The sequence below is a fragment of the Ictalurus punctatus genome, chromosome 27, assembly GCF_001660625.3.
Source record: "Ictalurus punctatus breed USDA103 chromosome 27, Coco_2.0, whole genome shotgun sequence".
Lineage (NCBI taxonomy): Eukaryota > Metazoa > Chordata > Actinopteri > Siluriformes > Ictaluridae > Ictalurus > Ictalurus punctatus.
In genome coordinates, this window is record NC_030442.2 from 13094494 (window position 1) to 13238672 (window position 144179).

At 37.6% G+C, this 144179-nt stretch overlaps 5 protein-coding genes across 7 annotated transcripts; 3 read left to right on the forward strand and 2 right to left on the reverse strand.

Annotated features, from left to right (window-relative positions):
* Window positions 1-12057: 12057 nt before the first annotated feature.
* Window positions 12058-19378, forward strand: spi1b (Spi-1 proto-oncogene b). Of its 2 annotated transcripts, XM_017458304.3 has the most exons (6): window positions 12058-12400; window positions 13178-13252; window positions 13356-13440; window positions 14622-14818; window positions 17323-17491; window positions 18712-19378. In XM_017458304.3, exons 1-6 carry the CDS (start codon window positions 12359-12361, stop codon window positions 19023-19025), a joined length of 882 nt encoding a protein of 293 aa, XP_017313793.1. In that variant the 5' UTR covers window positions 12058-12358; the 3' UTR covers window positions 19026-19378.
* Window positions 19379-19935: 557 nt separating this feature from the next.
* si:ch73-314g15.3 (Rieske and Ferritin_like domain-containing protein) lies at window positions 19936-31110 on the reverse strand. Its single transcript, XM_017458737.3, has 12 exons — window positions 30674-31110; window positions 30475-30563; window positions 27951-28069; window positions 27776-27878; window positions 26124-26221; window positions 25369-25518; window positions 23421-23588; window positions 23265-23334; window positions 23100-23178; window positions 22518-22671; window positions 21892-21996; window positions 19936-21807 (listed from the first exon to the last, which is right to left on the reverse strand). Exons 1-12 carry the CDS (start codon window positions 30778-30780, stop codon window positions 21775-21777), a joined length of 1275 nt encoding a protein of 424 aa, XP_017314226.1. The 5' UTR covers window positions 30781-31110; the 3' UTR covers window positions 19936-21774.
* A 293-nt stretch (window positions 31111-31403) lies between these two features.
* Window positions 31404-39497, forward strand: arl14ep (ADP-ribosylation factor-like 14 effector protein). The gene is made up of 6 exons (XM_017458734.3): window positions 31404-33680; window positions 35025-35174; window positions 35980-36187; window positions 37668-37796; window positions 38479-38540; window positions 38743-39497. The coding sequence occupies exons 1-6, from the start codon at window positions 31987-31989 to the stop codon at window positions 38969-38971; spliced, it is 2472 nt and encodes an 823-aa protein (XP_017314223.1). The 5' UTR covers window positions 31404-31986; the 3' UTR covers window positions 38972-39497.
* Window positions 39498-40619: 1122 nt separating this feature from the next.
* fshb (follicle stimulating hormone subunit beta) lies at window positions 40620-41986 on the reverse strand (the record flags this gene model as incomplete). Its single annotated transcript, NM_001200079.1, is given in 2 exon segments — window positions 40620-41206; window positions 41812-41986. Coding segments are annotated over 2 exon segments (399 nt in total). The 3' UTR covers window positions 40620-40978.
* A 6971-nt stretch (window positions 41987-48957) lies between these two features.
* On the forward strand, window positions 48958-92683 carry kcna4 (potassium voltage-gated channel, shaker-related subfamily, member 4). 2 transcript variants are annotated; one of them, XM_053676661.1, is made up of 2 exons: window positions 48958-52496; window positions 91157-92683. In XM_053676661.1, the coding sequence occupies exon 1, from the start codon at window positions 49218-49220 to the stop codon at window positions 51213-51215; it is 1998 nt and encodes a 665-aa protein (XP_053532636.1). In that variant the 5' UTR covers window positions 48958-49217; the 3' UTR covers window positions 51216-52496; window positions 91157-92683. The 2 variants fall into 2 exon arrangements, with proteins under 2 accessions (XP_053532636.1, XP_053532637.1); XM_053676662.1 differs by lacking the exon at window positions 91157-92683 and adding an exon at window positions 65300-67882.
* Window positions 92684-144179: the final 51496 nt, after the last annotated feature.

Genomic DNA, 144179 nt, shown 5'->3' on the forward strand with positions numbered 1-144179 from the left:
TGAGATTATCTGGTTTACTCACCAATAATAACTTCAAACAAAACAATACTAAAGACAGGATTATGTGAAATTTTTAGTTTAGTATTTATACCTTGCTTTGAAAAGCTAATTGTCTTGCAATGTTTGTTTTCTTGATGGGAACTGGCACATGGAACTTCATATGCAGTACATGGAATTATGGAGAGCCAGTCAGATGGCAACCTTCAATATTTTGAATCTTATGGCCAGAAAAGTGTACAAAAGATCTCAGAAACTCTGTGTAAAGGTTACAAACACAGACCTAATCCTAATACTGACTCTATCCCTAACCTTCATAACTTTCTATACATCTTTGTTAATAATCTGTAAGAGTAGAACCATATTGCAAACTACACTATAAACATGATTTTCAGCATCGTCTTGTCTGTCTTCAGATCTTATGACATTTCCCCTTTGGCCTCTAACTGAACATTTCCCTAATTGAATAATATACAATTACAGACTTCTGCAATAAATTAACCATCAATGGTCCTCATCTTGTAAAGCGTATCTATTGATTAGTCTGTTTCCAGGCACAGTTGTTTATACACGACTATGTAGAAATGGTTTAATGGTTCTTGAGTTGGTAAAGTAGAGTTATGACAGTCATTGATGTCAACACCAGAATGTGGACATCAATCTGGTGCAACTGCAATCTGAATACCTCATCCTTGAACAGGAGTAGTGCAACATTTCCTTTGCAATGCACCACTGTTTCCTGTTTTCTTCTTAAACTGTGTGATCTTGGTCACCAGGCAGGATGGACTCTGCTGACCATGTGTGGGTATTTATAAGTTCATATTATGTTTGCCATTGTAATGGCCATTTCCAATTTTTAACAGTGAAGTGCACAAACAATCATATGTAGGGATGGTGTAATTATAATCTCTATAAAATTTAACATTAGTAATTGTTAAAAAAGCACTATGGTAGTTCTTCACCATTTATGCGTTGAGAAAGCATGACACAGCTAAACTGCTAAGAGGAAACGGAGTTGCAGTACACTAAAAAATAAAATATTGTGCAACCCATGATAAGCATGATAGTCATAGATTTTGTATTTATTTATTTGACCACTTTCAGTTTGTTGGGGATGAGTTTATAAGTTGTAAAAACACAGCTAAATGTAAGCTCAAAGAATACAACTGTGCCTTGCTTCTTGTGGAAAATGTTCATACAGTGAAGGTGAAGGTGAGAACTTCAAGCTAGCATTGCAAGCATACTGACCTGCTGCTCATGTGGTCAGGTTCAAGGTAGATGCCTGAATAGTATATCAACACCTCATGCTAGAGTCTAGACCACAGTCTAGGGCACATTCAAAAAAACAAAACAAAGGCAAAATAAATAAAAGACAGTGTTACCACTATAGGCCTTCCTTCTCTAACCTCAAGCTTCTTCTGGTGGTCTACATGATATTTAAAGTGTAGGTTCTTCCAACCACAATCAAAGAGTCTATTCTCATGCTTTCAAATACAGTTTGTGGTACTCTACGGTTTGTGAAAATAAGAGGTTGATTGCAAATCTGGGAAACTCGCAAAGGGACATTAAGTCTATAACAAGAAAATTACAAGCAAATACAAAAAGATAGTTGCAAGTAAAACAGGGTTTCATATTACATTAGATACAAATATAGATCTTAGATACAAATATAAACCATTTCCTAAACCCACAGGAAATGCATCAACAACAGTAATGTAAGCGAGGCTCCTGTGTAATTAATATAGGCTCTGTGACATGAAAACATGGCATGCTGAAAGGAAATTTGGATTTGTTTTATTGTCCAAAATTTTGAATTACTATTAAATACACGTTGTGATATTCATGTTAAAGTTAGCAGAGGATATTTCTCAAGGATGGATTTCCCAAAAAGTATAGCCTAATCATAAAAATTTGGACCAAATATCTCTTAGCTTTTATGATGTTTCGATGAGTTTTAGGTGCTTTATCCTGGTCAGTGTTGCAGAGGTTCTGGGGCATAGCAAGGGAACACTGGGATCAAAACCTTTAAATGACATGGTCTAGTAAAAAAAAACAACAACAACTATTTATATCACAGCACTGTTGAATTTTCAGATCTGTTGAGGCAGAATGTGTTGATTAATTTTCTATTACAGCAGCTCTGTAAATCAAACCACAGGTTTATATTAATGCGCTCATTCTAATATGTTATTGTTTCAGCTCATAGGGACATAATCTAAGGCTAATAATAAACAGATTAAAAATGGGCTGTTATTTAACATAAAAGCAGACATTACAGTCATGTGAAAAAATAAGTACACTCCATGGAAATTTTTATTTATTTATTTATTTATTTTTTACATATTTGGACAAGCAAACATTTGACCCTCTTTGAAACAGTGCATATTAATAAATTGGATACACTCTATCAAATGACACATAAAATTGACATTTTGTAGTAATTTTCACAACTGAAATGAACAAAAAAAACGGTTAGTCACATGGAAAAAGTAAGTACACCCCTCCATTTATCACACCTTCAAATCCATAAAATTAGAATCAGGTGTTCTAGATATGGTGCCAGTGATTAGAACCTGCTCAGGGAGTGCAGGTGGAACCGGTCTTATTTATACCCCTTTCATATCTAGTGTCTGGTGTTCCCTTTGCTACTGAGGTGTGTGGTGTCATCATGCCAAGATCTAAAGAGTTCTGTAAGGCCTTCAGAAAAAAGGTTGTGGACACTTATGAGTCTGGTAAGGGATTTTAAAAGATCTCCAAATTATTTTAAATACACCATTCCACTGTAAGGAAAATCATCTACAAATGGCGCAGATTTCAAATGACTGCCAATAATGTCCTGGACTGGCCGTCCCAGCAAATTCAGCCCAAGAGCAGAATGTCTGATGCAAAGAAAAAAGTCTCCAAGAACCCCAAAATTTCATCACAGGATCTGCTAGTAAGTCTTTCAACTGTTGATGTCAAAGTGCATGCTTCTACAATCAGAAAGAGATTGCATAAATTTGACCTGTATGGGAAGCTTGCCAGGAAAAGGCCTTTGCAAGACTACAGTTTGCCAATGAGCATATAGGCAAAGACCAGGCCTTTTGGAATAATGTGCTCTGGACAGACGAATCAAAAAGAGAGTTGTTTGGCCACAGTAACAGCAGAGATGTTTGGTGCAGACTAAAGACAGTTTTTTAGGAAAAGCACCTCATACCAACTGTGAAGCACGTTGGTGGAAATGTTATGGTTTTGTGGTTGCTTCGCTGCCTCAGGGACTGGACAGCTTGCATTCACTGATTCCACTATGAATTCTGCATCATATCAAAGAGTGCTTGAAGATAATGTGAGGCCTTCTCTCTGAAAGTTGAAGTTGAACTAAAAATGGCCCTTTCAACAGGATAACGATCCAAACACACTAGCAAATCCATCAAGGAATGGCTCAAAAAGAAGAAATGGAAGGTTATGGAATGGCCTAGTCAAATCTCGGATTGGAATCCCATTGAAATGTTGTGGGGGGATTTGAAATGTTAGTACATGCAAGAAAACCCTCAAACATTTCGCATATGAAAGAATATTGCATGGAACAGTGGTCAAAAATTCCAGCAAGCCTGGTGGACAATTATGCAAAACGCGTACCAAAAGTTATTTCTGCTAAAGGGGGTAATACTAGCTTCTGAGGCCAAGGGTGTACTTTTTCCACATAAGAATATCACATCTATTGATATTTCTGTTGAATAAATGATTAAAAAAGCTAATTTTCCTTGAGGTTTTGTTCAAGTATATCAACTTCATTAATAGGCACTGTTTCAAAGAGGATCGAATGTTTGCTTATCCAAATACATAAAAATAAATAAATAAATAAAAGCCACCAATTTCCATGAGGTGTACTTATTTTTCACACAATTGTAGCTATTTTATCTTTATCAGATGTCATTCACTCCTACATAGCAAAAGCCACAATGTTGAATTAACACCAGCAGTGCTTATTCCTGTCCAATTGGACACTAATGAACACTGAATTAACAATGTTAATTCAACACTCTAGATGTTAATTCAACACTGGGGATTTGCTGCATGGAGGCCAAATAGGACAGAGCAAAGAACAATAGTAAAGATGAAAGCACACCAGTACTTTAAATAAACTGAATCATATTGTTTAAGCGTACCATTTTCTGTAAACAATGTGAAACCTGCAAGATCATGTACAAAATGAAAGATATTTTCTGAGGCTTTAACACAGTTTGTTTGTGTGCTTCACAATTGCTTCACAGGCCAAGCTACAATGCAAACACTCTCACAATCATTCACTTACAGACTAACAAGAAGTGAACCTGAAAGAGAGGGCCCAGCTCCCCCTCCCCCCCGCCCCAACTTCTGCTTTTCTGCCCGATACCTCTGCTTTATTTCTGTGGATCTTCATGTGAGTTTGCTGTTTTATGGTAGTATTAAAGACAGACATGCAAGACAGAGAGCCACAAATGTAAAACTGATGGCAATAATGAGAATCACATAATATCCTGCTCTTTTTGTAGCACATGGACGTACCACAGTTCTCTACTCGATGATTTGTATGTTTTAACCTCAAAATTTGAAGAAATCAACATTTCCATATGCATTCCTGTAATATATCTGAGTAATGTGATCTGTTGGCTAAAATAGAAGTTGAATGTATCTGTGAAAGACACAAGTCCATGTCCATGTCTGTAAAAGGACACAACATTTTGGCTAGAAAAGAAAAAAAATATATCTCTGAGTCTTTATTTAGCTGTTCATTCAAACGGAGAAGTGAAAGTTCTCTCGATTCTTTCTCTTTTTTCTCTCGTTTTTTTTCCCCCACATACACATTGAAGCCTGCTCTATGTGCAGGCTTCAATTCTAAGCCTGTGTGGCCTTGATGTTTACCTGAAATCATAATAACGAAGTAACTGAAATTCTACTTCCCTTCTAGCTAACGTCCCACACGATCCTATCTTTCCCTTACATTCCCCATTACAAAGTTTATGCATCACACAATCTCCCTGTACCGTCCATATTCAGCCTACACTCCTAATCATATGTCTCTTCAGCAGGGGCATAAGGAGGGGCTGAATAATTTAAAGTAGGGGCTCTCAAACTCTTTGTAACCCCTTTAACGGTAAAACAAATTCCATTGACACATTCAGTACAGATTTGTTTCATGAACATTATTTAAATATGTACAACAATTTTTGTCTATTTTTTAAAGCCACAGATTTTTCTTGTCCTGAACTTTCCACTGACAGAATACATTAAGTCCACAAATAAATAATAACTGTAAATAAATACATAAAATCACACACTCCCTGGCTATGCTTTATGGATCCCTGGTGGTTCACAGACACAGTGGAGGCTCGTCCACAGGGGCAGGTGGAGCAGCATGTATATCAACCATTCCAAAATGTTAATCTAATGTAATCTAAGTGTAAGTGCAGACAGTGTGTCTGTAATGTAAGGAACCCTTTCTATTGTAGAGACTGGGAAAGGGAAAGGGGAATTATGGAACGGGTCAGAAATGCATGTGCACCATAGTGACCTTGTTTTCTATTCAAAGGCTGAGAAAAATGTCTTCTTTTTCCGATGGCCAAATCATTTGGGCTAGTTTCAGGCATTTTGTTTGGTTTTCCAGATGTAGTTTAGCTGAAACTTGGAAATCCTGGTTAATGTATTGGCTCTTTGGCAAACGCCCCTGCTGTATTGAAAAGAGCTGAACAAAAACGAGCTGCTAGACTGTATAGTGGATGGCTGTAGAGCATGTTGTTGACTATTTCAGGGTTACTCGTAATCCACTAGATATTAGCTTATAGTATAAGTCAAGCGTGATAGCCTCTTGACTTCCTTTAGGACATATTTTGATATGTCCTGCCCCATCAAAATCTATGGTTAAGAACCACCAAACTACAGCTATGATTCACAGTCATTCATTCCAATGATAGTGTTTACTATTCCGATTACTAATGACCACAAATGTAGAATCAAATGTTTGTTTAAGCATTGTTTGGCTTTGTTACAAGAATTTACACCACTTCAGAGTTGATCTTTATACTTAAACAATAAATGTTGGACATAGAATAATTCACACATTTAATTTACACACAAATAGGAGTTGGCACATAAAATTAGCATTCATTCAAATACCCATAGTGAGTTTGTTTAGTGCTAAAATCAACATCTCAGACCTGTAGCTGAATTAAGCTAGTTTTGCTTTTGTTTTAATAGGTTGCCACAAGTACAAGCAAGCAGCGTGGATGTAATGGCCTAACATGCAGTGGTCAGGACTATACACATTTAAGCAAGATGCATGCAGCCTCCCCATGATTGCGCCATTCCTGCCATCTAACAGGGACCATGAAGCAAGAGCCACACAACATGCCTGCAAGCTGATGAGGAAAGGCTGTGTAGGAAGCTTGGCACTAAACATAGGATAATAACGCCTTGTCCAGTATATGCTAATGAAACTTCTACTTGTCAAGGGAAAGGGGTAAAAAAGAGCATAGCTCAAAACCTAATAGCAAGAAATGACCAGAAATGACCACTTATTACCTTCCCGAAGATCACTGGTCTACAATGCTGCTGGCAAACCACCCCTATATATATGTAAAACCTGTAATTTATGCGGCTGTCCAAAAATAACTGGGGGAAATAGATGCTGAAGTGGCTGTTTAAATGTACAGTGTGTATTAATACACCAGAAAAATAGTAAATGTCATCAGATTCAGTCAAGATATGCAGGCAGCTGTGGCTCCTACAGCCTGTAGTTACAGCAGCTGGATTTGTGGTGGTACAAAGCCAATACAATAACAAGTCAAATAATTAACACTTGTTTGAGTACATTCCAAGTTAAAAAGAAACACAGATGATTCATTATCTGGTAAATAGTTCACTTCCCACACTGGAAAATATAGAGAAAATAAATAACAACAATGAAAACATATTGCCTCTATTTGTATATATCACATACAAATCATGTTGTTTTCAAGAGTTATGTGCGACTCTATGTGCATAAACCATACTAAATCTTCTTATATAGACCTCTGACTAAGAAGTGCATTTGACTATGAAACACTAAAACTATATATAATGTTTCAGTTTGTTGATTGTTCCATTTTTTATGGTTTCATGTTATGTTACAAATGTTGGATTTTTTTATGCCCGTGTGTGAATGTTGTTCGTAGTAACAACTTTCTTATTCAGGGGTCACTTGGAAAAAAAGAAGAAAAAAAAAAGATAAATAAATAAAACATGGAAGTCCCAATTATTATATATTATATATTATATAAATGATTAATTAATTATTATCCAGCTTAGGGGTGAATGAGTGTGTGAATGGTGCTATGTCAAAGCTTGTCTCTCATGCACTTATAAAAAGATGGTTCAGTGCAAAAGTTTGAATACCCCATGCAACAAAATTAAGAGTATATTTAATCAGTGAAAATTATAGCAAGACATTTACCGTGCATAGCTTATGTTTGTCCGTTATCTCAAATAACAAACATGACATTGAAGTGAAGTGTGTCACTTCGAAAATGCTGATTCCTATGTCCTACACATTCTTTCTAACATATCTGGTTCATATCTGGCACTGAGAGGGTCATGATAAAACAAATTTTTAGAACATTTTTATGTTAATTCTGAATTGAGCTTTGAACTGCAACATACACCCACATCTTCAAATTCTATGCTTTGTAGTTAACATGTTACAACAGAGATATATTTGACCTCTCTGCCCCCAACTCATAACCCAAACTTTTGTATTTGGCTGTATATTGTTCCACTAACTCCTTCAAGATCATTCTTGCAATATGATAGATGTTACAGTGTAAACTTGCAATTTAAAAAGGAAAAACTAAGTTTCTTAAAATTCATCAGCATTCCTGGCATTTGTGGCTCTATGTTGCTTAGCATTCAAAGTTTTTACACCACTCATCATAATTTGCTTGGCTCATAATGCGGGTTCAGCTGCTGAGACATACTTATAGTATGCAAAACTGAAAGATACAAAGATACAACATTATCTCAGACACACACAAACACACACACACACACACACACACACACACACACACACACACACACACACACACACTGAGAGAGATGCAGAAAGAGAGGGAAGGAAAATATATAGCACATTTTTTCCTCTAAACCTTTTCTGCCTGCCAAGTTCATCCAGCTCATTTGTTCAGACTCTTAATTGGGAAATGCCTCATATTTCCTCGAATAGAATGGAAAGTAGAGAAGTAACTTCAGTTTTTGAATGTCTGGTTTGCCTGTCATCTTCCGTTTCAGAAGACAGCTCTGCCTGTTTCAACATAATGGTTTCATTATTTACAAATCTACAGCAAACCTTTATCTGTTTGTGAATTCATTGTTTATCCCTGCCTTATAGTGTTCCTGACACTCCAGATCCACCACAACGCTGACCAGGATAAAGAGGTTACTCAAGATGAATGAATCTATGATTTCCTGAATGAATAATATTACTATTAAAACAATTCAGAAAGGTTAGAAGGGCCAGGATAGAGCCAAACTAACGATAATAACAGTGTATCTTCAATACCTTACTATAAAATGATCAGAGCTACACAGCTAGGTTGATTGATGCCAGTCACATCCTCGTAAGCCAAACTAACATTACAGAGCCATGGAAATTCCCTGATCAGGTCAAAATGTTTGAAGAGAAAACTCCATCTCCTCTCAGTGAAATCACATGAAAAAACAACTCACACTTACAGATCTGTAACAATTCACAAGAAGTCATATGAAAGGATACAAAGGTTAGAGATAGGTGCGTTGTTGGTGTTTGTACCATTTCTTACAACTCCATCTATTTGAAATGAAACAAAATCAAACCGCATCATTATATGATCTTTGAAATGAAATGATCATGAGATTACATTGCTAAATGATGCATTGCATGTAATTCATGTCATCGTAATCTAAACAATATAAAAACACACCATTAAATTAGATTAATAGTCAAGTATAATCCATTTTAATTCATTTTCTTTCTGGAAGACACATTTGCATTAGTCTTCTTGTCACCTAGAATTTACCATAAAGTACTCAATTGTATCTTTACAGCACTGAACATATTCTGAATATTTAAAAAATATGACAGGCGTGCTTATTCTGCTTTTAAAATACAGGGTAATACCAAAGCCAACTGCAGTTTAGTCATTTCCATTAAAATAGCTTTACTTGGTATTCTAGAAGATTGAATGAAAACACTCGGAGGAATATCAGTATCATTGTACTGCAGTCCCTGAAGCTGGGTTTTATCGTAATTATTTGTCTTTGGTAAATTCCCCAATCCTGGGAGTCACATTTCAGATGATCTTATGCTCTGGGTTTGGCACTGAAACAATGACAGAAGTTTGAACTAGAACCAGGATTTGAATACACAGTATTTTCATACAATTTCAGCATAATAAGGCAACAATGTGACATCTCTTTTCTTTATTTTCTATTGCATTATATAAATAATAATAATAATAATAATAATAATAATAATAATAATAATAATAATAATAACAATAATAATAATAATAAAGCTCATATGTATGTGTATGTAACTGTATTTGGCCTGTAACACAATCCAGGATAGGGTTCAAACTTGGATTTCATTGAGACCAAGTAATGACCTGGTCATGTTTATAAATATTAATAATCTTCACTGAAAACAAAGCCAGCAAGCTAACGTGAGCTAACTTGACAGGATTTCTGACAGGATTTTACTAAGTATACACATTATGTTAATACTCCTCACTGCTAGCAATTATATGTTAGCTAACTGGTGCTGACCTGGTTGGATTTCTGACAGGATTTGCAAATTATACTCATTACTCATTCTCCTCTGCTAGCAGTCATCAGTTAGCTAGCCTGTTAACCTTATTGGATTTGTCAGGATTTTAAAATTATACTCATTATTAATAATCTTCACTGGTAGCAGTATTCAGTTAGCTAGCCTGTGATAACCTGGCTGGATGTCTGACAGGATTTTTAAATTATATACATAGATGTTAATGATCTTCACGGCTAGCAGAAATCAGTTAGCTTGCCTGTGCTAACCTGGAAGGATTTCTGACAGGATTTTGAATTAGTGTTGCGAATATTTTTTCTCATTACATTTCACAGGTTTTTGAAATAACTTTATTTATGTCTACATAGGCTAAATAATAATAAAAACCTGTGTTTAAAGTGTATACATGTATGTATATAAATATGGATTTTTAAAAGTATAGGATATTTTGAGTTTTACATTTGAGGTAGTTTTTATTGACCACTGGGGTTTTTTTGTTGTGCACACCTGGCAACTTTGGACTCCAACACAACCAGCCTCGTTATAAATAACATGTTCTAACTTTTCAGTTTATTTCAAATTCTATTTCAACCTGACAAAAAAAAAAAAAAAAAAAAAAAAAGAAATCTCTGGGAATTCATTTGCTCAGTTTGAGAGACTAATGCTAATTACTGGAGTTTCCTCACCAATCTAGAAGGGTTGGCAAGTCTATTTTCATATTAAAAAATATTCATAATCTTTACTTGTAATGCTAGCCAGTTGGCTAACATGAGCTCACGTGATAGGATGTCTGAGAAGCTTTTAAAGAAGTCATTAATGTTTATAATATTTACTACTAATGCTAGCCAGTTAGCTACCATGATGTTACCTGACAGAATTTATGACAGAATATGTAGGTTATATTCATAAATCAGTCTGTACTTGTAATACTTGCCAGCTGGATAACGTGACTCAACCTAACAGAATTGATAAATTCCATGCTTAAATGTGAATGCAGACGGGTGGACAGGTCTTTGGGTCTACATATTGGTTCAGAGACAAATATATTGTAACAGTTTTACTCAGCATTAACAAAGGAACAAAGAGGAAAAAGTGTTAACAGTAACATAGATAAATGCATTACAATATATATATATATATATATATATATATATATATATATATATATATATATATATATATATATATAAAATTTGGGTAGCATTGCTGCCTCACAGCTCCAGGGTTCTGTTTTTCATATTCACCCCATGTCCACGTTGGTTTCTTCATGGTTCTGTGGCGTCCTCTCAGCTCTCAGGAGGTCTGACTACACTAAGAATTTCCCTGAGGCTTGAATGTGTGTATGAATATGTTTCCATGTTGCCCTGATATGAATCCCATTCCGGATGTATTCCTGCCTCACACCTAGCGGTACCAGGAAAGGCTCCGCAACTTTGACTAAGATAAAACTGTTACTGAAGATGCATGAAAAAAAAAAGACACATTTCCAATATATAAAATTATTTATAATAATATTTTACAGGATAGTAGGATTAACAGTAAAAAAAAAAAAAAAAGGCCTTAAAAATACCCTGCTCTAAAGATAATGCTTTGCACTGTAATAATAATATATTTAAAAAAAAAAAAAAAATCAACTATCATTATGCAGCATATAATATAGCATAATCTAACATCTTCTCTGAGCATGATTTCAATTGCATAATAACTGCCAGCATCACTGGTATTGTTTAAATGGAGAGTTTTCTGTCGCATGACGATGTTATCTATTCTCCCTGCTTGTCTTGGTGGAACTGCAGTAAGAGATTAAAACTGTTGCAAGATAACGTCTCACACACTACCTTATCTATTTATGATATCTGCAAAAAGAAGGGGCTTTGATAAGTCAAATTGAGTACTTTTATTTCAAAAACACAAAACTGTTTCTCATTAATTTTGACATTTCTTTTACTTTCAATGTGTCATCTCCAAAGCCCAAATCATGCATAAAAATGATGAACTGAATTATGGAGCACAATCTGATTTGCAGAAGAATATACGACTCAAGGGTAGCGTTACTTTGGGGAATAGCTTGCAAAATAGAAAATTAGAAGACCCCCTAAGTCATCTAAAGTGGCACCAATTATTCCTTCATCCTACGTTAAGTTTGTAGAATGGAAGGCCTGGAGGTGGACAACATCAGCTGAACTGTCTCTGATTGGCTATTGGGGGAGGTGACACAATGTGTCTGTTCTAACTGAGTAGTTATAATCCCCACCTGACATCACTCTAAAATCAGGAACCAGCAGGATACACACTCACACATACCAAAAATAAAGAAGTAACAAACAGAAACCTCTGTCGTTTTGCCACGGTCGCTGTTAGGCTAACACTTGCATTGTATCTGTATTTGGCTTCTTTTTTAGGGGCCCTGGGAGCTGTGTGGCCCCCAGTGGGTAAGGTGTGTGCGCGGACTCTTTAGTTTCATTTAGTAAGAGGAAATTTAGAGTTGTGCAATGGCTCAGGGGCTGTTTTGAAAGCAATTGAGAAAGCGCATCGAGCTAGAGTGCGTGAAGCAGAAAAGACTCCATGTTGTCTTCATACAGAATGGAGGGGTACATCATCCCGCCTGTAAGTATTCTACATCTTCCGTGTGTGTGTGTGTGTGTGTGTGAGTAATGCCATGTTAGCTTAATGTAAAACTCGGTAAAACCAACACTTTGGAGTCATAGAAGAGTCAATAATAAAGCGAGTTCCTGATAATATCGGATGTGTCAACATGTCAGTCATACTACAGTAATAGCTTCCTTGTTAGTGATGCACAGTTGAATAGATGAACAGTATACCACTAAAAAGTCCACGAATTCTCTAAAATAATATTACCAGTTTGTATTTAGTATTTTGTCACTCTTTGTCATTAAAAACATAAATAAGTGAGAGTCAATAAGGCTGATGGTGAGTCGTGGCCAAAGTGTAGTTCTGTTCATAAGGTACACATTATATTAGTCAGTGTTTAATTTATACATATTATATTATACATATATGTATGTATGTATTAAATTATGTATTATTATTATTATTATTATTATTATTATTATTATTGTTGTTGTTGTTGTTGTTATTATTATTATTATTTTTATTATTATTATGATCTGCTTTAAGATTGAATTGCTTATTGTTGTTTTCTTTTCAGCAAATTCTCCAACTGGCTTATAGAATTATTTAAATTTCACCTCTACAATGATAAACATGACAAGTGATTATGAGCAAATTGAATGTATATATAACATAATGCATGATTAGCTATTCAAAATAACCTCTAAATTTACAACCAAATTCTAACCTAAGCATTAACTTGCTTTCAAATATGAACATTATCAAATACTGAAATATTTCTATGTGTAATAGAAAAAAACCTGGACTGGCTGGATGTCACAGGCACCATCTGAATTTAAAGATTACTGGGCACTTGTAAATAGAGATGTGAGATTTTCTCATACTGCATTCATTTTTTTTTTTTTTTTTTTGTATAAAACTCTGGGCTTATTCCTGTATTTTACTCACATTGCTCGACTTCTGCTTACAGTCAACGGAAGATATGATCTATGATCCTGAAATCTATCGACAACAGATGGAATATCAATACATCATCGATGGAGACGGCCAGAGTGGTGAGATGCTATTTGCATTTACATCAATTCATCATTATGGATTTATTGCACTATGTTGGGGCAGGCTGAAAACAAATGCATGTCTTTGGAAATATTTCAAGAGATAAACTGAAACCGTACCAAAATAGCTTGTTCGTTTGACACGCTTAGAGACCCATTTTAACACCAACGTGGTCGAACTAACGGTTTAAAATCACACCCATAGCTGCTGGGAATTCATTTGTGTGGGGGGGTTTAGGAGAGCTAGCGAGTGGAACCAGGCAAGTGACCCGACACCAAAGCAGGAAACAGATGCATTATTTTGACAGGCAAGAAAACTACAGACGTAGAACGACAAATATCCCCAAGGGTCTGCCACCAAGAAGAATCTAAACTAGCCCCACAAATGTATGTCAGATAATTTGACAAACTAATTTATGATGTGTATATAGTATAGAGAAGATATGATAATATAGGCATGGATGTGTCTCATTGGGGTTCCTGTATACAGGATTTTGGTCTGACCATTGTGTACTCTGGTGTTTTGCATTTCTTTTCTGAGATCCATGTGACTTGGTGTGATGTAAAAAGAAAAGTGATAATAGAAGTGTCAAAGGAATACTAATTACAGAAGAACATAAGCAAAACAACAGCAACAAGTTTCATACAACCATTTAAGACAAACATTTGAAAGATTTTAATTAATTTGCTTATTAGATCTTTGTCTTTTTGCCCCTTGGTGATCATTTTACTGTACTATTGAAGGTCTGTCTTTGTCTATTTCATACTGTATTGGATCTGTAGATTGAAAACAAAAATGAAAACAAAAATTTAAAAAAAAAAAAGAAAAAAAAGAGAGATTTATAAACAGGACTACATTCCAATTGTGGAAAATACCAAACCAGAAAAATGAAACGCTGGACGTTTTGAAGGGTTTATAGTATTAAAAACTGCTGAAGGAAACAGTGGTGTGAACAGGAAACAGCATGACGCATATAGTCCTGGTGGTTTTAGCACACAAAAAAAAAACAACAAAGAAAACTACAAACTATCTTCCAAATCGGATACAGTACAATACAAATCTAAAATGGTCAACCAAATAACCAAATGTTTTTTTTATGTCTAATGGTAACAGCATTTTTCATGCCTTATACATGTTATCATAGCATCTGTTTACCCTTCAATTGGCCTCTTTTGTCTAGATCATACTTGGGAGTATAATGCACATCATGTCCACCCTGGGGACTTTGAGAATTTGACAGAGAGCCACTTCACGGAGCTCCAGAGTGTGGTTCAGCAGGTTCATCCTTCCAGTGTGCATCGCTTTACTGATGTAGAACCTAGCCATTTTCTGGATCCCAGTCTGGCTGGACACCATCTGGCACTGCCTACTCCACAGGTGAGGGTACACAAATCACAGCTAATTTACTGCTAAACTACTGACAATAAAAATGAAAGGACAAAAAACAAGATCTCACCACAAAAACCAGAACAATATGACTACAAAGATCCTCTGATAAACATGGTAAAGGATCAGATCTTTACATTGGTGCTTAAAGATCCTGAGATTGAATGAATGAAGCGTACGCTTTCCATTAAATTCACATAATTTAATGGGGAACTTTTTTTGCATTAGAATTTCTTAGACTGTTTGGATTAGAGTCCAAAAGTCCAATATGGTGTCTGGTGAATCCAGTTTGCATTTGGACTACCTGCTGCACTTGCTGAAATTGTAGTGTTACCAAACTGGTTCATTTGTTCAGTTGTTTTTGCTGTTACGGAGAACGGCAAGTACATCTGCACCCAAGCTGTTTCTCAACTTACCCTTATCCTGGCCCGTCCTCACCACTTTCACCACAGCAACAGTGCTGCATGCTAACAAACCGCCATTACACCCCCCTCCCCACTTACACAAACACCACCGCATCAAGTTGTGACACACATACACAGATGTGCTCGGACAACAAAAGCAAGTGTACGCACATGAATCTCACTAACTCATATACACACACACACACACACACACACACACACACACACACACAATCATGAGCTGAGCAACATGGATTTACAATCATGATTCTATTCAATCAGGCATGCCTTTTGCACAATTGCACAATCACAATTTTATTGAATTTAATGTTCGATTTCATCTACAATTAATATTATTTAGAAATTATTCATAAATTATTTACAGTCTGAGAATATGGAAATCTATGAATGTTGTGAAAATGCCTTAGGCTCAAGTAAAAAAAATAAAAAAAATCTGCAAAGCAAAACTGCTTTAAAACTAACGAAAGGAAATATGTAAGTTTACATAAATGTACAATAGGGGAAAGAAAACAAACTCGTATCCTCTGTATTCTCTTACAGTCATGCAGTCTTATAAAGAATTTGGTTAGTCAGTTAAAAAAAAAATCTAATAATGATTTAATAAACAATAATTAAAAAATAATAACTATACTTTTGCACAGTACTGTAAAATTATAAAAATGTGTATTTTCATAGTATGTGCTCACCAAACGGAATATATGAACCACACGGAGTGCAAAATGAGCAACGCACAGAGAAACAAAGGCTGAAAATGATCTATAGCTCAGAATGGGAAGCAAGTTAGAGCGTGACTGTGATTAGATCCTCTATATATGGGTGGGCTCCTGTTCTCAGATACTAACCACAGTACAAGCTATAGAAAAGAAAGCTTTTTTCCCCTCTTGTAGAGCTGTGGACTTGCAGGAGGAAAAAGAATGGCAGGTTGATTTACTGCCTCCTGTAACACACATGGGCACCGACACACAAAGTCCCAGAAGCATGAACTGTTACACTTAGTCTGAAAATAACCTTCTTCTGTTAGTCTTATCTGATGTGTTGGTGTTGTATTTGAAAATATGGTTCCTGGTGTGACTGTGAATTTGTGTGTCTATTTACGTGAAATTAATTATATTACATAGGGTTGTTTTTTTCCTCCCCTATTTCTTTTTTTAAGAATATGCCAAACAGCTCTCCGGCCTAAGTACATCATTATCAATGGATGAAATATATAAGTGTGACTTGCAGTTCAAGCCACAGCTTACTTAAAATACAAAGTTATTTAGAGCTAGCTAGGCAGCTGCAGCCCTCCCCTCAAAAGCTCTGGGCTTGGTTTTAAACCATTAGATCCCACACAGGTTTCTCTATTTTCTGTCCTTTTTAGATGCTGATAAGAATATATAGCCCTTTGTGTCAATAAGCTGTGTGAACTGTGTACAGAATGATTTCTGTAGACGTGTTTTAGTTAAACGGGTACATTTTAACACACGTGACCTTTTCCCAGTCATGTGGAAGTGTGCATTCTAATGGGTCGCATGAAACGACATGTGACAATGTGAGTGTTCCCAAGATCTGGTCAGCTCAGCCAACTTGACACAAAGTGGATTTTGAAATACTTGTGTTATTTTGGGGTTTTTTCCCCCACTCCATTGTTGAACTTTGTCCTGTGGAGATCGTTGCCATTTATAAATGGATGTAGAAACAGTCAGGCAGGATGGTGTGGTATTGTATTGTATTAAAAGAATAGCATGAATATACCTCATAAGGAGTATTCAGAGGTATGAGAGAAACTTCCCCTTTTGATATTTAGCCTTCTTAAGATATCTCGATATAATATAGCACAGCCACCTGTTGACAGAGGTGTGGGTTTTTTTTTTCTTTTGGCAAAAACACTGTCACAAATCACTGTGAGGAGGAGTCACATTTTTAAACAGTAGTATAGTTGTGTCCAAAGATACTCTGGTTATCAAGATATTAATTTTAAAGCTAGCATCTCCCAACCCCAACATCCTGGAACATTCAAATAATAAAAAGGAATTTTCTTATTCTTATAATGGAAATCAACAAAACTGAATCCTGTCTTCACCCCTCCAGATGGCTTGTTTGCCCCGACCGTCTCTGTATTACTCCCATAGTGTGCAGCCCTCACCTCTCCTGCGTAGCTCGGATGATGATGACCCTGGCAGCCGCAGTCCCCCCCTGGAGGTGTCCGATGAGGAGTGTATGAGGGACCACATCAGCTCTACTACCGGGGTAGAACATGGTGAGGATCCTCAAATCTTTTCCATACAATACAGTGCAGTCAAAGGAGACCAGACTTGGTAGTCAGACTGAGGTGCCACATATGTTCCAAAAGGAAGAAAATGTAGGAACTGTATAGCACAGTTTTGATTCCTGCTGTACCTTCTTAAGAACACATCTGATATTAGGGTGAATTCTTGTATTTAATGACATCACAATAATGTCGCAGTATGTCTCTCAGAAACACAGACTTGAGGTAAGATCAAATGTGAGGTTTTTATTTAGGCTCGCTCCTATGGCACAGTAGTCAGTGAGCACTTTATGCAGGTTAGGGTGACATTGGAACTGGAATACAACTTGAATGGAGCACCAGACTATCGCAGAACACCATGCACACACACATTCATATTTGGAAGCTGGGGAAAAAACTGGAGAACCTGAAAGAAACCCACACAGTCATGGGGAGAACCTAACCTAACCTAAACTGTGAAACTCCAGACAGGATAAAACCTGCTACCTTGGAACTTTGAGGCAGCAATCCTGACCCCCCCCCGAGTCACCAACCTGCTCAACTTTTCAGCACAAATAACTTCCTTTCCAGCTCGCTCATCGCTTTCTACTTTGCTCTGCTCATCGCTCAGGAAAAGAGAGAAAGAAATAGATCAAATTAACAGACAGTTAAAACAGGGAACAGGTGTGAAATGTTAGTCATTACACCTGTAGTTTCCCCCGTAAACACCACCCTCTGGCTAAACCACACCCCTCCTGCTACAGAAACAGTAGTTGAAGGCATACCGATTTTTTTTTTTTTTTTTTTTTTTAGCATCTTGTGGAAATGTAAAATTTTTTTTTCGTTTCATTTTTATTGAACATTTCATACCAATTTTTTCTAACAGATTTCACGAGTTAAGTTAGAGGAATAGTTAGAAGCCGTAATACCACAACTTGCCTTGACCATAACCATTTTTAATACATGCTGAATTATGAAGTATGAATTCTTACAAAATCTGCAGTGTAAAACCCTAAGGAGTAGGCAGCAAATCCAAGTTCTGTCACTTCTGCAAATACATTTCAAATTGAAAGCCTATTCATCTTCCCCTACATTTCCCTTTAACCAGGCCAACAGAAAACAAGCTACTTTCTGTGAAAGGTCACAGTCCTTAATCACCAAACATCCCCCAGCAAAAAGAGCAGAGCCAATCAATTTTTCTTGTGTTTATGTTTGTCTTTTTGTTTGCCTAGGAAACAAGAAAAAGATTCGTCTGTATCAGTTCCTGCTGGACCTTCTGCGAAACGGGGACATGAAGGACAGCATCTGGTGGGTGGACAAAGAAAAGGGAACTTTCCAGTTCTCCTCCAAACACAAAGAGGTTCTGGCCCACCGCTGGGGAGTGCAGAAAGGCAACCGTAAGAAGATGACCTACCAGAAAATGGCCAGGGCACTGAGAAACTACGGCAAGACCGGGGAGGTCAAAAAGGTCAAGAAGAAGCTCACGTACCAGTTCAGTGGTGATGTGCTGGGAAAGAGCCACCTGGAAAGAAAGTTGTACATGTAAAGAGACAGACCGATCGACAGGAAGAAAAAAGAAATAGATAGACAAGGGAGACTTGTCGGTCTGCTGAAAAGAGAGCTCTACTCATTGGACTTGGAGCATTAGACTTTTCGCTTGCCCTTTATGATCCTTTTAATATTATTCCCCTTTGCATTAATTCATTGAACTTTCTCTATGAACTTTCCAGCACAGAGCTCACACTCCCATTTCAGTTGCATGTGCAATTAAAAAAAAAACTTTCGATTCTCTAAACAGAAGAGAAATGTAAAATATATTATCTACAGTAAGCTCTGATGCATTAAACAGATCAAATGTGAGCAAGTTTAAAAATTAAACCATGCAGCTCTTGTGTAGAAGCTGTTGTTAACGTCTTCACTGATCATTAAGGGGAGGGTTTGTGGGGGTGGGGGATCACAAAAATACAAAAGCAGAAGTGAAAACAAATGACACAGGCTCACGCTGTACGGAAAATACGGCTGTCTCGTCTAGCCAACACATATGCGGTGACGCTGTTTTTACCATAAAGGGTGCTTTTTTCAACAACTCCTTGTTTAAGGGCTGAGAGATTTATATTCATTTTTATATGATTAAGTCTTTTTAAAACAGTAAAAGAAGTCAAATCAGAATGGTTGCAAAATCTTTACACTTGTTTGCAGGGAACTGGTTTCACAATGTCCATTATTCATCGGCGAGTCCACAGAGGAGTATATAGATTCGTATTTTGTGATGATACTTTTATTTAAAACATTTTGTTATGGCCCAGTCTAGGTTAGGCAGAGTAACCAGCTCAGGATTCAAAGGAATTGACCTTTAAAAATGAAGGAGCAAGGAATAACACCACAAACAAACAGGGTTGTTCAAAAGTTGTGGTATACTGTAACACACAATTATATACATACAACTATACAAAGAACCAAACACCAGACATAACTTCAGGGTGGGCGAAGGCCAAAAGAATAAACAAAATGATTATTTTGTTAGGTAGCTAGCTTACCTAAAAGGAAAATAAAGAAAATACAAATACTTCCCTAACTACCTAAGCCAAAAACAGAGACAAAAGGACCTTCACCCAAAAGAAATGGCAGCCACACCCCTACTGCCGGTGAACCAAGTGCAAAATATATACAGTGGTGAAGAGTATACACATAAACAGATGCAGGGTCAACCAAACTCAATGTCAAAAACCAGTCAAGAGTCAAAACCAGAACAGCAGCCAGAATACAGAATTTAATAGCCACAAGGACAAGCAACACAAACCAAACACTCTCCTAACAACTCACACCATTCTCACTCCTCTTCCTCTTTAAATATGTTCATCAATCAGTGATGTCATCCTGGGAGGCAGGAGCAAGGCAGGCTAGGGCAGGCTGGAAACTCTGGGAAGGAGTTCGGACCTGCACACAAAATATGGCACAGCACACACACAAAAAAAATCTTCCCATCCCAAAGATAGCAGGTTGTAACAATTTATTTAAATTTACTAAGGGATAGCTTAATGGTCATTCAGTGTAGCACTGTGTACTGGCTTTGTGCTTATAATATCTTTATAAGAACACTGAGCTTTACAGTTTCTAATCTTGATCATTAGCATATAGACAAAAAAAAATCTGATATTTAAAATATATTTAATTCATCTATAGAAGTCAGCCGTCAAACTGAAAACTATGCATGTTCCTTCATAGTACAGCACCGTTGCTCATGCATGTTCGACTCACCAGCACCCCCTGTCAATACAATAAATCATATTCATAAACTTTGCTTGTAATGGCCTGTAAATTTAAAATCGACCAAATGTATTTCACTAAAGGACATGCATGAAACAGAGTGTATAGTATTTATTGGATAATATTAAATATGGTGCCTTGCATATAACAAATGCAAAACCTATATATACATATACACATATGCAGTGGCGTCCAAAAGTCTGAGATCATTTTTAAATATCCCAGATTTTCAATATGATCTCAGACTTTTGGACACCATTGTGTATGTGTTTAAACTGGAAATAAACAATATGTTTTAGAATTTTGAAGAAAAAAAAAGAAAGCAAAGAAAGGAAAATGTTCAACGTCTCGAATATTCAGGATTTCAAGATTCTGCACGGTAACATTATGCACATTTGTGATTTTTACCATGTTAACTCATTTGAACCAAATGTCTGATTTACTCAATCTTATTCCGTCCATTAAAGCACGTGTTAATACAACACTCCGATGGTTCTGATCTAGCATGGATCGTCAGGTTTTAGACATTAAAGCAAACAGGGACATACCAAACACAAAGAAATTATGAAACTTATGTGGATATTTCTAAGATTCAACTCTTCAATCAAAGCTGTTGCTAATAATTTTATTTGCAACGTAAAAAGAAAATAATCAAAATCGAAGCATTTTCACTAGTGGTCGCAGACTTTTGGACCCCATAATGTAATTTATTGTTTGTACCAAGAAATGCATTAGATTTCCTTGCAAGAAATGATTATACTATGACTGATTATACTATTAATAATGATAATGATTATACTATTACTAATTGGCACTGCATTAAGATTTCAGATAATAAAACTAATTGTACATTGAAGCAATACTTTTTTCTGTATAAATAACCATTTCACAACAGCAAATAGAAACTAAAATCAGGTAAACCATGTGTTTACAGTAATGGAGATATCGATACTGGCAGACTGAGGGTATATACTGGTGCAAGAGCAGCAGCTTATCTTCACAGCTGAAATGTTGCAGGAGATCGTCAGTCAGCTGGACGGTTTAACAAGTGGAACATACCACTAAAAATGGAAAACATTATAATATAATCATTGCAAATGATCATTAGACATTTATGTGACAAATTAGTGCAGTATAACAGATACCTCCTCTGTCATTCCTGCTGTCTTCCTTCCCTCTATGTTGAATGGAGGCTTCAGATACCCTTTGAAATGCAATTTAACCAAGTCGTGGAATGTTGCCAGACAATCCTGGAGAAATGACACAGAAATGGCCAAACTTGCTGTACCGAAAAATCTGAAGCTTATTAAAAAAAATAATACAGATAGATATCAGCACTTTTCACTGCAGCTAGGAGGAATTTGCATCCTAGCCACGTATGTGTATCAGTTTTCTATCACAAAACATTAGGAGCAGTTCTTGTGTGGTGAAATACTGTAGCGTGACTAGTAATGGACTCGGTTACTAGAAATCCTGCTCAATATGATCAGTAAAATTATTAAATGTGCCAATATTTTAAACTTACTGAATGTCTGAATGCAGAGTTTGAGAGACGGCGTTAAAATGAGTCACGAATGGCATTCTCTCTGACGTGTATTGCACTAGATACAACGATACAAACTCTCAAACTTGGCAATGAAACCTACAAAATGTGGGATGATGGGTGATTTACTGAGCCACGATGTTACAGTCTGGTTGAATAGTGCAGTTAGTAGGAATGTAGTAAAGCCGGGCAGAACCAAACATGGGATAAGTGGCACTTATTTCTTACCCGTTCCTCCTTGGAGCAAATGTAAGTGAACCATCGGAGTCCTGCAGCCACATGTGTTATCTCATCAGCATAAATCACCTCCAGGATCTTTACTGAGCTTGTGTCTTCCTGTGCCGCAAAGCGGGACAGTGTCTGAGGGTGCACGTCTAAGCCCCTAAAAAAACCCACAAAAAACAGGGTCTTTACTGGATTGGAATTTTTCAGACATAGGTTTGAAGGTGCATTCTGTCATTTGTGAGTGTTTCTAGACTGTGAATATTCACAATATTCCTCATTTCAAAAGATACAAAAACTGATTAACAATACTGACATAGATTTGGATACGTTCTTGATTTCAAGCTTCTGCTTTTCAACCAGTACAGTATTGCTCAGCTTTGCTTCTTTTTAAGAAAACTCATGAGGCATGCATGATTTCAACAGATAGCTTGGGGTTGGACTAGAGTAAGGGGATTATAGTAAAGGGACTAGAGTAGGTTGTTGCAAGCAGCAGAGGGCTCTAAACATTACAAATAGCTCCTTTAAAATGATTCATTTTTTCATTTTTGACTATACTGTTAAGGTGTGAAAATTTTTGTGCAGTACCTAGCCTCATGGACCATGTGTACTATAGCCAGCCTAGACAGAAGATCATGTGATGTTTCTGCTGCTGATTGCCACAAACCTGTAAAGACAAAACAACATGGCTCCGCATTCACAACCCAGCTTCACTGAAACCATGCAGCAATATAAGACAAACAACATTCTCACCATTATGTACTGGAAGGGCACCAAAAGAGGAGCCAAGCTCCTTGATCCTTTGCTCTAATAATTCATAATGCTAAACAAAAATACAACAGGTTATACTACAATCAGTTAACAGAAAGATGATATAAACTGATACTGAAATCACGTTAAGAGACCAACCTTGGCTTCATCACTGGCTACTTTGACAAAGTCACTGAAGAACTCTTGTGGTAGTGAGTCTCCTGAGCTCAGCTTGACTGTAGAGAATCGAGCAATGATGTCCCATGAGAGGTCAATAGCCCACTGCTCTATATTAGCCAGAGAATGAAGCAAAGCAATTCTGCTTGCCTATAAAGAAGGAAATAAACTGGTAGTAAACATTCATCTAGATTTTCCGGAATGATTATCACAAGAAGGTGTTAAATTGAGTTGGACCGAAAATGCCAAAGCTACAGTTGCTATCAAAATTATTCAACCCCCATTGCAAATTAAGTTTATTGTCAAAATTTACAGACTTTCAACTATTTGCAATGAACAAATCAAACAAACACAATTGAGATAGTTCAACACAATGAATGCTTCAAGTGGTTTCCCCAAATTGAAATTCAAAACTGAAAATGCAACTTATAATGATCTCTCCAGGTTCAAAATGATTCAACCCCCTGAATAGAATCCCTCACAACAGCACAAATATGCAAAATAGGTGTTGTCTCAAGCACACCTGATGTAACTAATCGAGGGCTTCATTAGTTGTACTAGGTGTGCTTGAACTGGAACACATGAAATACCTGAACTGGTTAGGGGTAGAAAATGTATGAAATACCTGGACGGGGCAGAAAAAGGAAGCTATCAACGGCTGCAACTAGATTTCTGAGAAGGCAGGTTGTGAAAAACCCTCGAGTGACTGCAAAAGACCTGCAGCAAGACTCTGTGGCAACAGGTACTGAGGTTTCAGTGAGCTCAGTAAGGCATGTACTAAAAGGTCTCCATGCCAGAACTCCAAGATGTTCACCACTACTGACCCAAAAGCACCAGAAAAGCTGGTTCAAAATCATATAAATAAGCCACAGAAGTTTTGGGATGCTGTTCTGTGGAGCGATGAAACAAAACTGAAACTTTTCAGCACGATGGATCATCGGTATGTCTGGAGGAAGAAGAATGAAGAAAGAACACTCTGTCCACCAACCTGCAGCGTGTGGAAGATGGATTCATTGAAGCATCAGGAAATCCTAGGGAAAAACATCAGGCTGTCTGTAAGGAAACTGAAGCTTGGGCATCATAGGACCTTCCAACAGGACAATGATCCCAAGCATACCTCAAATTCCACTAAGGCTTGGTTGCAGAAGTTTTTTTGGAAGATTCTACAGTGAGGGAAAAAAGTATTTGATCTCCTGCTGATTTTGTACGTTTGCCCACTGACAAAGAAATGATCATTCTATAATTTTAATGGTAGATTTATTTGAACAGTGAGAGACAGAATAACAACAAACAAAATCTGAAAAACGCATGTCAAAAATGTTATAAATTGATCAAATACTTTTTTCCCTCACTGTACAGGGCCATCACAGTCACCTGACTTGAACCCCATAGAAAATCTCTGGTGGGATTTGAAGAAGGCGGTTGCAGCACACAAACCCAAGAATATTACTGAACTGGAGGCCATTGCTCATGAGGAATTAAGTTAAGATTCCTCAGAAACACTGCCAGAAGCTATGCATCTCGTTTGCCGCAGGTCATAACAGCAAAAGGGTGCGCTACTAAATAGTAAAGTTGCTTGCCATGAAGGGCTTGAATAATTTTGAAGCTGGAGAAGTCATTATAAGTTACATTTTCAGTTGAATTTGGGGAAGACATTCGTTGTATTGAACTATTTCAATTGCTTTTGTTTAATTTGTTCATTACAAACAGCTGAAAGTCTGTGCATTTTGACAATAAACCTAATTTGCAATGGTGGTTGAATAATTTTGATTGCAACTTTATATTTTACCTACTGGATGAAAATGTCACAGCATACAAAATGTTATTGTAAAATGACGAATAGTCTCATATTTCATGGAAAGCAATAAAAGCTTTCTGGTTTGTTTACTAATTCAACACCTCTGACTCCCCTCAGTGAGACTGTATGTACCTGTGTGCCTCCTTTGCCACGTTTGATTTTGCCTGGCTCCACCACAGTCAGACTATCTATTCTGCTAGGCTGAGCCGGTGGTGCACACTCACCAATCTCTGTTATTTCCCCAGTGTCCCACCAGCTCTGCACCTGCTTAGTCAAAGCCACCTAGGACACAAAAAGGCATTGCAGGAATAACAAAGGTTGCCTGAGAGACCTACAGTGAAGCAGATACTAAACAACACAGTGTTTACTTCTTATACCACAGCAAGTTGCAAAGGATTGTAAGCTTTAAAACAATTATTAATAAATGACACACTGTGTTTTTATCCTTTTATAGTTAGATTTAATCTCACTAGCCAATAACAGTAAATTGCTGTTAAGCTCTGCCCACATGTGAGATTTGTGCCAGAATGGTGAATGTAAACTTGGGCAACATAAACTGCAAATGAAGCTTAGAAACTGTTAACAAAGAACACTGTTTATTTGAAGACCGTGTTAAATTTTTGCCACCAAGTTCACTGTTTTCAGTTTCAGAGGGGTTTTCTTCTCTCATTGTATATTTTTGTTTGTTTCTTGAAAAGTTATGTTCAGTACATTTGACACAAATCTCATCTCATATTTCTGACCGATCATATTCAAGAATTCTACAGAGCTGCCTTATATAAGCATATTCATCAATCTACAGGAAAATCAAACAACAGTAATCATTCGTTATCATACAAAACTATTATTCACTATCTCTGAGATTTTCCAAAAGGACGAAAGCTAACCTTTTCAAGTGGGTCTGGAGTACAGAGGATTTTCGTGGCCCAGGAGCAGAGTGTGTTTTCTGATGATTCGAACTTTGTGTCCATGGGTAACAAGGCATCTAGGGAAGGTTTCCAAACAAAAGAGGATGTCCTTAAAATACACAGAGTTACGTGGCGTATTCTTCAACACTTTTATACAGCTTTTTACACACAGACTACTTAAATGAACTTTGTAGTTTTATAATGTCACCTGCCACCTGCCCTCTACCACATCTATCAGTGTAAAAGTGACCACCACAGGACCAGTGCTGAACAGATTTTATTTGGGTGGTAGTTTATTCTCAGCACAGACGTGGCACTGACATATTAACGTGTGTAGCTGTGGTAGTTCACAGCACTGCAAGGATTTTATACACCTTGATAGCACTGCTTGTTTAAGAACTGTTAACCAAACATATTCAGCCAACAGCAGTTCTATGGTCAGAAACTAACAGTGATAAAAGACTGTTGGATGAATAATGATAATCAAACAGTGCATGGAAAAATGGGCTACAGTGTCTAACTGTACACTGACAAGGTGGATGCGCCTAATATATTGACCAGTAAATGTACACCATACCAGCACCACCCAGACTGTCAGTATTAAATGAGATCAAACAATATATTAAAACATAGACAATCTATATACACCGATCAGCCATAACATTAAAACCACTGACAGGTGAAGTGAATAACATTGATTGTCTCGTTACAGTGGCACCTGTCACAGGGTGGGATATATTAGGCAGCAAGTGAACAGTCAGTTCTCAAATTTGATGTGTTGAAAGCAGGAAAAAATGGGCAAGCATAAGGTTCTGAGTGACTTTGACAAGGACCAAATTGTGATGGCTGGATGACTGGGTCAGAGCATCTCCAAAACAGCAGGTCTTGTGGGGTGTTCCCAGTATGCAGTGGTTAATACCTACCAAAAGTGCTCCAAGGAAGGACAACAGGTTAACCGGTGACAGGATGATGGGCACGTGAGCATCAGAACTGGAACATGGAGCAACTGAAGAATGGTCTGATGAATTACGTTTTCTTTTACATCATGTGTGGGGCTGGGCAGAGGAAGTGTGATGCTCTGGGTAATGTTCTGATGGGAAACCCTGGCATTCACGTGGATGTTACTTTGACAAGTACCACCTACCTAAACATTGTTGCAGACCAAGTACACCCCTTCATGGCAACAGTATTCCCTAATGATAGTGGCCTCTTTCAGCAGGATAATGCGCCATGACACACTGCAAATACTGTTCAGGAATGGTTTGAGGAACATGACAAATTGTTCACTGTGTTGACTTTGTCTCCAAATTCCCCAGATCTCAATCCAATCAAGCAAACTGTGGGATGTTCTGGACAAACAAGTCTGATCCATGAGAAGCCCCACCTCGCAACTTACAGGACTTAAAAGGTCTGCTACTAACGTTTTGGTGCCAGATACCACAGCACACCTTCAGAGGTCTTGTGGAGTCCATGCCTTGATGGGTCAGAGCAGTTTTGGCGGCACAAGGCGGACCTACACAATATTAGGCAGGTGGATTTAATGTTATGGCTGAGTGTACCAAGTACATGTTACTGACAACTGAGTGCATGAATCCCTGATTATTGATCGGTTCCAAAATGTGATCACTCACCTTGGATTGCCTTTTTTGTCACAGGGACTGGGTAAAGAGACAAGCTACTTTGAGTATTTATATACAGTTTTCCATCCACTACTCTCACCTCGTAGACTTGATTCTGTGAAAGAATTTGGCATAATGTCAGAACCAGTTCAGTCAGTACACTGACAGTTTCATTACTGCAACCTACCTGCAGTCCTGTGGAGGATGAACCTGTCTCCAGGCTAAAATCAAAATCGTGCCATGGGCATATTAGTGCCAGTTTGCCGTCTCCAAGGTCCTCGATGTCTCCTTGGTCAAGTGGACCCCCTGTCAATAAAGAGAAAACCTTCATCAGTAAAGAAATAAATCTGCACAACACCTGAAAGCAGTTTCTAGGAATGCACTATTTCCCCCATTCTCTCTTCCTGGACCAGTGTAAGTATTAATAACTATTGAAAAGTCTTCACCGCTTTCAGAATTTCACCACTCCTAACTGTCAAGGAAACACCTGGTGTGTATGAGTAGCAAAGAATGACCGGTATTTGCAATACACACTACTGCCATACAGTAGTCTTTCCCTTTCTTTTTTTGCCTCATACATATTTTGGACTCCTTGAATGCAATATGGAGCGCTCTGTGTTACAGCTTTTGAAAATGGTCAGAACACCAATTGACATGTCAACCAAAAGTGAGGATAGCTACCGATCGTCCTGTTCGGTCTTGGTGACTGTGCTTATTTTACATTATATTTCCCCTCATTATCATCATTACCCTACTCTGGCCATCACACAACACATTTTTTGCTATATTAGCTCTATGAGCTTGCACTTTGTAGTTGTACTCTCTGCATAATCTCCTGGTTTCTCACTCTGTGTTTTCTTCTCTGAACATTATACATCCACCGCCAGCTTGCCAACTAGCATACCTGTGGCTAAAATGCCACGTGTGATTAAGTGGGTTTGCCTAAAAATACCACACACTGTTCATTACTGCCTTGGGTCACACAGATTTGACCATAGATCATACTATTCATGCATGAGTGATTAGAAAAATATAACCATAGTGATGTCCAGCTGAGGTCTGAAGCTTGTGGAAGATGACGAAGGACATCAGATATGCTTACTGCGTGGTACTGACCATCTCAAGGACGTTGTGTCTGACTCGGACATCCCCTGCTCTGAATATGCAGTGATCACAGTATTCATCTGTCACATTTAGACCCTAGTTTAGAGACAAATTTGGCCCATGCCCTGCAGCCTAAACAGCTTGTAGAAGACCAAAAAGCAGTCAGGGTTACTCTCTAGACAAATGAATCACATGGCAACAGACATGACTCAGCAAAAATCAATTATTCTGGAGCTGGGACTATACTACTTTCCAAGTATTTCGTTTGTTCACACAAGTTTAGACGTTTGTACCGTTGGCTGCCACTAGAGGGCGACAGACACACTTTATTCCACCTCAACCGCTATCCACCTCGTACATGGAACAATTAGGAAAATAATGGAGAGTTTAGCAGTCATAAATAATATTCTCTGCAAATTAGTATTTACACAATTAAAGTTAAATAATCTATAATGTAAGGGTTTTTTAAATAGAATAAATGAGGTACTGCAGATTCATTATTTTGTGGTGTTGTTGGATGATCCTTATGCAAGAAATTGAAACATGACATGAAGTGGAGTTCCTTTTACCACCCTGAAGTTGTTTATTTTCCTATAACAGCACATCCCATAGGGTTTACTGCTGCCTCACACCCCCAGGGTTGGGGGTTCGATCGCACCATGGCCCTGTGTATGTGGAGTTTGCATGTTCTCCCCGTGCTGCGGGGGTTCCCTCCTGGTACTCTGGTTTCTTCCCCAGTCCAAAGACATGCATGGTAGGCTCATTGGTAGGTCCAAAGTGTCCGTAGTGTATAAATGTGTGTGTGAATGTGTATGTGATTGTGCCCTGCGATGGATTGTCACCCTGTCCAAGGTGTACCCTGCCTTGTGCACCATGCTCCCCGAGATAGGCTCCAGGTTCCCCGTAACCCTTTAGGAAAAGCGGTATAGAAGACGGATGGATGGATGGATTAACTGGGAGATAGAGAGACAACGATGGAATGTAAATGATAACAAGAACTAACTTGTCTCAGACGGTCCACAACACTAAATGTAACCGTAAACAGTTAAAAAGCACAATGTGCAATCCATCCAAATTTCCATATCGCGTATTTTACACAGGGCCACAGGGAAGCCTGGCATCTATCGCAGGGAGTTCAGGGTACAAGGCAGGGGGGACAACCAGGGGTTAAACTGGGCCGGGCCATCCTTCTTTCAGTTAATAATATATATTTTTTTTTAATGTAGCTTGTCACGAAGAAAACTTTACCATATCAACAATTCTATGTTTATCTTTGTTAAATGACATGTTTTAAAATCTGTTTATTATTAGGTCTGGATTGTGTAAGCGTCTTACCTACAAGTCCCTGTGAATTAGCTGTTGCTTAGAAACGATAACGAGCGCATTAATACAACCCTTTCAGCCGGAACTATTTTTCATAGCGGCTGTTATAGATATGAATCAACACCTTCTGACCAATCAGAATCAAGAATTGACCAGAATGCGTTATGATGTTATTTGTCTCAGACTGTTGAGTTTGTGAAATGGTGGCAGTTAAAGTCATCTTAGAAGTCTCTTTCTAATTCTGTTTTTTCTCTCTGTTGATGCTGGTGTTTGTGAAAACACACCTTCATGTGGGCAGGATGAATCCATCGCCCAAAACCGTCCATCTTCTGTTCGCACAACAACGATATGCTCTCCATCCTCAGAGTACAACCTTAAACAGATTGGAGAGGATTCAGAGACACCGTGATATTTACATAATAAAAAGAATAAGGTGTTGTTTATTCATTCATTCATTCATTTAGTATTTGACGTAGTTCCTACTTGGTGCATGCTGATTTGAACTTGGCTGCTTCTCCCACACACTGCCAGCTCCCGGCTTTCACAACATCCCTGAGAGCCTCGACTAAATCCTGCTCAAAATGCTCCATGAATAATTCCCGACTTTACCGAAAGTAACCTTAACACTACAAAATCCATTTATTTACATGCAACTTCGCTTAGACAAGATTTACATCCGGGTTATTCTACCCTCTGTCTAGCTTTACTTCACAATAGAGCTGTACAACTGTTTTCACAAGCTTATTTCGGAGCTTATTTCGCCATGTTCTATTAATAGATAATAATATTGCTGAATATAGTACTATAATGGAACTAATTACTATGCTAAAATACTCTATAGTAGCTATGGCAATCTGTGGTTTCGTGATAATTTGCCAAACTAACTGCGTTTCTTACCTTTATTATTGTGAAATGTACTCCAGCCACTAGAGGGCGGTGTAACGGTTATGTAAAAAAAAACAAAACAAAAAACGCTAGCGTGACCTGGTTGTATTTACAGACTGCAGTATACACTGGTCCACTGTTATCATTTGTGTTAGCACTATCTAAATATCTGCATGTTTATTACATGGATTTGAATTAGATTATTTCTAATTCGTCTCATAATTTAACGCCGCTGCAGCTTTAAGACCATGCCTATTGCTTGCTCAGCCCTCGGGTGCACAAACCGATTCGTGAAAGGCTCCGAGATACGATTTTACAGGTAATATTCCGTTCAGAAACGTAATTTTTAGCGAATAAACTCGTTTATGTGTGATATTTTGCACAAGGTTGTGTTCTAGAGAAGGTGTAAGTACAAGTTGAACGTTTATGGAACTATTCATGAAGTCGCTGCAGGTTGAACTCCAAATAGATCCAATTTGTATATATAGTGCATTACAAAGGGTTCACGCGCCATTCATTCGTGCCCTAGGTAGTGCACTGATCTAGGGAACAAGTTGCGTTTTGGGATTCAGCCTTGAGTTTGTCGCTGCCAGATGTGTTTTAGGTAAACTTCATAATGCAGGGACTGAACTGACACAGTGAAATGTAGGCCAGTTTCAACAAGACAATATATAATAGAATAAACATTCTAATATTTGTTATGTTTAATTTCGTTGGCATTTTGTTTACATTTTCGAGACATGTCACATTGTGTGCTAAATACTCAACATTAGGGATGCACCGAATATTCGGCAACCGAAATTATAAGTGAAAAGGCCGAATAAATTTGACCGAACAATGACCTGTTTGATGACGCGACCAAATAGCCTAGCAAACAGAGTGAGACACACGAAGCTTTAATTGCAGCAAACATGTCGGCAGTGTGGAAGCATTTTAAAGTGTCAGAGAAAGATGGAAGAATGGCCGTTTGCAGACAGTGTTCTGCTGAACTGTCTAGAGGGGGTACTTCTGGAAAAACGTACAGCACTACAAGCTTAATTTATCATTTAAAATCAAGGCACCCGGAACAGTATGCAGAATACGAGAAAGATACAGGGGCAGCAGCAGCAGCGAAAAGAAAAGTTCCTCCCAGTACACCCACTCCATCTGTGGCTGACTTCTTAGAAAAGGCAAAAAAGTTTGCCAACGACAGTGCCAAAACTAAAGGCATTACTAAAAAGATTATGGAATTCATCGCCTTGGATGATCAAGCATTCTCGGTTGTAGAGGACGTTGGATTTCGCAGGCTTATAGACTATATCGAGCCCCGTTACATCATGCCTAGTAGACGGTATTTCACAGACGTGTGCTTACCTGAGATGTATAATGTCATTTCAACTCATGTCCACGAGCTCTTGGCTACAGATATTGCAGCCCTCAGCTTCACGACAGATATATGGAGCTCAGATGTAAGCCCCACCAGTGTGCTGAGTTTAACCGCACAGTGGATTGACACAGATTTCAAGCTACAAAAGGTTGTGCTTCACTCACAAGAGTTAAGGGGGTCCCATACAGCTACAGCCATCTCCGAGGCATTCGCTAACATGTTTGACACTTGGCGTATCGACCGATCTAAAGTGCATGTGGTAGTCAGTGACAACGCAAGAAATATGGCCGAAGCCATGGGAGACAGCGATCTGAAAGGCATTCAGTGCATGGCACACACAATTCAGCTAGCAGTCAACGAGGGAGTGATGAGTCAGCGCAGTATAGCGGATGTGATAGCTATAGGCAGGAAAATAGTTGGCCACTTTAACCATTCTCCGCTTGCCTATGCGCGCCTACAATCTATCCAAGAGCAGTTTGCGTTGCCAACAAAACGTCTCCAACAAGATGTAAGCACAAGGTGGAACAGTACATATTATATGCTGGAAAGCCTTTTTGCACAAAAGCGAATACTGGCTGCATACACAGCAGATTATGATCTGCCCGCGACATTCACCGCACACCAGTGGGTGGTAATCGAGAATGTTCTCTCTCTTCTTGCCCCCTTTGAGCAACTAACAAAAGAGATAAGCTCATCTGAGGCATCTGTGGCAGATGTTATCCCCTTCCTTGCAGCACTAAAGCGTCTTCTAAACAAAGAGGCTGAAAAAGACAACGGAGTGAAAACAACTAAAAGTACACTCTTGGAGGCTGTCCACACCCGATTTATTCAGGCGGCCTCTGAACCCTTGTACTGCATCGCGACTGTACTTGATCCACGATATAAAGAGCATTACTTGGATGTGGGGACAAAACAGCACACACGAGAAATTATCCAGGCCGAGTTGGATTCGGGAAAGCCACTTGGTGATGGTCAGGGGATGCACTGCGCAGGAGATGGGGGGGACAGCGCAGAGAGAAAAAGGTCCCGCACAGATGAGCCGCGTACAGCCTCGCTGTCTGACATGTTTGATGAAATCCTCCGAGAGAATAACCCAAATGCAAGACAGAGGACAAGCTCAACCACTCAACAGTTAGATGGTTATCTCTCAGAAGTCCCCATCCCCAGGAGCAATAACCCTCTCGAATATTGGAGGACCAATCAAGGTCGCTTTCCCGACCTGGCACAGATGGCACGCAGGTATAGGCTAGGCCTATTCGTAAAAAACTTTATTTAGGCTATATTTTGGTAACACTTTATAAGAAGTTTCAATTTGTTAACTATAGTTAACTAAAGCAGTTATGAACTAACAATAAAAAATTCGTCTAAAGCATTTACTAATCTTAATGTTAATTTCAATATTTACTAATACAGTATTAAAATCAAAAGTTTTCTTAACATTAGTTAATGCACTTCCACTAACATGAACTAACAGTGAACAATTATATTTTTATCAACTTACTTTAACAAAGATTAATCAGGCCTACTGTAACAAATGTATTGCTCAATGACTACGTTTACATGGACAGCAGTAATCTAATTATTGGCCTTATCCTGATTAAGACAATAATATGATTAAGGTGTTTACATGAGTCGCTTTTAGAATACTCCTGTCATGTTCCCGTTTTACATGTTATAGAACATAATTAGATTAACAGCCCACGTCACTGCGCCACGCCGTCCAACGTTCCCGCCAGAATTTCACGTATCAACATACAGTTCGTCTTCGTTATGGTACCGTATACAGTTTTGGGTGTTTTTATTGAATTTTTTTTTACGGATGCTTTAAGTTCAGTTAATTATTTGTCATGCTGTACGTGCTAATAGATAACTGCTTGAAGCAGTGGGCTGCGTCTCAAACTACGTACTTACCGTCTATATAGTAGCCGAGATACATGTATTTTACAGACCTATAGTAGGCAAGTATGTGGTTTGGGACGCAGCCGAACTCTCTTGTTCGCCGAAAAATGTTGAGAACTGCCGTGTGTGATCGTGTCTTGTCGCAAAATGCAGTGAAAACTCTCGCACGATGTTCATACACGTCCATAATGCGACTAAAACAGGAGTACTCTACCTGTCTTAATTCGATTAGAGCTTAATTCGAGTATGACCTTAATTAGATTAAGGTAAGTAAAAATTGCTGTTTACATGGTAGTTTCTTAATCAAAGTATGGTCTTAATCGGGTTAAGAGTGGATTATTGTTGTTCATGTAAACGCAGCTATTGTTAATGTTAGTTAGCCTAATGAATTCAATTAAATTATTAAATTATATACTACCCCGGATAGGAGAAATAGGCCTCCTATTTTCTGCTTGGTTGGCAGGTGTCATTAATTCTGTATAACGGGACACCTATGAAGTAGATCCAGTAAAAAAAGTATATTTCTTATTATAGCTTATTTTATAGCTCATTGTGGAAAAAATAGTAGCCTAGGCCTGCACCGGTTTTTAACCATTTCATTATCTCTGAAGCACAATTGTTCTGAAATGAGCAACTATCAAAAAAAAGGCAATATTTAAATATTTAACGATTCCGTTCGTATAGGTACTTGTCTGCTCCATGCACGAGCACTGACAGCGAGAGACTGTTTAGTGCTGCATCTCATATCATCGATGAGAAGAGGACCCGACTTGAATGTGGGAAAGCAGAGAAGCTACTTTTCATAAAGAAGAACCTGCCACTTTTCCTAAATAAGTAGGCATATGTCTAGGACAATTATTCATTTGTTGTGGGTCCATCCACTTTTTTGCACTCTTGTCAATGCAATTTTTAATGCACTTTTTTGTTGTAGGCTACAGAGTGTTACATTCTTTCAGCAGTCAGTTATAGGCCTAACATAGCCTATTCAAGGGGGGCTCAAAGATGACCACAAAAATATTTTTATTTTACTAATTTTTTTTATTTAAAGTTATATTGTGCCTTGTTGGTAGCCTACGCCTGCTGGAATGAAAAATGTTCAGTGTTAAATAAATATTTTGAAATTTTAGTTTTTGTAATTTATTTTTTTCTTTGAAAAGTAAGACAAAATAGTAAAAAGCACATTTTGACAATTTAATTTATGCAATGGTGAAAAAAATGGCAAAATAAATGGAAAAAACATGAAAAAACGTGTTCGGTATTCGCCTTCGGCCAAGTTTTTCCATTATTTTCGGCTTCGGCCAAGAATTTTCATTTCGGTGCATCCCTACTCTAAATTTTAACAAGTCAAGTTCAGCATCATTTGAAATCCTAATTGAAATATTTATGCATAATATACATTTTAGGTATACACTAAAACAATAAAATATACACTCATTAACCACTTTATTAGGAACATCTACATTGTAGCGACACTTGTTGACCATTTCATGATGTAAACCTAGCACCTGGGTGGATTTAGGAAGTATAATAACAATAAACGAGAGGTTTCCTCTGGGTCGTCTGGTTTCATAAACTCATTAAAATCTTTTTAAACTTGTAGCTGTGATGAAACTGTATATCTATATGTCCTTCTTGACAGATTCCCCATCAGCAAGCCTCAGTTAGCAGAGCAGTGGGTGCGAAGCCTCGGGCGAAAAAACTTTGTCCCAACCACCAACTCATGTCTGTGTTCAGATCACTTCCTTCCTGACTGCTTCCGCGATTACAATGGCAAACAGTTCCTGAGGGAGGATGCTGTCCCTACCATTTTCTCACACTCTGCCAAGGAGGGGGCAGACGGCACAAAGGTATGTGTGTGGTTGTATGGACTAAAGTTAAAACATAGTGATGTATATGGAATGGTCTAGAGGTCGACCGATAGTGGATTTTACTGGCACTGATCACTAAGTTGGGCGGTACCTATCGATAACCGATTAATTGAGCGATAGTTTTTAAAACTGAGACTGAATGAAAACATAACACTCAAAGTATAATATTGCTGAACCTTATTACAAAAATGAACTTGGAAATGTTCTGTACTTTTTTAAAAATCAAATAGATATTAATATATAATAACTGTGTATATATATATATATATATATATATATATATATATATATATATAACCTGAACCAAAAAGTAACACTCCAAATAATGAATGAAAATAGTCATACAAAATGAATCAAAAATCAATTCACATAGCACAACAGAATTAGTCAGTGAGGCCGCTCTCGTACCGTATGATGAAAGCGGACCCTTCTCAGCCGCAACCAGGACAAACTATTGGTGTGGATTTTTGCCAATAAACGATAGTTCCAGTAATCGATTATCAGTGCCAATTAATTGGCAAAACCGATCAATCAGTCGACTTCTAGAATGGTCTATAGCGCACAGCATGTTGTTAAGTGGAAAATGGCTTTCATGCATTCAGTTTCATGAAGGCTGCCAATATTTCTGGAAGGCACTATAGCTATTAGTTGGGATGGCTGAGGAATTTATTAAAAGAGCTTGTTGAATAAGGAAATATTCAAATAGTGAAACCAGTGCAGGTAACACACAGTCCAAGCATTTCTCATATTTAGGATTGTCATTCATTTGATTATCAAATATTTTTGAATGCAAACCAAAATAAATTCCAAAAACTACAAACTCTGTCATGTCTGTTTGGCTTCAGAAATAAAAGCCCAAAATCATTTGAGCATGGGTGCCTGCATGTACAGCTGGGCAATATGTCAGTGTAATAATGTTCATATTGGGATAAATGAGTTAATGTTAGTACACTTTTCTGAGATATAAAGAAGCAATGACAAACTTTGAAGTTAGAATTTTGTACTGAACCTTTAAATCTGTAAAATGTGTTTTAGAAACTAATTTTTAGATGCACACTACTGGTCAAAAGTTTAGACACGCTCATTCTTTATTTTTATTTTTCTTCCACATTTTTGAAATAATAATAAAGTCATCAAAACTCTGAAATAACACAAATGGAACTATGGGAATAACGTTGTGATAAAAAAAAAAAAAATCCAAAATAAATCTAAATAATTTAATATTTTAGCATCTTCAAAGTAGGCGCCCTTTTTACCTAGAATTTCCAGAAATGCATTTTTGGCATTTTTTCAACTGATTTCTTGAGGAATTTCCCCTGAGATGCTTTTTAAACAGTATTAAAGGAGTTCCCACCTACACTGGATATTTCACTCTGAGTCATCCAGTGAAGTAAAGGGTCAAGTTTGAGGATTATGCTGTAAACTGTATACAATTGATTTAACAAGGCACTTATTCCAGATCGAATTACGGAAGAACCGTGGGGGATTGGGGACGAAAGAGGAATCTCGTTCTGGTTCAATTTCTGATGGAGGCAAACAGCAGTTCCCAAAGGAGAGGAGACAAACCACAAGAGACACTGGCCAAAAGGTAACGCGTGGAAACTGGAGCATGGTTGCTTACATGTTTAGTACTGTTGTTCTCTTTACATGGTTATTTACACATTTGGGTGGGGGGGATGATGCAATTATTACCAAGGGAATTTATTTTCCTTTTCTCTAAATAATAATGATGCAATACCAGTGTGTTGAACTTATCTGCTGAACTTATATATATGAACAAATTGAGGGATATATATCCTCTAGCTCCTTGGAGAACACAAGATGCTTCAGTCATGGCAGAGCTTGTGCACAGATATTTTGTGATATTATATAAAAGTTTGTAATAATCTTACTCTCTCATATAGCTTTATTAAACTCAGACTGGTTAAAATGCCATTTTCCAGAACACTCAAGCTAGGAATAGTCAGTGTTAATGCATATCAGGACAGTTGGAGCCATTCGTATTTTTTGTTTTGTTGACTGATGCTCAAAACCGTTGCTATAGGATGTCGAAAGCATTTGTATGTAAACTGATAGTGTAATGACACCCAAAAGCACCACCAGATGTTTTCTATTACAGTAGCATATGGTATTTGGGACACAGCCCATGGCTCAGGTGGAACAGATAAATGGAGACAGTGTTTGAAAAACATTACCGTGTGATTGTAATGGAAAAACAAGTTGGATTCTGATATTTCAAGTATGTGTTTTTTTTGTGTTTGTTTTTACAGGGAAAATCAGGAAATGATGCATACAAGAGACGTGGAGGGGCGAAGGTCTCATCCAGCGACAGGTATCAGATTTGAATTTGGTTTCCGAGTAAGAAAAATTGACACATGGAGACATTTGGGAACTGCTGTTCTGTACTGGAAAATCTTTGACCTATTTATTTATTAGTATTTTTACGAGTTGAAGATTTCTGAAGTTGTGTAATAATATGTTCATGATGAGACATGATGCCAAACTTCTGGGTTTACTTCCTTTCTCCAATTCAGGCAGGTCATGACGGCTAAGAGCAAAGTGTACGACAGCCGAGGTCTGCTGATCTCCTGTGGGAGAGACCTGTGCGACTGCTTGGATGTGGACTGCATGGGCTGCTTCTACCCCTGTCCCGAATGCAGCTCTCGCAAGTGTGGCGTCGAGTGCCGCTGTGACAGGAAGTGGCTTTATGAGCAGGTGGAAGTGGAGGGGGGCGAGATCATCCGGAACAAGTTTGCAAGCTAACTGGCGAGGAAAGAAAATTGAGATGGTGTTGGGGGTTCAATGCGTGGAAGAGTTGGCTAGTGGTGTAAATGTTAAGGTCTCATTTTTGTACTAGCTTTCATCTGGTCAACATAAAATAAATGAAACGGTGATCCAGAGACCTTGCTGGCCTTTGGGTTTGTAGTTTGGACACGAGTAGAGTTTTCTATGCTCAACGAATATTCTAAAGACAATTCTAATGAAAAAACTCGAATGCTCTGTAGATATGAATTGAACACTGTGATTCCATTGGGAGTTTTTCTTTTTTTTTAATTCCAGGGCTACGTTACTTTCTGTAGACTGATTTCCTTTGCATGATGCCTCACCAGGCTCACTTTCATATTCAGATTGAAGAGATTTGATAGGCTGACAGTTGGTCATTTTTAAAAACACAAGCTCATTCCTTACATCGTAAATTCTGTTGTAAAACTGATCTGAATGATTTTCTACATTAATAAACATTAACAATCTATGAACTTCATGAATAAACTGTTGGTAAGTCACCACATATATGAAGTGATCTTATGTCTTTGTCATGCTGAACTTCATGGTTTGTTCATGTTAAATATTGTGTTAAACAATGTCCATTTAGGGAACCTTGAGGGATAGTGTTCCTGCTGTTCTACTAAAGGAATACTCCAACATTTTTCAAAGTTATCTGTATCTACTGCATGTGTAGAGTATGTGAGATTATCATGGACAAGAATCTCAACACATTTTCCTGTGAAAAGAAAGAAGGAAACTCCTGATTACTCAAAATGTAGGCCTGTTGTTAGGGTGTCAATAGACGTTTTCATGCAAAACCTGTACTTTTTGTAATGCTCAAAATCTGTATAATTTGTCCTTTATAAGGCAGCACTACTCCTTTAGAAGGATGAATATGTCAGCATAAACAAACATAACCTTCAGGAAAGTGCAGGGCACTTCTTATTGCTGTTTTTCCACCAGATTTCAGTTGGAGAAATCTAAGAACAGCTTTTGTAAGACTTTCTCTTGTGTCTGTCTTATATTAAAACTTATACAATGTCTAATACCGGCGTTCATTCTTATATAAACTTCTTTAAAAATTATTATTAATATTATTTTTAAATCTCATTAGATGGAAACATGTCAATTGTCTGTGGAAATCACATCCACTACAGATGTAAAAAATTTTATTTTTATTTTTTTCCGGAATATTCCTTTAACAGCTTATATTATTAATTGGATTTTTCTTCTAAGCTGTTTGATGATTAAAGGTTTGTTTTTGTTTTTATTTGTGTTACCACTTTGTGTCTCTAATTGGTTTATATTGACGCCGTTCATGCATAATCACAGACGCAGTTAGAATTTCACGTTGATTCATCATCTAGTTGATTAGTTGTGAATTCGAGCAAAGCAAGCTTGGATCATGGGTTCTGCTCTTTGGAGTAAATGCAGAGTATCTGTAGAGAGAAGAATTTCATAATTGGTCTCTGAAGAATAATTATAAACTGTGGTAACACTTGTGCATATATCTCTCATCCAGCACAAAATAATGTGTGTGTGTGTGAGAGAGAGAGAGAGAGAGAGAGAGAGAGAGTGTGTGCACGCTAGCATGTGTGTAGAGTCTGGAAGCAGCTGCTGTGTTACAGAAACAAATAGAAGATGCTAATGCTGCATGTGAGCTGTTTTAATGAAGCAGTGTTTACATGCTCAGGTGATGCTGAACAACAGCACATCATGCCCTTCATGATATTCAGGGTCACACAGACAAACAGAACAGACCTGTATCTCATTTGTAGTATAAGGTATCAAACTGTGGTGGTGGTGGAGTTTTTTTATTTATTTATTATTTATTTCATATTTGTAAATTTGTGTGTGAGTGATTACGGTCAGATAGGATAATTAACGTGAAGGAAGGATGAAACTTCTTGGTACAAAATATTCCTAAAATGATCTTAAGATGCTGAAAGTGATCCAGATTGCTGCGAGGGCTTTGGGCTGTTGGCTGAGCTGATGCGACTTGGTTCAGTAGTAGGCGTGTGTGTGGCAGCTACTCGGCTGCATGCTGAAAGCGCCACAGTCTGTGATCTCTGTGTTACACTGGCTGCACTCACAGCTCAGAGCCACGGGGTAGGTGAAGGATGAATCAACCCCCAGAGGACAGCCCGGCAGCTGGATGGTCTCATACGTCCAGTCCCTGAAATTACAGGTGTTCTGGAAGTACGGTGCCACTGGGCTGCGGTATGCTCTCTCCTGGAAATATTCATAATAATGGCTTTTCATAATGATGTTATTGTACCGAAGAAAAACATTAGCTATATTATAATATCTTTATAACATTTAGCTGTTATATAATGTCTTCTATAAAATACAATAAAATCAGAATTTATGAAACATAATAGCAAGATCCTTAACAGTTATTGCTTTGTTTTTAGTTACTTAAAACAGCATTTTTAACATACATTTTTTTACACACTGTAAACCCGGATTCATTTAACTCAAAAAATTTGAGGAAACTAATTACCTCAAAATTTTTAAGTTGATAAATCAATTTCTTTAAGCCAAATACACTTAAATATAACAAATTTAACTCAAACTTTGTAATTTAAAATAAATTGTTGTTGTATGTAATTGTATTTATCAACTTGAAAATTTTGAGGTAATTATTTTCCTCAATTTTTTTAAATTAAATGAACTAATAAGGTTTTACAGTGCAGTTAAATACAAAACCTCTGTTATTCTAATTTATGCGCAAAACAGAATTCCGTGGCCATTTAATATATAGTGTTTCTTTTTTAAAAAAAAAAAAGATGGACTCAGCAATTATGCTGAAATCTGTGGTGATGTCTGGACTGTACCTGGGTCTGGCAGAGGCCAGCGCAGGCCGTGGTGTTGACAGTGATGCAGCTGCCACACTCGTCGCTCTCCACGGTGATGGAGATGTTGGTAAGACAACAGCGTGCCTTGCATTCTGACCCCGCCCACACCAGCATCGGCAACAGCAACACCATGGTGACTCCACGCATCATCACCTTGAAGTCAGCACAGATGCACATATATGAATAACACAATGGCAATATATTTAGCTACGGCAGGATGTTAAACTAGGCTCGATAATTGTAGATTATTGGTAGAAACATCCACATCATGTGCACTAGATTAAACTAAATGAAATTGCAGGTTCTATAAGGCTGTAGGTTACTAATCAAAAGTTGATAAGATAAGCGTTCAAGCCCCAGCACTACCAAGTTGTCACAGCTGGAGTTGTGTGATGGTTGACCTTGTGTGTTTCTAACAAGCTAGGATACAGGAGGAAAGAATTTCACTCTATTTGTATACATGACATTAAAGGTTCTTCTAATGTAAACCTGTATACATCTAGCAGGATAAAATAAACGACAAGAAAGCTGAAAATCAGGCTAAACAATGATGTAAGACCTGAGGTTTGACTTACCTGCTGGAGATTCTTTCTGTCTTATGTCGTCCGTCACCATTAGCCATCTTACTTATACCCTCCTGTCAGCCCAAACGCCCACCTCAGGGCCAAAGAGGCTCCAGTCTTGTCTTCGGTTCATATTTCCATTTTTATTTCTGATGCCATTTGTAGAGGCGGATTCTAATCCCCAAAGCTCCATAGCCTTGGCATTCAGTGTTTAGTCTGACGGAGGTTTAGTCTGAATTGCATCCTGCTGAAGGGTCTGGGGCTTCAAGGTCAAACCTCCCACAAACCTCACAATGGAAAACACCACAGGATCCACCAATATGTTCTGCAAATAGACAACAAGATTTAGATATAAGATGCAAGGGACTAATGTCTTGTGTTTTTAATCTAATAAGTAGTTTAATGTAGGATGCTCCCTGCTTGGCTGGATCTATCTGAAAAGGTGATTAAGTCTTGTATATATAAATGTGTGGAATTTTTTTATAACAGGGTTTCAGTTTGTACACTCTTAGCATAGATTTACAGGGAAAGACTTTTTTTTCCTCCAGATTTGCTAGACTATTGAATGTGTGAATCAATATTGCACTTCTGTCAGTCAAGCCTTTTACCCAGTTCCCATGGTGAAGGTCATTAATCATTCTTCAATCCAATTCCACACTTTAATCGCACCAGGTTCATGTGTCCTTTCAGAACTCAATTTGGCTGCAACCTTAAGTCAACACAAAAGGAATCTGGGATACATACAGTATACAAATCTCATCTTCTAATGCATTAAAAAAAACTTAGGCGAAGGTAATGTAGTCATTTCAAACAATGAATAATAAATACCACCATCAATTTACAGTCAGCTCAGGAATTATTGGCACCCTTGGTAAACATGAGCAAAGAAGGCTGTGAAAAATTGTCTTCATTGTTTAACCTTCTGATCCTTTGTTAAAAAAACACACAAAAATACTCTGCTCTCATAGATATCAAACAATTGCTAACAGAACACAGGTTTATATAAAAAAAAAATCTTTGTGAAATATAGGTGTGCAACAATTATTGGCACCCTTTGCCAAGATAACAGCTATGAGTCTTCTCCTATAATGCCTGATGAGGTAGGAGAATACATGGCAAGGGATCTGAGACCATTCCTCCATACAGAATCTCTCCAGAGCCTTCAAATGTCGAGGTACACCCCACAGGTTTTCTATGGGTTTCGAGTCAGGGGACTGGGATGGACATGGTAGTATCTTGATTTTGTGGTCAGTAAAACATGTTTGTGTTGATTTTGATGAATGTTTTGGATCATTGTCCTGCTGGAAGTCCAACCACGGTTCATTTTAAGCTTTCTGGCAGAGGCAGTCAGGTTTTCATTTAATATCTGTCGATATTTGATAGAGTCCATGATGCCATGTATCCTAACAAAAATGTCCAGGTCTTCTGGCAGAAAATCAGCCTCAAAACATTAAAGAACCACCACTATATTTAACCGCGGGCATGAAGTACTTTTCCATATGGCTACCTCTCTGTGTGCCAAAACCACCTCTGGTGTTTATTGCCAAAAAGCTCTATTTTGGTTTCATCTGACCATAGAACCCGATCCCATTTGTGTCTGGCAAACTGCAGACACTTGAGTTTGTATTTGGATGAGAGTAGAGGCTTTTTTCTTGAAACCCTTCCAAACATCTTGTGGTGATGTAGGTGACTTTGAATTGCAGTTTTGGAGACTTTCTGACTTTCAAGACACAACTAACTTCTGTAATTCTCCATCTGTGATCTCTGTAGATTTTTTGGCCACTCGAACCATCCTCTTCACAGTGTGTCGAGACAATATAGACACACGTCCAATTCCAGGTTGATTCATAACATTTCCAATTGACTGGAACTTCTTAATTTTTGCCCTGATGGTGGAAATGGGCATTTTCAATGCTTGTGTTATTTTATAGGCACTTCACATTTTGTGAAGCTCAACAACCTTTTACCACACATCACAGCTATATTCCTTACCCATTGTTATGAATGACTAAGGGAATTTGGCTGTATTACTTTGTATGTATTACTTCATATTTATATTCATGTGAAACAGGAAATCAGGGTTCAACAATTTCCTGTTCCTAGTCACCCAGGTGTACAATTTTTTAAAAAAAATATCAATGGGAATCTACTTCAAATATATTTTTCTCTTATGAATTCATATCATTTAAAATATATAATTCACATATATATTTAACAGACATTTTATAAACCTGTGTTTTGTTTGCAATTGTTTGATATCCATGAAAGCAGAGTATTTTAGTGATTTTATTTTTAACAAAATACCAAAAGTTTAAACAATAAAGACAGCACAGCTGTCTTTGCTCATATTTACTAATGGTGCCAATATTCGTGTATTTTCCTTAAATTCACTCTTCTTCAGTAACTGTTCCATCCTGGTAAAGGTCACATGTCCCAGTGAGCATTAATATGTCCCAGTGCGAGTCAGGAATACACCTTGGATGGGATGCCAGTCCATCACAGACCACCATTCACACATTCATTCATACTTAGGGGAAATTACTGTCAGTGGCATCTTTTTCACAGGGGAGGAAACTGGAGAACCCAGAGGAAACCCACATGAACATGGTGAGAACATGTGAAACAAGTCCCCACAGACAGTAACATGAGCGTAGGATTATACTGAGGACCCTGGCGCTGTAAGGTGGCAATGCTACCTACGAGGCAACCATGTCGACCCACCATTGGCATATTTTATTAAAAACAAAAAAAAGAGGACTTAATACAAGGAAAAGTAGTATACAGTAATGTACACTGTACAATATGGTGTTGGCTCATGACCCACAGAGTGTCCCTTATGTTTAAGTTCACAACAAAACTCATTGGTGCTATTTTTATTCTATTATTTTTATTTTTATTTTTATTTTTTTTTGCCACATTTTAATGAATTGTGTGAATAATTCTGGAGTTCTTTGTTTATTGACTTTGTTCTGATCTAAAGCCACCTGATGGCCTGTACAAATTGCCATAAGTATGCATGAACAATCTAAAAGTCATCCAATGCATTAGCAGTGGAGAAATCAATCTTTGTTCCTTGCTTCGCAATGCAAAGCATTGACCTGTGTCAGTGACGTCTGTCCTTCATCCTAATGTTCCAATTAGCCCACATCAGCATGTCTAAGACAGCAAGAGATAAGACTAAGATGAAGCAGTATTGTTTCTTTTGGCAGCTGAAAGGCTGATGAGAAAAATACTGGACCAAGTTATAGGATGAGATTACATTATAGGTAAAATAAAGAATGAGTATAGACATATAATATGCCATAAATGAGCCAGAATGACTTAGTTATGACTGAGCACTAATCTAGTATAAGACTGAAATATAAGTGCTTTATTAATGTAGTACCTGATATGCTAGCCCTGATAGATTTGTCTGTTAATACAATCATACACAATTCATATTGCAGGGGAAAAACTCATTCAGAGGTGGATAAACACTCATTTTTAGATTTTGGGAACATCCCAGTGAACTCCCTAACCCTCTCTCTAAATGGTAATGTGACCATCTGGTACTGGCCAATGTCTTGGTCATAAACCTGTAATATCAGCTAGTGAAATACTGCCCTCTGTGTGCAAGCGCACTGCTTACAACCCACTGCAGGCACATTATAGGTAAAATCTCTAGATGAAAACCTCCGAACCAAAACCAAAAAAACAAAGTACTGCATTTCTATAATGCTATTTTGGAAAGAGTAATATTCTAGGCATGTAAAATTACTAGGTCTCAATGCACAATGGTGGAAAAGCACAAAGTGCTGAAAGCAATGTAATATTTCACACGAGACGAATGGGTGTTAAAATGACCAAATTCTCACCTGAGCCGTAGAATAGTCAGAATGCTCGCAACATTACACCTTGATTTGTAGCTTAAATGGTGCAGTGATGTTGATGTGGGTTTCATCAGCTTCATGCAGAAGGCACAGCAGATAAGCTGTTTGAATTGCTCAGCTCGCTTTGATCTGGAGTTCATATAAAGGCAAAGTAGCCCTTAATAACCTGAAATACAATTTCAGTGAACAATGAACATTGATTCATAATAGTGCATAACATAAAATATCTTTGTCAGTTGTGAAAAGTCATCTTAATTGTATTATTTTACAGCCTAATATACTGTATATGCAGTTTTTGGCTCCACAAATAGAAAAACAGGCTTTTTACATTATTTATGTAATTAAAGTTGCACCAGGGCAGTTTTCTTGTAATTGAGATTGTAATTAAGAAGATGTAACCAGCAATATATAAGTCAGCTTCAATTATGCATGGTAAGTCTGATTTGTGCATCTACACCATCTGTCGTATTGTCCTTCACAGAAGTATTGCTCTCTTTTCCCCCCCCGTAATCTCATTAATAGCTTTTAGTTGAATTTTACACCCAGGAGGTTTGATGCTCATGGTTGTTTTTCCTCACTTTTCTCCATTTTTTTCTGATTTAGATTGATGACTTTCTATGTGCAAGTTTTCTAGAGAGTATAAGGAACCAGGCCTATATCTCTACTGGCTTGGTCATTAACTCATTAAAAGTAGGGACAATGGTTTTTATGATTTTTAAGTGAAAACACCTTTATATATACATATACATATATAAATTGTTTGTAAGTTCTCCTCAAATTCTGATAGCTGCCGATAGACATTCAACATCCAACCAAACAGAACAACTTACATCATGTTGCACGTACATGGTGCACTCTCAGAAAAAATAGGGGGAGTAAATTGTGTCATTCTGTGTACCCTCTAGAGTACACATTTTATCTATAGTGTGAATATAGCGTACTTTTTCTTAATGGTCCAATTATGTGTTGTAAATCCTTTTAAAGGTACATTATGACGGTACTATTTCCAGGTGAAATAATTAAATTAAAGGTACAAAAAGGTACAAAAGATAAAGCTACCACCCCAGTGACAATGAAACTCATTGTGAGACGCCTTGTGAGTCATGGTGTTTGAGAGAACACTGAGGCTGAGAGAAGAGGCTGTATAGTTTTTGGATTTTGAGCATCATATTTTTTTTTTATTTATTTATTTTTTTTTTTTGCATTTGCATTTGCTCGAATTATATTTATAAACAAGGAATTGAATCAATCCCCATACGATGCTTTAATTTCTATTTATATCAATGGCACAGTTCTCCAACGGAGCTATAGACGTCATCCAACTCATATTTTCAGGTTTGCACTATGCTACCAAGTATTGGAAGCCTATGGCCACCAATTAGCATCATGCACAGTTGATATAAAAAGCAGAAGTTTGGGACTGCAGCACGAGTGTGAGGGCGCAGTGAGCCGCAGTGGCCGCTGGGGGATGATCGAGCTCTGTCGGCACTGGCCGTGGCCGCGCGAGGCTCCTCGGTAATAACAGGCGCGCGCTACGGTAAACGTGTGAGAGCGAGCGGCGGCAGACGCGCGGGGCGTCCACTTACCCAAGGCTATTTCACATGGCATTATTAAACTTTTCATTCATGGCGCTGCTTCACTGATTTATCCGTGCGCTCCGAGTGGCACAAGCTTGCTTTATTGGTTAAGTCCATCTTTGCTTTACATCATTTTGGTTTGTTGTTGTTGTTGTTTTTTTTTCTTGGATGGAAGATGTGCAGGTGATGCGAGATCCTGTTGAATTGAGACACGGCGAGACGCAACCCCAAAGTGGAAAGATACTGTTGGATGCGAAAAAAACTCGATTCTTGAGGATGACATGTTCTCTTCCCGCGTGCGTCGTGTGGGTTTTGGATGCCCAGAGCAGGCGGGGATTTTTGGGCAAACCTGGGATTTCTATCCTCACCTAGCTCCGGCGTATGGTGTTGGAGGTGGAAGCTAAGCAAATATTCTCCGGTCTTTTCTCATGTAAGTGGTCTGAACGGAGGGAAGATGGGGTGGCCGTTGCGTGCGGCGAGTGTGTATGATTAATCGCCTATAGGGATTTTTTTCTCTCTGTAATAATCACGTATTGTCTCCTGTTGCCGTACAGGCCTGTAAGTGCTAAATCAATGCACTGATATAATAACTAAATATGCATTATTATTTCTAAGACTGTTATTAATACCAGTATTGAGCTGTCCCTATCGCACAGCATGTTAATACAGTGTGGAGATTTTTTTCTCTTTTTATTTTGAGGGGTGGGAGGGGATGTGTGCAGTCTATAACGTTTGTTTTTGTGCCCTTTGCAGCTGTCGCTGGCGTCAAAATAATTCCGTGATTCATTCGTAGCCAGTGGAGGGGCAGAGGACAGAACAGCACCCCACCACAACCTCCACCAAATCCACCACACACCCTCCTTCCTCATCCCAGAGATTGAACCACGGATCACTAACAGAACTCAAAGTCGCTTCTGACTACAAGCAAAACACCTCAGGTGGCAGACTTAAAGGCGAAGATATCATTAACTCTTCTAATAATCTTATGGAGGACTCGAAGGACAGCCTGTGGTTTTGGACACCGATGCAACGCCATAAACAAACAGGTTCCTTAACCTTTACGCACCTGGACTTGAAGATGTCATTGGACCTATATTAACACCTTATGGACTCAGTTTAATGATTTCAGTGAATGTTGCATGACCATAAAATGAAACTGTAATCACCGTGCATGTTGTGAGGGTTCTCTCTCTCTCTCTCTCTCTCTCTCTCTCTCTCTCTCTCTTTCTCTCTCCCTTTCTCTTTGCCTCAGTGGACTTACATCTTCCACAAACCTCACTGTGGCGTTCCAAGTGCATTTATGGACATTGCTACACTCTGGTGAAGTCTTGACAAATAACTGTATTTAACTATACGGTTACAAACTACGCACCAAAATGGAGTTTGCTATGGTAGGAGCAGACAGCAGCGGGTGCAACCCCCACCTGCCGTACGGATATGCCCAAGCTCGCGCCAGAGAGAGAGAGCGCGAGCGAGAGAGACATTCACGCGCGGCGGCGGCAGCTGCAGCGTCCGAGGCCGGGGCAGCCGGTGACGGAGGTGGCGGAGGTGGCTCGTGCACCCACCCGTACAGTCAGCCATATCAGACTCGCACCGCCTCCTCTACTAGTGCCAACCATGGGAGCGGAGGGACTGCCTCGCGCCCCTCCTCCTCCTCCTCCACTCAGCAGGCGCAACAGCAGTACGAGCCACAGCAGCAACTTCTGAGAGAGCGCAAAAAGCAGAGAGGAGTCGCGCGCTGGAGGCGGCACCGCGCGGCTCTCGGAGGGGACCTGCGCCACTCTGAGTTGGCGCTTCTCGGGTCCGAGGAGGACGTTATGATAGAAGAGGACGAGGAGGCCGAGGGCGACGAAGAAGACGACGACGGGGGAAGCAAGAGATCGAGTTTTATCTATAACATGGACGACGAAGAGACAGCGTCTCTCACGGACAGACGTCCACAGTCCGGATACGAGAACGTTTACAGCGAGTACGGCTGCTGTGAGAGAGTGGTGATCAACGTGTCAGGTCTTAAGTTTGAAACTCAGCTCAAGACTCTTGCCCAGTTTCCCGACACGCTCTTAGGGGACCCCGCTAAACGGATCAGGTACTTCGACCCACTGCGCAACGAGTACTTTTTTGACAGGAATCGACCGAGTTTCGATGCTATTCTGTATTTCTATCAGTCAGGAGGACGGTTAAAGAGACCCGTTAATGTACCCTTTGACATCTTTTCCGAGGAGGTCAAGTTCTACGAACTTGGCGAAGAGGCCATGATGAAGTTCCGCGAGGACGAGGGCTTCGTCAAAGAGGAGGAAAAACCGTTGCCAGAGGACGAATTCAAGCGGCAGATTTGGCTCTTGTTTGAGTATCCCGAGAGCTCGAGCCCTGCCAGAGGCATCGCCGTGGTGTCCATTTTGGTTATCGTCATATCAATAGTTATTTTCTGTTTGGAAACGTTACCAGAATTCAGGGACGACAAAGATTTCCTTAGCCCAGGTAAAAACGTGACGCATACAGACAACGGATTTACGCCCTTCAACGACCCGTTTTTCATTGTGGAGACCGTATGCATAATCTGGTTCTCATTTGAGATCAGTGTGCGCTTTTTTGCCAGTCCGAGCAAAGCCTCTTTCTTCAAAAACATCATGAACTCTATAGACATTGTCTCCATTTTGCCTTATTTCATAACTCTGGGCACGGACCTCGCGCAACAGCAAGGCAACGGGCAGCAGGCCATGAGCTTTGCCATCCTGAGAATAATCCGACTTGTAAGGGTTTTCCGGATCTTCAAGCTCTCCCGACACTCCAAAGGACTCCAAATTCTCGGGCACACGTTGCGCGCGAGCATGCGCGAGTTGGCGCTGCTCATTTTCTTTCTTGTTATTGGGGTGGTGCTGTTCTCCAGCGCCGTGTACTTCGCTGAGGCGGACGAGCCCAAGTCACAGTTCACGAGCATCCCGGACGCCTTCTGGTGGGCCGTCGTTACCATGACGACTGTAGGCTATGGAGACATGAAACCCATAACAGTCGGCGGGAAGATAGTGGGCTCGCTGTGCGCCATCGCCGGCGTCCTCACCATCGCGCTCCCGGTGCCCGTCATCGTCTCCAACTTTAATTACTTCTACCACAGGGAGACTGATAATGAGGACCAGGCTCCTGCGGTCGAGTACCCACCTCCGGGATGCCCGTATTTCCCGGACTTCCTGAAAAAGTTCAAAGGATCTACATCCGGGTCCTCACTGGGCGACAAAGCCGCTGAGTACATGGAGATGGAAGAAGGCGTCACGGAGTCACTTTGCGGCATAGACAAGCAGAGTCCGAGTAGAGGGAACGGCACGGACATTGGCAGGAGAAACAGTACACATTCAAGAAGCATACAGACAGATGTATGATTATAAATATCACTCTGATGACTTTCTGTGGAGGGTTTCTTGAAGATGATTGCACAATTCACTTATCAGCACACATGCACGCCCAAGTGCGCAAGTTGCGCGCTAGGACGCACACCCCCACACAAACAGACGCGCGTTTTAACAGACATGCACAACAAAGCACGCACGCACGCACGCAGGCACACGTTTAATTTCTTATGGACCTAGGCTGAAACATTCTTTGCAATGTGGCTACTTTTCTAGTGAAACACACCCTGTAATCGAATAACAGGCGACGCAAAAATCACCAGCTTTATGTAACACGGGGAGGTGTGAGTTCTGGCCCATCTACACTGTAGGCAGAATTTCCCGATTTAAAAGAACGGAACAAACAACAAGTATTTTTGCATAGGCACTTTATAAGTTACATTTGTCAGAAGACGTAAATGTTAGAACAGGAAGCGAGCTGTTAACGTAAGGTTGTTATGCAATAAAGTTTCAATCATTTGCACTATCATTAAATATGTTCTATTCTCAAAACCAGATTAAACCAGAGATTACCAGACACACGTCTTGGTGTGTGTGTGTGTGTGTGTGAGTGAGAGAGAGAGAGAGAGAGAGAGAGAGAGAGAGAGAGAGAGAGTTTAATAACTATTTAGTTGTTACGAAGTACATGCACAGTTAAATAATGTCTCATATTGTATGAAAACTCGGCAAATTAGTTTGACAGTAGCACGATGCCACAATAAACTGCCCTCTGGTAAAACGTAATTTAGCCACTACATTAAAGTCAGAGGCACTGAATTATTTTAGGAGCGTTAAACAAATCAGTCATCTGGACATTTTAAACATTTTACCACAATTCTAGGATCAACACCTAAGTGTAGATGTCACCCCTTAGATAGAACTATAGGCCAAAATACCGGTATTGCATCTCAAAACAAAGATCATGCACAAGTGTCTTTGACGCCATGGCTGAGAAGGGACAGTCCTGTCACTTGGGTCATAGTGCTGCCACGGGAACACGTTTTTATTTTAGAAGGGAATGCTTCATGCAACTGTTTACTTTGCGTCCCTTTAACCAAAATGACAATGCATCCCTTTACAAGGACGCCGACGGGGGAAAACAACAACAACAACAACAACAACAACAACAACAGCTCTCGTGGAAACATGAACTGGCGCTCCGCACTTGTGCTTTGGTGGACTTTATGCACAAAATAATCACCTCTGGATGGAAAACCAGTCTTCCTGGAGCGCGCAGGGACCACACGGTCACACCGGAGCGCCTCATTGTGCAAGGTAAGCATGGATCATTAATACTTTTACAACAATATTACTGGCTTGAATTATTTAAAGAATCACAACACAAAGATAAGCGCAAAAAAACTGAACACACTCTTTTCCAGTGTACACGTTCACGACGCTCACGCATTCTCTTGCCGAGTTGTACGCATGCGCCCGCGCACGCTTGTTGGTTCCTGTAGCTGGGTGACGCTGCACCCTCGCGGTGAAACAGATGTTATAGAGCAGCGTTCAATAACACCAGTAGTCAGATGTGTTCATGGCCCATTGTGTCGCTGATACGCTATATTATCTGATAAATCAACATATACAAATTGGGCAGAATCAGATGAGATGTAATGTTTTACACATTGCATTTCACTCCGAAATAAACAACAAAGCTCAGATCACAGATTCCTGGAGCATGTACTGTTTTCCCTACTCCCAACACACCCAATTCAAATAATTAGCTAATTAATAATCCTTCCATGTGTGTGTAAGAGCAACACTCGAATGTGCAGGATAGAGAGTAGGCTATTCTTGAACCAAGGTTGCAAATCTATGCACTAGATGAAAGCTTTTTCCTTCTGTAGAAAGCGTCCTTACTTGGTTGCCTTGGTAACAGAGAGTCGCCCTTCCCGCCTCATTAACTGTCTCAGGTTTCTTGTTTAAACGGTGCAGCCTATCAATTGCCACACAGGATAATTGCTGTCAAAGTCGATTAATTGCTCAGAGATGACATAACTAATGTTGAAAAAATATATAACCTATTAACCCTTCACACGGAGGAAAAATCCACAGATGAGTTAATCACACCAAGTGCTGGCTTTAAACTGGAGAAGTAGACTAGTGTTAGTGTCAGATTACAAAAGCGATCCATTTCCACTTGTGCTTGAGCCACTGATGATAGGAATCATTTCATGTAATCAGACCACAGAGCCAGTGCGCTATTCCTGTTAATGAAGAGGCTATTCCTTTGTGAAAAGAAATGTTATCCTTTATAACCCATGCTTAACCACAAAAGCAGCTGACCAAGAATACATCACCAGAGATCTATCACATGTGCACAGGATTTCTAAAAATATATTCAGCCATGTATTATGTTCAAAGATCCCATTATTGTATTCATACATTGTCTGTATTCATACAGCACAAATGGCCATGTTGAAAAAATGTACTGAACACCTCACTATGTTCTTCCATACTGGATATTAACAGGTATCAAAAAGTTTTGTTGGAGTATTACATCATTACTGATTGAACAGGGTGAAATAATGTGAATGTGAGTCTGCATGATAGTCTGTGCTGATATATACATTTATTTATTCATACATCTTCATAAATCCCAGGAACACTGGGAGTGAAATGGGAATACAGACTCATTCACACCTAGACACAATTTAGCATAGCCAATGCACCTACTAGCATGTTTTCTGGGAGGTGGAAGGATATGGGAAACCCTGGAAGAAACCCGTGTGGATACAGGCAGGCTTGGGGAGTAACGGAATACGTGTAACAACGTTATATAACCAGGATACAAAGAACTGGTAACTGTAATCTGTTACAGTTACATCAAAAGACAAAGTAATCAGATTACAGGTACATTTAGTAAAAACTGGGACTACTGTCAGGATTACAATTATTTTCATTTAAAAGCAAAGAAATGAATATTTTGACATAACACAATATAGACAGCTTCTTGATTATAGTAATGGCTCTCTCTTGCCAGTCGTGGCTCACACGAGCAACCTCCTGGTGCACGTGCAAATCAATTTTTCGCAAAGTTAATTAAAGCAGATGAACACAAATTGTTCTCTGAGACGCTTTTGTTAGGGTGACCATACGTCCTCTTTTTCCTGGACATGTCCTCTTTTTCAGACCTTAAAAAAGCGTCCGGCCGGGATTTCTAAATTTGAGAAAATGTCCGGTATTCGGCTTTAGTTTCATTCATCTGTAATTCCTGCCTACTCACACACCAATTGGTCGATCATAAAAGGCTTGCAGCAACTACTGGCCAAATTCTCCATCTCAAATTACCCTACTCTCAGTGAATGTGTGAAGGTGAAGCGCTCTTGTGTACGGAGTCAAACAGTTTCTTGACAATAGCAGCAAATGACCGCTGTCCTGAGTCGAAACAATGCCCATAGCCATAAAAGGTCATTTTTAATTTCATGTTATCATACTGCTTCGTATTACATGGCCATTCAAATGTGTAAATAATGACAGAAAGTACACCCGTGGCATCTGATATTTTTTTATTCCAAGGACATTCAAAAGAATGTAGGAAAAATTCTAACACATGGGCGGAGTGAAACCAATTTTATTTATATATATTTATGTGATGCTAATACTGTGTCTTTATATATTAAAGTCTGCATTTATAGTAACACTGTTTTGGACGATATTAAGACCCCCCCCCCCCCCCCCCAAAAAAAAAAAAAAAAAAAAAAAGAAAAAAAAGAAAAAAAGAAAAAGATATCCTCCTTTTGGAAAACCAGAATATGGTCGCCCTAGCCTTTGTGATGTAATGTTTCCCGCATCATGGACAGTGATCTTTTATTTGTTTATTTATTTATTTTTTATTAAAAACAAATCCAAAGATTGAACAAGTTGTTAAGCTCTAAAATAAGCTCTAAATAAAAGCGTTTTAGATCATATTGCTTTTCTCTTGACTTTATTTATTTACTTGACTTCCAAAAGTAATCAGATTACATTACTTTCATATTGTGATACTTGGATTACGTTACTGATAAAAAAAATTTTATGAAGTAATTTGTAACTGTAACAGAACACATTTTTAAAGTAACCCTCCCAACCCTGGATACAGGAAAAGCATGCAAAACTTATTTTCATGAGCAAGCGGGATTTGGGGTTCATGTGAGCTTCAGAGGGGATCTCTCAAGGTGAAAGATATGACTGCTATAAAACAGCAGATTGCACGTGGCAAAGTTGTGTTGTGTGAGCAATACAGCGATACTGAGACTTTGAATGTCATGTAGTGTCCACTCAGCTAGGATCAAGCTTAGGATCAAATTTTTGGCCAGTATGAAGCACATTCTATGTAGGTGCATTGATATTGTATGGTATCATGGTTCACAGTCAATGCTGTGAGTAACTTGGCTCAACTACACATTTAAAAGGCATGTAAACAAGATATATAGATGCTCAGTTTGGCATCCACCATATGTAATGCTGCATCACAAGTGCCTTGTAGAAAACAGCTTTCTAACCGACTGGCCCTTGTTTTCCGAGATGTTGTTCCTGTGCTGTCATAATGACAAATGTTGTTTACATCAATTTGTGTTTATGAGGGGTGAAATGACAGTGTAATGGCATAGTGGGTTAAGTGTTTGCATCTCTCTCGCCAAGGTTATGATGGAGCTGTGTGTCAGCATAAAACCTCTCTGAATCTTGCTTAGGCTTCAGTAGACCAAGGCTTGTTCTTTGTGCTAGCCACTGGTTCATCGGGTTTTAATATTGATCACACATATTGTGTAAACTCAGACACTGCTGACCAGCATGAAAGCAAAAAAGAACTGCTTAAGCATGTGAAGGATTGGCATAATGGATGCCAGAATAACAGAACAGCAAGAAGACTGGTGGTCTTGTTCTTCAGTTTGGCTTCTTTAATGTGCAGTGAGTAAGGCCAGTCCTTCAGGCTTTAGGTGCATCCATCCATCTGTGAGCAAAATGGTCATGAATCACACCTCAGCTCTCGGGAATAGAAAAACCACGAGTCACCATATATTTAAAAAATAGAGGACACAAACGTGTTTACTGAGTCCAAATAAGAGTATATAACTGCTCCATGTTGATCAAACATAGTGGTAAGTTAATGTAGTCAGTCTACTTCATGGCATGTTTTTGGGTGATGGGAGGAAACTGGAGAACCCGGAGGAAACCAACAAAGATATGGAGAGAATATGTGAATTTCCAGACAGACACTAACCAGACTCAGATGAAAAGAGGGACCCAGAAGTTGTGAGGTGGCAATGCTACCTGCTGCACCACGGTTCCTCCCATAAATAATATTATATACAAATTATCTTACAATGCTTCTCAAAGAGTTATTAGATTACAAATCAGAATGTGAAGTCATTTTGATCACCAGCATCATCCATCTTGGTGTAGTCATGGCATTGAATTGATCACTTTTACATTGGTACTGAAATAATCGTTGATAAATTCAGTTCTGTCCAGTTGGCTAAATTTCCATTATAGCACTCTTCTCTGTTTTAATGATGGAAGAGTGTCACAGACATTTTGACAGCCGGTGATCACAAGCTAAATTAAACTAATCGTGACACTGCCTGCATGAGGAAATCACACTTAGCCAGCAAGGCTTTAGACATATTTTGGGCAGACTGACTGTTTTTACAACTGCATTTGTTAAACTGAATCCTTACCCCAAGTAATTGATGCAGATTTGTTTTGGTTGTTTTGGCAGATTTTTGCATTTTTGGCTGTTTTCCAGAATTCAGCCACAGTGGGATCCAACTGGTTTCCCAGACTGCCAAACAAATATGATGAAGTGATTCATTTAATTTGAGGCTAAAGTGTCCAAGATTCCATCAAACCTTAAAAATGTGAAAAGCTTAGTACTAATAAAAAGGGTTTTAAGTTGCCTTTGCCCTCTTAAAGTGGTCTGTTAAGCTTAGAAACAATTTCTTTCTCACATTCTCTCTCGTTCTCTATCTGACAGGACAGGTTCCTAATTAGATAGATCCAATATCTTATTTCCTTTTTACACACCAATCAACTGAAACTCCTAATTTACATTTGAGACACAAAGGCACTAAATTAGTACTTATCGTGTCACTTAATCCCAAGGTCCTTCAGTGGGACCTTGTTGTATTAAACTCGCATTACTTCTGCACTGACAGAATACATTAACATTCTTTATTATTGCTTTAAACCCTAATGTTTTTGCTAGGATTCTTCTTCTTCTTCTTCTTCTTCTTCTTAGTCCCTCATCCGCCAGTAACGTCTTAGCAGACATTTTACAGTGTCAGCATTGAGCTTCAGTCATGAAACTTGAGCAGTTTATTCACCACTTTAGTGTTCTATGTACCTTGGCAAGAACTGTCCATAGTGAGTGCTAACTGTGAAGGGTGCTTGGACCCTGCAGATTGTCAATTGCGGCTATATATTATTTTATAATTGCACTGAATGAATACTGGTGTCCTTAATTGTATCGTAATAATATACCAAAAACAACCATACAAACTGTCACTGAGTGGCCGAATTGCCATCAGTATTCACCAAACATGGTTTTTATTTCCAGAAAGGAAAGTTTGGAAGCGGTATGAAAGATTAAACAGCTAATGGGGCTTTTGGCTGGCATTCTGCCACTGCTAGTGCTAACACAAGTTAAATGTGTTGCATGACTACACTTACCCAGGCTCAGTTTCCCCAAAGCAGTGTTTAAAAATGCCACAACTTCATATATACCCACTCTTCCATCCTAAAATGATAATTGTGCATCTGTTTTTCTCAGAAACCCAACATCGTTCTGTGTATTTGTATTCTTTGTAACATAAAAACCCATTTGATCCAACAAAAACTAGAAAAGCAGACTAGGCAATGAGTTTTACAAAGCTAACTTAGAAACACCATCAATTTAGAGACCCATGATGACACATGCTGCTGAAATGTGTGGAATTAATTTTTCGTAGACTTTGCTTTTTCTCTAAAAAACAACCCCCCCCCCCCAAAAAAAAAAAAAAAAAACAACAACAAAAAAAAAAACAAAACAAAACAAAACAAAACAAAACATGAATTTAAAAGAATGCTAATAAAAAAATCTCCTTTAAGTGCTTTAGGCATGCTTTGCCCTTTATACAGCTCCTGCAGAGCTGTAACCTGACATCAGTATCAATATTTGCATTGAAACTCCTTGCAAAACAAATGCAAAACAAGTTCCACCACACACTACACAGCAGATTAACGGCATGCTGTCATAACACAACCATGGATCAATATTAAAGACGTGCATCAACAATAATAGATCCAAGAATTATTATACAACTACCTTTTTGGTTAGGTTCCTCATATCATTGACTAGTGTGAGTATCTGGGTTAGAGTTTGTATGGAGAAGGGGTGGGAGCCAGATATAATTTGGCACTCATCCGACAGAAAGCAATCATCATTGCTCTTTTCAGAGCATTAATTAGTTGATATGCGTGCTGTCTACTGGGGAAATGTGATACGCCAGCCCGGCAGCCATGTTCAAAGCCCTGTTAAATGATCACTTTCCTTGCATATACATTTAACTCATCTGATGATATAAACAAGCATACGGGAGTTTAAACAATTTTATGCAGATGGCCCTCTTGCAAGGTTTTCACAAACGACTGTTTGATTGTTTGGGATTGAATGAAAAAGCTCTTTGTAGTTGTTTGCTGACTCCACCCCATTTCAAAGCTACAATATGTCTTAGAATCTATACTTTGTGCCCTTTAAGTGCAAATACTGCTTAGTGTTCCTTATTTGCTGGCACAACATTGGAGGATCAAAGGACACAAAAATAAAAGTTTTGATGTTTAGATTTTTTAAAAAAATGTAGTTTACATAAATTTGGGAGTCAAATTGTTAATTTTTTCACCCAGAAATGTTTGATTTTTCTCTTGTTTTCTTCAAAATTTGCAATGCAATTAGCTCTTTGTGCTTTTTAGCAGAAAATTACTTGAATTGGGGAAATAGCAATTGCACAAAATAGTTTTGCACGGTCTTTCGCAGTGATGTTTGTTGGTAAATCAGATCTTTTAGCTGTACTCTTGCTCGATGCACGTGAATCGTTGAGGGCTTTGGCTGAATGTGCGTTGTGATGATGACACATGACGGGTCTTGGCCAAAAAATCTGCGGTAATTTTTAAAAACTCTAAGCCCCTCCGAGTATTGCAGAGTGCTTGATTTTGCGTTCATTTCTAGGATCACAAAATCGCTCAATTCTGGAAGGACTGCCTAACACATTAAGTTAAGGATTGTTTTGTTTATTTATTTTATTTCATTATTCTTGACTGTTAGTTTTCCTGTTCTATTGGACTTATATTTGATGTACATGTGTTTGATGATGCACCCTTAATATGCAGTAAAAATAGTGTTTATGGTCAAAACATATGAAACTAAGTATACTCAGAACTTATACACACACTCAAGAGTTGGCAAGACTTCACAATGAAGCTATGCTTTTGTTAGCCTTATATAGTCTATAAAGAGGAGGAAGCGTAGAAGTGCTAAATTGGAATTCAGGGGAGGGAGACCTCTGATGACAGGGAGGTTTAATGTCCTGACCATTTAAATATTCCATCCTGACTGTGACACAGTAGCGCCACGGACACTTTGACAGTCGATATCCGATTACAAATGGAATTGATTACACTTCTGTCCAAATAAAGGCTGAATAAAACATTGAATGTGTGAGGAAATCCTTAGCACCACCACTTAGCAAGGTTTTAGACATGTTTTTACCACTGCATTGGTTAAACTGGCTCCCAGCACGATCTTTACAGGAAGAAACCCTTGACAAGATTACTAAGTAAATAAAAAACAGTAGTTTTGGAGGTGTATATGTATGGTTTCTTACAGCCTGTACACATCAAGTGCTACACTGCAGATGGTGAAAGCTCAATTGGGAGCAAGATGTTTGGAGTGAACAAATGGGATTTTAAAATGATGGAGGTTCTACTAGCTAAGTTTAATGATGATGTGAACATGTAGTAATCTGTCATTTCTGTTCAGTGCAAAATGCAAATAAAGTAAATAGTAACATTCTGTCAAAAAGCAAATTAATCAACAGTCAATATATAATTGATATGGATAATACATATACAAACAGTAACAAATGGGACTTTATTCACACAAATGACACTTTCTGAAAATAACCGATAACATATGTGAACATAAACAATTTTTTTATAAAGTTTTATATTTTTGTATTAAGGAGCAAAAATAAAGATGCTTTACTGTCTCAAAGCAGCTTATCCACTATAAAAAAAATAAATAAATAAAAAAATGGGATGACATTACAGAATGATGAAGTGCATGCAGTTACCACAGTGGAACAGGCCTTGACGTCTACAACAAATGGCAAGACTTTTAAAGATAGGCAAAGAGGAGGACTGCAGAGTTGCGGACAGACAGGGGAAAACTTGGGAAGGACAGTCATGTACCCAGCCTCTTACCCCAGAATAAAAGCAAGCACTAGCAATACTGAGTCTGACAGTGTCTCTTGGAATAAGACAAGGACTTAATGTCTGTGGAGAAGAGTTAAGACTTATCTACATCCCCTCTGCCTGCCTCTCTCCATAGCCTGAACCCCTTAGCCATGCATCTAGGCCTGGTCTAGCTGCTAAGCCCTTTTAGGCAGGAACCAAATTAGAGGGCCATATAGGGCCATATAGAGGGTCAGAGAGGTCCAGTAGGTGCTAATAGGCATGAGCTAGTATTAACAGAGTAAGAGCAAGTTCTCATATAAACTCTTGATACACAATATGGGCAAAAGTTTGTGGACACCTGACCATCACATCCAGACTGTATGTAGGTCTTCTCCAAACTGTTGCCAAAAAAGTTGAAAGCACACAATTGTATAGAATGTCTTTGTAGGCTATAGCATTACAATTTTCCAATTACTGGAACTAAGGGGCCCAAACATGTTCCAGCATGACAGTGCCCCTGTGGTTTGCTAAGGATGGCATGGAAGAACTTGAGAGTCCTGCACAGAGCCCTGACCTCAATCCCACTGAACACCTTTGGGATTCACTTGAACACCGACTGCACCCTCAGTGCCTGACCTCACTAATGCTCTTAATGGCTGAATAAACAAATCCCCACAACCACACTCCAAAATACAGTGGAAAGCCTTCCCAGAAGAGTGGAAAACCATTGGTCATGTACAGTATGAAACATCTGCAATATCAAAACCAATAATTTGTTCCACTGAACAAAAAGAGTGACCTGGTATTCACTAAGTGAACAAATCTATGCCTGTTTTGCCCAATGAACCCTAATTAACTACAATTTCTCATTTAATCTGACAGCCTGGCAGGAAAATTGTAGTTTATTTTGTATACACATTTCTTTTTTTTATGATGACTTATTTGCCTAAATTTGTGGTTCTAGCTTTATGGTTTCTTGCTTTACTTTATTCAAATACTTATTTGGCATCTTTTAATGAGAGTATTTTCACAGAGTGTTTTATAACAGAAAAAAAAAAAAAATATATATATATATATATATATATATATATATATATATATATATATATATATATATATAAATAAAATTATATTTCCCAACAGACCCAGGAAAAATGTACTTAAGCAATAGCAAAAATTGAAGCATCATAATAATAAAAACAAAAACTTACTTGTGTGCCAACACTAGCTTGGCATTTCCCATCTGTCTTCAGGTCAGGAAGAGTAATGTTCTCCTCAGCTCTTTTTTTCCCCCCTCCAGCTCATCTTCCTCTTGGACTTCCCCAATAATTGAATTTTATTTTATTTGTATAGTGCTAAAAACAAACATTGTTGCAAAGCAGACCTTTAATGAGCAAGCCAAAGGCAACACTGGCAAAAAAAAAAAAAAGAAAAGAAAAGAAAGAAAGAAAGGGAACTGCACAAGGAACTGTGTGAGAAAGCACATTCTTCTTTGGGTGACAATGGATAGTGTGATATTGTGGTTATTTACAGTACAAATGAGTAGAGTGTCAGATTTTACACAAACATTGTTCAACATTGCGCACAAAAATGTTCTTTGCTCTCTGATGCTTCTCTAAACCTCATTTTCCACCATTTTCCATGACCTTTGCTGGGCAGTGTTGAAACACCTCTCAGTTTTGGCCCATGGGTGAGCTGTGGGTGTTGGCAAATGCATTCAGAGAGGATATCCACTATCACCCAGAAGCCAACCATTTCCAAGTCTCCATTTCTTGCTCTCTGGCTAGTTGGCCCAGATTAATGCTTTATGACTCCAATTGACCACAATGTCAGTACAGAATCTCTAGTGACTTTATAATAATACCTTAACATTTAAGTGTAACTTGGATCCAAGAGGTTGGGCGTAGTGGGAACATTATGAATAGTCTTATATACCACAGTCTTATTAAGTCCATGGTTGTCACTGATGGTTTGATGCATAGTGCTGTTAGAAACTCCTGCTGGAGTCAGCATAAAGTTCCAGCAGACATTTAGCACCAAATGGACTTCTATTCAATTTAAATGAAACAAGAATTTGTTCTCAGTTAGATGCAATTATAGAGACAATATAAATTGTTGTCAAAATTCTTGTCATCCGACCAAAGTTTATCACCATTATGCATGCAGAAGTCTTATGGATTTAAATTTTATAATATAAACATGAACCTACTACAATAACCAGCGATACTACTTGTATTTTAAATCATCTAAATTCTTGTAGTCAGTATCTTTTCCAACTCATTAAGCCATTATTAGAGCACACCAAAAACAGCACATTTGTTAATGTTTACTTTTTACTATCATACTGTATATACTCTAAAAATTAATCTAACAGGACAGTTTGGACAACTGTTAGCAACTAATCAATTCCACCAAGAGAGCTGTGCTCCAGACCAAGTGGCAATACCTTGAAAAGTAATGTAACACTAGCTCAATTACATTTTTGGCAAATGTGTAGTACTTGCCATAAATTTAACTGAGTACATGTAAATCTTACATTACTTTTTGACTTACAGTTATCATCTTCAATTAATTTGCCACTATTACCATGCACATATTCATGTAAATAAACTCAAATAAAGCCAGGAACTTGCTAGTCACGTTAGCTGCCCAGGTTTTCTGACATGTTGCTGAGCATTGCCCGTCAGAGATTTTTGGGTTCTCACATTATGACATTTGTGTTGGGCTTTAGTGATCAGCCTTTGGAGGCTCACATAATCCACAGTGCCCCAGGAAATTTCAAGTGTTTCCAGTCCTGTGGATACTCCTCTACCGGCAGTCTGTACTTCGTCAAGAATTTTCAATAGATTGACATTAATTCACTTTGAGACATGCATTTCTGCTGCTAATTTATCTGGACACTGTTGAGGATGTGGACTCTGAGACACAATATTTGTACTACCACTGCCATTTTTCACATCACCTACTGTAGGCTTTATATGATTCTAGATGGTCAGATTGAAACTCACTGGCTTTCACTGGTTCAATTTAAATAAGAAGCATATTTGTTTTCAGGCTTCACTGAAAACAAAATACGACGTTTTGACTAAAGCTGAGTTTACGCCTGATTTTGATGTCAAAGACAAAAACCCTAAAAGGTTGGCGGTCTTAGAACATGTAAAGTGACATGCTCAGCAGATTTAGTGTCATTGAGACCAATGACAGCCAACGACAAAGTCCTGTCAGAATTTTTTTTCAATCTCAGAGTGTGATCACCAATAGGAGGACAGCATGGGATGACACAAAAGTTATAGGGCAGCTACAAATACTGTAGTGCTAATTCCGCAAGGGCGATGTTTCTATTTATGTGACCCCATTTTCTGTATGAGCCCAAATCAGACTGATTGATGTCATAAGCACAACGTTATAATTTTCTTTAATCACACATCTTCTGTAAAATGATCTTCATCATTTAACCCAACATGAATACAGAAATCGATCAAAATCTTATCAGGATCATCTTGTACTGTGTGACAAATAATAATCTTAAAAGATCACTGTAATCGCACTGTCTAAAACTGGCATATGTGGGCTAATACTTGTTACAGGTTTCAAGATCAAAAACAAAAACAAGATTTGCATATAGCCAAAAAATTATGATTATTAAATATGAAAGAGGAGTATGGGTATTAGAACATTTTTTAAAATGTCTCATTGGAATTTAGTGAGGTTTTTTTTTGTGGTGTGTTTATTGGTCATGGGAAAAGAAACACAAAAACAAGTTAGTTGGTTAACTTGGTTATCTTAGTAGGTCCAAATGTACATTTATCACTCTCGTAACTATATAAATTTTCCATTATATTCAGTTTCACTGTACTTTGCTATAATAATTCATAGTAGTTATTAAATAAAAACTTTAATCGGTGAAGAAATATCCTGACAGTTTATAAACAGCTTAAAGAAATGCCATCCATATGGATATGAATTTGTTTTTATGATGGCTATATTTTATCTCTTATTATTGGTAAACATGCTAAGCTATTATAACAGAGATGCACACTTTGGCTCAGAAATTTGGATTTGTCTGGAATTGAGGACTGTCAGAAGGGTCTTGGTGTTAGTTTTGGACAATAATCTGTAGTTTCACTTGGGCAGCTGTACATTTACGGGCAGAAATAGGAAGGAAATAACAAATATCTGGGAGAGACCTGTTCCAGTGATTGATTTAGAAGTCCCTACAGCTGGTTCTACAGTTGGTTTTTCACACTCACATTTTCCTGACGAATAATGTCAGACGGGTTCTCTAAAGATCTCTCTCTATACATAAGATGTGTGTTATAAGTTAAGAGTGATGACAAATGTGTTACTGTTATTTATGCAAAATAAGCATGAAAAACATGTAAGAGATGGCAAGGGCAGTATGTCATATACTATATATCCGTATATCATATACAGGTTAGATATATTTTGCTTTTAGTGAAGAACCTAAAACAGTATGTTGTTTAAGATATCACTGATCTGTTACACTACACAATGCAAAGGAGAATGTAATATGTTGGAGCAAATACTGCATGTTTGAGCCTTTCTATCTTCTGAAGGCTGAATAATTCCCCTAATTCTGAGTCTGACCATGCTCACTCTCATAGCTCACATCTGTTTGTGTTCCATCTGTTTGTGTCCTTCAGGTTGATGTTGTCCTTGGTGAAGACTTGGTGCCAGTCACACACTAAAACTGACAGACAGACAGACAGAGACACACACACACACACACACACACACACACACACACACACACCTCCAAGGTCTTCTAAAGAACTATTTAGATGGGATAATATTTCCAGACATATGTCTGTTAACTAATGTTGCCGGGGGATGTATGTAGTAATTATAATCAATTCGCATGGGATAAGTGATCTCTGATCAGATCACAGAGATGTGAGTGTTTCCACAATGTACATATCGTCATCACACTCAATTCCATGCATACTAAATAAACCTCACTTTAATAAAAACTACTTGTTTTGAACTTTTGTTATAAGCGCTTGTTGTAGGGCTTTGACAGTTTCTTTTGACCTTCAGGTCACATGTCCATAACATGACAGTAGGCTGTACTTGAGCTGTGAACTCGAGCTTACAGAAAAACCCACAAAAAAAGTTACTTCTCTGACAAATCTTTTTAAACATTATTTATATTTTATTGTTGTTTAAGCCTGGTTAAAATGTGGTCGGTACCTTGCATCCTGGAGGGTGTTCATACTGAAGAAAAAGTGCAAAACCTCTTTTCACACAGGATATAATGGAATCTAAAACAACATTGCATGTTCATTCAGACAGTATATATCTGCTGGATATTACGTGTGGTTATTTCTACTTGTCATTTTATAGAAAGTAGACTATGGCTTAATCTTTCAGACATATGAATGGGCAGTCTGAAAAATTCAGTAAAAATTGTTAAAAAGTCTGTAAAAATTTTTGCTTCACATTGCGTGTATCTGATGCTTAATGCCCAGAGCCATGGGCAGTGTTGCAGGGCCAGATGGTCCTGACCCATCTGATGAGAGTCCTGAACTCAGCCTTACACACAGGGATGCCCCTTTGGTCCCTGACTCTATGCTGGAAAGGAACACATTAAGTCTGCCTTTTTGATGCACATCAAACATGATGAAGGGCAGGACTCGATTCAATTCAATTCAATTCAGTTTTATTTGTATAGCGCTTTTAACAACGGACAATGTCTCAAAGCAGCTTTATGAAATCAAAAGGACACTGCTGTTGCATGTTTGCCTGGTCAACCTCTGTGGAGTGACATCCAAACGAGAAACAAAAAGCTCCCGGAGCCTTGCGTGCTTCCCCATGTCTTCTTGCATACACAAAAAGGCAGTGCGTGACAAGAAACATTTTTTAATGTCAGTATATCACGAAAGCCAACCTCCAGCAACTGACCTGTCGCTCTATTTATAATGACGCATTACAGATTATTGTGCAGCAAAACAACACCTGGGTAAGCCAGCAGTTATTTGTAATGCCTCTCATTCACGTCATTCTCAGTTCACTGGCATACCCTCTGCAGCATGATGCAGAAAGCCAGAGCCAGCCTCCGGCATGTTTATTAAAATTAATTAAATTCAGAGTGGATGTAAAACCATTCTCTAAATGTTTCTGTGAAAGCGATCGATTCCTTCTCTGAAATGCTGAGTTGGCTAAAGAGTTAGGTGTGGATTAAATCAGAAACTTGCCAGATGCCAGAGTTCTGTCAAAGACCAATTTGTGGGTCGGTTTTAAATAAGGCCACAAAAAAATTGTTTCAGGGTGATGTTTACAACCTCAGACCAACCACACATGGAAAAGACCTTCCACTGAACCAGTACTGTGTATAACCATGTGTTGGTACAGGAGCCAAATGGAAAACCCTGGATTTACAGTCTCTTGGTATAATTTGATGGTTGACTGCTAAAAAACCACATGAAGATGAATTGTTTTAAAGTACTCTTGAACTTAAACATACTTCTGACTCCTCTTGGATGGCTGATTCTGATTATTTTGATTGGTATCTGGGACAAATTTGTTAATACAGTGCAAAATATTTCCATTGAACAAACTTTCTTGTTAATTCTGAATCAGGGAGCATTCTCTATGAGCACCACAAAGGTATGGCAACAGAACTTGCGTGCCAAGCTAGCAAGTTTGCTAGATAATTTTAGAGATGAACAAAAATGATGTTTGTTAGGGTATTCTGACAGGATTGGCTACTGATAAATGAATCACAATTAATGACATTTTTAAATTGAGGCTATGATGCTGAAATCCAACTTGTGCCTGGTACAAATGATAAACATTGGTTATTTAGCCACCTAGCTAATTTAGCTAATTTTAGTAAGGAACATGAATTGCGGTTATGTGGTTATTTACTGTTAAACAAATCACTAAGAATATGACAGTTCAAATTTTGTGATACTGAAAATCTACTCATGTCTACCTGTGGAAAAAAGCTAGGTTGCTAGCTAGCAAACTAGTTAACTTAGTCATGAACAAAATTGTTGCTATTTTTGAAAAGCTTGATACTGTTAATTATATTACTGAGATTGTGACAATGCAAATTGACAGTGCAGTGCTGAAATCTGACTTGCGTTTACAGGCGACATATTAGAGCTAGGTTATTAGCTATTAGTTTGCTAGTTGGCTATTTTGTTAGGATTTTAACTTCACTATACATAGATCTTGGTTATTTATTTATTTATTTATTTAAATGAACTTTTATTTTATTTTTTTTGAGAGAAAGAGAGAGAGAGAGAGAGAGAGAGAGAGAGAGAGAGAGAGAGAGTAAATGTGCAGAGATGTTCTTGGATATTTTTATTTTACTTTATAAAACATATTAACAATTTATGTAGGTATTTAGTAATTTATTTGAAAGTTTTTTTTTCTGTCTCCACTAAATCACACTGTAAATAATGACTATGCTCTATGCCATATATACAGTTGCAATTATTATATTACAGTTGCAAAATTATTCAACCCCCATTGAAAATCAGAATTTACAGACTTTCAGAAGTTTGCAATGAAGAAATCAAACAAAAGCAATTGAAATAGTTCAACACAACGATGTTTCAAGTTGTTCCCCCAAATTGAACTGAAAATGCAACTTATAATGACTTCTCCAGTTTCAAAATTATTCAACCCCTGGTTGATGGCAAGAATCTTTAGTACTTAGTAGTGCACCTACTGCTGTTATGACCTGCGGCAAATGAGATGCATAGCTTCTGGCAGCGTTCCTGAGGAATCTTAGCCCATTCCTCATGAGCAATGGCCTCCAGTTCAGTAATATTCTTGGGTTTGTGTGCTGCAACCGCCTTCTTCAAATCCCACCAGAGATTTTCTATGGGGTTCAAGTGAGGTGACTGTGATGGCCATGTAGAATCTTCCAGAACTTCTTCTGCAACCAAGCCTTGGTGGAATTTGAGGTATGCTTGGGATCATTGTCCTGTTGGAAGGTCCAATGTCACCCAAGCTTCAGCTTCCTTACAGACAGCCTGACGTTTTTCCTAGGATTTCCTGATGCTTCAATGAATCCATCTTGTTTTCCACACGCTGCAGGTTTCCAGTACCAGAGGATGCGAAGCAGCATCACCTAATCTCCACCATGCTTGACTGTGGACAGAGTGTTCTTTCTTCATTCTTCTTCCTCCAGACATACCACTGATCCATCGTGCCGAAAATTTCCATTTTTGTTTCATCGCTCCACAGAACAGAATCCCAAAACTTCTGTGGCTTATTCATATGATTTTGAGATGACTTTTCTTGTGATTTTGGGTCAGTAGTGGTGAACGTCTTGGAGTTCTGGCATGGAGACCTTATTTAGCATTTAGTACATTCCTTACTGTGCTCATTGAAACTTCAGTACCTGTTGCCACAAAGTGTTGCTGCAGGTCTTTTGCAGTCACTTGAGGGTTTTTCACAACCTGCCTTCCCAGAAATCTGGTTGCAGTCGTTGATAGATTCCATTTTCTGCCCCGTCCAGGTATTTCATACATTTTCTGCCCCTAGACAGTTCAGGTATTTCATGTGATCCAGTTCAAACACAACTGGTGCAACTAATGAAGCCCTTGATTAGTTACATCAGGTGCCCTTGAGACAACACCTGTTTTACATATTTGTGCTGTTGTGAAGGATTCTATTCAGGAGATTGAATAATTTTGAAACTGGAGAAATTATTATAAGTTGCATTTTCAGTTGAATTTAGGGAAACAACTTGAAGCATTCGTTGTGTTGAACTATTTCAATTGCGTTTGTTTGATTTGTTCATTGCAAACTTTTGAAAGTCTGTAATATCTGGTGATATATCACTACTGTCCTATCGCTCTAACCATTCTCTTCTTTAAGGGTGAGACTTTGTAATGTCTAATGAGAGTTATGATGACTTCTCTTCACATGTGAGCCCACATGCTCCCAGACAGCCACAAAAACCTGAGAGTGCACAACATGCCCACTTTCATCAGGAAAAATGAATTAGAAGAGGGACTGGATATGCCCAGATGTAATTCCTGTTCTTGTTTGGCGTTTAAAGGAAGCCAGTGAATTGCAAGTGGGAGTCTGTGACCTTCCAATGCACAAACACACACAAACGCCAAAAAGCGCTGAGCTCTAAAGCCTTCATATTGCTGCACATGCACCTCCATGCCATTATTTTTCTTAATAAGGAACAGTGCATACTTCACTTCAACGTCTACCAGACATATCTCATTAATGCTAGTCAGAAGAGTGAGGTGAGGCGTCTTTTGAAAAACCCTCATTTTTAGAGCTATACATTCTGGGATTAGGAACATTGTATACATGTCTTCTTCAGTCCCTTTTGTAAAAAGAGATGGCTTTATTATGGTGATGATTCTTCTGCCCTGAATGTTTACCTTGGCGGGTTTTCCGCTGCTTTAATTGGCCCTTTGTGCTGACCCCAGAGAGCAGGATGAGATACTGCATGTTTAGGAGGATGGAAATAGCCTACACTTCCTGCCTTTTGGGACACCAATGCTGCTGCAGTTAGCAGGAACTTCCCCACCATCACCTAGCGCAGCAAAGTCCTAGTCATCATACTTGGCACTTGTTAACTTGTTATAGTGTTTTTGCGGTCCTATGGTCACTTATATGAGATCTTGTGATGTGGAATGTTAAAGAGGATATTGAGAAGCAGAGGCATGTATTTTGCTTGTTTTTTTGCTTATACAATTAGTTATACAATTGTATGAATTAGAATTGCAAATTAATTACACAGTTAAGTGCAAAAACTGAGTGAACCCCGGTGATTTATGAATGGAAAATGAACATGTAAAACACACACACAAAAAAATAGGCTTCTAATAAGTTAAGAATGAAATGTGTGTGTATTCAGCACTCCAAAACATAATGTTAAATTAACAGTAAAATACATTAAAAATAAATTTTGCCACAAGTCTATCCTGTATGACTTCCATATTAATATTTCTAATTAACATGTGATCTCAAGAGGCAAGATTTATTTTGTAAGGAAATTTAAAGTGGGCTTTTTTAAAGGTTTTTTTAGATTTAGGTTTTCACCGACATATTGCTCTAGTTTCACGTTGGTTAACGATATCCTACATTACCCAAAATGCTGTTCAACTACATGCTTATAGAGATGCAGTGGGATTTCATCTCTACATAAATATAGTCATTAAGCACCATTGTAGTGGTGCCAGCCACATCTCAGTGTTACATCAGAGCAGCACACGAACCCTAACATCTCAAAAATTAGCCCCAGAATGTCTAAGCCCATCACATATATTTCAATATAAACATATCTGATATGTTTCAAGATAGAGGTTTCCTTCATGAACACAGAATTAAAATTACAACGAGAAAGGTCAAAATGTGGGGCCGCTCAGAGGATAGACAATGGGTTGGTGGCAATTAACGGAATGCAGATAAGTTATTAGAATATTTATATCACATTCAGAAAGAGTGATGCAAATTTTTAAACAAATTTTTTGGTGTTGTTGTTGTTAATATCTTAACATACTTTTTTTTGTTTGTTTGTTTACGTCTGTTACAAACCTAACAAATGACATGTCTTTTTAATTTAGTCCTATGGGGTGTGCAACATTTGCACTTAGCTGTATTCAAACAGTGCAATGCCAATAGCATGAGTTTATAAATATATGCATTTAAAAGGGCATATCATAAATATCATAGTATTTCTGCATGAATTATGGCTGTTCCTAACTAAAAGTAAAAAAATATATATAAAGTAAAGAATATATATATGTATATATATATATATATATATATGTATATATATATATATATATATATATATATATATATATATATATATATATATATATATGCTCTGTATGACTGTCCTTGAAAAAAAAGCACATTTCCACAATACAGGCAGTAAAATGTTTCTACAGGATTGCAAATTGCAAGAAGCCTATGAAATTATTTAAACCCCATCATCTCTCTCTTTCATACTCAGCCTTGCTCTCAGGAATAGACGGAGCTGATCAATCTCCCCTATATTCTCTTCCCAGGGGCAATGATAAAGTTAAAGTCGCTTTTTTTTCTTCTTTCTCTCGGTCTGGCCTGTGGTGTGCATCAGCTGAGAGTGTACACAAATATTTGCGATAAATGTTACTGTTGCCATGGTAACCTGAACTGAAATATCTGATAAGGTACACTTGTTTTTAGCTCCTCTCGAAGTATGGTCTGGAGGCTTCTGTGTGTGCGTGTGTGTCTGTGTGTGTGAGAGAGAGAGTGTTGGACAAAATGGTGTAGAAGAGAGAGAAAAATTGGTAGAGAGAGCGTTGCATAATTAGAACAATTTTCACACACACATTTGCTCACACATTTTTGCACTCTGCTTGGAAAATATGTGTCAGTGTTGCACATTTTCCCCCTCAAAATAGAGAGAGAGAGAGAGAGAGAGAGAGAGAGAATCCTTTTTCTGTAAATTTCTTTTCCCTGTCTCTCAGTTAAGTACCTGCACATTGCAGTTTCTAGTGCTTCCATATTCATAGCAGACACACGGAGGCAGCTCATCATATCCGTGCCAGTCCCTGAAGCTTTGCTACGTGCTGAGCGCTTAAGTGCTTTGCAGCTCCACACTGCTCAACTGGAGAGTGATCTCACCGTGTATTTCTACTCTCATGCATTTGAATTTCAATATCTTATATACATAAACACAGTAATTCATGCAGTGGGGTTTTTCTTTTAGGTGGATCCTTCTAGCTCTTTGTAGTTAAATGCCTTTGCTTCTGTTTGTTCCAGTGAGGTCACTGTTGCCCTTTAGTTGTTTCCTTTCTTTTGGTGGTTGTGCGTCTTTCATCTGCCACCTGGCAGTCCACAGCTCAGAGCTTGCATTACCTTTAGTCAGAGCTGGAAAAATGGCTGTCAGTAGGGAGGGAGGGATATGAGCAAGGTTGTAAGCTTTTTGAAGCAAAATCTATCTACCACATATGTATATCATGAACAAAAATTCTAACATGTTTTCTTACAGAGAGAGAGAGAGAGAGAGAGAGAGAGAGAGAGAGAGAAACAGAAAGAAAAAGACTAAAACACACATATAACTTGAGATTCATGAGAATCCATGTGCAGGAGGTTTAATTACAAAATCGTACACAATCAAACCTCGTACTAGCAAACCGTCCAGACGTGTCAAATCCAAAGAGGAGTTGAAACACAAGGCAAGAGTGAAGAACATGGTAATAGCAGTCACAAGATAGAATGTACACAAAGCAAATGCTTGCAAGACTTCACATTGTGCTACTTGCGCATTGAGTTATATTTATATAAAATAGGTATTTTCTTATTTTTTGTGTATATGTGATAAAGCATGCTGTTTGAAGTCTGGGTTTTGCAAGCATCCTCACATATCTGATGACTGGAATTGATGTTCCTGTTCAGGAGCTCTTGCAGACACTGACTGAAAATTACTGCCATTGCGAGTGTAGTAAATGAACCGGAAGTGCAGGAGCAGTATTAAGAAGAACGTGGAAGTGCTTGTGCAAGGAGTTTGAACTAGCTTTATTGGGTGTGTGTGTCAATCTGCTCCCTAGTTCAGTAGTCAGGGGGCTGATCAGGGAGTCGGCCATTTTAAGGGCTGTCTAAACGGCAAAATCCTTCCAGTGCACTAGAAGGTTGAGTCCCTTAAAAAAGTCCCACAATGCACCTCAAAAACCAGGGAGCATCAGTGCTCAATATATTCCCATACTGGAAATGATGTCATATTTCCTGAAGCTTCTAGGCTCAAAAAAAGGGGGGTGGGTGGGGGTTATATAAGTAAATATAAGTAGCTTTTTATTGTTGTAGCTCTCAAATTGTTATTTATGTTAGTGAATTTTTATTTATTTATTTATTTATTTTTTTTACATTTATTTAATGTTCTATATATGGTTATTTGACTCTAATGACTTTCAAGTGTTTAATGATTAGAAAAAATAATCCACTGGCTAGTCCATCATCCTGCTTGACGTACCATAACAGAAATGCATGTGATTAAGCTAACAAATTTATATGATATATAAAACTTAAATATGTTTTACATTTTTCATTTTTGCTGATGTTTTACAACGCGAGTACGTAATCATGTCACCGGAAATTGAGTTATCAGTGTCCCAGTATGTAGTGAGCCAGGGTCCTTACCAGTGCCCAAACTCATGTACACGATGTACTGATTGATAAGCTAGGGAGCTGACTGTAATGTGAAAACTGCAGCACAGAATCATTTATAGAAGGTCAATAGAAAGATCAACTATGAGCCACATCCCCAAACAAACCAATCTTGGTGTTAATAGGAGACTCTCGAAAAAGCCAGTCCTCATTCATAATATTGCTGATGCAAAAGTCAAGGGAATTCAGACATTAAGATTTGAGAATGTGTTTTTTTTTTTTTTTTTTTTTAAATCTGCATAACATCAAATAGGTTATGCATAATGAATGCAGTCCCTAGGCTTAGGAACAGTTTTATTCGTCTTATTCGTTTATTAGCTTGACAGCTAATATGAGCGGCAGCTTAGGCCCTGAGAGGATTCATTCATCCATCGCAGAAACGCAACATGAAATGCATCAAGACATGCTTCAATGCATGTGACAGAACTAACTATACTCACTACAGATTATGCCACGGATAGTGTCAGGTTATTGGTTTATGTGTGAGAGCTTGCGTGTGTCCATGTATGAGTGTATATGTGTGTGCATGATGTGGGCACAGCAAGGATTTTAAGCCTAGTGAGCCTAGTTAAGACAGTTGAATCATAGGCTGCTTTGGGAGTGGGAGAAAAAAAATCGATGGCTTTTAAATTCACTATATGAGCGAACATCAAAGGCAAAGGATGTTGAACCATGGGTAAGAGCATGGTGCATGTGTGCGTGTGTGTACGTGTGTGTGCGGTGTCCTGCAGATGTTGTTCTCAGTGTGTCCTAATCTGCAACCGCACTGAGATTTCATTCAGAGATAAGCTATTCCATCAAGGCCACCGGTCTCGCCTTTACAATCAGAGTGCTGGACGTGCTGAAGGAGAATGCCAAAATGCTCAAATCTGCTGCATTATCCTGCTGATGTCCTGACTGGGAGACCCTGCCGTCCTTCTCAATGATAATGCGGAGACTCGAGTGTAAACTCGGCTGTATGGTACGTTTCTGCAATGCTAAGCAATGGATTTACCCTCAGGGTAAGATTAGCCCTTGGTTGATGTTGATGTGATGCTCAGAGGACTTGGGTGTATGATGATTTTGCACAACACACACTATGGAATAAGGACTTCTTTCTGAGATAATTTTCTAATGGCATCATGACAGTCTTTAAATGACTTGCTCTGCAGTCACGCTTCTCCTTCGCTTGTTTTCATTAATAATAAATAAGGTTTGCAAGCAATTATCACAGGTCCTGCATCGGTGCAGCTGAGTACTCCTACACTTCTTCCCTAGTGGCTAAAGCTAAATTGTCAGTGCTGCATATTTTGAGTTGTACTTTATGTCCACAGGCTGTGAAGTGTACAATTCATATTGAGTCGTTTTTATAATATTACTGGCGGTCAGTGTCCCTTTCTGGCAAAACAAAATGAGATTTTGGAACAAAATCTTGCGGAAAAAAAAATATCTTTAGCCCTTATAACACACATAGGCAAGTTGCCAGTCTAGTTCCCAAGATCCAGAGTAAACACACTAGTAAGAGATGTCTATAGCCAGTTTTTCCTTCTTCACATCATATGCTTGTCTGAAGTCTCAGGGCTGTGCTTTCTTATGCTATATGAGATTTGTAGCAATTGATGAAAACGAAATCCTTCTGTCATATATTTTTTCACTATTTTCTGCAGGAACTTGATATGAGTTTTGTCTATAGTCATTTGTTTCATACAATTGAGTCTCGGGGCCTGAATATACTAAACATATTAAATCAGGCTGTTGTGTGGAATCTTGACGTGATACATCAATATACATGCACATTCAGCCCGTTGCAACACAGATGAATTACTCATCACTCACCCTATTGAGGAATATAAAACTGCACTGAAATTTCAGATGAATTAATGTAAATGAAAAACTAAATTATGGTATAAAATGTCTTTTTAGTGCATGACAACTTGGGCAGTTCAGTTCAAGATTAAACATAGCATTTTTCTGGTGAATGTAAATGTTATGAAAATCTCAGATTGACTTCAACTATATTATGGCCATGCTATGTGATGTCTCCTATCTGACTATCACATTATTAGTACTCTGACCTCCACTGCATTGATAGGTTGGAGCATTGATAGGCCTGTTGACCCCGTCCAAAGGTCAGTCTGACTAAACATGAAGTATTTCTGTTCTGGCAAGTCTTGGTTCCTTTGCTCACATGATCTCCAACAAGGAAAGCTTACTTGCAATGGGAAAAAAATAAGTATATTGTAAATGTATCATACAACATTTTATTAATTTTGTTGTGTTTGTTTTTCTTGGGCTGATTGTCCTGATGGACTATACTATAGTTTTCATACTTCTTATATGGTACTCGTGGTAATAATATAAAGTTGGAAGATCTGACTCCAGTACTACAGAGTTTAGCAAGCTATCTCGTTTAGCACACCTGAGTCAACTCATCAGCTGCAGCACTGCGGTCAGAGCCAGCGCTAGCTTTTTCGGATACCGCAGTGAGTAATTTTGCCCGGATTCACCTCTCAGAGGTGTTGGCAGCTTGCTCCAAGGCCTCAGGTGGAGTTAAGCTGGTAGCAAAATAAACAAATTGAAATTAGTTTAAATAGTCTCATTAGTAATTTATTTGATGAATGGGGGCTGCTGTCAAATTGAATTGTATAAACATTTTTATTCTACTTTAAATAAGTATTTGATCATATCAGAATATTTGAATATTTATTTTGACATTATTGTACAAATTATGCATTACTTGTTGAATATTAAAATACTTTAGCACATATTTAGATATAATGACTAGAATTACTGTCTATTATAGAATATGTATATATAGAATAATGACGAAACACAAAAATACATGCAAACAGTAAAAGCTATCCAATTTTCAGCTCTGATTGGTCAGAAGCTGTTGATCAGTTTTCTTCAACAGCATCTCTGTAGTGTTGGCTGTAAAACTGTACTTCACAAGTTTATATTATTGCATTCATTCAACATTATTGTTTCTGTAGAAGCAGCTCATTCATATGGCAGACAGTCAATGTAATCACCCTATTTATGATTATTGTCCTATTACATTTAAATTTATGGCATTTAGCAGATGCCCTTATCCAGAGCGACTTACAATTATCTAAATTTTTACACAACTGAGGGTTGAGGGTTAAGGGCCTTGCTCAAGGGCCCAGCAGTGGCAGCTTAGCAATGCTGGAATTTGAACTCATGACTTTCCGATCAGAGATCCAACGTCCTAAACACTTCCCTATTATGGCACATTTTTGTAAAATATTACAAAAAATTGTAAAATGCTGAAGCAAATTGAATGTTCCTAACATAATCTTTTGTTGTTGTTTTTTTAATACACTTAACATAAGGGTGGCACGGTGGCTTAGTGGTTAGCACGTTTGCATTGCCCCTCCGGGGGTTGGGGGTTCAATTCCCACCTCTGCCCTGTGTTTGAGGGGTTTGCGTGTTCTCCCCGTGCTTCGGGGGTGTTCTCCGGTTTGTTCCCCCAGTCCAAAGACATGTGTTGTAGTCTGATTCGCATCTCTAAATTGCCCATAGTGTGTGAATGTGTGTGCGATTGTGCCCTGTGATGGGTTGCCACACTGTCCAGGGTGCCCCAAGTTCTCTGGGATAGGCTCCAGGCTCCCATACGACCCTGTGTAGGATAAGCAGATGGATGATTGGATAGATGATTTTCTTTGTACTCGCATGAGTATGTTAATGAATTCAAATCACCTGTAAATACCAAGCGCATTCACGACACAGCTGATTTACAAATAGTGAAAGCTCACAGAAAGCCTAAAATGATAAAATGATGACTAAACAGTGAAAGAGTGCCTCCTATGTGTGGCATGCACTAAATCTTCCAGTAATGCAGCTCAGCAACTACAGCGTATCATCTACCACAGACACACACTTACTCTTCCTCCTTTTATCCTAGTTGAATGGCATGTTTGTCTTCATCTATGTATTTCCTTTGGATTGAACATTGTTGATTAAAATCGTACAGTTTCAAGTAAATAAGCGATTTAAACTTGACAGTGTAATCTGTAGATAAATCAGAACAATTAATCCAAGTAAAGCTGATAAGTCAAGGTTTACATTAGTGAATCTGCTAAAATGTAAATTTACACAAACTCAGGCTCTCTTGTAGGATACGAATGTTATTCCAAACTAATTGGATTTTCATGAATACCAGATTTCTTGTGTAAATGTCCTTGTGAACGATTTAGGAATAAATCTGTTTGTATCCAGCTTGATAAATGAGGCCCATTGTAAAGCAAATGTTATTACAGTGGATCTTTTCGGAACATTGCCAGGATGTTATTTTTGGTCTGTTACAGTTAAACCTCCTGTTGAATGCTTCCCGAATGCTCTTATAATGGAAAGTTGACAGCATTTTAGTGTCCTTCATCAGTAGATTGCAGTATATAGTAGCTACCTTACACACTGAGCCTTAATATTAGAAGTATGCCTCTGTTTTATTGTGTTGTGGCTCCATTCTTCTATTGCATGGAGACTGTAATTGGCATTAGCTGTGGACCGTTTGGCACATTAGTGCAGCTCCACTATGATTAGGATGAAGGTCATCAGCAGAATAAAAACCGGCACAGGAAGAGAGATGGGAATGGGCACGGAGATGACTGCCGAGATCAGTCGTGAAGCAGATGCCTCTATGTGATTGATGAGACCAAACATGTGCTATAAATCCTCACTGTGGTGAAGGAAAGTGAAGAGCACGACTGACACACTTACGGCTCTGCATTCGTTCTCTGACAGGCCACCACTGTCTGAGTTCACATATTGGCATTTGGCTAAATCTCAAGCAGGTTGGCAGGGACTCAAAGTCAGACATATTGGCATTTAAAGCTACTTTGATTTGTACTCATCTGAGAATATCGACTCTGTACACAAATCTACAGAAGAAGCGCTTGAGTACATGAAGTTCACATAATCGGTGAATGCTCACTTAATAAATCTTTGTGTGGCAACACAAATTTCATATCCAAATGTTTCCAAGAAGTCAGTTCCAAGAGAGTCAATTTGATTGAATTTGAGACTGAAGCCCAAAGTGAAAAACCTCACAAGTAATTCTTCATTGTATAAAATAAATAAATAATATCCTTATTTGGCACTATGCAGTATAGCCTATACATTCTGTTGTTGAGTTGCACCATGGCATAGTGTCATGCATAACGAAAGCCTGTTGAAAACTTTGCTGATAAGGAATGTAAAAATCCTGCTAATTTCAAGCAAACCAAGTCCAGACAAGTGGTAGCAAATTGATCTTTCAGGTTAGGGGTTTGGAGTAAAACAAAGCCTACAAAATAGCTTATTAAATGTGTTTCACAACTACTGTTATCTACAATACCATACAGGTGTTATGGTGTCAAAATGCCTGCTTGGTTATTTTTATATCACTTATTCTGAATGTCAAGGTCCGGAGGCATACCTATTGGAAAGCAGCTACAAATGCCAGTCAGTTATTCAATTGTAACCTCATTTATTCGCTAGAGCATGTAGAATTGCATTAAAAAATGGTAAAGTCAGAATGTCATTGCAAATATAATTTGGATCAATTTTATTGTGTTTTTAGAGGAAAGAAATTAAATTACTGTAATTACTATATTGGATTGAAAATATGTTAGAATTTTCAAATGGTTGGTCAGATAGCAAATTATCATTCCAGTTGTGCTGGGAGTCTGATAGTGAAGGGAAATGAGCTAAAATATAATTATACATGACCAAAAGACAAGTGGGTATTTCTGCAAGTACAAGGCCACCACATGGGCTGTCACTGAATGGACATCCTGAAATTTCCCAGTTGCTCTTCTCCACTTCTACTCATTGCCCTGAATTTGTCATAAAAGTGTCTTAGAGCAATACCACTAATGAGAGTTTTTATTGTCATTGTTAAATGCTGACCTTTGAGTCACCTTTCTGTCACACAAACGGGTTCGAGAAACGTTTCTGCCTTTAGCATTGGCTAAATATGGAGTTGAGTCAGCTCGTAAAAACCAGATGCACATTTAATTGTATAGCCTAAAGAGCAACTTTGGCCACTCAAGCATGTATTAATGTGCCCAAAACAAGATCAGATTGACATAACAATCAGGAGAGGAGGACATCTGATAAAATGCTATAGTGATGGTGTAGTTATTTTTTAATAATCTCTTAATACTTTAGCTGTGTCTGATTTCTTGTCTGATTTCTTGTCTGAATGTTACCAAAAAAGTTAATACTCCCCAATTAATTTCCCTCTGCTACGCCATCGAATGCCAGCCCCAGATGTTTCTCTCTCACTGACAGGAAATATTGTAGCTGTAATGTTGGGCATAAAAACAAATGAAGTTTCCATTACTAAAAAAAGTCAGATGCATAAGTAACCATTTCTATTCTTTAGGTTCTTTGAAGTTCTTGCAGGTCATCAGATACTCTACCTATCTAATTCAGTTAATACAGTGTCAGTAAACTCACATTAGAGTTTAGGTATAAGTTAAGATCACAGACCATATTATGTTCAGGGTTAGGTTTTTGGGTTGAGCTCAAGTGTTCAAAGTAGGATACATCAATCACACTACAATGACTTTTTATGCATTACTATTTCAATGAGTCTTTGAATCTAGAAACTGTACCAATGTATGTTACTATGACAGATCATTTCAGTTGTGTTTGGGTTTTGTAGAAGACTACTTATAGGGTTAATATCTATCTATTTTAATACATAGTTCTGTGTTCTTGTTGTTGTTGTTTTCATTGTTATAGCAAAGTGCTGTTGAATTCTCAAATCAGAAGGTGTGGACTGACTTTCTATAACTCAGTAATGACAGTAGTTCCAGATCTAACATAAACGACAGGTTTATACTGTATTATTGTACTTGTTCTAATACTTGTTAATATTAATCATTGTTTTACAACATTTTCTGTTGGATAGGAGCTTGTGTTTTCTGGTCTTTCAGTAACATGACATACTGCTTTTGTTGTATTCTATTAACTTCATGAGAGAGAGAAAAAAAATAGAAGCTGGTGATGGATCGACTGCCACAACATTAAACATGTCGTACTGTATGATAATACTATGTTTAACAATGTATGCTTAATAAAATAAATTTTATACTAAATTAGAGGTCATAGAGGAATGAATGCTGTGTCAGAAACAATGGTCCAAGTACTCTTTAAAATATATTTATACACATTTTACAAACTCCTAAAAAAATATGAAATTCTCAGTATTACTTACTTAAAATAAACAAGTTCAAAACAAGGAATAATAATAGACTACACTACTACTACTGAATAACATTAGACTACACTACTACAACTGAATAACATTAGACTACACTACTACTACTGAATAACATTAGACTACACTACTACTACTGAATAACATTAGACTACACTACTACTACTGAATAACATTAGACTACACTACTACTACTGAATAACATTAGACTACACTACTACTACTGAATAACATTAGACTACACTACTACAACTGAATAACATTAGACTACACTACTACTACTGAATAACATTACACTACACTACTACAACTGAATAACATTAGACTACACTACTACTACTGAATAACATTACACTACACTACTACAACTGAATAACATTAGACTACACTACTACTACTGAATAACATTAGACTACACTACTACAACTGAATAATATTAGACTACACTACTACTACTGAATAACATTAGACTACACTACTACAACTGAATAACATTACACTACACTACTACAACTGAATAACATTAGACTACACTACTACTACTGAATAACATTAGACTACACTACTACTACTGAATAACATTAGACTACACTACTACAACTGAATAACATTAGACTACACTACTACAACTGAATAACATTAGACTACACTACTACAACTGAATAACATTAGACTACACTACTACTACTGAATAACATTAGACTACACTACTACAACTGAATAACATTACACTACACTACTACTACTGAATAACATTAGACTACTCTACTACAACTGAATAATATTAGACTACACTACTACAACTGAATAACATTAGACTACACTACTACTACTGAATAACATTACACTACACTACTACTACTGCAATATTACTGGTGTTTAATGCCATTCTAGATGTGGAAAAAAATAAAAAAGCCCTCAAATCCATGAGCAGTGGATTATTCACCTAATTCAGAGATATCCAATGCAGTAAGCAAATGATTGACCAAAAAAGTCCAGAAACTCAAATCCAATGCTTCCAAAAGCCTGTGGAAAGTTTAGCATGTGTGTGATTGTACTATACCCATAAAATAAACAGGGTTGTCAAACATTGGGACATTTTCAGCGAAAGCACTCTGTGGAGTTGCACAAACATGTGTAAATTGTATTTGTGGTTTAGATATAAATGTCAGAATTTCAAATATTGACATTGTTATCTGAAGTGTGTACAGAACTTTAATGTTCTTTTTAATCATGATATTCGATGCACACTAGTAAATCTGTTGCTGGATGTACTGTAGTAAGTGTATAATTTGTATCTTTAGAGATATACAGTATCAGTAATTGTTTGCCAGCTCAAGTTGTGGTCTTTCATCATCTCTTCTACCACAGCACTGTTGAATTCTTGAATCTTGAAGGTGTTGATTTATTAACCCTTAAATGCGTTACGTATCCTGGAAGATGCAAACATTTGGCAGGCTCTGAGGAGGAGTAATGATTGGGTGGGCTTAATTTCAATGGGAAACATTGAAGAGTGGGCTGGCTCAAGTCCCAAGGTCATGTGACTTGATATCACCACCCTAGCATCAACATCATCATTGTCAAAAGCAACATGGAGGCATACAGCGTCACAGCCACTGAAGATTATGGCTGATCGGTGTACATGCATGAGTACGAAGAAAATGAGAAACTTGTGCTTCCGAAAGTTGATAAGATTGATAAATGAAGCTCAATGTTTTAAAAATGTTTTAAAGCAGTTTCTAAACTTTTAACAAGCAATGCCAAAAATTATATATATATATATATATATATATATATATATATATATATATATATATATATATATATATATATATATATATATATAATTGAGGCCTGTTGTGTTAAAAAATAGTAATAAATTCATTGTGTGTCTTGTTATTGTTCTCCACCATAATCTAAGCCTATTGTTTGAAAACGAAAACTGTATAATCGTTGATATTGTGATGCTTTTTATATCTACATATGTCTCCATATGTGACAGTTTTATGCCATAAGAAAGTCTTCAGGACAGAGGAGTTTACGCTTTAAGGTATCTCTGTAACATGACAAGCTGTGTTATTTTTTTTTTACATTTGTATTATTAACATCAAAAGAGAGAAAAATATGAGACTGTTGAGGGCACAAATGTTCCCGGATATTAAATATAACTATATAAAGCATAAAGAGTCATTTATTTATAAATTACATATTGTAACCGTTGGCAAACTGCTGTGGTATAAGAGGATCACACTTCAGGATGGTAAATGGTCTGCACTTATATAGCGATTCTACAAAACACTTTATACTGTTTCTCATTCACCTATTCACACACATACACACAAGGCGCTAGTATTTTGGGGTTCAGTGTCTTGCCCAAGGACACTTTGGCATGTGGAGACATGTGGGCTGGGGATCGAACTGCCAACTCTGTGATTAGTGGACAACCCACACTACCACCTGAGCCACAGCTGCCCTAAAGGATTTGATGTTCTGCTTTGTGTCAGGCCACATTACACCACTGTGTCGTGGAATATTTTGCTATAAAATCTTGGCCTGTCATGTTTTATTCTTTACTTAGAGATTGGAGTAAAGTCAGTGTACCACTGACTTCATGCCCTGTTGATTAACCCTGTTGCTTGGTGCAGAATGAGGCAAGTGGTGGAAATGCTGTCCTCTTTGCTTGGATATGTGTGTGTCTTATTGCTGAGGCAGAGGAGGGAGTCTTTGCTTTAATGATGTGCTGTTGCCCTCACTCGGGCATGCGGGATGCAGCTAATCCACGCTGACGGTCTGTTTGGGAGTCAGATGACTCAGGGACACACACACACACACACACACACACACACAAGCCTCTGTAGCAGCGTCCTCCTCACTGCCTGTCTGAATCAGGAACAAGCTCAGGGATTGTGATGCACCTCTCCACCTCATATTCAATCCCTGCCTTAAGCCATACGGCCTGCAGATGAAGGTGGAGATGGAGTGCTTGTGAGAGGAAGAGAGAGAGCGAGACCAAGAAATAGAGAGAGATACCAAGACAGAGAGATGACAGCAGCCTCTTGAGCATTCAAGCATGTCCCAGAAGGATGCATCATCACTAAGAATTCAGAACAGATCAACGATGATAAATGATGTGAATCTTTGCAGCAGGCATTTTGGAATTATGTTGTCTATGTAGAATGTTGGTAAATGTCGTTGGTAAATTTTCTGTTAAAATGGTTAACGGTGAAAACAAAATGTTACTTTCACCAAATGTCATTTTCCAAATATGATTATTTTTTCTTAAGGTCGGGTATCATGCCGTAATAGGCTTATTTTTTATCCTTTACTCATGACAGATAACATGACACGCTGAAAGTATACATCACTACATAATATTCAAATATATGGAAATTATATTAAAATAATAAAAAAATATTAAAAGATCCTTTTTTCAGTCATTTAATATGCACAAATTTACATATCACAAAACCCAAACTGTGTTTTACGTAATTATTTTGTGTGTGTGTGTATATATATATATATATATATATATATATATATATACTGTACATATACATACATACATATATATATATATATATATATATATATATATATATATATATATATATATATATATATATATGCATACATACATATACATACATACATACACACACACACACACACACACATATATATACATATATATATATATATATATATATATATATATATATATATATATATATATATTAAACACTGTCAACATGTATAGTTTTCTGGATAAAAAGCTACTCAAGATAAGAAGAAATTCTGCCTGTAAGGTCCATAAAGCAGTGTAATGAAATTATGTAGATGTTCCTGCTTTGAAGGCTGAGGACATTAACTTGGGATCTGGCAAACAGGTCATCTTGAGAAAAGGACAATAAACATAGTCAAAGAGAATCCCAGGAAAACGTTACATTTTTAGCATCAATCATTATGTCATTTAAGGAAATATCTAAACATGGATGACATACAAACATGGTTTAGTATGGAGAACTGTGAAAAGACCTTTGAAAAATACAGCTGTATGTTATGTATAATTAATGAAGTTGGGATAAAAAAAGAAATTGAAAAAAAAAAGTATTTCTATAAAATTCTACATGTACAAAATAGAACATGACAGTGAATAAACCAGTTCAGGACATGTTGTTATAGGAAAGTAATCAACTTCTTGGTGATAATAGTAACTCCATATCGGGCTTCATCACACCACTCCGGATTAGTTCTGATTATTTTTCCAATAACAGCATAGTACCAAGTTTAATATTACAGCTTTACCTCTGTTACGAAGCACTGATGCTTAGACTCCTTACCGAAAACTTTAGCATGCGTACAACAATGACTCTTTTTTTTTTTCAAATCAGTTTGAAGAGCGTCTGCCATACAAGGCCCTGTGAATGAACTGTTACTATAGAAACGATTGATCAGCACCTTCTGATCAGATTCAGACTTACTTTCCCTTCTAAAAATGATAACATTCATCCTAATATTACAAGATAAGAATATAGCGGGGTTTTGGAAGCTTTCACATACTTAGCTGGGTGTTTCTATCTCTTATCTAATCATTCATTGATCAGTTGCCAGCTTACAGTAACTTATCTGTCTTTTCACTTACTTCCTCCAACCTGTAAGATGGATTTCTATTTCAACATTGTCATCATCTGCTGAAATCCACGCTGATGTCTTCAGCTTGCTGTTAACACAGGCATCGAGCGCTGGCGAGCTAAAATTAGCCTCAGAATGAGACAGCTTAGAAAAACAAAAATTGGCTACAATTACTGCTGAATTCCTTATTGAGTCATGTTTTGACTTCCCCTGCGCCAGGAAAATATGAAAATATCGTTTAGAGAAAGAGAGAGCGAGAGAGTGGAAAAGCAGCGAGAGAACTGGCAAGTTAAGAATAGTGAAAAAATAAAAGCAAGATTGGAAGTAAGTAAATCAGAGAAAGAGAGAGAGAGAGAGAGAGAGAGAACTGGAAATAAAAAAGAGGAAAAAAGGTTTTTTTTATTTTCCTTTGGCACATGTATTGCAGTAAAGCACAGAGTTATGAGGCTGTTTGCAGTAAAGCTGAGAATCAAGTCGACTCATTATATTGTAACTTAATTGCACCATATGCTTGCTTCTTTTATAAGTTCACATTCTAAGCATATCAGATCTTTTAAAGCTGGAGGAAAGTGCTGTAAACCTTCTTCATTGTACTTTTTGGGCCTGGAATCAAACCGCCAACCCTACGATTAGTGGACAACCCGCTCTACCACCTGAGCCACAGCTGCCTCATCAACAAGGCATTTCCACCCACAGAACTGATGCTCACTGGAAGCTCACTATCCACTGATTGGCTGATTGGATAATACTTAGCATGTGTATGCAACATTGCAAAGGCAAAAATGCAAAGACATCTGCACTATACTATATTATATTCCAGTTGTTCTGGCATGTAAGTGACTGCACCATCATAAACTACACAATTTCATAAATTGATGTTTTGGGCATCAAAACAAGGTTCAAGGGTCTAATAACCCTTTATCCATCCCAGTAGGAAATTAGAGTGTTGAATATGTGCTCAAAGTTTCCGAAAGCTCTCTCTGATATACAAATGGTGGCTTTTCTTATGATGTGTATAGACTACCACATTTCTTCAGACGTGTATAAATTGGATGAGTCACAAAAACGTGACAAATCCTACTTTTAAAAAACACATTTCATAGCCCAACAGTCCAATCAGATTTGTTCACCCAAAAACTTTAAAAATAAATCTTTCTTTCTGCTCTCTTTATCATAACTCTGTCTTGTTTGCTGTGAGTGTAGTATGGCCTGATGTGCCGGTTATAATAATGGATACAGCGCTGCGCTCCACTGAAAATGAGCTTTCAATTGGCTGAGAGCGCCTTTCTAATTACACTGAAAGAAATCGTTACTTTAATTTTGTATGCTTCAAACACCCTAGTGCAAGAGGCTTAAGCAAAACATATCCTGTCCTGCATTTAACAGCTTTAATAAGGAAAGGATTTAAAAGAAGAAGGTGATGCTGTGTGTGTGTGTGTGTGTGTGTGTGTGTGTGTGTGTGTGTGTGTGTGTGTTTTGGTGAAGAATTAGCATCTACATACTGCTGTGTAGAATTGTACTACAAAATGTTATAGTGTATTTTATAATACAGATTGTGTCAAAGCAGAAGACATCATAAACAACTTCAAAGGAAAACTCCCATGCATAATTTATAATACATACTGCATTATAAAGGCTGTAATATCCATTTCAAGTCACATACAGTGTATTAGAGTTGCATCATTAGTTCTATTTGTTCTATTAATCATGATACGATTTTCCATGATATTTGTGATATTTCTGTAACGCACATTAGTACGTCAAATTGAACTAAATATTTTTTCCAGAAAGGAAACAGTAACTATGCTTTTCTTCATATTCACATGCACATATTAATATACAATAAACCATGTCATCATTCTTTTTCATAATATTTTTATTTTTTATTTTTTGTTCAGCCCATTTTTGTGCACTACATAGGGACTCAATTTCAGCCCCTAAGATATAGCTAATGAGGAAGAAGCTTGAGAGGGACCAAAAGATATTCTCATCTGGGCTGCATCATAAATCATGGGTTATTTGAAATTATATATATGAAATAGTCCAGGAATTCAAGTTTGTGGGATATTTTATAATATTTATATCCTAAGTTCATGTCTAAGAGATAAGAATAGCAATATACTGCTTATCACTGGATTCAGTATACTGTATTTAAATGTCACATCAATCAACATGTTGGGGTTCATACTCACAGTCAACATTCAGGAGATTTATAGACTGTTTATCTCTTTTGCACAGGGGAACAAAAAGACAGTGGCTGTTATATTTATGTCACAGATAATTCAGACTGAAATTCTTTACATTTGAGCAAATGTAGACGATTACTTTCGTAAAAGGTTTACTTTCGTAATGTGTTGCTTGAGACATTCAAATTTCCGCTTCAGGTTTACCGAAATGAAAAGCTTACTTGCACAATTTCAGCCAAAAAATGAATGAAAAAGGATAGATGTGAGATTTAAAATCAGATAAACTGCAATGAATAACGTCAGCTATAATAGACAGACAGACCTAACACAGACAGACACATTCAAAAGACAGACATTCTGTAGCATATTAAATAAAACAAGTCTCAGTGGAAATCAGTGACATCAATAAACATGCATTTGGGTATATTGCACTGAGCATCAGGGATTATTTTTTATATCAGAATTGCCTAGGTATTGTCGTTTATGTAGAATATAGACTCACTGTCCACTTTACGCCTGTACCTGTACGACTGCACACCTGTACCTGTCCGCCTGCACATTCATGCAATTCTCCAACTACACAAATTGGACAGTTTAGAAGAACATTCGATTGGAAAGATTAGAAAAACATCTAATGGTCTTCTTCCATCATCAGCTGTCCAGTTTTGGTGAACTTGTTCCCACTGTAGCCTTAGATTCCTGTCACTGACACGGTGTCATCTCTTGCTGTTGTAGTTCCATCCATGTCAAGATATGATGTGTTGTGCATTCTGAAATGCTTTTTTGCTCACCACAGTTATAAAGAGTGGTTATTTGAGTTACTGTAGCCTTCCTGTCAGCTCAAAACAGTCTGGCCATTCTCTTCTGACCTCTCACTGGATGTCTTCCCAGGAAATCCCAGGAAATCCCTTCTTTTTTTTTCTTTTTTTCTTAAAAAAAATACTCAACAACCATGCCATGGTCAAAGTCACTGAGATCACATTTTCCCCCACATTCTGATGTTATGTGAACATCAGACTGACTGATGCTCTTACACTGTATCTGCATGGTTTAATGTATTGCTCTGCTGCCACATGTTTGGCTGATTGGATAATTACACGAATCAGTAGGTGTACAGGTGTTCCTAATAAACGGGCTGGTAAGGGTAGAATCAGAATCAAGAATTCAACAGTGCCTTGATATAAAATGCAATAAATAATAGATAGCATATTAAACACACAGTGAACAGAGATAAGCATATCACATTATAATTAAAAAAAAAAAAAAAAAAAAAAACAAGCATCAGTCAGTGAATGTGACATGGTGAAACTTTATATAATTAAAAACTGCAAACTTTTAATGTTGTGTGAAGATTCTCAATAATTTGGAATGTAATGTAATTTGGACTGTAATGTGAAAGTCTCTGGGTAACAGTTAAGGGCAGTGTTTATACAGTTACTTGACTACTGAATAACTCCTTTATGATTTAACTGAGATAACCCTACATTAATATTTATACATGTGTATTCCAACAGGCGTCAGCTGTCACACTGATGTCATGTTGATTTGAACTTCTGAGCCAAATGACAGATTTTTGTTGATGTAAGGTTGTGTTAGAACACTTTCTGGCCTGACTTTTATACGTCTGCTTGTGTGATGTTTATGAATACTTGGAAACTTATGCCATGAGACTGTAATGACAGAGTTATATACATTTTCTCTTGCCCTTAAATAAAATGCATTGCCTCAAGTTGGTTATTTTTCCTTTTTTTCTTTGTTAAGACTTTTATTGCGTTTTCATTTCAACATAGTAAAGAAGAACAGAACAAATGGAAACCAAACAAGCCATGATCTCCCCCCTAACCCATCCCACCCACCCACACACAGTAGACTTCAAGGATATAAACATCCATCCATTTTCCTTACTGCTTATCCTACACAGGGTTGCGGGGAGCATGGAGCCTATACCAGGGAACTCAGGGCACAGGGCACGGGAAAACCAGGACGGGGTGCCGTATGTCCAAAGACTCGGATTGATCACCATGTATACAAGCAATTGAAAGTTCCATAGATATAGTGTCCAGTACATAACATTTATGTCATTTGGCAGAGGCCCTTATCCAGAGCAACTTACATTTATCTCATTTATACAACTGAGCAGTTGAGGCTTAAGGGCCTTGCTCAAGCGCCCAGGAGTGGCAGGGTGGCAGCAAAAGAATTTGAATTCACGACCTTCTGATCCAACATCTTAACCACTGACCGGTAAAGACACGGCCCACATCCGCATATCCATCGCATGAGGAGGACTCCAGCGATTAACAGTTTTTTCGTTGCTTTTAGTACTGGTAAGGCAAGGTCATTCAGGAAGAGGAGGTGCTGAGTAAATTGTGTAGAGCAAGTCCTGTGAGAACTGGGTCCAAAAAGGCCAAAGAGAAGGACAATCCCAGAAGAAGTGGAGCTGATTATTTTTCAGCTATTTAAAGTTGTTATGAATATTTATACCACATCTGGTGTTGTGGTGGTACATGGTGGTAGCATTGTTTCCTCACGACTCAATGACTCCCAGCTCGATCCTGAGCTCAGGTTACTCACTTGCTGTTACTGATTGTCTATATACTGAGCGGTTGCTCAGTAGTTAAGACATTGGGCTACTGATCAGAAGGTCATGAGTTCAAACTCCAGCACTGACAAGCCACCACTGTTGGGCCCTTGAGCAAGACCTTTAACCCTCAACTGCTCAGTTGTATAAATGAGATAAATGTAAGCTGCTCTGGATAAATGTGTCTGCCAAATGCCATATATGTCAATTGACTGCTATATTAACTTGAAATGAAAAATTGACAAAAGCAACCTTTATGATAGATGACACCTGCTGGAATAAGACTTGCTTGAAAGTGCTAACCACACACTTTAATAAATGACATGAGTTATGATTATGGAACTGTTAAAAGTGTGGAGAATTTGGGCTGGAGTTCTAGGGTAGGATTTGCGGAATAGTTGGGACAAGATAGAGACTTGGGGGGAAGGTCAGTGCTGTCCCTAGTCGATTAAGAGAGAAATGGGAATTGATAGAAGGTTAACTGAGAAGAAGGTGAAGCTTCAGCACGGTCTTTCTCCATTTTGTGTATCTTTATATCATTGGCCATGAAGGACTTACCGTATGTAGGTCTCATGTATTGCTATGAACAATACCAGCATTTGTAGACTGTATATGATAAATCTTTTGCTAAATGTGCATATAGACCCAAACTTTTCACTGTAACTGAAATAGAATTAGTTGTATTTCATAACATTTCCTACTTTTTTGCATGTCCTAGTCCGTACTTTTCTGATCATCTCTTGTCTGTGCTTGTCCATTGCAGTGTGTCTTGACCATCAAAATCAAAGGCGCCATTGAACTGACCTCCCCATGCAAAGGACCCACGATGACTAAGCTGTCAGAGAGAACAGAGATCGGAGGAACCAAAATAAACCTGACCCAGAGAAACCACTGCTGGACAGTAGAGGATAGCGAGGACACTGCTTGCTCTCCTACCACCTGTAAGACAGGAAGTCCATCTTCATGCCCAACGTCAGTCACTGTTTAAATCCTGTCCCTGATGATTGCCTTAAAGACACAACTCACTACATCTCTGCGCAGAGGGATACACAGTAGGAGTCTTCTCAAAAAAAAAAGCTTGATTTTTTTTTTTGACATTTTTTCACTTGTGAACATGTGTCTTGTACAAAAACAGATGTGGGTATTTTAATATAATAGAGAAATATTTGTTTGGTTGTAATGTGGACACTGGTTTCCATTAGGTGGGATTGGTAATAGAATCACAAAGCAGAGCAAATCAGGCTCTGCTCTTTGTCTTAAGTGTGTAGATTTTAATCTCCTTCTGTTTCAACCAAAACTGCACTCTGAAACGGCCTGGTGTTAGCTTGGAGTTTGTCCCAAGGCCATTCATTAGGAGTGTATTCATGCAGCAAGAAGAAAAAAAACAACAAAAAAACAAAACAATCACCACCACTCCCCTTGTCACTGGATTCAGTAGTCATGCCACTGCAGGCAGAGCAAGAGCTATCATCCCAACAGCTATAAATTCTTAGCAGATGTGTATTTTGTATTTAACAAAGTGCTGTAAGATCCAGTTACAAACATGCAAGTGTTTAGAGTACATCAGTATGTATAAATATTTCTAGCACACAATTAATGTAAAGCAAACAAATAAGCAAGGAGCTACAAGATCTCCTCAGGAATGAATGCAGTACGTAATGTATGTACCGGTTACAACATGAAGGCATTTACTGCCAGGTGTGATGTTTGGCTTCATGTGTATGAGTTCATTCTTGGAATTATGCCAAATGTTCCGATGGCAAGCTCAGCCTGCTGATAACCGCAGTGCTGTATACATGCATAAACAACAAATATTACATTTGCGCCATCACAAGGGAAAGCTACAGAGTCTGGAGTTTAAACGTTAGACAGGTTTTAAACTGGCGGCCTGGCAACAGTTCAATACAGAGTGCAACATACTGACACTGGGCCTCATTTATCAAGATTGATATGAAACAATTTATTTTGAAATTGTTTCATGAAAATCCAGTTAGAAAAACATTCAAAGCCTACAAGGGCTCCCAAGCTTCTGTAAATTTACATATGAGGAGATTAACTAATGTGAAACTTAACTGATCTGCTTCAAATCGTATAATTGGAGTGTAACTGTATATATGGATTATGCAGTCAAGTTTTAAATGATTAATTAGATGCACAAACTTAATGAAAATTCTGCAAAAATTGTTTCATAATTATGTTTTGACAGAAAACAAACCGAAATAAATCCATACATTAAAAAACAACAATAATAATCTATCTATCTATCTATCTATCTATCTATCTATCTATCTATCTATATATATATATATATATATATATATATATATATATATATATATATATATATATATAGATATATATAGATAGATAGATAGATAGATACACACACACACACACACACACACACACACACACAGGGTTTCCCAAACTCTCCATACATAGAGGAATTTCAAACTTATTTAAACATACTTAGTTTATGTTAGCTATATATATTTTTTTCAGATAGCCTTTATGAATGATTTTGACAAAAGAAGAATGTATTGAAGTCATTCTCATGGCTGGATCAGGAACTTATCGCAAGGTTGCGATGAACTTTAACAGGAAACATGACATGCACATCAGACACAACAATGTTGCCAAACTTGAAGCCAAATTTTGGAGTGACGACTACATGTCCCTTGTTTTTACAAAGGAATGGCAATCATGTAGAGGATGTTTTGGAAATAAAGTTACACTTTGTTAAAAAGAGTTAATTTCCCCTATGTATGGAGACTTTTGGAACATCTTGTATATTAAAGTTAAATGCAAAAGATGTAGTGTGTGTCTATGGTAGCTGACACACTGCCACCGTAGCTGAGCTGGATTACTATAAGATTTAGCACATACCATGCTAGGAGGCACTTCCCCTCTTTAGTTCTTATAGTTCTTTAATTCTTATTGTTGTTTTCAGCTCTTTCTGAGCTATGCTTTAACCTTGTTGGAATCACTAAGTGCAAATCAACTCTTCCGTCAACAAGCTTGGTAATTTACGACCGATTAGCATGTACTGTAAGTACAAAGAAAATCAGCGTTACTGAAAATTTTGCAAATCCGACAGGAATTTGTCATTCCGTTTGGTCTACAAAACCATTTACACACAATTCTACAACAAAACAAACAAACAAAAAAAATTGATGAATGAGGTCCATTCTGTATATTTTTGCCAGCATTATTTAATATCTTATTATGATACATGACATTTGTTTATGTTTATTTAAAAGGATACTCCAGTGCTTTTCAGCATAATCTTATGCATCTACCACATCTGATTACCACGGATAAAATGATTGATGATTTGATTCGACCCTGTGCTGAGAAAGAGCGCAAAACTTGTATACTTAAGTTAAATCACAACGAAAATCTAAGGGCAATGAATTCCATTCCATCAATAGACATTTACCTGAAACATGTAGAACACTTTCTATGTATGTATGTATGTATGTAATGTAGAAATTATTTTGTTGGTGAAAGGCATTTATAAATGCCTAAACTCTATATTGATGTAAATTTTCCATTTACATATGGGAGTAATTCTTTTTTCAGAAAATAGAGTCATAAACCCTTTCTGTATTGCTTTAGTGATTAGAAGTTGGATATGGCATTTAAACAGTGTCTGGACCTGAGCACTTAGAGCAGTATCAGCTAGCATGAGGTGTTTTAGTTCTGCAAGCACTGAGACACGACTACCTGTTCATACAGAGTCTACAGTTTGCTTGTAAGTCAAGTTAATTTTTGAGTTGTTTGGCCAATCCCACAACAATGATTAGTCACTCTCAACCAATCCCCTTTCTTCTGGAAACAGAGCGTGATCTCGAGTTGGTCATCCTTGCGCTCTCTATTAAAGATACTATTTAAACACCACAGATGGATAAAACGATATAAGACGGTGTCTGGTCAGACTTAATCACAGGTTATGCAGTCACATATTTTAAATGTTTATTGGTGGAATTCAACAACTGCAATCAGACTTCTATTATAAGTTTTTGAGTATCCACAGATATGCAGCAGATGTTGGGGATACAGATAAGGCTGAAGAGCACTGGAGTGTTCCTTTAATACCAAGAATTCAGTAAACTGACCTATAGTTAAATCCATAAAAGGCAAGTTTGTGATTAAATTAAAACTACAATACCACATTTATAAATTTGATTTGACAAATTGTTGCCTTGTGAAAAATACAACAGCACAAGCCAATGCTGTTACATTCCTTGCAGTTAATACACGCCCGTTATTGTCTTGCAACTCTGAGCTTGAAACTTTCTGACTGCTCCAACAGACATTCAGGCACTGACGTTAAATGCAGAGCTAAACTCTGTTAAAGCGATTGGATCAGCCATCACTGTTGGTCCGTGCTTTGCACTGCCTCTCCTTTATTGTTATTATCTACTGAGCCATCCACCTCATTCCTTAAAGTAACAGGGAGATACAAGGCTGAGTGTACAAGGCTGAGGAATCAAGGGCAAAACCCTTCTGAAGTGTTTAGCATCAATTTTAATCGGCGCTTGTACAACCTTATACTCGACTGTGTGCCCTCACATAGACGGCAGCAAATTACAATATCACACAGTGACAGCACAACAATATCACCCCCTCACACTCACATACAGACTCACACAGGCTGGCAAAGCATTTTCTGAAGGAGGAGGCAGTCAAAAGCTGTTTGTTAATATTTTCAAAGCCCACAGCTCTCTCTCACTCCCCGTGTCTCTCTCTTTCTCTCCTCTCGTCTATCTGACACATTCAGCCATGCATGCAGACGTGAACTTATGCACACTATCTCACATTCCCAATTCTCTGCTGATTTCCATCTAGTCCTCCCTCACACTGTTTTCCACTTGCGCCCTCTCTCCATTTCTCGGATACAGCTCTAACCTGATGGATTCTGCTCAGAATATATAAACCTTTGGGAGATGTACAGAGACACATGAACTGAAATATTTGAATTATAGATATATCCAAAAGGATGGAGCAGCTGCTTTGTTGTCATGAAAATGCATCCAATTCATCTGTATGCAAAGCACTTATGGAGGTGTACTTTTTTTTTTTTTTTTTTTTTTTTTAATCTAGCCTTGCCTCTTATATAACCAAAGTTGAATTCAGATCCATTCTATGTTTGGGACTCTTGTTATTTTAGAGATACAGACCTAGTGAGGATAGATACATGTTGAACGCAGCATATTTACATAAGCAGATGTCTATTTTAAGAAGTCACATCTACTTTTTTGACTGTTAGGCATCTCTAGCCCTAAGAACCCATATTTCCTTTATATTCTTGTATTTACACTCTATGATCCTTAAAGCGTCTTGTCAGACGAAAGCTAGTTCTACCATCCAAGACCTCTCTCTCTCTCTCTCGCTCTCTCTTTTGTGTTTGTCTCTTTTGATAGCCAACTGGGCTCTCCGCCAAGTTGTCCACCAGTTTTCCATCCACCTAATCCAAAAAGCGCGAGCGGATCAGCGCTGCAGAGCTAACGCAGGGTTTTGTGTCATGTCACATGTTATAGAGCTGCACGTGACATAACCGTGTAAATATGTTTCCTCAGGAGTGGATTCAATGGGAGCATCAGGACAGAGGTCAAGTGTTAGAGCATGAAGGGTTTATACTGCCAGGTGTGGTGGAGATCTTGTTAAGGCTGCAGAGCCAATCACAGGGCTACGTGTTGCGTCACATGTTGTAGACCCGCATGTGACCTAACCTTGTAAATACTGTACGCGCTAGCAAGATAATGATGTCATCATGGCACGTTGCTCTGGGCTCTCTGCTGTGACGATAGCGACAAGCTCCTAACCAACCCACGATGCAATGTGCATGACTCTCATTGTATATTCAGTCAACAGCCAAGAATTACTAGTGAACTAAGAAGGATCTGTGTGACCCCAGACGCTCGGCCAATGCGGACTGGTTGGGTAGTTTATAGTCAAGTTAGAGTGGCTTGGAGAAAAAGGAGAAGTTCTTGTTCAAACAAATTACATAGCACATTTTGATTTTACCTGATGTTCAGATATAGCTTTACTTCTTCAAATGATGTATGAATCTGTTACTTCTGCAAACTAATATTGTCCAGTTAAATTCAACTGAGGTGAAGAGATTTCTAAAAGCTTGTATAGGTGATACAACACACAAATCCAGCAACATGGAGTTCTGCCTTATACCAGATATCTCTCAGAACTTAGTTAATTTGGATAATGAAATGCTTTCCAGTGATGTTATAATTGTTGGAAAATTCTGCATAGAACCTTTAAAATTTGTCCCAAGGAGACAAACCAAAGAATTTAAAGAGGATTTAAGATGTTTAACCTTTTCAAACCGCAAACCCCAACCCCAAAGAGAGCACATAGTGGTTTAGCTTGGAAAACCAACAATTGCAATAATAAAAAACCACAACAAAATTTTCTGTAGTGAAATTAATCAGTGCATGAATCTAATACATTTCTATTGCAAGTGTAAAAAAAAAACCAACTTATGTTACTATACCAGAGATTCTACAGTATGGTCCAAAAGTCTCACTCTGAAGTGTGATATTTTCATTTTACCAATTCTCTCTTACTTCCTATCTATAGTCTATAGTATATAGGATCGGTTCTCATACTGGCAGGCCGCATGGGGGCACCAGGGGGGCCGCAGAAAATTCTCAGAAGTTCTATATCATCTTTGTAAAGTTACATTTCAACAATTTATTAAACCTGCTTTAACCAAATAAAAAAGTAATACATATTTTAAAATTGCAGATGTTATTATTATATTATTATATATTATTAAAATGAATAATGTGCCATCCAGTCACAATTCATAGCTATCCTGCTCCCACTTAATGAGCTGTACTGTAATGCCATCAGAATTTCGCTATGTGTTTTGTATGTGCAGGGCAACGATAGCTGCAGAGAAACTCGTAAAAATAGACGCAATTCCGGTAAGACAAATATCTAGTCTATTAAGGGAAATTAATGATAAAGGAAAGGCTACTGCAAAATAAAAAAAAAATAATAAAAAAAATTGGTTTCTCATGTATGTATTTAATGACGCAGCTGCTAAGTGTACAATGTCTGCACCGTTGAATTTTGTCATTGAGCAAAAGAATTTTGAGAACTGCTCTTATACAAGATAGTACTCAATTAAACTTTAGAATGAAAATACATTTTTTGACTTTTAAGATGAGTTAGAAATGGATGTTATTGATCAAATTTGTTCTAATTATATGTGAGAAGTTTAACACTAATAGTACTATAGCTTTACAAGTCCTTACTGATCACAGAATTTATAGAGCATAGAATTGTCAAAAAATATTTTCCCAGCATTTTAAAATTATTGTTAGTATTTAAACCTGACGAATCAGTTTTAACTGGTTGAGAAATATATCTTTTGTTTTAAAAGTAATAGACAAAAATATATGAAACTATAAAAGCCACTGAAGGGCAAGTGTTACACTTATTTTACAAACCATTAAGTGGCTTGTTGTATTTATATAATAGTGACTAAAACAATATGATAAAATCCATTCAAATTCTTTAAAATGCACAAGTTTTCCACCATACGATGTAGTCTGTCAACAGGAAATTTTGCTTGCTAAGGAATATAACCAACAATTATTTGTTCTATGGACAGAACAGCAGCTTTAGTGCAACCGGTCTGATTTTAGAACCAAAACCACTATCCATTTTCTACATTTTATTTTAACACCGTGTTAATTATTGCACCGATTCATTGACTCAGTTACTATAACTAGATCTATCATGTATGAGACTTCTAATTTGACCAGCTATGCTTAAAAAAACTAAGACTAGCAGACTAAGACTTTTGGATCACACTGTACATGGTGTACCAGGCAGCGAGACATTTTCCACCAGTCATTCCAAAGGGACAGAATAATTCACTAAGGACGCTATTGCCTGACTGCTCCCTGCTTCACTCTCCATGGTAACAAGCCAGCCCAAACGCTGCATGCTGGAAAAGATCTCTTTCAATCAGCTGATCGTTTTACTCGCTCTATCATATCATATGCTTCAAAGCCCCTCTGTCATCACACCCTCATAGACACAAACCTGACTCAGCTCGGAAATTCTCCTCATGAGCACGGCGAGAAACTCCGGGTGCAAATTGGTTTTGCTTGTTTATACCCACATGGACTTTTGTTGACGTCCTATGCACAGCTCTGTGGGCTGACGTGTCTGTGTGTTGTGTCATCTCTCGGGCTTGGTAACAAAAGACGTATCTGGATGTTGAGATGCACCTGGTATACCGAACACCAAGCAGGAAGTGTATAATATCATTATCCAGAAATATCCACATGTTCCTTTTGTTCATGTGGGTTTAAGGCAAGACTTGCCTTTTCTTTATGCATGATGCTTTGTTTTTTTGGAAAAAAACGTGCATCCTAAATAAAATAAAATAAAAATAATAAAAAAAAACCTATGTGTTTGTGTTGCCCTTCTTTAGGTGCTGCTTTGGTACATTTGGGACCCTCCGATATTCGGTTTCCACTGTTTGAATTTGTTTCTTTGGTAAACCATCAGTCGATCTTCTGGGTTTTTCTACATTCTTATCATTTTTGTAGGCAGCAATATGAGATGTGATGGAAATGGAATTATGTGCAATGTTTAAATAAAAAACATTAAATATATTAAATAAAAAAAAGCAATGAAGATGCAGTTTTGTCTTTTTAAGTAATCGGTGTTTAAATAAACAGATGGTACAAACTGACTGTATTACTGTAATCCCTGGAAGAGGAAAATGTGCTGTTTCCTCACTGCTGGTATGTAAACTATCTATACATTCATTCATTCATTCATCTGCAGTAATTGCTTTATTCTGGTCATGGTGGTGGTGGATCCGAAGCCTTTCCTGGAAACACTGGGAGTGAGATGCCACACAGAGCTCAGGAGCAAATCAGGAACTGTTCTATAATTATTTTATTTCCGGAAGGGGGGTTGGGGTCTGGGGGAAATCCATGCATTTAATTGTTAAAATGTAGTTTTGAAAATTCCAGGTAATGGATCAACTTTGTGAGACAATATGCACTCAACCAAAAGTAAGTGATTTTAATAGATTGAACTTAATAGTTTTACAATTTAATGGATAAAATTAATAGATGAGAGTGGCTGTACGTAGTTATGACAAAATAAGAAGTATAAAAACAAAACAACAGAAACACAGAATATCTACAGGACAAGAGGAGAAACATACATGACACAGCGACTCAGAATCAGATGCTCATTTATAAAATTATGGGAAAACGTTTTATCCGTGTCTCTGTGTGGTAGCACAGTGCTGTGTCCTAATCATGAGGATGAAGGGCACCTCAATGATGGGGCATTTTCTCCAGCAGGGGCTAACAGTTGACACCTGATCCATTCTCTTAACATGGAGTTTAAATATTTCAGATGGAAGCCGCATGCAACAATTACTGGATGTGCTCCAAATGCAGCAGCCAAACTCTCAGCAGTGTACCTGCTCACACTTTTTTTTTTCACCTCCTGCAGAATTTTTGAGGACACACACACACACACACACACACACACACACACACACACACACACACACACACACACACACACACACACACACACACAATATGTAAACAGATGTTCCTGCTTGCAAAAATAAAGAAACGTTAATTAAGCCACGTCTGAGCTTCAAAACTGTTTGAGTTTAGTCAAGAATCCACCAACCACCAGCGGCTAGAGAACCGGAGTCAACAGGTCACAAAGCACTGCTGACCTTTCTCTTTTAATTATAGATCTCCCTTGTCCCTCTAGACGTCTTTATTTGCCATAAACTGCTGAAGTTGGCATGAAAAGAGACAGAATTGTCTCCGTGTTTGCCTTCCACCTTGAAGGTCAGTGCTTGTAGACTCTGGGAGAAGTCCACAGGGTGTAAATCAGCGTCAGGTGCTACTATTTATATACCGGCACCCATCAGAGCTGTCGGGAAAACTGGGTGATCTTGCCGAAGGACCCAAAACTATCCTGTCGCTCTCTGTGCAGCGTCAAGTCAGGGTAGGAGATGCCATGTCACTTTAAAATGAACGCAGGTTATCGGGGCATTCACATAATTCAGGAAAAACCATAATTCCCAACATCCAACATGTCAGCATCAAAGTGGGAATTCCAAGTCAGAAGTTGCGATTTCTCTAAAAAACTAAATGACAACAACAAAAAAAGGCTGTGAAGCGACATACTACATTACAATGTGTCTGAAGTATATATTTCAGTTCAAAAATACCGCTCTCATGGATATCAAACAACTGCAAACACAACACAGATTTATCACAAAAAAAAAAAAATATATATATATATATATATATATATATATATATATATATATATATATATATTTTCTTAAATGTAGGTGTGAAACAATTATTGGCACCCTTTTAGTCAATACTTTGTGCTACCTCCCTTTGCCAAGGTAACAAGATTTTGTAAAGGTTGTGAACAACCTTTTGCTGCACATCACAGCTATAGTCCTTGGTCTTACCCATTGTTATGAATGACTAAGGGAATTTGGCCTATGTGTTACCTCTTATTTATACCCCTGTATAAGTCATGGTTGAACAATTTCCTGTTCCTAGTCACCCAGGTGTACTAAAAAATGTAAAATATCAATGGGAATATACTTCAAATATATTTTTCTCATATGAATTCGTAGGGGTGCCAGTAATTGTTGCTCACCTATATTTAACAAAGATATATATATATTTTTTGGATAAACCTGTGTTGTGTTTGCAATTGTTTGATATCCATGAGAGCAGAGTATTTTAGAATTTTTTTGAACAAAATATCAAAAGGTTAAACAATAAAGACAATTTTTCACAGCTGTCTTTGCTCGTATTTACCAAGGGTGCCAGTATTGGTGGAGGGCACTGTATAGATATGAATAGGAGGCAAAATATTAGATATAGGATATTTTTATACAGTATTTTTTGAAAGCTTGCCAGAAAACTTCACAAGCCATTTGATTGAGACTATGAGACTGGGATCATGCCGTATACAACAAAACAATCATGAGAGCGAGAGGTTTTTCTTTCATGCAGGCGCAAGCGAGCGGTCAGATAAAAGGCTTCCGAGACAAACAGAGACCACTTTCATTAATATGAATGTGTGGCGATGCATGATGTATTTCAGCATCCTTAGTAGCTCTGTTTTAAATTAGGTAATTATTTTGGTTATATTTTGGAAAATAGAACTGGTTAAATTTGTTATAAAACAGCCAGAACAGTTACAAACCCAAATAATATCTGCAAACATTGGATGAAAAAAACAAAACAAAACAAAACAACAAAAAAAACATTCCTTTGCACATTTCTAGTTGACACCAATTATGCACTCAAGTGATGAAGCTGAGGATTTCAGAACCTGAAATCACATGCCATGCTGACGTGTTGGCATTTCCACCTCTGAATTTTCCAGTGTTTCTCGGGACATAGTGGGGGAAAAAACTTTCCAGTTTAATCTACACCCACTTTGGGTTTAACTCTGAATACAGATAGGGATATTTGAAGAACTAAACGTACAGATACAAATACCCTCATTGCGTTCAGCCAGTGTAGACACAGTCAATATTAAGTTCATTAATTAATAGTGGCAATTTAGTCATAATAGTCAATGTGCAAAAAGTATAGCACTATACTGCATGTTCTATATCATGAAGGTAGGCAGTCAATCAAGCTGGCAGCTCGCTTCCAGAAATAGGCCTCCTCACGCAGAATTGTAACATTAAACCCGAACAATAGCCAAACACATGGTGGGCATTCTGTAGCCTTCACACTGCCAGGAAACATGCGTCTGGGCAGTTCGCCTCAGCCTCAGCTCTAGTATTGGAAACATAATACGCTGTGTGTTAATATCCCCAGAAACTTAACACCCTCTGACACCATAACACGTCCACGATACACACACACACACACACACACACACACACACACACACAAATACCAACATCCGCCCTGCTCTTACCCACAATTAACTCTCAACTACTTAACCTCATGTTCCATTCACTACTTAGCAATAGACAGCAGTAGTTTTGCTGAAGCAGGCCATTGGATTTAATAGCAAATCAATTCCAAGAATGTAAAAACACAACATTTATTTATATATTTATTTAGAAAAATCACTTTTTGTTCAACTTTTCACATCTTGCATGTCGCCTGCTATTCTGTCCTGTGTCCTTGTTTGGCTTTAGATAGAAACTCCCTACTCCACTGAAATGAAGCCTCTGCAGTTCATTTGAAAAAGCTGTAAGACATCCAATTAAACTAATCAACTATTCATCAAGCCTTTGGTGATGAGCTGAGGCAGGGTCGGCTGTGTTGGGCCAGAGCAAGATCTACATGTCTGCTTATAGAGAACAAGTGCGATATATAACATTCGATGTATTTCAAAACAGAAAAATGTGTCTGTGTGTGCAGTAAATAACTCATTTATAGATTGGTCTTTTGTAGCAGGTCAGTATAAGGGGTCACATGCTAGACATTAAGTCATAGCTAATACAGTATGTGAGCATATAAATAATGAATTCAACAGTTATTTTCCGCAATATTAGCAGGTAATTAATTCTTTATTATATGTTTCATATTTCTTCCTGGTTGTAACCTGCATCTCATTAATAACTACGGTTGTAGAACATGTATATGACCCTTAATGTCAAGAGTTACCAATAATTTGATTATTATTATTATTTTTTAATACTCACAGTTTGCTTCATTTCTTGGTAGTGTGGTCCGTGATACCCAAAAGCATTTTGTGCATTTTGTGTAATTGAGTTTGAACGTCTTGGTATTTACTAGAATTGTGTACTTTGCTCTGTAAAATAGAGCTCCGTAATGAACACATTCAATTAAGAGTTGTCCTTTAGGAAATTTGAACTCTTCATACGTTATGCATTGAGACAGTATTGAAAGTGAGAACACAATAATTTTGTTGCAGTCATTTTAATCATTATTAATCAGCCTCTACATTTCCAGAAACAGTAGTTAACAAACTATTAGGGATATGAGAACACTAAATAAAGTTGCTAAATACCTGCTATATTCACTACTTACATTATATACACTTATTAGCTATGAATTAAGGTCTAATACTGTACGAGAACCTCTATATTGAAGTCGCTTAAGTTTTTCAGACAACATTTTTAACAATAATTCATGTATTTCTCTTTTTTAGATACTTTTTATGTACTTTTCGTTTTCAATATCAGATTCACAACATCGGCACTGATCTATACCATATGTAATATTAAATATTTTGACACCACAGTGCTGTTTAATACTTGCTTCTGATTGGTTGACAGACGTTCTAAGGTGTGCATTTATTTTTCAGTTAATGCACAGCTAAAGTATTTCCAGACAGGTCTTGACTGCATTATCACAGTTCCATAGCACATCGCCAAGTTAACTGAACTGATAGAAAAGTTAGCCTACTGTCCATCACAGCACACAGATCTAACAACAAATCCCATGGGGTGGAAAATAAAATAAATGGAGAAGAATGGGAGATTTTACATGTTTGTTTTCATCTGTTCATTTCTTTTCATACTCGCTGATGGTTCAATGGACACGGGTGTTATAGTTTGCAACCTATGTTTTGGCGAATTTAAGCATCACAGAAGAATTAACCTACCATTTAAAAAGTAAGCACACTGGCATATCAGCAGCACTTACAGAGGTCACTGGATGTCATTTAGCAACCCAAACTACCTCAGTAAGACTATACAATACATAGACGGTTCATGGACAATTCTGGATAGAACCTTTAAAGTTTGTCCCAAGGTGACAAGCCAAAGAATTTAAAAAGGATTTAACATGTTTAACTTATTTGAGCCAAATATGAAACTACACTTTGTGACCTAACTGTTATGTTATTTATTTTTATTTAATTGTTGAGATATTTGCTTAGGAATACATTTTTAAAAGCCATGGAGTTACACTTTGTGGTTTTTCATGAAATCTCAATGTGATTAAAGATGCAATTAATTGTGTGACTAATCACAGAAAGTGTGCCAATCGATTAACAGCTCTAATTAGTACACAGTCTACCATTTTAAAATCACACACATTATGAATATTTTAATGATTCCTGATATTTCCACTCTGCCCAGTTACTGATTATCAAGTATTTAATGTGCACCGAACTGGCAAAGCAAAAATGTCAAACTCCTGTTAACATTAATGATATTTATCATGTCTGGCCAAGTTCTCATCTATATAGGTCAGCATCAATCAGAATTAGAGAAGTGTCTGAATCAGAAAATATCAAAACTGCCAGAATATGACCAAATTATTGCTTAGTACTGATAAAGAATATTTACTTTAATTAAATTTTTTTTTTTTAAAGTTTTTGCTTATTATTCAGTTATCCATCCAGGTGTTCAATAATGCATAAACACAACACTAAGTAGTATGTTACTATATATTACTATATTACTATATTACCATGTATTTCTTTATATTATGCAGAATAGCTCAATATGAATAATTTAGTAACATCTGTACAAATGTGTATAGTTATATCAAATGTGTATAGTTATAAAAATGAGGAATTGGGAGTCTGGGGAGTGACAAAAAGTTCTTACTTTTATTATTATTATTATTATTATTATTATTATTATTATTATTATTATTATTAGATATAATAATCTCAAAACATAAAGTATTATAAATCAAAATGAGAATTAAACCAAGTTTAAGGAAAGAAAGAAATATCAAGCCACAGAAAAAAATAAAACTATGAAATAATAAAAAATAAATGAATCTAAAATTAATTATAACATTTTAATTTATACCGTATATAAATTATACTAAGGAAATTTATTAATTTTACAATAAAGAAAGAAAGAAAGAAAGAAAAAGAAAGAAAGAAAGAAAGAAAGAAGATAATGAAGGAAGGAAGAAAGGAAGGGAGAACAAAACAAAAGAAAAAAAATTATGAAAGTAATCATGAATGGAAATTATTTGAAATTAATATGAAATAAATACAAAAATGTAATTTATATAGTATAATTTAAATGTAACTCTTTAAATTATACTAAATAAATATATAAAATTACAGTAAAAAGAAAGAAGATAAAAAGGATGGAAGGAATGAAGGAAGGAAAGAAAAGGGGAGAATGTACTCTATTCTATTCCGTTTCTTTTTAATGAAATTCTATTATAGATAGACAGACAGACAGACAGAGACAGATAGACAGACATAAATAAATAGATAGATAGATAGATAGATAGATAGATAGGTTGTGTTGTGAGGATGATAAAGAGGGTTTTTTTTGGGAGTGGTCACATGGAAGGAGATTCTGGCTTCATATCACTGGCAGTGAAACACTCACATGAGGTGTGCAGTTAAATTTCTATTTGTTGTCATGGAAACTGCCAGTGTGAACTGTCTCGTGGAAAAAAAAGATGGTGGTGGAGAGGAGGGGAAGAGAGGAGGAGAAGAGAGGAGGGGTCAGATGCTAAATCTCTTTGGGGGAATCCCTTTCCTCTAGTTGAAATATCAGGGATGTTTATTCTGTTGAAACACAGAGCACCGAGGGCAAGAACACGCCTCGTCACTATCTAACATAAACACTGTTTTTTTAATGGCTATTTAATCGGAAGAGTGATTTCTCTCGAAGCCAGATATTTGCATGAACCGTGTTTAGCAGGTGTGCAAATTGCTTTCTGTGAAAGACTGGAGGCATGTCTTTAGCAATTAGTGTGATTAATTTCTATTTGTGAGTTTAGACTCATTAGTCATGTACACATGACGCAGATATTAAAAAATAGTCATGAATTCACAAAGTGAGACATAGTTCAAGTGATACTGTATAGAAACCTCTTTAAATACATTTAACCCTTTCTTCGAGGGTTCTTAGGCTACCCAAATCCTGACTTTGCTCATTCCTTGCTCTCATAACTACAGACATTTCACTATTGCCTTCACTGTACTTACTGAATAATTCATAACACTTACTGAATAATCCGTTTTAAAGCTAATAACTGAAAAATAATAAGGGCTCTGCGGGGGTTCAAAACTGATTTAATCAGTTTACATCAAACATTTCGAACTAATTTAGATCTAAATGCCTTTGTGGAGGGAGGAAAGCACAAACACACTGGCAGGGAAATTAGAGGGGTCACTCACATCTCCCATGATGCTTTGTAGGAGTGATATATTACAGTGTCAGGTTGTGTCAATCATCTGCTGGGGATCTTTCCATTCGCTGGTTTGCCCTTTGGCTTGTACAATGCACTGGATCTCTGTCTCTCATGCTCCTTTTCTCTCTTTGTCTCTCTCCTTAACACGCACACACACGCACACACACGCACACACACGCAATATTATTATCCTTGTGTGAGCCTTCCAATAATGCTATGCCTGCACCTAAATCTAACCTCTAACCTTGTGGTAGAGGCCAACTGTCAGATAGTTCTTTCCTTGTGTGGATCCAGGGATCCATCTGGTCCACACCAAGATATCTAGACATAAAAGCTCTCTCTCTCTCTCTCTCTCTCTCTCTCTCACACACACACGAACACACACACACACACACTTTCAAAGGCTTCTGCCAGTCATGCAGGCCCGGAACTGACACTAAGCAGCGGGAGGCGGTCCGATATTTTCAGCTGTGACATATTTGACCTCTCAGTGGCCTCATCAGTCTCAGTAGGAACTGTGTGTGTTTGTGTGTGTGTGTGTGTGTATGTGTGTGTGTGTGCGCGTGCGCATCAGGTGATGTTTTTGGTACAGAAACTTGGCTGTTGACAAATGTACACTTTTGTGTGGATTGTAATATTCCCAGGCTGAGTGCATCTTATTTACAGTGCACAACTTCCAATGACTGAGGGGGACATCGTGGAGCACCTCGCACCTCCAGGGCTAGGAGTTCATATCCCGCCACCATCCTGTGTTGGTGGAGTTTGCATGTTCTCCACGTGCTTCGGGGGTTTCCTCCGGGTATTCCGATTTTCTCCCCCAGTCCAAAGACATGCGTTGCAGGTGGATTAACATTCCCAAACTGTCTGTAGTGTGTGAGTGTGTGTGTGTGATTGTGTCCTGTGATGGGTTGGCCACCAGGGTGTCCCCACCTCGAGTTCCCTCCAGGCTCCACGCAACCCTGTGCAGAATAAGCGGTACGGAAAATGGATAGATGAACATGCAGGGCATAGCATTTGGCAACTGAGCAGCACATCATGATCTTAAATGTAAAGGTTACAATCTAGCTTAGTTAATTAATCTGGGTAATCAAACAGATTGCTGTAAACAACATCTAGCAAAGTGGACATAATGAAATATCATGTCTTTTTTTGTATCTCTTTGATTCTTTGCTGCACCTTTCGTAATTAAAATATCTACTGTACTATGTGTTTCTTTTGACTGCATGCACAGCTGAATGAAAGTTGACGTGTAAAGAGTTGCTTGGGGTTGTACAGCATCTAATAATTATTTATGCATTAGACCACATGTAGGAGGTTTAAAGTCTAGTCTGCATTAGTTTCCCAGGTCCTTTACACAATTCTGAAATCTAGACCCAATTATAGGCTGTTTTCCAGGTTGTAGTGTTAAACTCATCCATGTTCAGCAAAAGCAAATGCACTCTCAAAATGTCAAACACCCCAAATCCGTTCTCAGATACAATATCCACGGCAATATTACACGCGGACTCAAATTTGGTTATTGTTGTAATGCACCTGTGACATGACATGAATAATAATTAAACTGCCTATGAGATCAAAACCAGTGTTTCAAAATGTTTCAGAGATACAGTCCCTTCTGAAAATATTGGAAGGCTAATTCTATTGTTTTTGCAATACACTGAAGACATTTGGGTTTGAGATCAAAAGATTCATTTGAGCTGACAGCTTTCATTTCCTGATTTTTTACATTCTACATTTCCACATTTCAAATCGTTGTATTGGCTATGCACAATGCGTATGCAATGGCTCTGATAGATTTTCCCTCTTTTCTCAGCTTCAAAATGGCTTGCTTTTCTCCCATAGACAGCTCTCTGATCTTCATGTTGGCTTATCTTTTTTTAACAACAAATGCAGTCTTCACAGGTAAAACCTAAGGCTGAAACCAAGAGTAGACATGCCGAGCTATTTGTTCTGATCAATTTACAATCAATTTAACAGAGTACACTGGGAGCAAGAAATGTGTTCCAATATTTTTGATCACTTGAAAAAATGTGTGGGTTCCAACAAAAGGTGCCGTGTTCTAAGTTGTTTAAACGCATCTAGATGTAAATATCGGGAACTGAATGCTGAAATTCTGATCTATAATCTCACACCCAAACGTCTTCAATACATAGCGAAAACAATAGAATTAGCCTTGCTGTTCCAATACTTTCAGAAGGAACTGTATTGTTCAATTTCATTTTATTTGTATAGTGCTTTTAACAACAGATACTGTGACAAGGCAGCTTTACAGAAATGCTGATGTAGATTTAGATCCCTGATGAGCAAGCAAAAGGCGACGGTGATGAGGAAAAACTCTGAGACAACATGAGAGGAACCAGACTCGAAAGAGAACGCATCTTCATCAGGGTGACACTGGATAGTGCGATTATAAATCTTTACAGTATTATCATTTTAGTGTTTTGTTCCATAACTGGGAATCATTTATGGGAGCATTTTTGGATGAGATATCCTGTACTCTGGGATGTGTACTGAATAAGCATCCAATCAGATCTCTCTACGACACACATGTCCAGCCCCAGAAATAAACCCTAGAAACTCCATGCCCCATAATCAAACTGCATATAGTAGTAGATATGGTGGATATACTGTAGTAAGCAGTTTGTGGTCAATGTGTGAGAGAGTGAGCAGGTGAATATTCGGAGTTATCTAGACATATTAGCATGTGTGTGTTTGTTATGGTTTTCCAGAAAGCTTGTTCCTGAATACAGTTTATTTCATTGACTCGTGTGTTAAAATGGCACTCTTTGCCTCCTCCCTTGCGTGAAGCCTGAAATACCTGCAACAATGCTCCAGTGAAATCTGGATACCGATCCCCGCATCTCGGTAAAGTTGGCAGGTGTACACAAATGCGGCAGTACACCGCTGAAAACAAACTCGCTTCGAGCTCTGGTTGCAGATTTAGCCACTGTTGAATTTCTTTAGATTTGGCTTGAGGTGTGGCATAGCTCAAATGAAAAATGATAAGCACAATTAAACGATCCCTCCCCTCTTCGAGCTTCCTGCACCCTATCGTTTGTAAATTGGCGTCTCTTTTTCTTTTGCAGTGCTAATTTCTCTCATAAATTTGGACAAACTAGCTATAATAGGGTGTTTTCTGGTTCTAAAACAGGGGAATTTTAAAGATGGGCTGTGTGTGTGAAGCTGTGGAACGTTAAACTGCCTAATACCGTGTTACACTGTGCCATCTTCCTCTGAGGATCTGTCAGCTCGACTCATCTCTCTCTCTCTCTCTCTCTCTCTCTCTCTCCTCTCTTCTCTCTTCTCCCTGTGTGGCTGAGCACCTCGGAGTCATGCGTCACATCATTCAGCTGAGAGAGAGAGAGAGAGAGAGAGAGAGAGAGAGAGAGAGAGAGAGAGAGAGAGAATGTCTCACTTTTTTATAGGATAGGAGTTGCTCTCTTTTAGCCTCTCACTGCTGGAATACCGATTCATTCATCTAGGAGTGAACACACATACACACACACACACACACACACACACACACACACACACACACACATTCAATCTGTGGTGTTTTAAGGTTCCACCATATTGCACATGAAGACAGTATAGACAAATCCTTCTCCTTTTTTCACTGATTTACATTTACATTACATTTCACTGATTTTACATTGTTTGTTTTTGCGTGTGTGTGTGTGTGTGTGTGTGTGTGTGTGTGTGTGTGTGTGTGTGTGTGTGTGTGTGTGTGTGTGTGTGTGTGTGTGTGTGTGTGTGTGTGTGTGTGTGTGTGTGTGGTAATCCCTGTGCACAACAGTAAAGTGATTAAAACCTGTTTTCATTGACTATACAAGCATGAACCAGAGACACGCTCCCTGTTGTTCTCCCCGAGAAGAAATGAGAACCTCCTTCTAAAAATAGCACGACCTTTTTTTTTTATCGTTTGTGTTTCTTCGTCTTCCCCATTGACAGCATGAATCCGTTTGCAAGGAAACAAAAGGCAATCCTCCAGTTGGAGAGGCATAGACTTCGCCTGCAAGCCCTGGCGTAGCATAAAACGAGCGCTGATAAATTTAGCCGACTTACGTAACCCTTCCTCAGTCAGGATCATATTGATGAGGCAGAAAAGGATATTTATTTCATTCTGCACAGCTCCCATGCTAATGAATTGTTTCTAGAACCTTAAGAGTGTCACACATGGCTGACTGAATGACAGGCGGAGCACGACGAGGAGCTGAGCCTGGAACTGGGCTTGGCTAAGCCTAGATTCTCACGCTGCCTTTCTAATGAACAGGATTGCCTGCTGAGGAGATGCTTGACGCTACAGACTGCTTTTGGATAATGAACACACACACACACACACACACACACACACACACATAACACAAAAACAATGCTCTTTTGTGTTGCAATCACGGTTCGGTAGCACATTAGTTTTTATACCTCGGTGACTTGTTGAGTATTTATTTCCACCAGGAGGAACCCAGCGAGAGTGTGAGTTTGTTGTGTATCACAAGACATGCAAATAGCACAATTCTCCCCACAACAAATAGAGCAGCAGCCAAATATTTCATGAGAAAATTTCCTTTCCAAATTTTGTTTGCAGTACTGCAGCAGAGAGCACTTGGTGTACGACACCTAGCATGCTGGGTTGAGACTAGTAATAAAACATTCTGCAACTGAACGTTCATGTTAAAGAGCACGCTGGGAGGTTAGTGAGCTTTTATCCTGCAGTAGTTGGCACCATGCCGATCTGCCTCAGAGCATGCAAATATCACTTTCCTGTTTACGACGGATGAATCTTCAGCCTCCTTTAATCCACATTCGTGAGGTGGTCTGGGAAAACCCATCAGATATTGCTGATGCTGAATTCTGAAAAATTCACAAAAACTGAGTTTTCTGTCAATATATATTTGCTTCGTATCTCCGAGGTTTGGGGGTTAGAATCCCATCTCTGCTCTGTGCGTGTGGAGTTTGCATGTTCTCCCCATGCTTTGGGGGCTTGCTCTGGGTACTCCTGTTTCCTCCCCCAGTCCAAAGACATGTATTGGAGGCTGATTGCCATTTTCAAATTGTTCGTAGAGTGTGAATGTGTGTGTGTGTGATTGTGCCCTGCAATGGATTGGCACCGTGTCCAGGGAGTACCCCGCCTTGTGCCCCAAGTTCCCTGGGATAGTTTCCAGGCTCCCCCGTGACGCTGAGGAGGTTACATGGTACAGAAATGGTTGGATGTGGAAATGTTTTTATTTGGATTACTTAATAATCTTGTTGTGGCCTTGTCTACATGCAAAGATCAAAGGTTGGCTAAAGAGCAAATGGAGATATAAATACAGTCAGTCTGGCTAAAGATATCTCAACCTTGTTAGCCAAGTGTGAAGTATGATTTCCTCGCAATTTGATCATGTTTTTGGATAGCACTGTGTCATAGTGAAATGGACATAAGCCTAATCAATTCATTTTGTACTCAGGTGCTGACTCTTAAAATGTCCATGATGCTCATCTTAAACAAGTAAAAATATCTTGAATGTGTCTATAATCTATAAGATTAAACCATAAACCAAATATAAGATTATTAAACATACTCTTTATGGCCAATAGTTTGTGGACCTGACCATCACATCCATCCTGTTCTAGATTTACACAAGAGTATTAGTGAGGCACTGATGTTGGGTGAGGAGGCCTGGCACATATTCCAGTTCATCCTTAAGGTGATCAGTGGGGTTGAGATCAGGGCTCTGTGCAGGACACTCGAGTTCTTATACACTAATCTTGTCAAACCATGTCTTCCTGGACCTAGCTTTGTGGACAGGGGCATTGTCATGCATTGTCACAGGTTTGGGCTTCTTAATCCCAGTGAAGGAAATTGTAATACTACCATACAAAAAGACAATCTACATGACATATCATTGCAGGAATCAGCGTCTAAATACACTTCCCAGAACTCAACGCAGCCTACAAACATGGCCACTACAACACCCAGACTCTATGACGTTCACACTTAACAGATTACTGACTATACACACCTGGATACTATTACTTTCACAACACACTCGCAGCATAAAAAAGTATACACTCTATGTCCTTTTGTACCAGTTATTACCAAACCTTTTGACATTGTGACAGTCTTTTTGGTTTGATCTAGTTTCTGGTATTCACGATTTGCTCTTGTGGGAACTAGTTAATGTTAAAACCATTGAGTACCTGCTCTTGAGTCCGCAACTGATTCCTAGACAGTTGTGTGCTTCCAACTTTATGGCAACAGTTTGGAAAAGGTCAACATATTTGAGTGATGGCCATATAGTGTATATCTAGATATTTCTACTAATTTCCCAGTTTTTCTTATTCTAATGGCAGATCAATTCAAGCTTGGAATTACTAAAGAAATGTCTAGAAATAGGTTAAATAATCTTTATATATATGATGACATTTTGTGCGCTTTCAAGTCATAATTCTACACAGAGAAGAGCACTTACACACTTTGTACAGATGACAGTAAGCAAATGTTTAAATGAACAATATAACAATTTAGTGGACAAAACTGAACTAAGTGAATTAATCAGCGATAATTTCCACACCAATGTTAGAGTTGACGAAGATCAGTTGAGGGAAGAGACGGCTTGTGTTTAAAATATTATGAGTGATTTCTATCCTCAGGTGATGAGACAGAGACCGATGTGGATGATGCTGATAATGAAAGTGAACTCATTTCCCATTTTTAAACTTATAACTCTGTTAAACGTGGCAGTAATGTTGTATAAGTAGATTAGGTTATAAATGTACAGGAAGACAGGCATCTTTCGGTGGAATTGGATATGAAATTTTTTAATGCGATTTTCTCCATTTGCACTTTTGGAGGACTTTAAAATGCTAGAATTTCAGCTTGATACACATGTAAAAGAGAAACATATTTCAGTTCAGGAAATCCTGTCATATTCAGATTTATACTGTATATATAGTAGAAAATGCCCAAATTTGACCATGTGAAAGGTATTCCCAGGCTGTCATACATACATCGCACCAATATGTCTCTGTGCCTCTAAACCATTCCCAACCATATCAGCTTTCCCCCAGTGCACATGTGGAATGTGTATATCACCCATTTTCACTAGTGGTCAGAGAGTTCAAAGTGCTGCAAGTAGTAGACTGTTTCTTCTAATCCGATTTCTTTCCCTCACCTATACTGCCTCTTATTTATAATATTCATGAATCCAAAGCAATTGATTTGTGATGATAAAGTGGGTTTATGCTATTTAGGGAAGCAGGCCAGAAAAAAAAGGAAGAAGAGAGTCAATAAGGTCTAACAGGGCCAATGCAATTGAATGAAACCGTCTAGCAGACAGAATTATACATTATCCAGCTCTAAAGTTTCTCCTTAAAGCTCGCTCAAAACATTTTCGAAAGTTCTAGGATATTATCGGTCAAGCAAAGCATTGCGGATTTCCTGCTTTGGCAAATAATAGCACAGTGAAATTAATTTAACATCGCATCATTTGTCTGAAAACTAGAAGTGATAAAAGTCCTGAAACCTACTTTCAAGAAAGATCATGTAACTGTTCATGAACGGCTGAAGTCTTTCTTTTTTTTCATTTATCATATATGTATCATATATTACATATATGTAATAATGTCTTATGAAGTTTTGATAAATTAGGAACACAAGAAGACTGTTACAGAAAAATAATCAACGACAAGGTAGTGTGATACTGCTCAGTTTACCATCCATCATGTAACCATGCCTAAGTTGCTTATTTTTTTACAAAAGCATGTCATGAGGTGTTTTATTCCGCTGGTACCACAGCAATTTGCCATCCATCCATCCATCCATCCATTTTCTGTACCGCTTATCCTACTCAGTGTTGTGGGGGAGCCTGGAGCCTATCCCAGGGAGCTCGGGGCACAAGGCAAGAGACATCCTGGACAGGGTGCCAACCCATTGCAGGGCACAATCGCGCACACATTCACACACTATGGACAACTTGGAAATGCCAATCAGCATACAACGCATGTCTTTGAACTGGGGGAGGAAACTGGAGTACATGGAAGAAACCCCTGAAGCACGGGAAGAACTTTCAAGCTCCGCACACAGAGTGCGGAGGCGGGATTCAAAACCCTCAACCCCGGAAGTGTGAGGCAAACATGCTATATTGTACTTTGTGTTATCCTATCACATTGTACTTTTTATCCGTTTACACGTACATCCATGAGACATGCCCCAAAGAGTTTGTTCCTATTATCACTTGTTATAGCAGCTATAAACAATCCCTCATTCCCTCAGCATCCTTTTTCTTTTTTCTCTCTCTTGAATTTAATAAGACCAAACCCGAATGTCTGAAAACTTACTGTATTTTAAAGACAATGCAGACCCCTTCAATAAATGTTAAATAAAACCTCACCATGTCCATGATTCTATCTTTTAACATTAAATGATGTGGCGCATCCATCGTACAGGTCCATGTGAATGAATTGTTGCTATAGAAACGATAACATATTAGAAGGAGTGCATTAATATAATCAACAACTTCTGACCAATCAGATTTCAGATTTCAGAATTGTGGTATACATACCTATAACAGTGTGTATAATGCTTTATAAATTCATTATAACATGTTATATTCATATTAGATATGGCCTTCCCAGAAAGTGTCACTGTCATTTTCTTTTCTGGTACTGTATGTGCATGTTGCTAATAAATAGTTCACAACAATGTATTCACTTTACACTCACAAAAAGTCTGTTTGTTTCTTGTCCTACAGTTGCAATCAAAATTATTTAACCTCCCATTGCAAATCAGGTTTACTGTCAGAATTTACAGACTTTCAGCTGTTTGTAATGAACAAATCAAACGAAAGCAACTGAAATAGTTCAAAACAATGAATGCTTCAAGTGGTTTCCCTAAATTCAACTGAAAATGCAACTTATAATGATTTCTCCAGTTTCCGAATTTTACAACCCCTCCATGGCAAGCATCTTTAAGCAATTAAGTGTTGCTGTTATGACCTGCTGCAAACGAGATGCATAGCTTCTGGCAGCGTTCCTGAGGAATCTTAGCCCATTCCTCATGAGCTTAAAGTCTGTAAATTTTGACAAGAAGCCTGATTTGCAATGGAGGTTGAATCATTTTGATTGCAACTGTATTATTTACTGCTATTTTGTGTATAGATGATGGATGAGTGCTTTGCTTGAAAAACTCTCTGATGAAATTTTCCTTTTATTTATTTATTTATTTATTTTTACAAGAAATAATGGCATTATGATGAATGGGTGCACTTACTATTTATTAGTCATCAATCAGCATTAGACATTTATAGACAATCAACATCTGCTTACATTGTGACTGATCATTATTACTTCAGCCACAAAATGAACACTGCAGATTTAATCTTATTCAATAGTCAATTCATAGCATTATGAATAAAGATTCAATACAAAATAAGAAATAAATGTCAGAGTGAGTCAGCAGATAGTTTTGAATCTCAGTGAGAGAGCGGAGAGGGGGGGGGGGGCAGTTTTGTACTTTTACACCTTCAGTTTGCTGGAGAGAGGTGAGAGGCATCAGGATCAGCTGAGCCAGCTGAACTGACAGCAGCTTTGCAAGTGGCAAAGTTAACACCTAAACACTGCATCTTTCCTACAGGAGGAAAAAGGACAAACTCTTGTGCAGAAAAGACCTATCAATAACTATCAGCATGTCCCAGTACATGAGGTGGAAAATACTTGAGTAATTGTACTTTGTAACTGTACTTAAGTAGTATTTTGAAAGAATTACTGAGAAAGAGAAAATACCTAGTTTGTCATCATCAAAATACTCATTAGAAATTTCAAAATGCCATGAGTTGTGTTCTCTTTTTAATAGAAATGTAAGCTGGCCTCTTTTGCTGGAGTTAACCAATTCATGTTTAGTTTAGTAATTTAACTAGTTAAGTTTTGTAAATTTGTTTGTCAAATTAGCTAGATATGTAGTTATATGGGTAACACTTTACAATAACAGTACATGAATTATCATGCACTAGTACCTGAATTAATACTTACTTAAACATGAACTAATGATGAGTTAAGGCGTCCAATGATTTTGGCATCCAATAATGTGTACACAGCTGCGTATGGCAAATTATATAAACAATTTGAAAGTATGCACAATTAATTCAAATTCTTTCTTATAGAGCCTGCTTGATTTAGTTTACCCTAACAAACATGTAATAACATTTAATTAAGGTGGTCGTTATTCATGCATGAATTCAGAAGACCCACATCGCAGTTAAGGTTAGCTCTTCATTAGTTCATGATTGGGACATGCCATCATAGTACATCATTAGTTCATGTTTATGTAAATATTATCACTCATGTACTGTTATGGTAAAGTGTTACCATTATATATTTCAAACTAATTTAGCTTACTAATTAAGGTTTGCTTATATTGCTGCACAGTAAAATCCCTAGTGTTGAATTAACACCCAGAGTGTATATTTGAGTCCAACGGACTTATATCAACACTGTGGGTGTTAAATCAACACTGGTGATTTTGCTGTGTAATGTGCATTAGCATTTATTCCAAAAGGGTATTAAACATTAACTAACCAGTTAACCCAGTTCTAGGTGTGTGAGTTAGCAGAATAATCTCTTTCTGACTGATTGCTTGGGGAACTAGCTGGTCATGCGGGGTTGGGCATGATTGACTTGTAGTCAGTTCTTTTCATCATTTAAAAATGTGTAAATTTTTCCTCTGGAATTCTTGAGTATGTTTAAATGTTCACTCAATCAGATTTTTGCCTCCAAATATACTTTTACTTTTAATTGAGTAAGATTCAAACACAGTACTTATACTTTTACTCAAGTACAGTTTCTCAGTATTTTTTCCACCACTGCTTTTAATTAGCCTTGCTGTATACATGATGTGAGATGCAACTGACTAAAAAAAGCATTTAAAGTTTTTCCCAATGTAAAAGTTTTATGTAAAGGTTTAATATGTTCTAGGTAAAATGTTTATCAGCATAAATCATATTGTTGATGCCTATGTGAATTGAAAAATGCCGAGTTTATTAATTCCACATTTTAAACTGTCTTCCTAACTCCTAAGAAGACAGCAATATTGCTAACATGAAAATTCTAGCAGGCAGAAAGAAAAAAAATGAATTTTACCACAAAAACTTTAGAGCATGTTAGTGGATGACACGACTAATATTTTTCAGCTGTGCACCTAAGAACTTTTCTGTAAGAAAATAGCAAAAGTCTCATGTGACTGTACTTAGTAATTCATAGCTCTTCCATATTTTTCTTCCAGCTAAAGATGCCACAGTCCTGCCTTCTTGTTTCCTATTGGCTCACAAGAAACAAGATTGGTTAATTCAGAGGTCAAAGTTCACTTTGACAGAGTAGGTGTGAGGCAAAAACTATTGCCCTCTCAAACTTAGTCAGTCTTTAAAAAAAAATAATAAAAGGCAACAGCCATCATGACCTGAAATGAGAAATCAAAAGTGACAAGCCTGAATGACAGTGCAATGACACTCCTCTAATCTCATGTAAGTGGGCATGACATGTCTGAAGAAAAGAAAAAAAAACCCCAAAACAAGTAATGTTAAAAATAAACATTATATAATCACCAAACCTGCTGGAGTAAAAAAGTATAGACTTTTTTTCACTTTTATCAGATTTACTATACTATACTCATTATATTTTCTATCAGATTTACAATACCATACTCACAATATCCTTAATCAGATTTACTATATCATACTCACTGTACCTTATATCAGATTTACTATATTAAACTCACTACATGTTCTATCAGATCTGATATACTATACACACTATGTCTTGTATCAGATCTGATATACTATACACACTATATCTTCTAAGATCTGATATACTATAGTCACTATGTCTTCTATCAGATCTGATATACTATAGTCACTATGTCTTCTATCAGATCTGATATACTATAGTCACTATGTCTTCTATCAGATCTGATATACTATAGTCACTATGTCTTCTATCAGATCTGATATACTATAGTCACTATGTCTTCTATCAGATCTGATATACTATAGTCACTATGTCTTCTATCAGATCTGATATACTATAGTCACTATGTCTTCTATCAGATCTGATATACTATACTCACTATATCTTCTATCAGATCTGATATACTATACACGCTACATCTTCTATCAGATCTGATACACTATACTTACTGTGTCTTTCATCGGATTAACTATACTATACTCTATATGTCTTCTATCATATCTACTATACCATACTCTATATCCCTATAGCATTATATTTATTGTATTCACGATAACGTGTATCAGATTTGTTGCCACAAAGATTTTGCAAACACCTTTTTTGTTTGTGTACATTTGCATCTCTTTCGTGTTCTTGTCATTATGTGACGTGCTGTTCAGATGCAGAGGAGGTATCAGAACCTGCACAGTACAACCTTTCAATGGGATTATTTTTATTTTATTATTTATTTTTTTAATGTTTAGAACTGAATGTCTGCCCCTATCAAATGACTCCTTGAAGCCCTTTCTCTTCTTGCGTGGATAGTTCAGAGGTCTCGTGTTCTTTGTAAATAATGACCAAATATAATTTCTTCTATTCTCTTTGATAATGGCAGACATTTTTCACCATTAATCTCAGTTGTAACAGTTAAGCGTAATAAAACGAATGAAAACACAAGCACACAATTGTGTAGAATGTCTTTGTATCCTTTAGCAATGGTGGGGGGGGGGGGGGTAAATCTGGAATAGGATGTGTGGGAACAAGTACACATGGTAGTGATTGGTCGGTATCCAAACTTTTGCCCATATAGTGATTCAGTCCGATCTAGTGATCGGATCAGTAAAATTTGTTCATGATATCTTCGATCAGATCTGCTATACTAAACTCACTATATCTTCTATGAGATTTACTCATGCATTACTCTTTACTAATGCATCTTCTGTCAGATTTGCTATACTATACTTTACATATCTTCTATTAGATTTGGTAATGCACACTTTAACATAATGAAGTTTTATCTTGAGCAAGTTTAATTTATCTTGTATCTTCATCCATAAATTGAAATTATGTAACACTATAGCACAGGCTGCACTGTGTGTGTAAAATACATTGGAGTAAATAATGAGGGATGTGATCCAAACACATTTTGGAAGTTTGGAGGTAAGAAAAAAAAAAAAATATATATATATATATATATATATATATATATATATATATATATATATATATATATATATATATATATATATATATATATATATATATATATATATATATGTTACTAACTGGTGAGATTTCAAATAAACATTTCTGTTCTGGAACAGATAACTAGTCATCTAGATGACTAGTTAGCTATCTAATTAGTGTCATAGCATTTCTGTTTCTTGGACTAGTGTGGAGTCCTGCTTTGCCGTCTATAGTCTGTTCTCAGTTTCACATCTTAATTGGCTCGCATGTGTCTCTGCATAGAAGAGATGCTTTGCTGTGAGACTAAGACTCAGTTGGAGTCTTCACTGAGATTCTCCCTGAGCTCTGTGAGTCTTGGCATAAGAGTCAGATGCAGAGCTGTCGGATACCCTGTGGCCTTCCCTCAGGTAACTGCCAGAAAGTCAAACCAAGATTCCAATTGTTCCGCCACAAGTGCCACAACTGAGGTTCAAAACAGTATCTTTCAAACACACATACACACACAGACACACACAAGGGAAATCATGAAAGCTGTGAAATTCATATTCTATTTGTGTACTACTCAGGGTTCAACTCTGAGCTACTCATTGTGAGAACTATATTTAGACTCCTGGCCATATGGACTGACCAAACGGAGTAGCAGCTACAGATGAAATGTTCCTTGGCATCAAAATAACAGGAAACACTGAGGCATGATGTGGACACATGAGATGATGTAACCCATCTTAGTATCAGAGGTAACACTCTGTGTGCCTGCCACATGTGATTCTACACAATGTACCATCACTTCTGTATCTCCAAATCATCAGTCTTTCCTAAGACTGCAGAGAGGCATAACATTGTTGCTCCAAATGATTTTCATAGAGAAAAATGAAACCAGACATAAACAAACAAGCTATTAACCTACTGTCAAGGAAGCTGATATGTTTGGTAGCACTTTGCATGACCCTTGCATCATAATATTGATATAAACACGTCATAAATGTGTCAAGAAAGATGTCATGTCTTACCATTACTGATTAGTTTGATGGCATGGTAGTGTTTTAATTAAAAGCATATATAAAACATAACAACCTTTAAGGTGTAGCCAAAGCTTAAAATGTCCCAGTCATTAACTGCTTTGCTAATGTCTACCTTATCAGAAGTCCTATTCTGGCCTTCAAAACACAGTGTATTGCCTTTGTGCTGGATTTGTTGTGGGGCAGAGTCACACATGCTAATAACAGATGGCACATTTGTCCCTAAAGACGCCTCCTTGTCCTTTATCGTTAACCTGAATTAACAATATCTGGCCTGAACAACTCCTCATCTCTGCCTCATCCCTGTTCTCTCTCTCTCTCTCTCTCTCTCTCTCTCTCTCTCTCTCTCTCTCTCTCTCTCTCTCTCTCTCTCTCTCTCTCACGCACACACACACACACTGGAGGGTCTCTCTGGTCCAAACAGATGTTTATTCTAAATGATGATACAAAGTCTTTGTCTGACATCTGGAGCAAACTATCTGATCTACCCATATTGGTTTATGGTTGAGGTCGGGGTGAATGTGAGAATAAATATAAATATACCTGAGATTGACATACAGAGGTTACTATGGAGAGAAAAAAAAACATTCACTCTCAGTATGTCGGTTCTAACAAAGAGCCCTAGGGGGTCATGATGACATAGTGGTGAAATATTTAAATAATCAGTAGCACATAACATTACAGAGTAATCCCTGCTATTACCAGCTTTGTAATCAGAATTGCTAATGCCGACATTGTTTGTATACATACAGATGGCTTTTAGACTCACAAAGTGATGTTTTTGTGCTTAATTCGGATTTAGTAGGTGGGGAGTCCTGTGTTGATTTCAAACCAGTTGTGGGAGTGTTGTGACCATCCATTCAATCCACTCTCACCTATTCTTCACACATACCAGCACAACAGCACGACTTCTTGATTTTTATCATCCAGATGTACAACCATGTCAATAAAATATAGGGGAAGGGAACAGCCAATTTATAGGTCAATAAAAAGAGTGGAACAGTAAATAAACAGCCTATCACTACAGTACAAACAGCTTTATGTGAGTACAGGTTGCACTATCATGATATTGGTAGATTATGCGTTTAAAATATAGTTAACAGCATATAGAAAGTGTCATTGTGTGATTTAAGGACATGTATGGAGTTGAGCACTTCTACACACAAGTAAGGATGTGTAAAACAAGGGCAGTGCAACATACAGCTGAAAGCTTTACGTACCACGAATACAGTTGTAGTGGACTGAAATGCTTGGTAAGATAGAAACGTAACTGCTGCATGCGACGCAATGAAAAAAGAAACATGTGTGGTGTGAACTGGCCTCTACTCATTTCAAGAGGATGGACCGGTACTGTTTTATTGACTTATTTGTTCATTATATGGAGTTGCAGCATTGGTATCTTATAGAAGTGGTTAGCAACCTGTTGTTGGCTAGTTTGTTGGGTTTTCTTTTGACTACGTTTAGAAATCAGTTGGCAAAACTTTTTTTTTTTTTTTTTTAAACACAGCGCCCAGAAACCTGGATTTTCAAAATAACTATGGCATTTTTTTTTTCAGATAAGTAGCAGTAGAGACTTTTGTTTGGAAGGAACTAATTACAGTGAAAAAGAAAGTTACACACTGAAATTTACTTAATTAAAAGGCATGCATCATCTAATGCAGTACTGTGCAAAAGGCACAGGCAAAGATATGCTGTAGAGCAAAGATGCCTTCAAAAATAATGAAATTAAATATTCTTACATTTAAAAAATATACTATAAAGAGAAGTAAACAGTAATAAATGAAAGAAAGTCAATATTTGGTGTAATGATTCTTTGCTTTAAAAAATGCAGTCTCAGGTACAATTAGTGCCGTTTTATAAGGAAATGTGTTGTAAGTTTTTCTGAACATCTTGCAGATCCATCCACGGTTCTTCTGGAAACTTTGTCGCATTTGCTTCTTATTTTTGCAGAAAAATTCAGCAGCCTTCATTATGGGTTTTGTCTGAAAAGTGGTCTCTAACGTTATAAGCTGCTTTCTTTACTGACATAGAAACATTTTTCTGTAACATTTAATTTTGTGCTAGAAAACTAATGTTTGGAAATCTAAAATGTTTTTGTACTGACTCGATACTGTAGAAGCCATAAAATAAAAATCTATAAAAGTTTATACTAAAAAAAAAAAATGAGGTGCCTAAGACTTTTGCACAGTGTTGTGTATACTGTATAATTGTATACTGTATAATGCATTAACACAATTATTCCCAAAATCGTGTGATAGGTTTACAGACAGACAGACAGACAGACAGACAGACAGAAAGATTTTTGAGAATGTGCTTTGTTTCATTCACATGCTTGTGTGCTGGAGTGTTCTTTGATTGGTTTAGAATTTTTCGGCACTTAAAGAGTTCTCTTTCAGAGCCATGTACAAAATGTTATTAACCATAATTTAAAAGATAATGACATTTTTGATAGCTAATATAATACTCTTTGAAATGTATTAAAGCTATTTAAAGAAAAACAAGCATGCATTGACGAACATCTAGCCTGGTGTAGAAATAAATAGCCTACATGTACTGTAAGGAGAAGTAGCATATATTTTACAGCATTAACGCAGAGTCATGTGCCCTGCACTCCTACTGCAAAGTGCACAGATCTAGAATGTTGAAAATGAACTGAATTTACAACAGTCATACAAGCACTTCGTTTCTTTCATGCCCTTTAGGTGCAGACCACCGGACAGTTGTGTTCTTTCCAATAACAACCTGAACCAGAGATCACTTGGAAAAAGATATCTGATTTTTGTCAGACCAGGGTTCAGTCATGTAGGTCACATCTATCAAAACACACAAATAGAGAGAGAGCGAGAGAGAGAGAGAGCGAGCGAGCGAGAGAGAGAGAGAGAGAGAGAAAGAAAGAGAAATGTTCAATAGTGTATATGTCCATACCAAACAAGGTACACTATATGGTCAAAATATGTGGACACCTGACCATCACACTCATATGTGGTTCTTCCCCAAACTCTTGTCACACAGTTGGAAGCATACATTCATCTTGAATGCTGTAGCTTTATAATTTCCCTTCCCAGGAACTAAGAGGCCCAAACATAGTCCAGCATGACAGTGCCCCTGTGCACAAAAATGAGGTCCAGGAAAACATGGATTGATCATGATGGAGTGGAAGGAGTAAAGAGTCCTGCATAGAGTGTCCTGACCTCAACCCCATTGAATATTTTATAAACACGTTCACTTCTTTCATAGGTTTGCCACATAACCCACATTTCCTCAGTTATCTCTGTCAAATGTTTACTCAATCAGCCTTATTTTTATGGTTCACTTGTTGGCCATTTTCCCAGCCTTCCACACTAAGTCATCCCTGATGGAGATCAATAAACCAGGACAAAGGACGTAATGCTAATAAAGTTCATATCACATCACTCAGTGTCCCTTCTATTTCCCTGTAGCTACTGCATACAAGATCACATAACCTGTTGGATGATGTCCACATTTCTTTTCTGTGATCCTTGGAACATCATGGACAATGAATCCAAAGACAGAAATCCTTCTCTCCTCTCAGCCATCTGCCCAAGCAGACGAGTAGCCTGGCATCTGTTTCATAACCACCCTCACGCACTCATTACTCGACTGCAGGTGGGGGGTGGGATGATGTAGGCGATGGGCTCTTCGGCTGGAGCTGAGTAATCAGAGAGCCAACAGCAGAGGTGTGCTCTGACCTTCTGCTGCACTACTGAATTGTGATAAATGCACCTGCTATCGCATGATTTATAAGCTCAGCACTGCATATAACTGATTTACGTAGCGTAATTAACATTTTTGAAAGCTCACTGTAAAGGATATCCTCGAGCTATGAGCTACAGTACTTTCTAGTGTTTTACAACGTTATAAAAGGTTATGAATTTCATCTACAGTGCCCTCCAGAATTATTGGCACCTTCATATAAATGAACAAAAAATTTTGCATGAAATGGACATTACAAACAACTTAAATTGTAAAATTTTGAAAGTGGAATTAGGCACGTGTATGCTGTAACGCAAATATACCTTCAAAAGTAATGAAATGAAACATATTCTACATTCAAAAATAATCTAATACTAAACTAAAAAGAATCAATATTTGGCTTGAGAACCCTTTGTCTTTAAAAATGTAACAGTAGTGCCAGGTACACTTTGAGCAGTTTTATTAGGAAATTAGCTGACACGGGCATTTTTTTTATTAACTTTTTTTTTTTTTTTTAACATAATATGTTACCTACTTTCAGTACACACAAATTTTTCCTGTAATATTACATTTCAGTTGGAAATCTAATGTTTGTAATGCATTCTGAGTTACTTTTTTGCTTATCACAGTTGTAAACAGTAGTTATTTGAGTTACCATAGCCTTCTGGTCAGCTCAAACCAGTCTAGCAATTCTCCTTGGACCTCTTTCATCAACAAAGTGTTTCTGCTTATCACTATCTTTGTGTTTTTCACACCATTCTGTGTAAATACTAGAGATTGATATGACTGTTAAATTATGTCATTAAAGATGGGGTGGCTGTGGCTGTGGCTCAGGTGGTAGAGCGGGTTGTCCACTAATCGTAGGGTTGGCGGTTCGATTCCCTGCCCACATGATTCCACATGCCGAAGTGTCTTTGGGTAAGACACTGAACCCCAAGTTGCTCCCGATGGCAGGTTAGTGCCTTGCATGGCAGCTCTGCTACCATTGGTGTGTGAATGAGACACAGTGTGAAGTGCTATATAAGTGCACCATTTACCATTTAAAGACATATTATTTTAACCATGTCCTGTTTCCATAGGGCATACATATAATGTTGCACACTTGTAAAATCCCTTTGTCATCTATCCATGAGAGAAAAAAAAAAACAAAGAACATTCGATACACATTAGCCAGATGGCAGTTGCCCGGCACAAATCAGGTAATGTTTATTAGACTTGCGATCAGACTGTCTGCCCCAACAGTGAGCAGAATGGTGATGAATGAAAATGAGCCCTAAGATCACTGCTTTAAAATTAGCTGAATCTTGTGTTCATCAAGTTCTACAGTCACCTGTTAAATGCAAGAGTACCAATAATTTGGAAAACAGTGTTTTGTAGAAAAAAATTGCAATATTTTTGTGTTTGACAAATGTATATATGCATTTGTATTAAGGGTGTCAATAATCTGGCTGACACTGTATATGATATGCATACAAATCTGCAGTAATAAAGTCAATAAATGTTGTTTGTACAATTTGTACCTTTAATTAAACTAACTCACTGAATGGCAGATAATTAACTGCAGGAAGTTGTAGTTGTATTTTCTACTTCCATCTTCATCTCAGCCTTCAGCTGAGCCTGACAGGTACAGTTTACACCACTGTGTCCTTTAAACAAGGTGATCTCCACCACACTGCAGTCAATACTTTCACTTCCCTGTTGCAGCAGAGCATAAAGTTAGAGAAAAGATCAGGACAGAAGGTCTCGCACTGATCGCTCATCCACACTATACTATATTTACACAACTTTACACTCTGAGGTGGAAAAAGTACAAATACTGCAGTGAAAGTGTGAGTATTATGTAAATATCTAAGAGAGGCACGGTGGCTTGGAGATTAGCACGTTTGCTTCACACCTGCAGGGTTGGGGGGCCAAATCCTTCCTCCGCTTTGTGTGTGCGGCATTTGCAGGTGCTTCGGGGGTTTCCTCTGCGTACTCCGGTTTCTTCCCCCAGTCCAAAGGGATGTATTGTAGGCTAATTCGCATTACCAAATTATCTGTAGTGTGTGAATGTGTGTGTGTAACTATGCCCTGCGACGGGCTGACACTCCGTCCAGGGTATACCCCACATTGATATACCCCACACAGAGTTCCAGGGGATAGGCTTCAGGCTCCCCCGTGACCATGTGTAGGATAATGGATGGATGGCTGGATGGATGACTGGATGGACTGGGGTTGATTAAGACTTGGGTCAGTTGTAACACCCTCAGAATATCTGAACAGTAACTATAGTCACATGATTTGCTCTGTATGTTTAGAGTGGCATAAAATTCACAATTGGAAAGGTAGCAGAGTACAAAAAAAAATCTGAATTTTACTCCCCACAAAAAAACATCTTTTCAGTTCACTAAGTTTAGTTTCATAGAATTTTTCTAGAACACAGGAAATGCTTGTGTAATGGGTCCTAGGGTTAAGTGTAGCAAGAGGTTAGCTTGTTAGATTTCTAACAAAATTTGTAAGCGATGCTACAAATGAAACAAGGGAAATCTTGCAGAGAGCTATTAAGTCAAGACTGACTCTAAAAATGAAGAAAAAGAAAAAAAAAAAAAAAAAAAACTTTCCTTCAATTCGGCACCAAAACAGCCATGGGTTCAGTGCTGGAACTGCAAATTATCCAGGACATATGTACATCTCAACTGTGATTCTAACTGAAAATCTTTCTTTTAAATTGTGTCACAGACTAAGCAAATCCGCCTAAACAATGCACATATTGTATACCTATACAGTATATTATACCGACAGGGCACACCGAGTATATATTTCTACAAAACTGAACAGTAATCATTAATTGCAAATCCAAGTGCAAATCTGAATAATGCTGCTTCAGATGCATCAGTAGTGTTGTTTGGAGAAATATTATAATATATTATATGGGTATATTGTTTTGCAAATAAGTTGGTTGCATGGTTTCCGAATGTAAAGTTTTAAATGTTGAGTTTATTTATTTATTCATTTTTTTCTTTACCATATTGTTATATTTGACCCAAGAGCTGTTACAACTGTTTAGGGTTCTGAGGAAACTGTATCTCCTTGTGTTTGATGATTATTTGCATCTTATTGGCTAACTGTAAAGTGACATAAATTGTGTCAGTTAGTATTAGATAAATGTAAGATTTTTGTATCAAGTTTAAGTTGGTCTAGGTTGTATTGGTTTTAAGAATCTAAACAAGCAGTAAAAATTGTTACGGTCGCCTTCTTGGATTCCATTTTCAATACTTAGGTAAATTTACAGTACATGTCGATACTTGCCAATACATAATGATTCCTCGACAAACGATTTTAGGCTAGCGGAATATTTTCTGAGGAAATTCTATGAATGTTCTTGTTAAAGTAACGCTTCTCAGTGTTAATGTTCCTACAACTAAAATACTGCAGCCATGTTTTAAAATTTTCTTTTTCCACAATGTTGAAAAATGTTTTGTCTAACTGGGAACAACGTCTGAGCAACGTTCTAATAACATTGTGAAGCAAACCCTTATTATGCAGATGTTGCAGGAATGTTGTAACAGTGTTGTAACATTAACATTCTCTGACTCACGACTCTGCAGGACTTTGCATGATGAATTACAGGTCGGGATAAGGTTTAGGGGTCGTCCCTTCTTTTTATGAATTGGTTTGATTGAACAATCCATTCATCCATCCATCTCTTTTATTTAATTATAGTAACTTTATTTTATGAAGTGAAAGTGAGACTAATATATCCTTCTGCATTCATTGGATTGGTATTCAGGTACATTGAAGATCTGAATGAAGAATGAAATGAAAAGTCATTTTTTTCTCTTTTCTTTTTATGAATGGAAATGTAATGAAAGACACCAGTTTTAAGCTATTTTTATCATTAAAGTAAAACTTATCCAAAATGATATGTGAGTATATTAGAAAAGTGGTGATAAAATGTGATCTTCCATTAATTCTTCATTAACTTATAATAACAAGGTCATGAAGTGCAATTACTTAAATACGTATAATGAAAAAATGCATAAATATCTTTGTGTTCAATAAAGATTTTCTGTAAGGTCTCAAATATTCCTTTGAACAAGAAGAGGGTCATGTTATGTAACGATCATAGACACTGCATTGATGTTGGCTGATAATTTTTGGGCAGCATTAAAAGAGAGTGTTCACTATGTGTGATCCCTCCCACATTGCTGGCTGCTTCAGAGCTACGCAATGCCCACCACAGCCACCACTCTCACTCTGCCCTTTCCTCCTCCTTCCTCCCTCTCTCTCTCTCTCTGTTGAAGTAACACCTGCTAAAGCAGCACCACAAACACAGGGTCTCACATCCTCACATCCTGAGTCACTATGACCCAACTGCCAGTCAGTCACAATACACATAAATGATCATGACTCAGCAGTGACGTGAACAAGTCAAATAAAATCGATACTTAAAGCAGGGGGCAAGCAGGTTGTACAGCTTCTGTTTTTACAGCTGAAGGTGTTACATGTGCTTTATCTAAGTCTCTTGAGCTCGACTACAGCTAAATCAATTGCAGGTAAGTTATAAACACAAAACATTAGGCAGTACTGCGTAATTTAAAGACATCCCAGTGAGCTGCAGGGGAAATATCAGAGAAGTTAAAGGACTCCGAGAGTCCACATGGATTTAGATGCATAGTCTTTGTTTAAATCAGGGTAAAGAAAGCATGAAGGCCTAAGGCTAATGCAAATTCCAGAACGATACAGTTACATTTACGAGTTGGATTAAGCTGAGAAATGAACTAATCATGACCTAATTAGTTACAAAATAATTCATGATACAAAGTAGCGATGGAAATTATAAGCAGTCATACAGTACACCCTGATTATAATTAAATCCTTCATAATTCTGCTAAAACTGAAACATTTTACGACTCTCAATGGTTCTAATGTTCCCAAGTGAAATAATACATGATGCTAATTTTGATTGGTTACAATAACAAATGTGAGGAAAGCCAAGCTTCTCTGAAGGAAAGAAGCTGATTTATAGATGCCATACAGCAATTTCCTGTCAGTGCCAAAAGAGACTGAAAGAGGAGTGTGTAAATGAAATTGCATGCCACTCAGAAGCTATCTCTAGAAGCAGCTCCAAGGATTCCAAATTGTTCCATTTGTTTGCTACAGTACTCCTCACTGATAACTCGTATGGACTGCAGTGCATTCATGCCTGGGTTGCCAAATTGTTTCTTAGAAATTTCATTCATCTGGAAAGAAACAAGCAAATGTTGATAGGCATAGGAAAAATCCACCCTGAATGAGTTACATATTAATCTCTATAATTAACATGTGATCATCAATGACATCCAAGATTTATTCTGCAATGAAAATCTGAGGTGACTTTTTTAGTTGCCTACATTAACCACATTACCTGATAGTGGTGCCAGAGGGATTTAGCCCTCTCTTCATCTCTACATAAAGAAAGTGATGCAGTGGGGCTTTATTCTTCCCATATTTCTGCCCAGCTTTCTGACCTCCTTATCTGTACACTCTTTTCAAGCAGTTCAGCTTCCAAAGCTTCAACTTTCATGCTAAAGTCCCTGTCAATGTAAGCACACTTGTCATCTCATAGATTACTAACTAGCCAAGCCGTAACCAAGCACAATTGAATTGCATCATACAGCACATGCATTGCATTTTGGAATTCTGAGTCCAACATTTGGTGTCTCCAGTACTTCTATACTGGATTTCTCACTCGTATGACGTTGGACGTCATTGAAAAAAAAAAAAAAAAGGTGAGTGAGGAAAGAAAAAGGTCTCGCTCTTGAGTTTTTGGAGCTAACTGCAAAACCTGACTATTAACCTTTACTTCTGACCATGTTGAAATTCTTCTGTTGTTACATGCCATTGTTACTGTGCCAGCAATGTCCCCGAGACATCAGTGCAGCACACAACCACTAACTTCTTACAAGTATACAACATCAGCAACCAATTAGCACCACAATAATCATTACAAATATTTCAGTATAAAATATTTAATATGGGTTCATTTAAGTTGGAGTTTTCCTGGAAAGAATGAGTTGAATATGGCAAGCCTGAATGCTACATAATGGAAGGTTACATTTTTTACAATTTATTTTTCATAAGCAACTAAAGTTTTTTTTTTTTTTTTTTTTAAAGTCAAATCAAGAAAAGTGAATTTTTCTTATCATTATTATTATTATTATCATACACCGAGACGAAATGTTGTTTCTTCAGGACCATGGTGCAATGCATAACAACACAGCAGCATGACACACAGAACTATGTAAAATCCAAATACAAGAAGTTTTAAATCATGAGTGAATATTTAAATATGATGTGTAGTGTATATATAATCACCTGAGTAACATTTATCATTACATAAGCAATGCAATAAAACCCACATTTCACCGTGCATCATTGGTACTTTTTCTACTTTCCACGTGCAACATCAAGGTGCAAGACAAACGTGCTAACCACTAAGCCACCATGCCCCCGTTAGGGACCCTGTTTAGGATAAGCGATATGGATATAAATAATAACCAGCATGTCACCTCGCCAGCTTTGAAAAACCTGAACTTGTGTTATATAATACTCAAATGATCTGTTCGTGCAAGATCGTAGAATGATACCAGTACCAATGACACATGGTGAAATGTAAGTTTTATTGCATTGCTTATGTAATGATAATGTAATACATTTAACATTAATAAATAACACAGAAAAAAAAATAATTAAAATTCGATAGAAATCAGACTATATTCCTGTAGATGACTAATAAAATGCACTATTAACTCCCATTAAAATGATATATTCACTTAATGTCAATTCACCATGGGATTCCAGTTGAAGAAGCTTTGAATATGAATTCCATGGGAAGTTTCCATAGGAGATGTGTATTTACGTATTATTTTACTGAAGATTTCTTAAGTGACCCTATATGACTGGACAGAAGCTACAGTACACAGAAGCCACTTTGGGATATACCATCACACATTAAAACACCAGCCTACTGCAGTAAAACGACTCTGGTTGTAAGCAAGTTCTGAATTGCAGTAAACTATAACAATGTGGTCAGCTCCTCTGTCCCAAACCACATAATCTCATAATAAATACCATGTCAGAATACCGCACCACCTAAGGTTTCTCATGTCAGTATGCGAGTTTGGACGTAGCCTTGTTTATGCCACTTCATGTAAATGTTTGTCAAGCAGAAAAGACATTCTCAACACATGTTCATTGTGCCTCTGTGTATAGAGTGTTTAAAGCTTGTTGTGCAGTTTTTTGTGCACCGAAGTGCTCATTCATCTCATCAGGGTAACATTTCCTTAAGCAAACACATATCCTGTAGACAGTCTGGGAAGCAGCGTAGTGTGGAAAATTTTAAATCACTTTAACAGCCGTGTTAGGTATGACCTACATTGAGATAAAGGAAAAAAAAACAAATCAGCTTTAAAATTATTATTAAATGCTAGCTCTCATAAAAGGTCTACACACGTTATTTTATGAAATTGTCATCAATAATTGACATCAATTATGATTAACAATGGTTGAAAACGTGTTTTATGTTGTTTTTTGTTTTGTTTTCTTCTGGGGAAAAAAGGCACATAGGGCTGCCAGGATATTGGCGGTGTCCAATTAACACATATCTAATACGTTAGAGCACAAAGTGGTTTGTACCCCCAATGGTTTCTGAGTGAAAACAGTACAAGCATACCTATATTTTACAATTTATCTTCAAAAGAACAGCATTCCAGAAAGTTTAATTAATACATAATGAATATATCATTTGTATGCATATCCGGTAACAAGTCAACAACCCAAAACACAAAATCTGCCAGAAGTATGAAAAAGGATGAGGACAGTAATGTAAATATATAAAAGTTACTGGACAATATTTACAGTATATTGTACATGGAAAAGGAAATAGAAATATATTAACAATTATAACTCAACTAAAATTAATCAAATGAATCCAATGATTCGCTGTAATAATCAGGATACTTGGGAGAGAGTTTTACAGTTCACAGATCCAAAATATTTCAAAGCAAATATTATTTAATCAGGACACCGTAATGCGTAATGGTTCTCAAAGTAGGGTCTGGGGAACCCCAGTGGTCTATGATTTTCTAATTATGTTACAGTAATGGAAATCACAATGCACCATTATCAAAGTTATTGTCCATATAAATAACGTCAATTGAAATCTAATGAAAATTGTAATAAAAATGGGATCTGTGTGTAGGAAAAAAACTGTGGTTCCAGTTAAAGGGAATTTGACTGTAAAACATTTGAGAACCCCAGCTCTAATTTAACAAATATCTGCAAATTTGCAATAGTGCTACAAGGACATCAATCATCAACTAAATTACATCAACTAAATTAATGGTTTTATCTTCCTATCATTTAACACTGATGTGTCAATACATACACCTTTAATTTGCTTGACTTACTCAAAACTAAAACTGAAAATGACAAACGCAAGAATTCCTGAATGAATGCACAAACATGAAGGTGTTAATTACAATACAAGTGATTTACATTTTTGTGTTTAAGCCCTTAAAAGGTGCATTTGAAAAAAAAATGTCAAAATTGAGCAAGATTAGGTTTCAAACAGTTAAATAGCTGCAGTTGAATAAAGCTGTGTTCATGGTATTTTGTAGGTGGTGATTTGCAAGTTGTAATAATGTCCTTTCCCACCTCAGGATGTTCAATACACGAAGTGGGAAAAAGAAAAAAAAAAAACCTGGACGCCTCCAAGAAGGCATGTCATTTGTTTGCTCTGTCAGAGCATGAAAAGCTTATTAAAATACTTTTACAGTTACAGGCTAGTGGTACTGTTCTACTATAGTGAACGTCATGCAACATTTTGGACTGAAATTGCAGAACAGCATCAACAGCAGACAATAGGACTTGCTTAGCAACAAGCTAGCCAGTGGACAATCTCGAGTAACTTATCAACAAGCTAGCTGGCTAACATTAGTGAAAACTCTAATGTTGTTGGTTACTTTTTCAAAATAACAATTAGTATGGTCAATGTTATACATTTTACCAAGTACTGTGTCTGTATATTAATTAATCTAAAGCTAATATTGCTATAAACTAATTTGAAAGTAGAGAAGGGGAACATTTCACTGTTCCCAGTGTGTGTGGCGATGTTGATTTGAAATCACTCTGTAAACAGGAAAGGACCCCCAAGTTGTCAAGCTGAAATTTCAAGATGACGGGGGCATTTTCTGTGGCTTTTACCGGTTGTAAGCAGGGAATTACAAGTTGCAACCTTGACTTGAATGCAGATTCCAATAACCTTTTTATACCCATTCCCATTCTGGCTCCCCATTCCAATCTATATACACAAAGCTCTGCCTCTAAAAGTGTCTCCAGAAGAGGTTCGTCTAGAGTTAGCATGCTAACTAGAGTTAGCATTATCAAGGATAATCAAATTCAAGTACACTTAGATATTCAGCTGCTTGAAAGCCATGGATGATAAAAGTCATAATGATTCATGAGGACGTTTCTGAAAGGCTAATAATGTTTTAAGAGGATGTTCATGAGTGCAGTCGCTGTCCTTTTTTTCTTTGTATTAAAAAACATATCTACTTGATTTATTATGTAAAGCTGGTCATTCAAACCATTCACAATTTAATACAGATTGGGTTTACATACCTGTACAGGTATCATTATGAATTCTGTGTGCAGCATCATCCTCTTCACCAGTAATAACTTTGTTACTTGCAACAAAGCACTGCCAGTGTTTATTCTGGTTTCACTGCACTTCATGTTTGCTTCGAAATTCACAATGCTTCAAAGCACAAGTGACTTTATTTTTTGCTCATAGCAGAATTATCTGGCTGCTCTGGGCGCTTGCTGATTTCAGCATGAGATGTGGTTGGAGCGACACGGTCTTGGGGAGTGTCTGTTAAATGACTGACAGGAGGCCCATCCAAACCTAAACAAGCATTCCAGACCATAGCACAGTTTTCCAGACACGTAATACATTTTTACTAACACCATGGGTTAAACCATTTTTTAAAAATCATGTCCTACATATATTTCAAGGTTATTTGTACAAGTAAGGATTTTTTTTTTTTAATCCACTAGTGCACCTTTAAACTTCTAAGACTTTCCAGACATTCCTCACTTTCATGACTACAAACCTTTTCCTATTCATTTTACTGTTGTTACTGAGTAAGATGCTTGAAACTGGGACTTCTGTATGAAGATAAAGTAATACTGAGGGTTATTTTAATTTCCATGGCCTCACCTAACAACTCTCTCCTAACTTTATATATAATGTGGATGACGCACATAAAGTTTTACAGTAAGTCCCAACCAATCTGTATTATTGTCTAATCTTGTTGGCTTCAATTCGGTTCATGTCTGGTTTCAATAAGGAACAGATGTGCTTCTCTTTCTTTGTCCGTCAACTCCAAACTCTGCAGGCTGTTAAAGGAAGACGTGCCTGCGGAACATTTTAGATAAACTCGGCGAGGTGCAGGAATTGGGTAAAGGTTTCCTGGCAGAGCAGCTGAGCTTTGTCCCCAGTGTTAACACCAGACAGTTTGTGGTTTGTACAGTATACAGTGTGTGCACTCAGCATGGAGACTGTGTGGCGTGCTAGGATCGATTTCTCTGTCTATATACTGACTTTTATTGGCATGTAAAAAGAAAAAAGAAGCATCCAGAATTCCTGGTCATGAAGGCTGATGTATATATCCATGTAGAAAGACATGTGATGAAATCTTTTATGGATGAAAAAGCACATTTCAGACACCAGCCAAGAAAATGACTTTTTATCGAGGGATTTATGGCTTTCTTTATTATGGATTATTACAGGCAATATCAGTGAAACATTATTTCTAAAAGACGTGTGATTAAAATGGCATCAATTTAAAATTAGTGATGGTAAAACTCAGTTCCGTTTGCTTGAAAATTTCGAATTAATCTTCGCTCAAACTACACTGAAGACAAATGATCTCTGCTTAGTCCTTGGAACACTCTGGAAATGTATTATAATCTGGCAGCAGTGTTTCAGTGATCTGTATTTATTTTCCTTTATTGTTTATTGATGAAATGAAGCATTACCGAGAAACTTATCTGTTACCATTCTTCGACTCAAGAAAGGAATTCTAATTTGGATGCATTACCAATCAAAAGTTTGGGCATGCTAGATTGATTATCTTAAACACATTTTGATAAAGGCTTATGATTACATTTTTATTTATTTATTTATGAATCAAAATGTATTTTTAATAAGTCGATTTACTTATAATTAAGTCGTTTTCCCCAAACCAGTAGTATTCATTTAGAATTTAGGAGAAGCAGTGAAGAGCTCAGTCTATTAGGAAATTTTTACAAAAAGACTCCTGGGTGAAGCTCCTCAAGGAGATGCCAAGAATGTGCATTAGGAATATGGATAATAATTTGAAATATGAAAGAATTTTAATTTGCTTAACACTTTTCTTGGTCACTGCATAATTCCATCTGTTCTTTCATAATGTTAATGTGTTCATTATTATTCTAAAATAATAGAAAATCCCAAAAATGAAGAACCCCTGTCTATGACCAGGGGTGTAAAATGATTTGACTGGTAGTCTAGCTATTAATGTACTCCATGCATTGACTTTTTTATGTATTCACATTAGATTGAATTTTTATTCAATCCCAGCTTTAGAAACTCTACTAAATTCATCAGCTTGGTCTTTCTGTCTGCATGCCAACGTGGCCTGTTTGCACAAGTAGCTTTGGTGCTCACCAAGGAGAGGAATATTAGCCTTAGCACATATTTTTCTCATTTAGTTTGTTTTCTGACACATTCTAATTCCTTGGGTCACTGTCTGGGCTGGAGGATATAATGGAAGTTGTGTATCTTAAGCATTCTGTATAGATGCTATGATTTTGCAGGTCAAGCTAGCACCTAAAATAGCCTCAGTCATGTTGAGTTGCTTTTGGTGCAATGAAGACAAACATGTGCACCATACAAATCCTGCTCCCCAGGCATCATTTTCTGTAAGAGAACATGGGGTCAGGGTAGAGACAAGTCGGGTCAATGCTGTGCTACAAGTACAAATAAACATTGTAGAGATACGGGTGACTACAGGTCACATACCACTTCAAGTTCTTACAAAAGAAAAGCAGAGATGTGAACAAGGAGCATAATAATGCCTACATATACTGTAATCTGATATCAGATTATAAAAAGCATGCAATGTGTGTGTGTGTGTGTGTGTGTGTGTGTGTGAGAGAGAGAGTGAGGGAAAGAGATTTTCCAAATATTTATGCCACAAACACAATACTCTGGGCTTGAAACCAGGCCTAAACAAACTTTGACCTTACAATGGCCTGACAGTTTTAGGTTTTATTTATCTGTTCAGTTTTATTTATCGTTATATCACAGCATGGTTGACAATAGTTCTGGCTACAAGGTGGTTTCTATAGTAACAGCGTACACAGTTACAGTCTCTTCTTGTAACTGCATCAAGCCAGTAAACCACTGACTCACTGTGATGCTTTTCCAGGCTTGTATTGCAGCTTCTTTCAGTTGTTTATTTCAGGGGGTTTCCCCCTTCAGTCTCCTCTTCACAAGGTGAAATGCTGCTCAATTGGCTTAAGGTCTGGTGACTGACTTGGCCAGTCTAAAACCTTTCACTTTTTCTCCCTGATGAAGTCCCTTGTTATGTTGGCAGTGCTTTTTGTGTCATTGTCTTGCTGCATGATAAAAGTTCCTCTTAGACTGGATGCATTGTAAGACACAGTGTTTCTGTAGACTTCTGAATTCATTCTGCTGCTACCATCATGAGTTCCATCATCAATAAAGATTAGTGAGAATGTTCTAGAAGCAGTCGTGTAAGCGCAAGCCATGACACTACCTCCACCATGTTTCACAGATGAGCTTGTATGCTTTGGATCATGAGCAAATCCTTTCTTTCTCCCCACTTTGGCCTTTCTATCACTTTGGTAGAGGTTAATCTTGTTTCCAGAACTTTTGTGGCTCATCTCTGTATTTCTTTGTGTATTCCAAACTGGCTTTCTGATTCTTACTGCTCATGAGTGGTTTTGCATCTTGTGGTATTTAGCATGTGACATAAGCTTTCATGGCATCAAACATTATGGCTGGTAACATGACAATTACCAATAATGGTAACATCACATTCTTATATCACTGAACTCATGACAGCATATGGCATCGTCCTTGACGTTTATGATGTGGATCATGACGCAGCGTTCAAGTAAAGTGCTACCAAGAATTGTAAAGCAACTATAATAGTAAGATGATCTGATAAAATGAAAAGAAACACTTGACTCTGGAATGTTCCGTGCCAGAAGAAATTAAATTCATCCTGTAGCCTCCATCTGTGTCCCAGTCTGAGCATCCCTAAACAGATGAATGTGTTCTGAGCATGACCCATACGTTAGATGAATATGACGTCAAAGCTGTATTTGGGCTGACTAGCAAAGCCTGTGTGAGTGTTTGACATAAGTTTTAAGCAGCCTGTTTTCATCCTTCACTCACTCTAACAGTGCTGCAAGTACATGTAGTATTGTTTGTCTTTTGGCATTATGAAGAATGATAGTACAGTAAAACAGGCTGTTAATAATTTACAATGACTTATTATCTTCAAAACATATTATATCAGAGGCAGCCTGTTCATAGGGACATTCAAAAGCTCCATGCATTATAAACTGCATCGAAATATAAATGACCTCTTTTGATTGACCAAAGATAAAAATAAAGACATGCTGCCATATTTTTTAAATATAAGCCAAATGGTCTATCGATTTGCTCGCTTTTCTAGACGTTGTCGTCAGGCAACATGCCCACTGTCCCATTTAGCTCTATAGAGTTATTATTGCAGCTAGTGGTCAAAATGTGAACTGCAACAAACATGAACAAGCAGGTAAGAATCGGTGTGTCTATGATGTAAAGAACCATTTCTAAACCATTTCTATTGTAAGATATATTGAGAGTGAAAGATTGAGAGAGGAAAAGGGGAATCATGGAGTGTATAATGTCCGTACAATAGAAATGCGTGTGAACCATGGTGGAATCGTTTCTCATTCAAAAACGAAAAGAAGAAGAAGAAGAAAAAAAAGTCTAAAATTTTCAAGTTTAAAATTTTTGAGTTTTGTTGTTGTTGTTGTTTTTAAGATGTAGTTGTGCTGGATATTTTGCTGAAACCTGCCAACCATAGTAAATGATATAACCTAAGCGATCCTGTCTGTGCCTTGAACACTGCAACAGGAAACACACCTGCAGTATCAAACCCAGCTGACCAAATTTCAACCTCCCAAAATGAGCCGCTAGACTGTATTCTGGATCATGGTAAGCTGGGTCCATGTGAGAACCTCTCCACTTAATTTTGTTTGCTGCCATCATGTTGCTTATACAATAAATACAGTACTGATAATTATATAGATTATTATTTTTCCAAAAAGGCTATTCGAAACACATTATTCTGTTCTAAAGTAGCATTTGTTTTTATTATGCCCCCGAAGGCCGTGCCATGATATGATATTGCAAAACAGAAGGTCAAAAGAGGGCACTGCATTCATCAAACAATCTCATGCTAATGATTCTGATGGGCTTCCCTTCGTAATGGCCACACTATTCATCCATCATAACATTTCTCCCATAGACTGGATCATATTTCTGCGATTTAATTTTTGAATTGAGCTTTTAAAGGAAACAACTAGCCATCAGGGCTTAAAAGCATACCTCCGTGCTGAGACACAGCACAGCGTTTCTCTTCATTTGGATCTGAGACAGCCTTACAAGTCCATTAGCAATACTATTCTATGGAAGTGTTTTTCCCCCCACTTTTCCTTCCTTTATTCTTTCTTCCTCCCTAACCCTTTAATCATTAGTAGGGCAGAATAAGCCCCTGCTGGACAAAGCACTTACATGGACGTATACTGTGCTTTTAAATGAAATGTGTTACTTAGCAAAGCTAAAATTAGCTGGTTAATACTGTACACAGTGAATGGTTTAAAACATTTCCAGCTTTTGTACTTTAAACATAAGTATACACTGATCATCCATAACATTAAAACCACTGACCGGTGACGTGAATGATATGTTTCTCATTACAGTGGTACATGTCAAGGAGTGGGATATATTACCAGCAAGTGAACAGTCAGAACTCGAAGGTGTTGTGTTGGAAGCAGGAAAAATGGGCAAGTGTAAGGATCTTAGTGACTTTTGACATGGGCCAAATGAAATGAAATCATTTTCATTCCTTCTTCATTCTTCTGTGCTGAAATGTAAGCATCTCTTTATTCACTTATACGCCCACCCAACCAGCTGACTTAATCCAAGCCTAATAATAAAATGGATTTTTAAAAATGTGTTGTCAATGATGATACATTTTCCTTTGTTAAATGACATGGTGAAGTTTTTCTGTAAGATGATGTTTATTCAGTGGTTATGAAAGGAGGCTCCAGTGTCAGTGTTTTGTAACAGTCAGTAAGTTTTCCTCCACAGGAAAGTCTTCAGGACAGAGCAATTTGTGTTTCTTGGCAACACAACAAAAAGTACTTTTCGTCTTATTAACTTAATAAGAGGCTTGTAAAGGAACGACTGTTTATCTGCTATACCATAACTAACTGAAATGAACATGTCTAGCGGAAATACCCCAATGTTAAATTTACTTTATTTGGATAAAAAGGATGACATATTATTCATCAGTAAATAAAAATTGTAATTGCTTTGGTATAAGCTGTTCTGTTATTGGAAAATAATCAATGTTTTCAGTGATTATTGTCCTGTAACAGCACGTAGTGAAATGTTTCATTCCTTCCATAATTACCAGATAGGCATTACAACATCATTCTTGGCATACAAAATCTAACAAGGGTGATTCATTATGAGAATGAAGGAAGGGCTCTAGTCTGAAAGTTTGTGTGCTACCATATGTCCTGAAGGTGAATGATGTAATGGTGCAGAGAGCATGGCACTGCTAACCATGCGCTAGCTAGTCTGGTATTTCATCAGGTAACACGTCACACACTTTTTGTCTGTCAGACACTGAACGCACTCCTAAAAGACATACAGACTGACAAACACTACATGTTCATATGTAATGTCCTGTGAGTGTCAGAAGGACCTGAGAAACGGCAAATCAGTAGTCATTAATGTGACCGCTTGCTCAGACAGATTCACTCTCATGACACATAGCACACCAGTGACAGCCCATTTTTGAATCTAGACTGAGATATGGCGTTGGGGAAGCCATGATGCAAACTGCTGCAACTCTACCAAAGCAGTGTCCGGGTTCAGGATGGAACGGATGAACATGTCGTAGATACGTGATGGGAGCACGGATTTTGTGATTGGAAACATGTAATACAAAAAATCCAGGGCTTACTTGAGAATGACTGTCGATGTCTACGAGTGTGTATGTGCCTGTGTGCGGAAAAGCTCGTCACTCTGACGTGAGACTGTGCGTGAGGGAATGCTTGAGTGTGTGTGAGCCAGGAATCGTGCATTAATCTTGCTGCTCTGTTTTATACAGTGATGGATGTGTCTGAATCAAGAGAACTATGGCATTCACAAAATAACATTTTTCTCTAAATTACTCCCAAATGGACAGAGAGAGAGAGACAAAAAAGAAAGTGCGAGAGAGAGAGAGAGAGAGAGAGAGAGAGAGAGAGAGAGAGAGAGAGAGAGAGAGAGAGAGAGAGCGAGAGAGAGAGAGTTTATGGGCTATAAAATGAGTTCTGATTCTTGAGGACTGATACCACAGTGCATCTGGCACCATAATTACACCAGATACTTTATGTGGGTTCCTCCTCCTCCTGCCCCCAGCATAGGGAGAGAGGGAGAGAGAGAGGGAGGGAGAGAGAGAGAGAGAGAGGAATGCATGGCAAAAGTCCATCCACATCTGCGCAAGTCAGGCTCGGCCAAATCATCTCCAAAAATGGCACTACAGAGAAACTGAGAAACACCAACAAACGGCATCTATCCTGCAACACTGAGCTTGATTTAATGATCTCATCACCATCCTTCTAAGATTAGCATCGGCATTTCATGTCATTCTAATAACTACTCAAATGTACTAGAGAAAAAAGATTATCCCAGTAATTCAGGTCTATTGACCAGATCAAATCAACAGGCTGAAGCAATGATCAAGAATGCTAAGCAGACAAATGGTCAGGTGATCTACAAACAAGACTGGGTTATGTGAAATTGTTCCGAAGATGAAATGTCTGAACAGTTCTTAATACGTTATTCTCATCCAGTGCAAATACAGGGAAAAGATCTGTATCGGTTGATTGTATTCATTTTTGCACATACTGTACTTACCTCAGTCACATGTACAGCGGTGCTTGAAAGTTTGTGAACCCTTTAGAAATATATATAATATAATATAATATAATATAATATATATATATATATATATATACACACACACACGCAAAAAAAATAAAATAAAAATGACCTAAAACATCATCAGATTTTGACAGTCCTAAAAGTAGACAAAGATAACCCAATGAAACAAATGGGACAAAAATATTATACTTGGTCATTTATTTACTAAATTAAATAGTAAAATGATCCAATATTACAAATCTGTAAGTGGCAAAAGTATGTGAACCTTTCCTTTCAGTATCTGGTGAGATACTCGTGCAGCAATAACTGCAACTAAATATTTCCGGTAACTGATCAGACCTGCACATCGGCTGGGAGGAATTTTAGCCCGTTCCTCAGTACAGTAAAACTTCTCATTTAAACCAAAAACTTTATTTTGGTCTCATCCATCCACAAAACATTTTTCCAATAGCCTTCTAGCTTGTCCACATGATTTTTAGCAAATAAAGATAGGCAGCAATGTTCTTTTTGGAAAGCAGTGACTTTCTCCTTGCAACCCTGCCATGTACACCATTGTTGTTCAGTGCTCTCCTGATGGTGGACTCATGAACGTTAACATTTGCCAATGTGAGAGAGGCCTTTAGTTGCTTAGATGTTACCCTAATGGCCTAATAGCACTTTTCCTGAAGTCCTCAGAAATCTCCTTTGTTCATGCCATGATACACGTCCACAATCATGTGTTGTAAAGATCAGACTTTGATAGACCCTTATTCTTTAAATAAAACATGGCACTCACTCATACCTCATCGTCACCCCATTGATTGAAAACACCTGACTCTAATTTCACCTTCAAATTAAACTGCTAATCCTAGAAGTACATACTTTTGCCACTCACAGATATGTAATATTGATTATTTTCCTTAATAAATAAATCACCAAGTATAATATTTTTGTCTCATTTGTTTAATTGGGTTAGCTTTGTCTACTTTTAGGACTTCTGATGATGTTTTAGGTCATAATTACACAGAGACATAGATCTAAAGGGTTCACAAACTTTCAAGCACCACTGTAAGTCTAGCATATTGAAATCTGGTTACCCCCAAAGTGTAAAGGCAGAAAGTCAGATAATAAGGTTTGATTTTCAATTTCACTGAGGCACCGCACCTACCTTTACATTTTATAACCTAATGTACAAAAAGAAAAACAAGTTTACTGCCATATTTGAAAAAATTATAAGTTTACAATGAGTTCATTTTGATTATCAGCATCTTCCACATCAGTCTCTGTCTCATCACCCGAGGTACGTCATTCGCAGCATTTAAACATGAGCGTCATCATCTCTTCACTCAACCCATCTCTGTTCACACTAACATCAGTGTGGAATAATCGTTCATTAATCAATTAAATTAATTAAAATGAATTCTGTCAGTTCTCTTAGCTAAATATATTTTTATTAATGCCTTTTTATTAGGGTCATGCAAACATTTTAAACATTTGCATTGCATGTACTCTAACTATCCAAATTCTTGATCAGGTTGTGTGAAAAGCAAACTTAGCTAAAAAGTTTAGACACGAGACTGTTTTCATCACCGTTTGGTAAACTCTTTTGTTACCAAACGTAATGTTGGGACAGCCAAGGCAAGACTACAAAGTAACCTAAATAGAAACATTTTCATGTCATTTTTGGCAAAATATATTTATGTTTGCTTAAATTAGAGGTGCCAAAATATATTACTGGCAGGAAAACACAATTTTGGATCACTTTCGGTTGTTTACCAGAATTCAACCACAGTAATGGGATTCCTATGCTGCCACACATATAGCCTATCCATTATGACTTGTATTGATCTAATACATTGATGCATTTACCTGAATTTTTTTTTTAATAAGGCTTAATTTAAAAAAAAAAAAAAAAAAAAAAAAAAAAAAAAAAAAAGCAAAGGCAAAGATGAAAACTAGACAAAACAAAAGCAAACCCAGATAAACTGCACACATGAAATAAAGGCTCAGAACCACCCTTATCAAAAGCAAGCCAGAGACTTCCCAAAGGATTGCATATCATAAGCACTGTTTAAATATGTGTGTTTTATTATGAACAGGTGTAACTCATTATGAGGAGAGATGGATCAGGTGACTGGTCATGTGACATGGTTTGTAGTTTGTTTTTTTGGGAAGTGTAGTTCTTGGAATCAGCCTCATAAATCTCACATAAATCAAATATAAAACTTGCAACAGTATTACTGTTATTATTACTGGTGTTTTTGTGACTCTTTGAGACACTGTATATAGTATGACAAGGAGAGGCACTAAAAAGGTTCTTCCTTTACATTACCTTCAGCAGACAACGCTTATAAGCATTGTTTTATTGTTTAACTTTGTGCTTTACATGTGCAAGTCAATGTTCGCAGTAATTCCTTAGCGTTAAAACTGACTCATGTC

What these genes read in the sequence shown, in the direction of transcription:
- spi1b (XM_017458304.3), top strand. Translation starts at nt 12,359, where the DNA reads ATGTTGTCTTCATACAGAATGGAGGGGTACATCATCCCGCCT. An exon ending in AGGGGTACATCATCCCGCCT is followed by an intron (nt 12,401 to 13,177) that starts GTAAGTATTCTA and finishes TATGTGTAATAG; the next exon opens with AAAAAAACCTGGACTGGCTG. An exon ending in TGGCACTGCCTACTCCACAG is followed by an intron (nt 14,819 to 17,322) that starts GTGAGGGTACAC and finishes TCACCCCTCCAG; the next exon opens with ATGGCTTGTTTGCCCCGACC.
- si:ch73-314g15.3 (XM_017458737.3), bottom strand. Translation starts at nt 30,780, where the DNA reads ATGGAGCATTTTGAGCAGGATTTAGTCGAGGCTCTCAGGGATGTTGTG. An exon ending in CATCCTCCACAGGACTGCAG is followed by an intron (nt 27,879 to 27,950) that starts GTAGGTTGCAGT and finishes ATTCTTTCACAG; the next exon opens with AATCAAGTCTACGAGGTGAG. An exon ending in TAGCCAGTGATGAAGCCAAG is followed by an intron (nt 23,335 to 23,420) that starts GTTGGTCTCTTA and finishes ATTTTTGTTTAG; the next exon opens with CATTATGAATTATTAGAGCA.
- arl14ep (XM_017458734.3), top strand. Translation starts at nt 31,987, where the DNA reads ATGTCGGCAGTGTGGAAGCATTTTAAAGTGTCAGAGAAAGATGGAAGA. An exon ending in AGGGGGCAGACGGCACAAAG is followed by an intron (nt 36,188 to 37,667) that starts GTATGTGTGTGG and finishes CACTTATTCCAG; the next exon opens with ATCGAATTACGGAAGAACCG. An exon ending in CAAGAGACACTGGCCAAAAG is followed by an intron (nt 37,797 to 38,478) that starts GTAACGCGTGGA and finishes TTGTTTTTACAG; the next exon opens with GGAAAATCAGGAAATGATGC.
- kcna4 (XM_053676661.1), top strand. Translation starts at nt 49,218, where the DNA reads ATGGAGTTTGCTATGGTAGGAGCAGACAGCAGCGGGTGCAACCCCCAC.